At 39.9% G+C, this 144,179-nt stretch overlaps 2 gene segments (V, D, J or C); both read left to right on the top strand.

The window, feature by feature from the left end:
- The first annotated feature begins 21,389 nt into the window (after positions 1 to 21,389).
- On the top strand, positions 21,390 to 86,645 carry LOC122904685. The segment is given in 8 exon segments: positions 21,390 to 21,524; positions 21,620 to 21,921; positions 45,322 to 45,325; positions 58,149 to 58,199; positions 66,989 to 67,315; positions 76,159 to 76,284; positions 84,392 to 84,439; positions 86,200 to 86,645. Coding segments are annotated over 8 exon segments (1,059 nt in total).
- Positions 86,646 to 92,182: 5,537 nt separating this feature from the next.
- LOC122905392 lies at positions 92,183 to 107,346 on the top strand. The segment is given in 6 exon segments: positions 92,183 to 92,389; positions 97,714 to 97,831; positions 99,815 to 100,142; positions 102,155 to 102,277; positions 106,125 to 106,172; positions 107,207 to 107,346. Coding segments are annotated over 6 exon segments (964 nt in total).
- The last annotated feature ends 36,833 nt before the right edge of the window (positions 107,347 to 144,179 follow it).

Raw genomic sequence — 144,179 nt, forward strand, 5'->3', positions numbered from 1 at the left:
GCCAATTTTATTTTTAGTTTTCTTGAACAAGGGCAGATAGCAGTTGCAAATAGATTACTGTATCTGCTTCTGAGCTCTTTCTTTTTTTAATGTTTTGGCTCTTGTTCTCCCTAGTATGTTTTATCTATTGAATATAATTTCTTTTGGGTAGAAAAGGCCATTCTTTCCATCATAAGAATAAGAGATTTTTATTTTGCTATGTAGGCTTCACCTTAGTCAGAAATTGAATATACTTGTAGTCATTGGTGTTACAGAGAATTCGAAATTGGGAAATTATTAGGTACCATAATTAATTAATGATAGGTGGGAATGGCAGGTCCTAAATAATGGTTTAATATTGTCAGCAACTTCCTAAAGTTGCTCAGTGATCAACTAACTAATAAGGTACAGGAAGAACAGTAAAGGAATAGGATAGTGGAAGGGATTCATTTTCACCTGCAGAGACAACGACAGGCATCTGGGAGATCCTCCTCACTAAGTGTGGTTTGGGTCGTTGGTTGATTGTTGAGTGAATATTTGAGTCCTGCACTTAACCCCAGGGCACCAGAGTATTAGAAATGAGGTTAATAAGTTTGCTTAAAGATCTTGAAGAGACTCTATAATTATCAGAAGAGTCATTAGAGGTCTCAAATTCATCCAGCAACCCCACCCAGGATTTCTTCTATAAGAATCCTGACAAATGGCCCACTACTGTGCTTAAATACTGTGAAGATTTTTTTTAAGATTTTATTTTTAAGTAATCTCTACACACAGCATGGGGCTTAGACTTGAAACCCTAAGATCACAAGTCACATGGTCCTCTGACTGAGCCAGCCAGGCGTCCCTTAACATTGTGATGATTAAGGGCACGTTAATTCTTTTCAGGTCCATTCTGGTCCATTCTGTTGTTAGACAGCTCTCATTGTGGACTTGTAGCAAAAACTCATCTGTGCTTTGCAGATTCTCCCTTATACAAACAAGCCAGATATCCTCATGAATGGAGGGAGGTCATGCAGGACAACAGACCTCCAAAATTTAGAAGCCTGTGTTAGAGGCTGTCATTCATAGACTTACTTCATCCCATTATGAAAGGACCAGATGCTCAGAATTCTCAGCATTTTCGATGTTCTCCTTAGATTTTTCATAGTACATTTTTGATGGGGACTTCTTTTAGATTCTCCCATTGATTATTCTAGGGGAAATAGAGGGGAGGTGAATGTGAGGGGTGGGAAGATAGTATTCATGCTGTGCAAAAACAGTTCTGGGCTTTCACTTCCTCAGAAACTCAGCGTGAGCCCACACTGCTGCAGACCTCCAAAAGCCGACTTAATAGAGGGATCACATCCTGGTTATGGTGAGTGGTCACCCCAACATGGTCATTGCTAGACCACATCAATTTTGGTTGTCTCATTTAGTGAAAAAGGTCTCTAGAGAAGGGCCGTCCAAAAGGGAAGGCTCGGGAGATCTTGAATGAGGAAGAGTATATGGTCATAATGCTTAGCTTGGTGAAGAGAACAGAGCTCCACATAGGAGGAGGCCTGTCAAGGAAGAGGGAATCGATTTGTTTGGTATGGTTTTGGTGGATAAAGATAGGGTCAGAATGGAGATTATGATGGCCCAGGTTTGCCTTAGACAGAATCTCCTTGTATCTTCATCTGTGTCTCCCTCTTTTTCCCTTCCTTTCTTCCTACCTTCCTTTCTTTATCTCTCTCTTTCTTTCTTTTTCTCTCTCTCTTTTTTTTCCCTTGCCTTTTATTGTGATTGAAAAAAAGTTACAGTCTGGATATTAATAATGAAATTTCCCCAACAGGAACATTAAATCATTTCTTTCTTTCTTTTTCCTATCTTTTTTAGATCATAATCTGAACATCAAGTTTAGGAAGAGAAACTTTTAAAAAATTGTTAAATTTTTTTGTTCTTTTTTTTTTTTTTAAGTGTAAAAAGGATGCTGTTAGTCTAGGCTTAATTTGTTTACAGAAGAGACAGATTCTTCCATTTAATTAAGAAAATTTTTTTTTCAGCAAACATTTTCTAAGAGGCTATTCCCTGGCCAATACTGTGTTGGGAACTCTGCTTAAAGATGAGCATACCAAGGTCTCTTTGGGGGTTACTGGTGGCCCCACACTGCTCACAGGGCTACAGTGGAGGTGAATGGGAAGGGCTGTAGCACAGGTGAGGGTAGTCTCTAGAAGATGGCCAAACTTAAGGGTGACCTTTGAACAGTGTCTAGAAGGAAGAGGGAAGTCTAAAGGTGAAGGGCAGACATTGCTGCACCAGTGGCTGCATGGGAAGAGCAGGTTTCATTTGGCTTCCAGGGACTAGTGCCATGTGGGATTGGGGGAACGTGGGAGAGGGGAGTGGAGAAGGGGAGCCAATAAGCCTCGTATAGTAGGTTGGTTTTTCTTCTCTTTAGTTACACTGGAGGGTGGGGGTGGGATTGCTATCCGGGCAATCCCAGGCTGTCCTTTGGCTGGGGATAATCCTAGACTGTTCTCTCCCCAAGCATTTTTCTTTGTCTTTGCTTCTGAATCAAAGGGAAAATTGTGATAAACTGGAAATTGGCCTCTGAAAGTTGGAAATTAGCCATAGCTCAGCAAACCTTTATATGATTTAAATTTTAAAAATTCTGCTCAGAACTACCTATCCTGCTATGTGCCTGTGGTTGTGAAAATGCAACACAGATATACACAGGTTTAAAAAGCATTGCCATAAAAGTACTGAAAAACAACTTATTTGAGTCATATTTGTGTATCTGTGTTTATCTGTGTATCTTTTTTGTGCTTCCTCCATGTCCTTTTTCTCATGGTCTCCCCTTTTCACATCTTTGACCTTCCAAATCCTTTTCCTGTATCTGTAACCTCTTCTCTAGGCACTACTCCTCCAACTATTGTTCTTCATTAACTTGCCACATTACTCTTACTATTCTTATATTTCCCGAATATAATTTATTTTTATGTCTCTTTTATAAAGGAAAACTAAATCAAGATTTCTTCTGCTTATGTGACCTTTGATTTTACTCCCCTCTCTCTGAGTCAGTGGGAGGTAGAAGAAACTAATACAATGTCTTGCATGGAGTATGCATTTAGCAGTGACACTTGGGAAAGAAAAGGATGTGCTAACAGGTGGTTAGCATAGTAGGTAACTGGCAGATGGGTTATTTGTGGATCAGAGGGTCAACTTATACCAGGAACTAGACTCAAGTTTTCATGAATAATAAAGCAAGCCATTTGAGGGGGTTCCTGCTTTTGGGACTTTGTACCAAATGCAGAACTTTTAGAGTTTTGGAGGAATCTTAGTAAAATTGTTGGAGAAATATGGTCAAGTGTGGAAAAATCCTGTACAGAAGAAGAAGAGGTTTGACAACTCAGTTGTGAATTCATCAAAGCTAATTCATTTCCTTTGAACCTATTTATCATTAGCTGACTTGTAGCCTTTTTGTGTGTAGGTAAAAGAGAATATCTGATTAATCAACAGATCTGGCTTGATTTCACCTCTAAGTGATGAAATAATTAAGTCAAATTGAAACTCTTTCATGTCACAATGAAACTTCATAAAGACATGAACCTGCTGATTTGTTTGGGGAAATCAATGAGTTAAATGATAATGTGATAGGTACTCTAAAACAGAAAGAAAAATAATTAGTAAGTATAGGTCAACATGAACCACAGTTCTTTGTTTTGTTTTTTACTGGTAATGATTACTATTGTGAAACCTTTACTGAATTGTGGCAAATTTATATCCAAGGTTTCTAAAAAATTAAGTTTTGACCTTCAAACTTGTGAAAGTAAAAATATTTTAGCCTCAGTTTTAAAAGTATTGTAGAAAATGAAGAAGATACAGAAAAATGTGAACATAAATTATAGAAAATTTAGGAGATACAGAAAAAGCACATTTGTAATGTCCCCTTCCAGGGCTGTGGCTGTTAACACTTGGAACTATTTCCTTTCAGTCTTTCTTTGTTTACACAATTCATTAAGTTATGTGTAATTTATATCAATCTTTTTCCATTAGCCTTACAACTTAGACATTTTTACTTCTTGTCCAAATTCTTTGTACATGAAATTTTTAATGCCTCTTTATATTGAATCTATGCACTGTGATTTAAAATAGTTTATGAGTATACTTCACACACTAGGCCATGCCAGGGGGCCTGTGGCGAAAGAAGGGTGTGCCGTTATGATTGCACAGGCCTCCTTCCCTACCCTACCCAGACGCTTCCTGATCTCTCTCAGCTCTGAACCTTGAGAAAGCGTATTTGCCTCTTGAGAGAGAGAAAGTCCGCCCTGAGTTGTGGAGTAATGTCACCCAAATGTGCAGGCCTGTGCCAGCTCAGGACACCCATTTCCACTGGTCCGTAGCAAAATAAGAAAAAGAAAACACAGAGACACTGCCTCTTCAAGTTAAATGTGTCATTTGTGTTCTTTATTCTGAGATGATTCCTTTGGTGAGAGTGGGCACTAACCTTTGTTTCTTTCTTTCTTTCTTTTTTTTTTAAGATTTTTTTATTGACAGAAATAAAAAATTATTTGACAGAAAGAGTGAGAGCACAAGTAGGCAGAGAGGCAGGCAGAGAGAGGGGGTGATGCAGGACTCGATCCCAGGACCTGAGGTCATGACCTGAGCCATAGGCAGAGGCTTAACCCACTGAGCCACCCAGGTGTGCCCCATAGCCCTTGTTTCTTTTATGAAATGAAGATGGTAAGAGTAGATAGCTTTCTTTCTGGACACTTCTTTGGCATATTACTTGTTTTTATTTTTATTTTTTAACATTTTATTTGTAAAAGTGAGAGAGAGAAAGTGAGAGACAGATAGAGGCAGGTAGAGGGAGATGTAGACTCCCGAAGTGGGACTCGATCCCACGTCCCCGGGATCATGACTTAGCTGAAGACAGATGCTTAATTGACTGAATCACCCAGGCGCCCCGACTTGTCTTTAAGTCCTGCTTTATGAAATCCAAGTCTGGGAGCAACTATGGTAGGCCAGCTGTGCCAAATTGTTGGCAGCTCCTCAGCTGTGCCTGACTGTCTTTGCTCACCTCGATTGCTCTTCCTGGGGTGCTCGCCCACACTTTGGCAGGATGGAAAATCCATTAGGGTCCCGGCAAACCTCACCCTCTACAGTTTCCAGACCTGCCATTCCACCAGGTGGAGTGATTGTCTCCCCTTTGTGTAATGTTCATTCTGCTTACTCAGTTCTTCAACTGCTTTCTGGAAGAGTCTAGATGTTCCTTGAGGAAGCCGAAGACCTTTCCCGAAGGAGCCAGGGAACATTCCTTTTGGGCTCCTGGCTAGGGGAGAGAGGTGGCTTACAACCTCCAGTGCAAGGTCTCTTGAGACCACGTGGGTGTTGTGTTTGCTGTGGGGTTAATGCTGATGGTGCTGCCAGAAGGTACTTACCAGGTCAACATTCAGACTTCTCCGGTGTGGGTATTTCACTGGAGGAGGAACATGTGGGGAAGAGAGGAAAAGAAGAAAACTGACTGTGAAGAAAACAAGATGACTGTTAAGAACAAGTGAATTATCTAGTAATTATTTAGCTCATTGCCATATCGGATGCTTCAGCAAATATATTTGTTGAGACAAATCCCAGGCTTAAAGATAAATGAATTTTTTTCTTTCTCACTGATTCAAATGGAAGAAAAATGTGTCACTTGTTCAGGAATTCATTTGAACCCACAGGTTCGGGCTTTCCTGTCACTTCCTTATTTCCTCTCTTACCAACTAGATTCTTCTCCCAAATTCTCCAGTGAGGGGGCATGCCAAGGAGGGCCTGTCATAGAGCACAGAGACAAGGCCCCGTATGTCTGAGAGACTTGGGTGGGGCGGGGACCTTTGAGCCAGCCTGTTCACATTTGACCTTCAGAGAACAAAAAAATAGATGAACTATTGCCCTTTCTTTGTCCATGGACATTTTTTCTGACCCTGGTGACACACCTCTTTGGCACTGTTTCCATTCTGATGAGGCATAATTAAGGAAAAAAAAAAAGGTTTTCATATATTTGTTGATAGGGCAAGAAAGGGGGTGTGGTGGTCTCATTCAGGTGGCTAAAATACAAGAGCCTGAGCTGGGGCCTGGAGGCTGTTTGTAGGGCACACGACCCAGCTCCTGTGTGAACGCTCCCACAAGAGCGTTCTTGTGTGAACGATTCCACGAGAAGGGTCTTGATTCCTTCACCACAAATGGTGACTGATGCCAGGAAAGAAAAAGTTGTCATTTTTGCTATGCCTGACTTTGGATTAGAAGAGATTTGGCTATCCTCTTCTCATTAATATCAGCACAGTATATACATTGAAGGAAGTGTGAGGGGATGGGACAACTTTACCTGTCCTTCAGGCCCTGTACCTGGTCGCCCTCTCCGACCATGTCAGCCAAGGGAGGTTTTCCTCCCACAGACTCCATGATGCATCTAGCGTCAGTGCGGTGCAGCTTAGCAGCCAGTCTGTGACTCCTGCCTTTCCTTTGTTGCTCTCGGATTTTTTGAGTGCCTGAGTTTGCCCCCATAGCCAGCTGGTGAACTTTGGGAGGGCAGGGGCCTCGTCTGACTCTTTTTAACTTAGACTAAAAAAGCTCTCTACCATCAAGCAGGAACTTGGTAAGTGTTTTTGTTTTTTGTTTTTTCCTCATTAAACTTTTGTTTTAATGGATCTCAAAATTCTGTGACAGATTTTTGGTTGCGTTGTTTCCATTAAAAAATACTGATTTTAAAAAACAGTAACTTAAAACTGCCACACACACACACACACACACACACACACTTGGTCCACCAAACATTCCCTTTCCTTCTGGAGGTTTTACGATGCATTGTTATTAGCCAGTCTTTTACTATTAAACTTAAATGGCCAATTGACACAGGCAGTTCTTTTTATTTTATTTTATTTTTTAAGATTTATTTATTTATTTATTTGACAGAGAGAGATCACAACTAGAGAGGCAGGCAGAGAGAGAGAGAGGGAAGCAGGCTCCCTGCTGAGCAGAGAGCCCGATGCGGGACTTGATCCCAGGACCCTGAGATCATGACCTGAGCCGAAGGCAGCGGCTTAACCCACTGAGCCACCCAGGCGCCCCTTATTTTATTTTTTTTAAGATTTATTTATTTGAGAGAGAGAAAGAGAGCGAGCACGATGGGGAGGGGCAGAAAGAGGGAGAGAGAATCTACAGCAGACTCCACACTAAGCACAGAGTCCGTTTTGGGGCTTGATCTCATGACCCTGAGATAGTGACCTGAGCCAAAATCAAGAGTTGGATGCTTAACCAACTGCCCCACACACAGTCCTGAGACCGTTCTTCCACTACTAAGACCAGGGTGGCAGGAATCAGGGATAATATTCATTGCCCTGGTAAGTGTTTTTTAAAAGAATGAAGAGGTGAATGGATGAGTTAATGAGGGAAACCATTTCTTAGACTTCACTTTGATGATACAAAGGAGTTACTCTCTAGTCATATAATACTTAGGATGCTTTCTGAGAAGATGAAAAGTCACGAAGTTAGACTTTATGCTTAAAATGCACTCTGAAGTCTATCGCAGCAGCAGGGAATTGGAAATATCCTAAATGAGTAATGATGAAATGGGATTGGCATTACGGCTGGTCTGTTCACTCGCTCTACGGTGCAGCCTCCAGAAAACGGTGGTTATGTAGCAAATTAAAGAAACACATTTGATAAGATGTGGTCCTAAAAGTAGCATTCCAAATTAATTTGTATCCTCCCAAATATTTGGGGAACCCAGTTGTACAGAAAGAAAGAAAAGCAGGAAATTCACCAGAACGTGAAGACTGGTTGTTGAAATGGTAGATGATGCATGATTTCTTTTCTCTATTTTCCAAATGCTTTGGAACATAGCCAAACTGTTTTTAGAATGTAAAAAATTATATGTAATTTTTTACTAGTAGAAGAAAAATGATCTGAAAGAAAGATCATTTGTGAACAGTTTCTAAGTTGGAGAGGATTTGGATACTCATTCTCTAAACTTTACTGAGTCATGGAAAGGCTTTATGATTAATTTTTTAAGGGAAAGCGCTGGTAGGTTAACAGCAACAACATAGTAATAGTATCAAGACTGCCAGTAATATTTTCAGAAGATGAAAACTTCTTTTTTAACATGGCAGTTGTCGGGGGGGCCTGGGTGCCTCAGTCGGTTAGAGCGTCTGCCCTTGGCTCAGGTCATGATCTCAGGGTCCTGAGATTGAGCCCCACATGGGGTTCTCTGCTCTGCAGGAAAGCCTGCTTCTCCCTCTCCCACTCCTCCTGCTTGTGCTCCCTCTTGCGCTGTGTCTCTCTCTGTCAAATAAATAAATAAAATCTTATAAAGAAAAAAAAAATAAACATGGCACTTGTCTTGGGGTTTTTAGAATAGGAAGACACAAATCTGCTGAACTCGGTAAGCCCTGAGAACAACTCTGTTTAGGGCCTTGGCACGATAGTCAGACTGTTTGTAATGATGATTCTGCATCATCAAGTAAACGTTTAATTATGTTCGATAGACTCTGTTTAATAAGGCACGGAATTAGTACCTTTTTAGTACTTAATTAGTACTTAGTGCCACTTAATAAGATAAATTTCAGTTATCTGAAAATTCACTCATGCGAAACACCTGACGACCCTGAGTCATCAAGTCCATGGGGCTTGTGTGCCCCTCACAGTGCATGGCTGGCAATCTGTCGGGTATATCAGTAGAAACACTGATCAGTAGAAATACTGATCAGTCAATAAGTGGGGGAGCAGCCTTCTCTAACTTAGTGTCGGTCTAATCTTTCATACATAAGAGATTTCATCAGCATGTTGGCTTCTCCTCCTGGCTTCTTTTCCTCAGCTTATGTAGTCATTCCAACTCTTTCCTTAAATTCTTGTTGACTTGCCCAGCATGGCCCTCCCAAGTGACCGGCCAAAGCCATGTTGACATTTCTTTGGAGGACAAACTCTAGGAAAGTGTAGAAATAGCATTTGGAGTGTTAGCACAGGGCTCCTTTTAGGGCTTCTAGGAAGAATGTACAAGTGATGCAAAGGAACGGAGTACTACTCAGCAATAAAAAGGAACAAACATCTGATTCACACAGAACAAGCCTGGATCTCAACACCGTCCAGTGGAGTGGAAGAACCCAGACACAGGCTTACTGTGTGACTCTATTTCTGTGATAGTCTACAAAAGGCAAAAACTACAGGGACAGAAAACAGATCAGTGATTGTCTGCCTGGGATGGAGAAAGGGGGCTTGACTACAAAATAGACACCAGCGAATTTTTGGGGTGATGCAAATATTCTCTTTCTTTATTGTGGTGGGTTATACAACTGTATACATTTGCTCAAACTCCTCAAGCCATATACTTAAAAATGGATAGCTTTTGGGGCACCTGGGTGGCTCATTGGGTTAAGCATCAGCCTTTGGCTCAGGTCATGATCCCAGGGTCCTGGGATCGAGTTCCGCATCTGCTCTCTGCTCAGCAGGGAGCCTGCTTCTCCCTCTGCCTGCTTCTCCCTCTGCCTCCTGCTCCCTATGCTTGTGCTTTCTCTCTCTGACAAATAAATAAATAAAATCTTTTAAAAAAGGATGAATTTTATTTTGTACAAATTCCATCTTAAAGTGGTTTAAGAAAGTTAATACACAGAGAGCTTCAGATCACTGTGCTCCTTTGAAGATGAATTATTACCAAACCATTTTCAGTATTAATGTTTTCCGGTGTCTACAAGAAATTCCTATGCTGAATGTTTAAAAATGCTTCATCTGACATTACTTAGAGTTAAGTTTAAGTGGATGGTTGATGAAACTGTAGGGTCAGAGTATAATTTATTCTCTGAGCTTTGGGTTTTCCTTGTCTGCATTTCAGTATGTGCTCAGGTGTGTTTTCATATTTGCTTTCAGTATTTTGGAAGTGTGACCTCACAGTGTCAGACCTTTGGTATCTGGAGAAGCAAAGATTGTGCACTTGAGACTAGCCTCAGAGACTTCAGTGCCTTGGACATCTTAGTTACCTTTCCCTTGGTCTCTCTACTTGCTGGTAATGTGGACTAGGTTGAAGAAGATTAAGGATGGGGGCTATCTTGTTTTGTGATGCTCTTGGTTCCTTCATTCCCCGTTCATCAGTGCAGACTCACTATGGCCTTTGGCCTCATTGAAGTTTTGAGTGTATTAGTGCCTTTTAGTGGAAAATAATTTTTAAATCAGAAGAGAAGAGATTGGTCTCATTTCCCAAGCTAAATAAAAAGTAAATTGAAAAAGACCAACTGAAATTAATTTTTAGGTTTCATCAAAATTTTATATTTTACTCTCCCTTCTTGGAATTGAGTAATAATGCTGGGAAAGCAAGTATAATTTTTCAGCAAATTTAATTTTGGGGGGCCTGGGTTGATCAGTGGGTTGAGCCTCTGCCTTCGGCTCAGGTGGAGATCTCAGGATCCTGGGACTGAGCCCCACATCAGGCTGTTTGTTCGGCAGGGAGCCTGCTTCCCTCTCTCTCTGCCTGCTTGTGATCTCTCTCTGTCAAATAAATAAAATCTTTTAAAAAATTTTTTAAAAATTAATTTTGATTTTAAAAACCTGAAATAGACTGGGACTCTTTACTCACCTGTCCATTTTCCTTTATTTGGGGGGTATAATTTAGAGTCTCATTTATAGTATAAATAGCATAATCGCTGCTAGATGATTATACTGTGATTAAACTGTGATTGTGTATATTTGTTTTTTATATTATCTGTTGTTTGATTTAACTGTTTAACTCTTTTCTCCTTCCTTCCTTCCTTCCTTACTTCCTTTCTGTAGGTGTTTTATTCTCTTGCCTCTTTCCCATCCATCCCCTGTAAAGAGCTTGTGCCGGCCCTGGTGAGAATGAGTCCAAGCCATCGGGTCTGCCTGGTGACAGTGGTGTCACTGCTGATTGGCAGGCTGGGCCTGAGACTCCGGAGGGAGACTGCAGCTCCCATTGTTTCCTGCAAATGTCTGCCTCTCAGGGCTGTGGAAATTGATGACTGAATAATGCAGTGTACACACATTGAGAACTTACAATTCCAGACAGAACAGTCTGTTTTTCTTTTGATGCAGTGTGCTGAGAATATGTGCAAATCGTTCTTGGTCCCATGCCTTCCCCTGTTTTATTTCGTCTAATATTTCAACCTTTTACAGATCAGCAGTATCTATAATCTTGTTCTTATTACCAACTGGGGGCTAAGCATTGAACTTGAAGCTGATTTGCTGTGTGACCTTGGGTTTGAATTCCCTTATCTTAAACTTGGGAGGGTAGTACTGCCTACATCCAAGGGGATGTGGTTTAGAAAAGCTAATTAGTGATTAAAAAGCAATTTGTAAACATGCTTAGCAGTGCAGAATCTGTTCCAAGTTCTTTTCTTTCTCTTAGTCCTCCCACCTAGAACTTTATCTTCAGAGGTTCATTTCTTAGTTTGTTCGTTTATTTATTCATTCCTTCATTCAAAAATGTTATTTTATTTTATTTTATTTTTACCTTCTCCAGTATTTTTTTAGGTCCTGGGGTGGGGCTGGGGGGAGGGAGGGATTCAGCAGTGAATGAAGTTGACTCTGCCTTCTGGAACTTTACATTTTAGCAGGAAAAGAGAAAATAAAATAATAAATAAGACCTGGCTTATGTTTTTAGAGGACCACTCCTTTAAAAACGCTGCTTTGGCCAAAGCGCTGCTTTGGCGACGCTATACCATAGGTTCCTTTTATGGGTGGTATCATTTTCTCTTACACTTAAAGGATCTGTCTGCAGTTCTCAAGATTCAAGGCAGAGGTAATGTTTCTTCTCCTTGGTGTAGACAGATACTTTGGGAATTGCTAGAGGGTAGAAGAAAGCATTCATCCATTTATTAGTTCCTTCAGTAAATAACTGAGCATTTGATACCCCTGGTTCTGTGTGGTGAGTGGAGTACCATCACTAAAGGATGTGGGGAGACAGACAAGCTGGCCAAAATTCCCAATTCAGTAAGACACTTGCTCTAAGGAAGATGTATATGTTGAAGGTGTCCTAGGTAGGAGCTATACCTGAGGGAGTCAGGGAAGGCTTCACCAGAGAAATACGTAGACTTGAACTGGAATATGGGAGTTGACAACATCCTCAAGTGTTGGGAGCAACTTTGCAAGCAAGGAACAGCACTGCAAAAGCCCCAGGCATCCTAGAGCCTTGGTCTATGCCTGACTGTAATGAAGTCTCCAATTCTTAAGGCATGCTTTGTTGAAAAAGTCTAGTTTGATCTTGGAACTGCATAGAATGTAACAGCATAAAAGTTAAATTGAGAGTCTTTTTGGAATTAATGTGATCTTACTCTAAATACAGGCTTTTTACTTAGGAAAATGGCCTGCTTTGAGTAGTGTTGGCCTCTTACCAACACCTTACAGGAATTTTCTGGCATTCCCTCACTGTGTACCTAAAGAACATAGGGTAAGTTCTGTGACTCTACCTCCAAAGCTCAGAAAGTCAAGCCTCTAAAAAATTCTCTTCTTAAACCTTCTCTTCTGGTTGTCAGGCAGTGTAGGAGCCGCTTGTTCATTCTGTTTGTTAACTTAAACTTTCTAGAAATCAACGAGGCTCTGACTAGTGTGTCTAGATCAACTTTCTATTTAACATTTGGCTTGGGATTTCGCTGGAACAGGATACAGGCTGTGGCTGTATCTTCGGAGCCTGTGAATTTTTGTTCTACCTAAAATTAGAAGCTGGGATAACATAACCTAACTGAGAGCTTCCTAAAACTACATGCTGGGAGTGGGTTTCACGTGTGCGACCGCATAGTCACGGCTGTAAAGTTCTTACCGCGGTAGAACATTTAGTATTTCCTACAACCATTCAAAACGTTGTAACAGTTCAAATTATATTTGAACCTCACTTGTATGGGTCCCTTTGTAAACTTCTGTTTTTGTGATTTCAATGTAGTGATTTCAAAAGATTGTATTTGGAACATTTATAAACATCTATTGTTTAATATCTTCCTAGCATTTTATCATAAAAATATAATTGTAATAATGTAAAATATATAATCTTATAATAATGAAATAATTATGCTTACCATAGTCATGGAATATAAAGAAATAAAACTGATTTATTTTTTTCCCTGACCAGTTCCCACATAGGTGTTGCCCGTCACCTTCACGTTAATTGAACAGGCTGTATAAGTGTTATCATTTGTGCGTGACCCCAGAAATACTGGATGAACCAACAGAAGCTGTTGGGGGTTAGAGATTAAAATCACGTAGAACCCTTTAAGTACATGTTCACTCCCCACCTCAAATCCATTGAATCAGAGTCTCGCTGGGGTTTGGGGTGAGCGGCAGGCAGGCATAGGTTTCCCAGACTGCAGTAAAAATACTGTGATAACTATCTGTATCTCTCTTAGAGCTCCTCTGTTTTGACATCTCAGCATATTGCTGTCCGTGTGTTTTCTGGGCAAATGGGGCTTATAGTGACTTGATTCAGGCTTTATAGCAGCCCTTCCATTATTCCTGGTCTTGCCACCCACCTCCTTCCCTTTCTTGAAAGAACCATGTCCTCCAGCTCTGCCTTCGCCACTCCCTGCAACCACCAGGGACACTCTTGGGACACTTGTGTTTACCCATAGGGCCGTTGCCTCCTACTCCACACTGAGCTCCCTGAGGGCAGCTGATGTCTTCATCCTTGCGTCCAGGGCCTACTCACACAGTGGGTCCTCAGCGAATACGTTGAATGAATGAACAACAGGAGGAGAGATTACTAAGTATTCCCTGGCTCTCTGACAGGCTCTCTGACAGGTGCAGGGTCGGGGGGAGTGGGAATGAGCCCTTGCTCACAATTTCTTTGGCCTCCTCCTTAAAAGGTTTGGCCACTTCAGGGGCAGGCCGATGGCCCTTCATGTCCTCAGATAATGACAAGGACACACAAAAGCAGTGTTTTGTGGCAGAATGTGAACCAGGATGAGGTGTCCCTCTCGGTGGTGGGGAAATTTGCCTCTGATAGGGAAGCAAGAGTAGTAGGACAAGAGGTCATCAGAGCTAGGTCATGGAATAGTGACTCAGCCCTCCCACTTGAGATTTACTGGGACCTAATTAATCTGTCAGGTAACTACTGAACTAGTGAGTTAACTAGTCCACTAATTAGTTATTGATTAATCCATTCACACTTGCGTGGCTTACCGTTTGCAGACAGCCTTCATGTAGGTTATCTCCTTTGAGCCTCCTACTGACTCTGGGAGGTCTAATGCAGGTACCTCTTCTTTATGGACATGGAGACTGAGGGCAGCTTCACAGAGGCCCGAGGGAGGGAGCCGGGTTTTCGGACTGCCAGTTCAGTGCCCCTTCCCTGTTCCCGAGTCCACAGTTCCCTTGGGGCCTGGTGGTCGTGGCAGGTGTCCACTCAGCCCAGCAGTGAGACCCAGGACCCTTTAGAGAAAACCGGAGACAAATATTCTTCAGAGACCAAGTCTGGATCGGAAGCCTGGTAGGATTTACAAATCAGGTCTCCTTGTTCTCTCTGAAAAGTGTCGCTAGTCTAATCTGAAAGCTTGTCATGCCTGTCAAAAGAAGCTAGCGACAGGTGAACGGTAAAGCATTCTGAGAATGAGAATAAAGGGGTTTTTATTAGGGAGGGAAGGCATAGCAACTTAATAATTACTGTTGAAATAGTCACAGCAATGCTGAAGCTTCTCCATAATTTAATCTAACTTAATACTAACTGCCTCCTCCCTAGTGGCAATACATAAATTAATTAATAGTAGGTTGAATTTGAAGCTGTGCTTTTGTATTTAGGCCATTATTAACTTGTTCTCTCTGCCTTTCTGAGTTGGTTGGGTCTGTTCATTGAGTTGTAGAAATGAGAGTAGCTTCTGGCTCTATTTCCATTAGGATGTCTTACCAGCATCAGGATTTTGAAAACGTATGCCGTTCTATCTGTATTTTACTCTCTCCTTTTAATAAACACATAAGCCCTACAGAGAGCCTACACTGCTTGCTTTTATAACAAGAACTAGGTATGGTTCTGGAATATGGATCTCCCTCCCCTCTTTTAGTTTTTCTCCTGAGAGGTGGTCAGTAGAGGAGAGCTGTTAAGACTGTGGACTCTGACTGAGATCACCTAGAACTGAGTTTCGACTCTACCACTTACCTACTGTGTGGCCTTGGGCAAGGTGTGAAACCTGCCTGTGCCTCAGTCTACCTATCAGGAGAATGGGTAATAATTGTATCCACCCTATAGCGTTGTTGTGACAATTGATACACGTAAAGTTCTTACAAGAGTGCCAGAGTGCCTTCTGAGTACCCATAAATGTTAGCACTAGTAACAGTATCCCTGTGGGTCCTCAGCTGCTCTTCATTTCCAAGCATGGTATTCTCTTGTTTGTTACCAAGTTACTCCAAATTGCCAGATGGTCTAAAAGGATCCAGGTTGGCCATCCTGAGTTCCTGGCTCTAGTGCAGACACCGCTCATGTGATAAGTACGGAGGAACAGCACTGGTGGAGAGGGGAAGGCACCATTCGGAAAGCATAGCCATCTGCATCCTGGGGCTGCACGAAGACATCGTTATGCATCATTCGTCTGAGAGCTGACCATTCACGGGTAGAAAAGGACTTGCAAGGAAGTATTACTGATGCTCGTGATTAATGCTCTGGAGGAGCTCAGAGTATTTCTGGTTTGCTGCAGATCAGCTTCCCCAAGTACGTTCTGCCCTCTTGTACTGGAATGCGGCAGGTTTGTGGAGGGTGCCTGATCGTAAGCCAGAGGGGGTACCAGTGACATGGCGAGGTTTGGCTGCAGAGAAAATGCTGCATCTTAGTGTCGACTGGCCTCATGCCGCTAGCCCATTTCCCCCTACTTGTCTTACGGCTGGAAGAGTGGTTTTCTCTCACGTCCCTTCCCTGTGTAAACCCCTCCTGCTGTCAGGAGCCGACTGAGCCTGAGAGGCCACATAGCGCAGAGTGCGCTGCGGGCTTTGGAATGCGGTGTCCTGAGTTTCAGTCCCAGTCCCACTGCTTTGCTGAGTCGCTTAGCACCAGTCACTGGCCTCCTCTTGTGCCTTGGCTGCCTCACTGGTAGGATGGTGTCAAGACGCATCGTGGGGCGCCTGGCTGGCTCAGCTGGAAGAGTGTATGATCTCAGGGTTTGTGAGTTCGAGCCCTATGTTGGGTGTAGAGATAAAATAAAAATAAAATCTTAAAAAAAAAAAAAAAAAAGATTCCCAGCTTCTAGGGTTGTTGGGCAGTTGGATGCTTTTGCACAGGGCCTGGCGTGGTGTCCGCAGGCAATGTGAGCCGGTCTGGCTTCACCACCTCCAGACTGCTCGTGTGGCAGGCCCATCCAGCCCTCTGGCTTGCCGACTCCATTCTCTCTGCTCCTTCGTGGTCTATTTTGCGGTCGGGCGCCTCTGGGAGGCCTTCCTGGCAGTCGCCCTGTCCTCCTCACCTGGCACACCCCTGCGCCTGAACAGTCGGTACTCATTACCAGATCTGATCATGCCCTGTTTTCACTGCTCCTCCTGCTGGTCTTCCCCCTGACTAGACTGCAGGTCCATGCAGACAAGGACTCTGACCTCACAAATTCTGTGCTGGGCAGATGTGGCTGCTGTGTGGCGGGTGCCTACTAAACACTGGTGGATCTCAGCTCTGCACTCACACCACAAGTTGAGGGCCTTTTTAAGGCACCCAGCCTTCCCCACCTCCACTGAGGTGCTGTTCTGTCTCAATTCTGTCCTTGCTGGAGAACACAGGCCACATCTATATCCAGGTGATTTCTTTCTTTCTTTCTTTCTTTCTTTTTTCCTTCTCAAGGGCGGCTGACTTCCCATTTAAGAGATCACAGAGGGGCTCCTGGATGGCTCAGTCAGCTGGGTGTGCACCTTTTGTTCAAGTCGTGGTCTCATGGTCCTGGGATGGAGCCCCACAGCAGGCTCCCTGCTTGGTGGGGAGTCTACTTCTTCCTCTCCTTCTGACCTCCTCCCTACTCGTGCTCTCTCTCTCTTTCTGTCTGTCAAATAAATAAATAAAATCCTTAACCCTTAAAAAAAAAAAAAAAAACAAGACCCAGAAAAAGTGTGGCATGGCGGATAAGGGCGTGGGTTTAGTTAGGAAAACCAAGTTTGAATCCCACTTCAACCGTGTATTCTTAGCAGTGTGATTCAAATGAGTCCCTTAAACTGGCTATGCCCCAGTTCCTTCACCTGTAAAATAAGGGTATACCTCTACACGGAGTTGGAAGGCTTCCATGAGAGAGTAGATGCAGACGGCCCAGCATAGTACCTGCCCATCTTGAGCCTTCAGTAATTAGTCCTGCTACATGGTCCTCGTTGTTACGATTTTGGCATAGCAGTGTTACAGACTGGCAGTGCTACCCATACATTTTGGACAAATGAGTATTTTTCCTGAGGTGAAATGGGGAGGATGGAAAAAAGGTATTTGTACAGTTGCCAATCTCAGCAGCTTGCAGAAGCTTCATTACATGGTGTTGCTTAAAAATCTGAGAGCTGGTGTGGTAGCACGATACGGTGATGCAGGAAGAAGACTAGAGATGAAACTGTTGATAAGCTCCTTGTGCCTAGATACAGACATACAAACAGAATTTTATGTTGGTGCCACCTACTTAGCCAGAATACCGCCAACTTGTTTATAAGTGTTTTGTTCTCGGTGTTGCTGTAAATGTCACTTCACCTCAGCCTGGAAAGAGTTTTTTAAGAGGCATTTTGCAGTTCATGCTCTTCCCTCTTGATCGGACTTAAAATGTAACTGCTTCTTTTGAAGCTCTCTTTGGCCCTTCAAAACATCTTCTCGTCTTTCTCAAAACGCCATCCCCAGATGTCCGCACATGGGGGGGCATTGATCAGATAAGGTTTTGGCAGAAAGTCCTGAGTAAAGTTATTTTGCTATAAATCCAAACCAGTTCTTATTACAATAGCCAAAGAACATGGAGTTATGAGCACGTGGCAGGGTGCTGTTTGCTCTGATAAGCAATTAAGTGACATAAGAACAATTGTAAAACTCGTAACATGTAACAACCCCTCCATCTTAAAACAGTATATTTTGTACCACATGGTGAAAGCTCTGTCTCACATCTGCCTTTTAGTTCATGTTTGTAGTAGCAACACAGTTCTGTTGTTAAGTACATAGGCTGTTGAGAAGAAAGGGCTCTCTCGTTTGGGGGAACACCAACACTGGGACTAAAATTTTCCATGCTTCATTTTCACTCGAACCTGTGTCTCTGGGTGCATGCAATAATGTATCATGTACATGTGTGTATTTCAAACAGTCTGCATCTCTCTGGAGTTATTGGTGATGTTATTACATAAGGAAAATGGTCTCCCCTGCGCCCCCTCCCCTCACCGCCTTACCTAGTTATCACTTGGGAAAGTTCCTGCTTGAAGACGGGATGGCTCAGAGCTTGCTTGCTTCATTTTGAGTGATAGCAGGAGTGCCATCCATGCATTTGCTTGAGGTTTACTGAGTGCCTGTAATTTAAAAAGCACAATGCTGTGTTGAATTCTGAGTCCAGAAAGTAAGTTGCTGCTAGGTAAAGAAAAAAGGGAAAAAAGAACATTTCTGTTTTCTTTCTTGGGTCCTCCTGGCAGATTTTAAAAAGTAAACACAATTTATACATTGTCATCTTCTCTCTTTATCTGTCTCTTTTTATCTAGGCAGCATGTGTTCTTACGACTCTTTAATTTTATCTCCCCATTATGGTACCCTTTCACTGCCGTACCCCTCTAGCACTTCAGTTTCTAGACTTGATTTTACCTTTCTTCTCCTTTTAACCACTTCTCATTCAAAACTCTCATTTCTTCAAGGCAGCCAGTTTGAGCTGGTGCTGAGAAAGCAGATCTCACTCTTGGTGTGAATAACTGATACGGTCTGGTCTGCTTATAAAATCATTTGCATTTTAAGAAGTATGAAGCCAAGTGAATTTCCTATTTTAGTAAATAAATGGTACACTAAAGAGGGGTAAACCACGTGAGAGGTTTGGAGGTTGATCTTTTTTGGACAAGGAAGCCCCAGCCTTTTTTCTCGGGAGTTTGCCTGTGTGGTTAAAGCAGTGTCTGCTTTTCATGGCTTCTTCCTTCCCTCCACTCAACAGATTCTCTCGAGTTCCATGGGTATCTTAAAAGATTCTTGTGTAGCATCTGTGGGGAGGTCCATATCTGGGTATAGTGTGAAGGAGCAGAGGCATGTTGGGGTTGAGGGTGGGAGAGAGTGACTCTCTGGATTTATTAATTGCTGGTAAATTAAATACAAATTGAGAGCTAACTGTATTCAGGTATTTTATTTGGAAATTTTCACCTGCAGTTGGAGGATTAAAGAAATTGATCATGGTTGACCTTTCTTCCACATCTATGTTTCATTTCCCTGCTATGTTAATGCATGTGGAGGCAGGGCAATTCTGAATAATGGTAATGATGAAGGGCCATCATTACACAGAAGATCATTCTGTGTTCCTAATTAAAATTATGGCTGGAAATTGCTTCCTTATGTGTAGCTCAAATTGCATTTGCAATAATTTCACGTTATAACTTCGAGTTAATCCTCTCCTTACCACCCATAAGAATCTTTCCACGTCCTTGAAGTTGACTCCTTTGAAAGCTTTAGGGGCAGTCTTGGTTTTCCCTAAGCAACGAGTATCCTCATCTTTGTTCCCACAAGTCTTCCAGCTTGTAAGCAAAATAGACTTTGCTCTCTTCTCTCCCATTGCACTGTTAATGAGTTCTAGTTCTGGAATACAACTTGATTTCATGTTGCGGTCAATAGTATAAATTAGCTGAGCCTTGCTGAACTCTTTCTCCCAAATGAATTCATTGCTGATGATCTTTCAGGCCAAGACTGCCACATATTGTTTACCCTAATTAGTATTCTCTAATGGTAATCAAGTGACCAATAACTAACATGTTTTCAAAATGAACACTTAGTACATTCCATTCTATCATTTTTATTGGTGAAAATCTAGAAAAGAGAGAAAGCAGGAAGAGAAGAATCCACTGGCTTTCTCACCCCCCACACTGCTCATCTTCCATATGCAAACTCTTTCCACCTGTTGTTCTGCTGTGCAGATGTCAATCCCCATTATCACCACCATTCTCACTGTCTTCCCTACTTAACATTTAGGAGAGCTGCCCTAGACACCTGCTGAGTGTCTGAATGATGGGCCTGGATTATTCTTTTAGCAGAATATTCTAGTCAACACCTCACCAGCTCAGCACAACCTCAGAGCCTGCATTTTGGGACATGTGAGCCTTGAATCTTGGTTAGAGCTCAGCATGTGTGCCTCTCAGTGTTTACCAAGAGGAGGAGCTCAGAAGCTGGGTCTAGTAGTGGGTGTGAAGGACCCACACCTCCTTGCCCCAGCCAAGTCCCCTTCCTGCCTTCACCTTCCAGGCCAACAGACTCTCATTAGCATAGCTAATTACCATAACTGGACCCAGGAGGTCCTCCTCTACTTTAGATAACTGGCAAGGAAAACTGTACTTACTTTACTACCTTTACCTCTGGAAACTTCGTTTCAGATGCCTTTCTCAGCTGACCCTCCTAGGCCCTGCTTTTACCATTTCTAAGGATCTCACACTGGATCTGACCTGTCCTGACCCCTGGTCTCCTTTGCCCCCTGGCTAAATGCAGGTTTCTTCCTATGACCACACACACACACACACACACCCTGGATTGATAGGACTATTTCCTGAAATTCTACACTATGAGGACCCCAGAAATCATCTACTGCAACCAATCCAGTTTTAAGATGAAACACCAATCCCCAACATTTCTTGAGCTTTTTCTATGCATCTGGGACAGGCCACATGCTTTGCTCACATTCTCTGCTCACTCTGCATGCAACCTAATAAGGTCCTTTTGACAAATGAGGAAAAGGAGAAGACTAGCTAGCTGAACACTGCAGAGCTGTCATGTCACGTTAGGGCATTTCCATCTTCTGAGGAGGCCTCTGGGAGCAATGGTCCAGGGCTAGCTCAGGGGACCTATTGCTTTTTCAGCAGGGATCTCTAACCTGCTCATATCCCTGCCTCCGAAGCAGCCTGCACACCCATTGTTCTGTCAGTACTGAGTGGCCATTGAAGGCTTGAGATGTGTCTCCAGCCAGACCTGGCTCACATCCCCACCGAATTCCCTGTAGGCATGAAGCCTCGGAAGAGTTACTTAAAATGCGACGCAGGATTTCCCATTTCTAAATTGAGGGTAGTAGCATTCATCTCAAGGGTGACTTTCAATATTTGGTCAAACAATGAGCAGAAACCAGTTAGTGTGTGGTGCTCAGGTCTGGTAAAGGATTGCTGTTATATCACTGGTGCCCTCCTTGCACCAACAGTCCTCAGTGATTCTCAGCAGCTTAACCCTTGATGTTCCATCCTGCCTCGTGGTCAGACCTGCCCCAGCCCTCTGGCCCCTCCCTCTCTCCTCCCAGTCTCTTTCTTATTAGTAACTGCAGGTGCCTCTGGGAAACAGAGGCTCAGGTCTTCACCTGCCTTCTGCAACACACCCAGCAGTCTCTTCCGAGAAGGTACAGCCAGGAGGTCACCCAGGGTTTCTTTCCACCAGATGGGAGACAGAACCATGCTGGGTCCCCTTGCCATCCTGTGTGCTCTCCTATTTCCTGGTAAGTCCTGACTTGTTCCCCGGTACAGAGGACAGGGGATATCCTGAGGTTCCTGTCCATCACTATCTCACAGCTGTTTCCCTCTCTCCTGGCAGGCGGTGGAGCAGGGCTCAAGCTGAGTCAGACTGATTTATTGGTGGCACGCATGGGCAGTTCACATCCTCTGGATTGCCAGGTGGACAGTTGGGTCAACAACATCCACTGGTACCGCCACCAGGAGGGTACGGCACCGAAGAGGCTCCTCTACCTAGACATGTCCACATTCCGTGTGCAACAGGATTATGTCCTGAAAGCTGACAAAGTCAATGCTAAGAAGGGCAAGAATAGAAACAGCTGCACTCTATGGGTGATGAAACTGGAGAAAAGTGACGAGGGCGTGTACTACTGTGCTGCCTGGGCATACCACAGCCCGGTGCTCTGACCAGGTCCCTGAGCAAAAAGGTCTCTGTCTCTCAGGGCACTGAAGACTGGCACATTCCAATGACTCTGGGTCTCTGGGGTTGTTCTAGAGTCAGCTCTCAGCATCCTGACCCTCACTAATGACCCTTCCCCTCTCCATTGGTCCACTGCACAGAACCCTGGAACCTAAGAAGCCCCTGGCATGCAGGTAGGCACAAACCCAGGGAGCTGTCCAGTCTGGAGGGTCTGCTCTGAAGGTAGTCTGGCACAGCGTTTTGAAGCATTTTGAGCAGAATCTGCGCTGCTCAATGCAGTGACCACTAGCCACTAGCCACATGTGGCTCCTGAGCACATGAAACATAGCTGGTTCGACATGAGATGGGCTGCTTGTGTAACATACAAGCCATGTTCTGGAGACTATTAAAAAAAAAAGATGAAATACCTTCTTAATAATTTCTATATTAATTACATTTTGAAGTAATGAAGTTGCCCTTGAGATGAATGCTACTACCCTCAATTTAGAAATGGGGAAATCCTGGTTTGGATATCTCACAGTAAATAAAATAATCCTAGAATTTTATTTGTTTCCTTAACTTTTTTAAATGCGACATTAGAAAATGAGTCTCATATTGTGACTTATCTTTATTTCTACTGAACAGAGTTGTGACAGGCTAGCGATTGAAGATACTGGTCATCTCCAAAGAAGAATGTGGGAATAAAATATTGTGCAAATCATTTCAGAGAGTGATTTACCATAAAATAATTGAAAACTGAAATAGGAAGTGGACTCTTGACTCCAGTTTTCAAACTGCTGTCCTGACCACTGCCTATTACTTTGCAGTAGAGACTTCGTGAGCAAATCACAGCAAACAGTTGGTAGGACTAACGTCTCAGGACCCTCATGCACTGGCATACCTGGTGCTCAACTGATGTGGGGGGACATGATCCTCAGGCAGGTTAATGCAACAGCTCTGGATGAGACCTGGGGCCCTCACTTCCAATTCTCCTTGAATGTTACTGCATATGGGATTTGGGGGCCATATTCTTTGGACTTCTGTTTTTTCATCTGTACAGGGAGGAAGTTTAACTACCACAGTAATGGGGTCGATCCTCTGTAATAAAGCAAAATTATATCAATAAGATATCACTATGTTTACTAAATTCATATAAAATTTGTCAACTTCTCAAGGGGAAAAAAGGAAAAGAAAAACTATATTACTGATCCTCTAGTCCCAAACAGGAAAACACCTACTGTCATATGTGGGGGAAAAGAAAAAGCTCTCTGAGGAAGTCTAAGCTGAATTAAATGCCTTTTCAATTGAAGATTCAAATTTTATGTACAACTTAGTAGCACTGGTAAACATGATTGCTGAAAGGAAAGCCCAAAACATTTGTAGATAATTAGTCCCTCAGATTCATTAACTCCTTATCTGTCTCCCTGAGGTTTTGCACTAGGGGATTTATATTTGACATGATCCTGATTGTGAAAAAGGCCGATGCCCCTTTCTTCTAATGAAGCCTGGGTCAAGATGAAGACCTCCACCATGTGCAGGAGGTGGTGGAGGGGGAGAGACAGAAACTTACTTTTGCTCTGTTTGGGGGATATTCCTTCATTTGTCTTCCCCATATCCTAATCCCCCTGAACCCTTTCCTCTCAGTGCCTGATTCCATAGGGGAGTGACCCTGAGACTTGAGTATTAGAGTTTTGTTAGAAAGAAATTAGCTACATTTGAAGACACTGTCAGAGAAGTCATCCCAGGTCAATGTAAATCTCAGTTTTCACCATGGGTCCATAGTGTCTTTGAGTTACAACCTAAAAAGAGAGTGGCCCTGTGTGTGGAGCAAACCACCCCATGTGGAGGGAAAAACCAGTCATATTTGGAGTCATTTCCTCTAGCTGCCCTTCTCCTTGTGGATCAGTTAAGCTTCACCATGACACTTAGGCCACACACAGTAAAGCCAAACCATCCAGAGACCAGCAAAACCTCCTATCCTAAGTAAATGGTTGCTAATTAAATGGTTGTTTAAATGGCTGATTCTAACAACACTGAAAGCATCTTATTAGAATGTACAGGACCAAGTACGGTGTTGACTCCATTGATGTCTGCTGAACTGAGACTGACATTTTGACTATTAGAGAGGGTCTCACATTACCTCATGGGTGGGGATTTTGCATAGATGGATGCTTGAAATATTCTGATGATTTAGGATCAACTCATTTATTTCACTTTTGAGGTGGGTGAGACACAATAATTTTGACTAATAGAAGCAGCTTTATATTATGAAATTAATGCTGAATAATGTCTTAGAACATCTCATAAAATCATAGTTTCTTTTCTTTCTTTCTTTTTTTTTTGTTTGGATTATTTATTTATTTATTTATTTGAAACAGATCACAAGGAGGCAGAGAAGCAGGCATAGAGGGAGGAAAGCAGGCTCTCTGCTGAGCAGAGAGCCCGATGCAGGGCCTGATCCCAGGACCCTGGGACCATGACCTGAGCTGAAGGCAAATGCTTTAACCCACTGAGCCACCCAGGTGCCCCATAAAACTGTAGTTTTCATAGTTCTATTATCCATTACCAACTGATCACACACATTAGTACTGTGGAAAAATTAATGTCTATTACATCAGAGTCATTTTCTAAGAATCACAGTTCTGAAAATTTCTGGGCACACGTGGAGATCTATTTTGACTGTTTTGTGTTGGATGCTCTTTATGTTCCACTCCCCAGAATGGGTTCAGGAACATAGTTTTGGGTAGAGGAAAGGGCACACCTTGGAGATGTCACTTCTAAACATTGGGAATAGAGAATTTTTACCATGTCACTCATACCCTTATTGATTCATAGAAAAACCTGTATGGCTTTTGATTTTTATTTTAAAATTTACTGTTAAATAGAATTCACATGTTACTTAATATTAAAATTCTTGCATGTTATTGAGCACTTAGGCATACCATGTGACATCTGATGGTTAGAAATATGTGGAATAGCCTTTGTCTTAACCACTCTTTTTCTGCTCTTCTCCATAAAACTTTGCTTCATTTACAAAACAAAATCTTTTTCTCTGCTGATTCCTACTGACTCCATGTGCTAAGTTAGAGACAAGGTTCATGCTGGTGGATCTCAGTGTACCTTCATGGTGTGTATATATATGTATATATATATATATATATATATATATATATATAAAGTATGTATGGAAGAAATAAAATATCTTATTAAAGATTGTATGTTCTAGACATAGATCCTCTGGTACAGATTATTGCTCTGCCACTTACTCATGTCAGACCTTTGATAAAATAACTGGTGTGTCCAAAGCCTCCATTTTCTCATATAAAATATAGAACCAATAATAAAATCACCCACTTAGTAGGCTTTGTGAAGATTAAATGAGATAATGGAGCAATGTGCTCACCTACCATGTAGAAAATGTCTTCAATATTGAAAGCTATTAAAGTTATGAAAAGTAAAAAAAAATAAAATTTCTATTTTTTGAAAATGTTTAAAATAATAAATAAAAGATAAATTCTGCCTTTGTTTACTTCCATGTTTGAAATAATTCAAGACGAGAAAACATATTTTTCTATGAATGTGTCTGAAATGACCATTTATCTCCCTTCTAGGCTCCTAGCATCTGAAACCCTCGTCTATGTTCAGGAAATACCACACCTTATGAATCTGAGTGAAAGAATCCATTTGTTTCTACACTAGGAAGGAAAAATGTCAGATACTCTTTCTTAGCTTTCCTTAACATACAGTCAGGTAGAAGGTGTGGGCTCCCCCAATTAGCCATATTCACACAACTGCTATCTCTTAATACAACACATACACAGAGACACACATATGCACAAACACACCGGACAGAAAGCGATGCAAATGCATTTGCACACTCATGCATGCACACACACAGACCGATACACACAGGCATAAACACAAACACAGACACAGAGACTGTAAGGAAATGCCTAGCAGCCATGGTGGACCAGGGGACCTCTCTCCAGAGTGACCATTGGTGTCTTCTTTCTGTCTACTAGTCCTTTTCATTCCCAAGATGAATCTTCCTGCTTAGCAAGAGTCAGTCCTCTTAGTTGTAGGCCATTGGCTTTCTGGTCTACTGTCCTCCACCTCCACAACATTCAAACTACAGTATGGATCAATTCAGAAATGGTATTTATTGGAAAAGAGGGAAAACAGAGCAGCTGCCTCAGGAGGAAAACTCAGTCATCCTGGCTTCTTCTTCTCTTTTCTCCTCAGGCAGGGCTCAAACCAGAGTTCACATCAACTCCACATGGTATGTGACAGAGGCACACACAAGTTTTAGGCAGAACTGTTTCAAGTTTTTTTTTTTTTAAGATATTATCTATTTATTTATAGACAGAGATCGCAAGTAGGCAGGGAGGCAGGCAGAGAGAGAGAGAGAGAGGGAAGCAGGCTCCCCGCTGAGCAGAGAGCCCGATATGGGGCTCGATACCAGGACCCTGGGATCATGACAGGAGCCAAAGGCAGAGGCTTTAACCCACAGAGCCACCCAGGTGCCCCAGAACTGTTTCAAGTTTTAAGTCATGCATACATTTAGAGAAAACAATATGGCAATCATAAAAGTCCAGCTAAAAAGCTTTGCTGAAGAAAAGATGGAGGAAAAGAGGAATATGGAAAAATAAATGCATAAAAATAATATAGTAATAATATGTGACTGATTTTCAAAGTTAGTACTTCAAAAGGGTCACTGAAGCTTTTTCACATGAAAATTTGGTGTAAATAATAATGGTTGACAATATGAGGATATTGAATTTGTGAAATGATAGTAGTAGAAAACATGTAATTATTATCAAAAGCTTACTGTATTTCAGAACCTGGACTAGCAGTTATTAGACTGAAAGGCTCTCAGTTATTTAATGTACACTAAGTTCTGTGATAGGATTGCTATCACATCTATTTTCAGATGAGGATTTTTGAGGCAGAAAGCGACTAATAAATCTGCACAGATTCAGGCAGCTCCTAAGTGGCATGAAAAAATGCTTTAGTGACATGGTGAGTTGCTCAGAATATAACATGAACTGAAAGAAGAAGAATGCAAAACCCCGTGTGTATTGTACCTGTGACTCATCAAGGAATTTGCAGCCCACAAAACAATATTTATGTCCATGTATCTTCAAAGAAGAAATCGAGAAGTCCAGAGACCATAATGGAGAGAGTTTCCGCTCCTGATGAGATGTTCAAGGGAATTTTTATCATCATCTTTGTCTTTTTCTCTGTTTCTTCAAGGATAATATTTAACCACATGTCCTACTTAACGGCTTTGTGAATTTCCTTGATTCAGTTGTCACTCCTCTGACCCTCGCTGCCCTGTTCTATGGAATGAAAACTTCAAGCATCCATATCATGTAATTGCTATGAGGACTGAAAAGGTGAAGGACATCTAGCATTAAACTTCAAGAATAAAAAATACTTGCTAAGTATTAGCTCGTTTTTTAGAGGGGTGGGGAGAGGCAGAGGGGGAGAGAATCTTCAGCATGCTCCTCACTCAGCACAAGCCCAATAGGTGGCTCAATCTTAAGACTGAGATCTGAGTCAAAATCAAGAGTCAGACACGTTCCAACTCAGCCAGCCAGGTGCCCTAAATATTTCCTCTTCTGAAAGTTAGTATTTATTAAACATGCAATATTTTAAAATATTATATTGAGAAAGTATGTTCATAGAATAGCTCCTGGCAAGTAGAAACAATTTTCATTTCCACAGAAATCAAGATTCTTTCATAGTCCCTTCACATGTATGCCAGCAGCCCTCCAGATACCACCAGTCTTATTTTGAGATGGGCACAGCAGCAAGAAGCCTACAAAACACAGTGCACTCATTCCCTCCAAGTCTGCAGCCAGTACTAAAGGACCAGCAATCGACTTCATCAACCACTTTTTTCATCATCCCCATTTCAAGCCATGCCCTCCTGCCACTAAGGCAGGAGGCATCCAGCCACCAGGTCCCCACTATCCTGCCTGCTTCTATAGGACACAGCCTGGCAGATGGGGTGTCATGGCTCTAAGCATACACTTTCTTCTTCTTCTGAGCTCTTGAGTCACACTCCTGGACCATTTCAATCTAGATGAGAGGGCAAAGACATTCTGTATTGTTTCTTATAATTATTAGAAGTTTGGAGAGCCTGGGTGGCTTAGATGGTTAAGTGTCATCCTTTGTCTCAGATCATGATCCCAGGGTCCTAGGATTGAGCCCTGTGTTGGGTTCCCTACTCAGCAGGGAATATGCTTCTCCCTTTCGCCCCTTTTCGTACTCTCTTTCTGTCTGTGTCTCTCTCTCAAATAAAAAAATAAAATCTTTTCAAAGGAAGTTCATTGGAAATGCTCTTCTTTTATTTAGAGTTCCATCAAGGATGGAACATTTCCACATATCCATTCCACAAAAGTAAAGAAAAAAAAATTTTTAAGTAAAGAATATATTGACATATATTGCAAGAAATCCAGAACAATTATTAAAAAGGTAGTCATTCACTGGTAGGGGCAAAAACACAATCAGGCTTTGGAGCATCAGATTTTTGAAAGGTCAATAAAAATCCCAGCTCAAAGTCATGTATGTGGGAAGAGCAAAGTTGAAGCAAAAGATTTCTCAAATTTTTACTTCAATCCCTGCCATAAATTTCATAGAAAAAGAGGATGTTGTCATTTACTACTGTGCCAATGTTACCCACCACTCTAGAACTGTGAAGACAATCAACAGAAGATCTTCCTGGGTCTGTACCCATTCACATCCTTCCCTACAGTGGCCACCACAACCTGCCCCCCGCTAGGGTCCCAGCCTCGGTCTCCTCTGGTCTGAAACACTCCTGGAGCTTTCCAGGAAGCCATCTTGGATTATACTTGCACATATTTCCAGCTGACCTCAGGAGCTTTGCTTTCAAAGTGTTCTTGGAGTGAAAGTCTTTTGTGGGGGCTGACAGCACACAGGCTGTACTATTGTCCAACATCTCAGCATCCAGAGACTCAGTACGTGGGTCAAGTTCACGCTGAGCAGGGTATCACTGTGTGCCATTATTAGTGCATGTAAAAAAAAAATTCTTCTGTAATTTAATTAATATCGGTCCATTTTAAATCTAAAAAAATTAGAGCTTAATGAACTGAGGCTTAATGTTGAGCCAAAGGTATTAAGTTCATGACTTTTGAACAGGAATTCACTAAAAGGTTTAAGGACTGCAATTCCTTAGATGAACACTAGAGGTCCAATAAATTAGAATTGAAACAAGTTCCTTTTGCTGGGAGGTGTGGGGAGATTGGTACCAGCATGATGTCATCACAACAGAGCTCAGAATTCATTGAGGCTGTTAGAGGGACCACCATATTGGGACACTGTTAATTCTCCCTGAGAAAGATGAGGGGGAACCTGCCAAGAGAGAAAAGTCCACCTGCATGTGTGTGGAGGGAGGGTGTGTCGGGGAGGTGGATATGGGTGATTGTGTCCGAGTTCTCTCTCCGTGTTCTCTCTCCGTGTTCTCACTTTTCAGCACATGTTAGCCTGTAAGCCAGATCACCTAAATGTTCTCTTGCAGTATTAGCAAGCACGTCTGACTCCTGAGGTAACTGAAGTACTAAGGTGTCAGTGACTCGTGCAGGTCACACAGCTGGTACAGGGTGAGGTGGCAGAGAAAGGGAGTAACCCAGATCAATTGGCGTCTCTTGATTATTGAACTAAACCACTTCTTCACTGCAGGACAATACAAGGAACACTACATTGTCCCCGACACCAGGGGCATATTAATATAGAACATTGAGTGACACAAATCATTCCAATGTGTTACAACACAAATGCAGAGATTAGCTGTCTTCAGAGAATAAGTAAAATGCCAATAAACCATCAATTGACTTTTCTGTATAAAATGCCTGTCCTCATGCTTCTGAGCAAGGTTCTGCAGTATGAGATTGCAGGGGAATGGTTGAGTGGGTTTGAGAATAATCCTGCCACACCCCAAAAAATCCATTTACCAGGAATTACTTTCTGGATTGGGAGCACACTTACATGGGGCACAGAAAGCCCCAGACCTGCTCACATCTGGGACAGATCAAGAACAACTCACAGAAATATATAAGCCACCACTTCTACTGGGAAACTTGAAGCAGCCCCACCATTCAGCCCCTGACCTGAGGAGTTCTGTAACAGGAACCTTACTTCTTAACTTGTCACAGGAAAGCCAGCCCAGCCAAGGAGACACCACACCTGAAAGCATTCATTTTCTCGTCTCCCAGGCCTATGACTTGTCCCCCAGGAACTTCAGTTTACAGAAGAAACTCAAAAAATTATTTATGTTGTTTTTTTTTTTCCATGTAATTTTTTCATGGGAATTTCTCTTCTTTGCTTGCAGTTGGCTTTGGTCAGGCAAAGTTGGAGCAACCCACAATATCAATCTCCAGAGCAAGAGATGAGTGTGCCCGTATGTCTTGCAAGTTTACCACTGAGGACATTAACAAAGAAGTCATGTATTAGTATGACTGAAGCAAGATCAGGGATAGAATATCTCACATTTGTCTCAACGCATCTTACCTAGGGTCACTTAAGTGGGAAGAACAATAAACTTTCACTTCCACCTTGAAAATAAATTTCCTAAGGAAACAAGATGGGGCCATGTACTTCTGTGGCAGCTGGATTAGGACCCACAGCATCAGAGTTGCCAAGAGAAGCTGCACAAGAACCAACTTTTGGTCTGACCCACCCACATTCTTCTCAATATGGGCAACCACAGAGGCTGCACAGCTGGGGGCCCAGCCCAAGTCTCTCTGTTGTATTTCCTGAGGTTGGCAGGAAAACATCTTAGATTCTGCTCACACAGTGAGCCCATATGAGGTTGACAATTATGGTACAAATTAAAGCAGTTTGAACTGATATTCCACTAAATTAGGCTGTCAGGGAACTCAGAATATACCTAGTGAATGGTACAAAGGAAAACCCATTTATCTGTTAATGCACAGTAGAGGGAGATTTCTAGTCCCTAAATGGTTTTCAGTGAAGACAGTAAAGGCATATAAAGACTACATAAGTATTTCTTATTATTACTTTCCAATTTTACCCATGGGCATTACAGTATTTTTGAGTTACAATGATCTGTGAAACATAAAAATTCCATGCTTTTATTACCATCCTATGGCCATATTGAGGAATTCACTGATTGTTATATCTCTAAGTAAATGGCAGGTATAGAAGACACTTGGTGTTATAGAAGACACCAAGGTATAAATCCCGTACCATAGAGGTAGAAGTAACACCTCACTCCACATTCAGGGTCAATACTAGGACAAAAGGAGCACTACTCCATTGGAACATGGCCTGAGTACATCAGGCACCTCCAACATGGTGGAAACACCTGTAAGAACATTTTCTCAAGGATTCTGCAAGGAAAATAAAAATCCTGAATACAGATCAGATGATTAAAAAGGATAACACATACTCCTTTTATCTGTAAAGAAAAGATGGTGAAGGTCTTTCACAAATTACTAAGATTAAAAATCATGGTTAAGAATAAAATTCTGTAGTTAGTAGCTGGATGGTCTCCATCAATATAGTGATACACACAAGCAATGTGTGAAATTACAAAGCCTCCTCCCCCATCTCCTTAGAGTCCACTTTCCAATGCAGAGAAAAGTTCTTTACGTCAGAAAAACTTGATACTTTTGGTAATTGGATACCTGATCATATAGTCACCATGCACACAGTTTACCTCTGGTTCCCTGAGATCATGACAACAGCTTCATTCTCTGTTTCTCCTTCTAAGAATGAGGTGGTACTATCAAGGGCAGAGATGTTATGGATGCAAAATGAATTCCTGACCCAGAAATGTCAGAACTTTCTCAAAGGCAAACAGAATCTTCGTGCTCCATACCCTGCCTACCATGGTTCTTGACTGGGGTGGGTTCCAGGAGAACGAATCTGAGGGCCTAGGTCTCAACAAGGCCTCTCCTGTCTCCTAACACATCTACAGAAGAAAGTTATGAAGACCCCCTGAATGAAATATGGAGTCAGAGAACAATGAACTCTTTCAAGAAAGAAGTGAATAATAAGAGGGATTAAGCTTCTCAGAGTATTTGTTTTGAATATTTTAAACAGATTATTTTATTTAATCCTCAGATGAGCAATACATGAATGTACTGAATTGCCCACATGAAGAGATGGAGCCACTGTGACTTTTCAACATAGGACAACCATGAAACGCTACAATGATAAATAGGAGTGAAAGGGCAGCTTTATTTATGTGGCTCTGAAGTGACAAGATACTATGTAGCCATTGAAAACCTGTTTTTAGAAGAATTATCAATGAAATTTAAAAATTAAGTGAGGGCCAGAGCAAATTTCCTCAGATTTCGGCATTTCTAAGATGGTGAATGTTAAGTTCCAAGAGGCCCAGAACATGTCGCCCCAGGAAATGACTTGATCAAGATGGAGGGCAAAGGTAGAGTCAGTATTTTCAGCACTAATGCTGTCAATATTTTTGTTTATTTGTGAATTTAATAAAGACATTATTTATATGAAAATGTAAAACATATTTGTATATATAACACTTAAAATGGTTATTTTTTTAGCTTTTTTTTGTTATAATTTAAACAATTTTTTTTTATAAACATATAATGTATTTTTAGCCCCAGGGTTTCAGGTCTGTGAATCGCCAGGTTTACACACTTCACAGCACTCACCATAGCACATACCCTCCCCAATATCCATAACCTCACCACCCTCTCCCACCCCCTACCTCCAGCAACCCTCAGTTTGTTTTGAGAGTCAGAGTCACTCATGGTTTGTCTCCCTTCTGATCCTATCTTGTTTCACTTATTTTCTTCCAACGGCTGAAGCCCTCCATGTTGCAACTCGACTTCCTCATATCAGGGAGATCATATGATAATTGTCTTTCTCTGATTGACTTATTTCGCTAAGCATAATACTCTCTAGTTCCATCCACATCGTTGTAAGTGGCATGATTTCATTTCTTTTGATGACTGCATAGTATTCCATTATATATATATATATATATATATATATATATATATATATATATATATAACATCTTCGTTATCCATTCATCTGTTGATGGACCTCTAGGTTCTTTCCTTAGTTTGGCTTTTGTAGACATTGCTGCTATAAACATTCAGATGTGCGTGCTCCTTCGGATCACTACATTTGTATCTTTAGGGTAAATACCCAGTAGTGCAATTGCTGAGTCATAGAGTAGCTCTATTTTCAACTTTTTGAGGAACCTCCATGCTGTTTTCCAGAGGGGTTGCACCAGCTTGCATTCTCACCAACAGTGTAGGAGGGATCCCCTTTCTCCACATCCTCACCAACATCTGTCATTTCCTGACTTGTTAATTTTAACCATTCTGACTGATGTGAGGTAGTATCTCATTGTGGTTTTGATTTGTATTTCCCGGATGCCAAGGGATGTGGAGCATTTTTTCATATGTCTGTTGGCCATCTGGATGTCTTCTTTGCAGAAATGTCTGTTCACGTCCTCTGCCCATTTCTTGATTGGATTATTTATTCTTTGGGTGTTGAGTTTGCTAAGTTCTTTATAGATTTTGGACACTAGCCCTTTATCTGATATGTCGCTTGCAAATATCTTCTCCCATTCTGTCAGTTGTCTTTTGGTTTTGTTAACTGTTTCCTTTGCTGTGCAAAAGATTTTGATCTTGATGAAATCCCAGTAGTTCATTTTTGCCCTTGCTTCCCTTGCCTTTGGCGATGTTCCTAGGAAGACGTTGCTGCAGTTGAGGTCAAAGAGGTTGCTGCCTGTGTTCTCCTCAAGGATTTTGATGGATTCCTTTCTCACGTTTAGGTCCTTCATCCATTTTGAGTCTTATTTTTATGTGTGATGTAAGGAAATGGTCTAATTTCATTTTTCTGCATGTGGCTGTCCCATTTTCCCAACACCATTTATTGAAGAGGCTGTCTTTTTTCCATTGGACATTCCTTCCTGCTTTGTCGAAGATTAGTTGACCATAGAGTTGAGGGTCTATTTCTGGGCTCTCTATTCTGTTCCATTGATTTATGTGTCTGTTTTTGTGCCAGTACCATACTGTCTTGATGATGACAGTTTTGTAATAGAGCTTGAAGTCTGGGATTGTGATGCCACCAACTTTGGCTTTCTTTTTCAATATCCCTTTGCTATTCGAGATCTTTTCTGGTTCCATATAAATTTTAGGATTACTTGTTCAATTTCTTTGAAAAAAATGGATGGGATTTTGATAGAGATTGCATTAAATGTGTAGATTGCTTTAGGTAGCATAGACATTTTCACAATATTTATTCTTCCAATACAGGAGCATGCAACATTTTTCCATTTCTTTGTGTCTTCCTCAATTTTTTTTTTAAATATCTAAAAAAGGAGTTGAAAAAGTAAGGTGGTTTCTGTGTTTTTTGTGTTTGTCCTGATAGCATATAAATTTTACACTTGTGGTTCTTTTTGACGAGGTTCTTTCTTTATTTGCATATATATATATATATATTTTTCTCTTGCCATATACTTGTATCAGTCTTTTTATCTCTTTTTGTTTGTCTACTTCATAAATCTTACTTTGGGCCCCATCTGGGCTGAACCTTCTTTTTCATCTTCCCTTCCTTTCCTGTATCTCTCTCTCTCTTTTTTTTCCTTTTATTTCTTTTTCTTTTTCTCCTTCTACTTTCCTTTTTTTTTCTTTTTCTTTTTCATTTCTTTTGCCTCTCGTTTGGGTGGGGAATCCTGATTGCTCAGAAACGTTCCAGGGTGCACCTTGACTGCACCAGAGTTCATACATCTGGCTACATCTGTTCAATCATCTCCCACCAAAATGACTAGGAGGAGGAATGCCCAACAGAAGAAAAATACAGAGGATGGACCTTCTGCAACAGAGCTAATGGCTATCAACATAGACAATATGTCGGAAAGAGAATTCAGGCTAACAATTATCCAGGCAATAGCTAGGTTGGAAAAAGCCATGGATGACCAAACAGAACTGATTAGGGCCGAACTGAAAGCAACCAGACAGGATGTTCACAATGTTAGGGCAGAGCTTAAAGCTACCAGGGAGGAGGTCCACAATGCTCTCAATGAGTTCCAATCTAATCTAAACTCTCTCAAAGCTAGGGTAACTGAGACAGAAGAAAGAATTAGTGATCTGTAAGACAAACAGATAGAGAGAAAGGATCAGGAGGAAGCCTGGAACAAACAGCTTAGAAACCATGAAAACAGAATCAGGGAAATAAATGATGCCATGAAACGTTCCAACGTCAGAATTATTGGAATCCCTGAAGGGGAGGAGAAAGAAAGAAGTCTAGAAGATATCGTGGAACAAGTCCTTCATGAAAATTTCCGAATCTCGCGAATGAAACCAGCGTTCATGTACTAGAGCCTGAACGGTCTCCACCCAAGATTATACATTCCAAAAAAAAAAATCACGACACCTGATAGTCAAATTGAGGAATTATAATTGTAGGTATAATCTCTTGAAAGCCGCCAGGGCAAAGAGGCTCCTTACTTACAGAAGGAAGCCCATCAGAATAACTTCAGACCTGTCCACAGAGACCTGGCAAGCCAGAAGAGGCTGGCAAGATATATTCAGGGCACTAAATGAGAAGAACATGCAGCCAAGAATACTTTGTCCAGCAAGACTGACATTCAAAATGGATGGAGAGATAAAGAGTTTCCAAGACCGGCAAGGCTTAAAAGACTATGCAACCACCAAGCCGACACTGCAGGAAATATTAAGGGGGGGTTCTATAAAAGAGGAAAAATCCCAAGAATAGCATTGAACAGAAATATAGAGACAGTCTATAGAAAGGAAGACTTCAAAGGTAACTCGATGTCAATAAAAACGTATCTCTCAATAATCACTCTCAATGTGAATGGCCTAAATGCACCCATAAAATGGCACAGGGTTGCAGATTGGATAAAACTACAGGACCCATCCATATGTTGTCTACAAGAGACCCATTTTGAACCTAAAGATACACGCAGACTGAAAGTGAAGGGATGGAGAAGCATCTTTCATGCCAATGAGGCTCAAAAGAAGGCTGGGGTAGTGAATTATATCAGATATATTAGATATATTATATATATATTATATATAATTATATCAGATATATTAGACTTCAAGCTAAAGACTGTAGTCAGAGATACAGAAGGACATTACATAATCCTTAAAGGGACTATCCACCAAGATGACCTAACAATTGTAAATATCTATGCTTCCAATACGGGAGCAGCCAGTTACTTAAGAAAACTGTTAATCAAGATAAAGAATGATATTGATATGAATACACTAATTTAAGGAGATCTTAACACGCCTCTTTCAGAATTAGATAGATCATCGAAGCAGAAAATCAATAAAGAAACAAGAGCACTGAATGACACATTGGACCAGATGGACCTCATAGATATATACAGAACATTCCACCCTAAAACAACAGAATACTCATTCTTCTCAGGTGCACACTGAACCTTCTCCAGAATAGACCACATACTGGGTCACAAATCAGGACTCAACTGATACCAAAAGACTAAGATTATTCCCTGCATATTCTCAGATCACAATGCTTTGAAACTGGAGCTCAGTCACAAGGAAAAGTTCCGAAGGAGCTCAAACACCTGGAAGCTAAAGACCACCTTGCTTAAGAATGCTTGGATCAACCAGGAGATCGAAGAAGAACTGAAACAATTCATGGAAACCAATGAGAATGAAGACACTTCAGTCCAAAACCTATGGGATACAGCAAAGGCGGTCCTAAGGGGAAAATACATAGCCATCCAAGCCTCCCTCAAAAAAATTGAAAAATATAGAACACAACAGCTGTCTCTACACCTTAAAGAACTGGAGAATCAACAAAAAACCAAACCAAACCAACCAACTCCACAGATAAGAAGGGAAATCTACAAGATTAGAGCTGAGATCAATGAGGTAGAAACTAGAGCTACAGTAGACCGTATCAATGAAACTAGAAGCTGGTTTTTTGAAAGAATCAATAAGATCGATAAACCATTGGCCACACGAATCAAAAGAAAAGAGAGAAAGCCCAAATTCATAAAATTATGAATGAAAAGGGAGAGATCACAAATAACACCAAGGAAGTGGAAACAATCATCAGAAGTTATTATCAACAGTTATATGCCAGTAAGCTTAGCAACCTAGATGAAATGGATGCATTCCTGGAAAAATATAAACTACCAAAATTGAACCAGGAAGAAATCGACAACCTGAATAGACCGATATCTAATAACGAGATTGAAGCAGTGATCAAAAACCTCCCAAAAAACAAGAGCCCAGGACCTGACGGATTTCCTGGGGAAATCTACCAAACCTTCAAAGAAGAAATAGCACCTATTCTCCTGAAGCTGTTTCAAAAAATTGAAGCAGAAGGAAAACTTCCAGACTCTTTCTATGAAGCCAGCATTACCCTGATCCCCAAACCAGGCAAGGACCATACCAAAAAGGAGAATTTTAGACCAATATCACTGATGAATATGGATGCTAAGATTCTCAACAAGATCCTAGCCAACAGGATCCAACAGCACATTAAAAAGATTATCCACCATGATCAGGAGGGATTCATCCCTGGGCTACAAGGATGGTTCAACATTCGCAAATCAATCAATGTGATACAACAAATTAATATGAGAAGAGAGAAGAACCACATGGTCCTCTCAATTGATGCAGAAAAAGCATTTGACAAAATCCAGCATCCGTTCCTGATTAAAACGCTTCAAAGTATAGGGATAGAGGGAACATTCCTGAACCTCATCAAATCTATCTATGAAAGACTCACAGCAAATATCATCCTCAATGGGAAAAAGCTTGCAGAGAGAAATAAAAGGTATCCAAATTGGTAATGAAGAAGTCAAACTCTCTCTCTTTGCAGATGACATGATTCTTTATATGGAAAACCCAAAAGACTCCACCCCCAAACTACTAGAACTCATACAGCAATTCAGCAGCGTGGCAGGATACAAAGTCAATGTGCAGAAATCAGTGGCTTTCTTATACACTAACAGTGAAAATACAGAAAGGGAAATTAGAGAATCGATCCCATTTACTATAGCACCAAGAACCATAAGATACCTTGGAATAAACATAACCAAAGAGGTAAAGGATCTGTACTTGAGGAATTACAGAACACTCATGAAAGAAATTGAAGAAGACACAAATAGATGGAAGACCATTCCATGCTCTTGGATCGGAAGAATAAACGTTGTTAAAATATCTATACTGCCTAGAGCAATCTATACTTTTAATGCCATCCCGATCATAATTCTACCGGCATTCTTCAAAGAGCTGGAGCAAATAATCCTAAAATTTGTATGGAATCAGAAGAGACCCCGAATCGCTAAGGATATGTTGAAAAACAAAAATAAAGCTGGTGGCATCACGTTACCTGATTTCAAGCTTTATTACAAAGCTATGATCACCAAGACAGCATGGTACTGGCATAAAAACAGACACATAGACCAGTGGGACAGAGTAGAGAGCCCAGATATGGACCCTCAACTCTATGGTCAATTAATCTTTGACAAAACAGGAAAAAATATACAGTGGAAAAAAGACAGTCTCTTCAATAAATGGTGCTGGGAAAACTGGACAGCTATATGTAGAAGAATGAAACTCGACCATTCTCTTACAGCGTACACAAAGATCAACTCAAAATGGATAAAAGACCTCAACGTGAGACAGGAATCCATCAGAATCCTAGAGGAGAACATAGGCAGTAATCTCTTTGATATCAGCCACAGCAACTTCTTTCAAGATACGTCTCCAAAGGCAAAGGAAACAAAAGCGAAAATAAACTTCTGTGACTTCATCAAAATCAAAAGGCTTCTGCACAGCAAAGGAAACAGTCAAAAAAACAAAGAGGCAACCCACGGAATGGGAGAAGATATTTGCAAATGACAGTAGAGACAAAAGGTTGATATCCAGGATCTATAATGAACTCCTCAAACTCAACCCACACGAAACAGGCAAACACATCAAAAAATGGGCAGAAGATATGAACAGACACTTCTCCAATCAAGACATACAAATGGCTATCAGACACATGAAAAAATGCTCATCATCTTTCGCTTCCAGGTGTTTGAGTTCCTTCGGAACTTTTCCTTGTGACTGAGCTCCAGTTTCAAAGCATTGTGATCTGAGAATATGCAGGGAATAATCTCAGTCTTTTGGTATTGGTTGAGTCCTGATTTGTGACCTGGTATGTGGTCTATTCTGGAGAAGGTTCCGTGTGCACTTGAGAAGAATGAGTATTCTGTTGTTTTAGGGTGGAATGTTCTGTATATATCTATGAGATCCATCTGGTCCAATGTTCGTTCAATGCTCTTGTTTCTTTATTGATTTTCTGCTTCGATGATCTGTCTAATTCTGAAAGAGGCGTGTTAAGATCTCCTACGATTACTGTATTCATATCAATATGACTCTTTATCTTGATTAACAGTTTTCTTAAGTAATTGGCTGCTCCCATATTGGGAGCATAGATATTTACAATTGTTAGATCATCTTGGTGGATAGTCCCTTTAAGGATTATGTAGTGTCCTTCTGTATCTCTGACTACAGTCTTTAGTTTGAAGTCTAATTTATCTGATATGAGAATCGCTACCCCAGCCTTCTTTTGAGGCCCATTGGCATGAAAGATGCTTCTCCACCCCTTCACTTTCAGTCTGCGTGTATCTTTAGGTTCAAAATGGGTCTCTTGTAGACAGCATATGGATAGGTCCTGTCGTTTTATCCAATCTACAATTCCTCAAGAAATTAAAAATAGAGCTTCCCTACGACCCTGCAATTGCACTCCTGGGTATTTACCCCAAAGATACAGATGTCGTGAAAAGAAGGGCCATCTGTACGCCAATGTTTATAGCAGCAATGGGCACAGTCGCCAAACTATGGAAAGAAACAAGATGCCCTTCAACGGATGAATGGATAAGGAAGATGTGGTCCATATACACTATGGAGTATTATGCCTCCATCAGAAAGGATGAATACCCAACTTTTGTAGCAACATGGACGGGACTGGAAGAGATTATGCTGAGTGAAATAAGTCAAGCAGAGAGAGTCAATTATCATATGGTTTCACTTATTTGTGGAGCATAACAAATAGCATGGAGGACAAGGGGCGTTAGAGAGTAGTAGGGAATTTGGGTAAATTGGAAGGGGAGGTGAACCATGAGAGACTACGGACTCTGAAAAACAGTCTGAGGGGTTTGAAGTGGCGGGTGGGTGGGAGGTTGGGGTACCAGGTGGTGGGTACTATAGAGGGCACGACTTGCATGGAGCACTGGGTGTGGTGAAAAAAATAATGAATACTGTTTTTCTGAAAATAAATAAATTGGAAAAAAAATGCTTATCATCATTAGCCCTCAGGGAGATTCAAATTAAAACCACATTGAGATATCACCTTGTACCAGTTAGAATGGCCAAAATTATCAAAACATTAAACAACATGTGTTGGAGGGGATGTGGAGAAAGGGGAACCCTCTTACACTGTTGGTGGGAATGCAAGTTGGTGCAGCCTCTTTGGAGAACAGTGTGGAGATTCCTCAAGAAATTAAAAATAGAACTTCCCTATGACCCTGCAATTGCACTTCTGGGTATTTACCCCAAAGATACAGATGTCGTGAAAAGAAGGGCCATCTGTACGCCAATGTTTATAGCAGCAATGGGCACAGTCGCCAAACTATGGAAAGAAACAAGATGCCCTTCAACGGAAGAATGGATAAGGAAGATGTGGTCCATGTACACTATGGAGTATTATGCCTCCATCAGAAAGGACGAATACCCAACTTTTGTAGCAACATGGACGGGACTGGAAGAAATTATGCTGAGTGAAATAAGTCAAGCAGAGAGAGTCAATTATCATATGGTTTCACTTATTTGTGGAGCATAACAAATAGCATGGAGGACAAGGGACGTTAGAGAGGAGTAGGGAATTTGGGTAAATTGGAAGGGGAGGTGAACCATGAGAGACTATGGACTCTGAAAAACAATCTGAGGGGTTTGAAGTGGCGGGGGGTGGGAGGTTGGGGTACCAGGTCGTGGGTATTATAGAGGGCACGGCTTGCATGGAGCACTGGGTGTGGTGGAAAAATAATGAATAATGTTTTTCTGAAAATAAATAAATTGAAAATAAATAAATAAATAAATGATAAATAAATAAATAAATTTAAAAAATATATAAAAGAGGGGTGCCTGGGTGGTTCAGTGGGTTATGCTGTTGCTTTCTGCTCATGTCATGATCTCAGGGTCCTGGGATAGAGCCCCACATTGGGTTCTCTGCTCAGCAGGGAGCCTGCTCCTGTCTCTCTCTCTCTTTCTCTCTGCCTGTCTCTCCACCTACTTGTGATCTCTCTCTGTCAAATAAATAAATAAACATCTTTTAAAAAAGAAAAAAAAAGAAAGATTTAAGGAATGGGAGTATATTTTGTTGAGGGTAAGAGAAGGTAATTTTGTCCTAAATGAAATGGTTGTTTGGAAAGAAATGGCTTATGACAAAACCTGAATGCAAAAGCAAGTTTAGAAGGTTCATGAGAGGAAATCTTCAAAAAAGGAATTTTAAGCATGATCAGGACAGACTAAGATTAACGGTATACACAAAAAAGAGGGCCTAAAAGAATGAGTAGTTTTGTCTTAAAGTGAAAATGTCTGGTTACACCAGAACATGAAAGGAGATAAACCTGAGGGTATATAGTAAGTCATAGAAGGCTTGACTTTTATTTGCCTTGGTTTATAGCTTTAAAAGGAAACACTGAAATATGTTTAAAAATTTAACCATAATAGATCAGTTTTGGTGGATTTATTCACAAGAGGAGAAAAAAGACTAATGAATCTTTTCCTTAAAATGTTTCTGTTCAAATGAGGCATAATACTTAAGAAAGAAAGACTAAAGCCCTGTGTCATGGCGAATCTATATTGATGATCCACACAAGTACAAAGTTTTCCTGGATTAATTAATCTGCTATTAAAAAGAAAATGTAAATGGTTTTCTCTCTGTTTAAAAGGGCAAAGTTTTCTTAGGTTAGTTGATCTATCAATGGTTTTCTCTTTGCCTGCCCAGAGAAAACCCAGTTTTTATGTTTTGTTTTATTCTTGTATAAAACAAGTTCTGTCTTAAAGGAGATTCATATAAAAACTTTCAGTACAAATACAGGTCTTTGATATGTTAAAATCCTGGGAACTAAAATGGGTAAAAATTTCCAGAAGTAAAAGCTGCATCTGGAGTAAACCAGAATTAGTAACATGAGACTAGATGAACTGAAGGAAGTTGTAATGTTGTGTCTCTTAATGTTTTGTCTTATTTTAAACATTGCTGGTTCTCAAATGTTTGCTCTTCCAGACTGGGGATATTTTTTTCTTAAGATATCTGTGACTTACAAAAATGTAAAAATACTTATTTGCAAACAGATTAGAACATTCAATGGACATCCCCTATAATTCACAAGGACTAGCCATTGTCAAAAGAGCTAATGGTACTCTTAAATAATATCTCAAAAATTAAAAGAGGGGGAGATACTATAGGAAACAGTGATATACTCTCCCCATATGCATTTAATTTTAACTCTTTATATTTTAAAATTTTTTGAATGTCAACGATATAGGTCGCACAGCAGCTGAACGCTTTTGGCATTCTGATTTTTTCCACTTCCATATGCCCGGTGAAAAGATCCTTTGACCGGAGTATGGAAGGGTCCTGATCCTGTCCTCTGCAGAGGTTGTGGGGTTTTGTTTGTGTTTTTCCGCAGGATGAGGACACCTCACGCTGGATGCCAGAAAGGTGGTGCCGAATCCTCGGGTCTCCAACAGAGGATGGCTTCGCCTCACATTGAACAGCCAGAACAGACGGAGAAGAAGACATCTCCCCCACTTACAGTCAGAGGGATGTTTCATGCAGAACTCTGAAAACGGGTTGCTGCCCTGGGACCAATTGGAGTGCAAATAGCCAGGAGTGGTTATACTGCCACAAAAAGACTGTAATCTAATTTTGCAGGCCTGTGTTCCTAGACCTTTTTTACTGATAGTGGGCTCGGGATCAATAGTTCTCACCTCTTTCCAACGGGGACATCTATTGTATAATAACCTTTGTGACCATTGTGTGTTAACAAATTGTCTACCTGTGTCCCTGCCTTCGTCAGGCACAGGTCCCATGATAGTATTTGTAACTATGCAACCTCCATATGTGTTCCTCCCGGAGGAAGTGGAGGATCCCTGGTATGCCAATTATGGGTATCAGTTAGCATTAGAATTACAGGCACAGGTGAAAAGAGTTAAGCTCTTTATACGGTTACTTATTTTTGGGATAACTGTATTAATTTCTCTAATTACTATGGCTACTGTTTCTACTATAGCTCTTTTGCAATCTGTACAAACTGCCACACATGTAAATTCTTTAGCCCAAAATATATCTAATGCCTTGGCTACTCAGGAGCATATAGACCAAAAAATTTTAAGCTGGTTGGAAGGATTGGAAGAAGCAGTAGAATTTGCGGGGGGGGGGGGCAATTATCGGTGCTAAGAACTCAGATGTCTTTAGTATGTCATGGAGGATTTCAACATATCTGCATCACTCCTTTGAAAGCCTTGAATTATTCTTGAGATGTTGTTAAACATCATTTGCAAAGAATATGGCTTCATAGTAATGTAAGTCTAGATCTTGCAGAGTTGCAAAAGGAAATTGCTAATATAAGACATTCACAACTAGATGTACAAAATCCTGCTGCTATAGTATCTCAGATTTTGGATAGGTTGCACGGGTTTAATCCTGGAAATATAATGAAATATTCCTTTTGGATTTTTATCATTATATTCATTGCCTTGGCTATATTGCTCATGGGATGGAGAGTTTCCTTGTTTTGTACAGGACAACAACGACTGCAGGCTCAGGCACAAATTCATATGCTTGCTTTATTTAAAAAAGAAGGGGGAGGTGTTGGAGGCTACGGCATGGTTGGAGTCGTGGATCAAACCAGGCCCTGACTTGTGTCTCCTTTAAAGTTCGGACACCTTGACAAGGGGTTAAGGACGGGAAAGTTGAGTAACACTGAGAAAGGGTCTGTGCTATGTGTCATGCGCTCGCCTATGTGACTTCCCACACGCTCTCCCTACAGAAGGGAACAATGTCGTCAGGGTCATGAATTCTAAGTTGGTCCTTGTTCCTGTACCTCCCATAACCCACTCCCTGGTGGACTGTCCTGCTAATGGCTTTAGCTGAGACTACCTGGCATCACAATGTTTGCTTGTAGTTAATGTAAACTTGTTATAGAAACTTGCGGTCATCTGACTAGGTACTGATGTATTATTCCTCCTATTGTGTTCTGCCTTATAAATGATTATAAGATGTGGAATAAAATTGGCACTGTTGGACATCCTCCTCAGTGTCCCTCCTGCCCCCATCTCTTTGTCTCTTAATTTCTTTTCACCATCCTCTTACCCTCACGTTTTCTTGGTCGATTTGTCACACTGGCCACAACAAATACTTATTACATGACGCTGCAGAGAACATTTGACAACGCTTTCTGTGCAAGAAAGAGTGACGAAATGAGTTTGTGACTATAACTAAAATTCAAGATGAAATAAGAGAAAATATTGACAAAGTTTACTCCATGAAAATGAAAACAAAGTTTTCATGGCAAAAAGCACCATAAGTTAAAGGACAAATGACAAACCATGAGGAAATTAATACAATTAAATTTATACAAAGTTAATAAAAGAATAAAAGTTTATAATTTTTCTGTTGACAAAGCTGTGAAAGAAAGCAGGCAATCATACATTTCTGGTAAGATGTAAAATACAACCATTTCATTGGGGAATTTGGAAATATTGAACAAAAGTTCATAGGCATTTGTCTTTCAACCTAGCAAAAATACTTTCAGAAATTTACTTTAAAGGTACAGTCTCAACACTTTGAAAAAATTATGCCAAAGTTATTCATTGGGTAACTGCAAAATGTGAAATTACATAAATATCCAGACATAGTAGACTGCTTAAGTAAATGATGACACATGCTCACAATGGAGGACTATACACTGTAAAATAGATGTGAGAGGCAAAATCAATTGTGTTTATATACTAGCAATTCACAATTGGAAACTGAAATATTAAAAAAAGTATCATTTATTATAGCCATAACTACCATATAAAAAAAAAAACCCTTTAGGATACATAGTGAACATTTTTCTAAAAATATGAAGGATTTGTATGCTGAAAAAAATAAAACTTTAATGAGAGAGTTGAAGAAGAACTAAATACATGGGGAGGTATACCATGTGCATAGATTAGAAGACTTAATATATATAAGATGTCAAAAGATCTCCAAAGGCTAAGTAGATTCAGTGTAATCCCAATGAAAATCCAGGAGGACTTTTCATAGAAATCGATAAACTGGTTACAAAATTCATATAGGAAGGTAAAGGGCATACCATTGCCAGACCAGTTTGGAAAAGAGTTTTAACACTACTATGAAACTTCAATGACAAGACAGCAGAGTATTAGTGAATTCATAGATACATAGCTAAGAGGAAAATAATTCAGAGCTAATGTGACACATAAGTGCTTAACTAATTTCTTTTTTTTTCCAATTTATTTATTTTCAGAAAAACAGTATTCATTATTTTTTCACCACACCCGGTGCTCCATGCAAGCCGTGCCCTCTATAATACCCACCACCTGGTACCCCAACCTCCCACCCCCTCGCCACTTCAAACCCCTCAGATTGTTTTTCAGAGTCCATAGTCTCTCATGGTTCACCTCCCCTTCCAATTTACCCAAAAGCACATACCCTCCCCAATGTCCATAGCCCTACCCCCCTTCTCCCAACCCCCCCCCCCCCCCAGCAACCCACAGTTTGTTTCATGAGATTAAGAGTCACTTATGGTTTGTCTCCCTCCCTATCCCATCTTGTTTCATGGATTCTTCTCCTACCCACTTAAGCCCCTATGTTGCATCACCACTTCCTCATATCAGGGAGATCATATGACAGTTGTCTTTCTCCACTTGACTTATTTCGCTAAGTGCTTAACTAATTTCTAACATGTTACCAAAGTAATCCAATAAACAGAAAATAGATTTTTCAACAAATGATATGTTGTACATCTATGTGAAGAAAACAACAACAACAAATAAAAAAGTAAAAATCAATACTAACCACCATATATACAAACTAATTAAAAATGTCTTATAGGTCATAAATGTATAACTTAAAAAATGAAAGTTCTGGATGAAAATACAGAAGAAATTTTTTGTGACCTTGGGTTTGGCAAAAATTGCTCAACTAGGACACAAAAAACAAGTTCATAAAAGAAAGGTTTGAGAAACTGCACTTCCTCAAATTTGACATTTCTTATCTTGCAAGACTTAAAAAAAAAAAAAAGAAAATAGGAAATGTCAAGAAAATGGAAGGAAAAGCCATGTACTAGAAGAAAATACTTTCAAAAGACAAATCAGGGATAAGACTAGTGTTCAGAGTACTAAGAGAAATGTCACAAGTCAGTAAGGAAATAAACCCAATTTAACAATGGAAAAGACAAATAGTAGAATTTAGGCTAAAATCACCTGAAAGTTACTTCTCTGAATTTTATTTTAATTTATTATTTATTATTTCTCTTTAAGAAAAATTTTTTGAGGAAAAACATTATACAAAATGATAGGTCAATGTTCTTCAAGAAAAATAATCAATGCCATTAACAAAACAAGCAAAATGCAAGGAGAATAAAAAGGAGAGAGAGAGGCAGAGGCAGAGGCAGAGGAGGGCAATGCTGGACTTAACCCCAGGACCCTGGGTCATGTCCTGAGCTGAAGGCTTAACTGACTGAAACACCCAGGTGCCCAGGCGTTTTAGACTTTTAATGGAAGGAAAATAGAAAAACAACAACAAACCAAAATACATGGCAGAGGAGCAGCCTGAGTTCAGAGATGTAGAGAGATGAAAATGGCACTGCTACAATTTTACAATAATATTCAAAAAAGTAGGAATGAAACTTAATAATTTGTTTGAGTAGTTCAGGGAATTGAGGTTGCAGGGTATATGGATTTTAGAAAAACTGGAGACAGACAGGCACTTGCAGGGAGAAACAGGAGGTGAGCTTTGCTCACCTTGGACAGATGTTGTCAAACACATTCACCTGATCAGATGATTCAAGTAGAACTTGTTAATGCAATAATAAAAGCTCCATAGGCTGGAGGAAGAGTGTGAACCTTAGGAATATATAAGGGGTATTTTTGTGTCTTCTCCAGAACCCCACAAAATTCTTACATGGAAGATCAGGGACAATCTAGAGAAAGCTGCCCTTGGTTCTGCAGGAGGGGAACAAGAGCTATGATCCATCCAGACCTAATCTACCCATCATAGAAAAAAGTGACTTCATTGCAGAGGAAGGCCCTGGTGGAATCCCATGGCAGTTGAAGGAAGGCAAAGGAGACAATCACTGAAACTTTGCCCAGAAGATCTCCCCTCTGTCCAAAAGTAACACGCTTTCATCTGCTCAAGGATGGGCATCCAACCCTCAGCTTGAAGTTGGTGGGAACCTCCTGCAGATGGGGGAGGGAGACAGGATTGAAAATGTTCCACCTCTGGAAAAGAGGCAGGAATACTTGGAAGGCCATGTCTTTAAGACCCAGTTTCACTGTATCTGCTTAAAATTGGGACTTAGTAAAAATACCAGAGAATATCTGCTTCCCTGACCTTTTACCACCACATTAGCAAACCTTGGGCAAAAGGCACAGTGGGACAGAGCTCAGAGAGCTTCGAGAAACAGACTCTTTCTGGGGAGCAGAACAAGGAGAGGACTCAAAGACAGGTGAAGAGACAAAGACAAAATACACTAGAGAACTTTTAGGTGTCTGGACTCTGATAAGAACAAATTCAAACCCTCATAACATAACAACAACAAACTTCAAATCTAGCCTACTCCTGACTATTTAAACCTAAGTGACCCAAAGTCACTTTATCTTTATCTTACCTCTGTGGGGACTAGGTTGGCTATTGGACAAGTGAATTTTTTGTGTTTCTCCATCTATAAGAAGTTTTCTGGGAAGGAAGCCATCCCAATGTGTACAATATTATACAGTGAATGAATGAATGAATGAATGATGGAAATTACAAAGCCTTTAGAGTGATAGAGAAATTGTTTGAATTCTTGCTCAGCCACTTAACTGCCACAATCCAAGGAAGTTACTCAGTCTTTCTCACAGGGTTGTCAGGGACTGAAGAACGTTACATACAGGACGAGTCTAGCACAGGGTCAATACATCACAGGGTCCTTTCCCCTTACAAAGGAACTTCTTCACTGACCCAGCTCAGCCACCACAGGAACTCAGGGACTCTTTAAATGTCACAACTTACATTGTCCTCCAAACAACAGTAAAGTTTGCTTTCTTTTGAAAAACTAAGAATTGTGAATAGGAAGAGAGTACAGGATAGGAAAACAAAGGATTTTTTTTTCCTCCAATTTTTTTCTTACTCACAGCAGAGTGTTATAACATCATAACACATAAAGTAATAACTACAGTAATTGTTCAAATTCTACCAAACTTATGGATTTTCTTCAGACTACTGATCTATAAAAAAAGTATAAAGTTGTGTATAAAGTTCATTTTATAAAGTATATAAAATGCATAAAGTTCTGCATAAAGTTGTGGGATTATTATCTCATTGTTATTTTATACAGTAATAAGTTGTTTCTTCCAGTTTTCCTGATAGCCTTATACTTCCCCCACATTCTTACCAAATATAGTGAGAATTTGTTTGAATTCTTGCTCAGCCACTTAATTGCCACAATCCAGGATGTTATTCAGTCTTTCTCATGGGGTTGTCGGGGACTGAAGAACATTACATACAGGACGGGTCTAGCACAGGGTCAACACATCACAGAGTCCTTTCCCATTACAACTGAACTGCTTCACTGACCCAGCTCAGCTAACACAGGAACTCAGGGACTCTTCAAATGTCACAACTTACATTGTCCTCCAAACAACAGTAATGTTTGCTTTCTTCTGAAAAACTAAGAATTGTGAATAGGAAGAGAGTCCAAGGTAGTAAAACAAAGGATTTGTTTCCTCCACCATTTTTCTTACCCACAACAGAGTGTTGTCACATCATAACACCTAAAGTAATAACTATAGTAATTGTTCAAATTCTTCCAAATTTGTGAATTTTCTTCAGACTACTGATCTATAAAATGTATAATGTTGTGTATAAAGTTCATTTTATAAAGTATATAAAATGCATAAAGTCCTGCATAAAGTTGTGGGATTATTATGTCATCATTATTATATACAGTAATACATCTTTTCTTCCGTTTTTCTGATAGCTTTATACTCTCCATACTGTTACCAAATATGGTGAGAAAGCCATTAACTCAGAGAGAAAGAGATTTCAAGGATAGGTGGGCTTGAAGTAAAACCTAAAGGAAAAAAGTGAAAGTGTTGTCCCCAAAAGGAAGATAACGTTGAGTTATTGTAACAGGGGTGTTTTGGGATCTGAGAGTTTTCTATGCCAGGAACATAGTAAAATGCCACTGAAACATATCTTACTGTGAAAGTCTTTCATTGGTTTTAAAACAAAACTTCCTCCCCAGTCCTGCCTCTGAAGAACAAGTTTGCTACCACCTCCCCAGTCCTGATGTATGCCCATTTTGGAGAAAATTCTGACTACTCCAGGGCAACGCCAATCCCATGAATGGACATGTGTCTCCAGCTTGATTTGTAGGTTGACTAAACTCCTGTCTCTTTGGTTCACTGTTTTCATGTCCACTGTCAATTTATGCAATTGCCTCTGACTTCTCTCCTTTGCTTTTCAAATGAAGATAGAATTTCTCAGGATCGAGTCTCTTTTGCCAGGACAGCAGACAGAAGCATGCACATATGATGCAGGCTCTCTAGGGTCCTTGGAGAGTCGATTCGACAGTGCTACCAACAAAAAGGAGAACAGCTGGAACAAATCCTGGATAGCTCATCCAGGATTATGAACGACACAAACCCAGTTCCTGCTTGGGTTCAGATAAGAAAGACAACAGAGTCTTTTCCTTGATAACCCTTAATGTCATGAAGTCTCAGGAAACCCTGCTATTGTGCATGCTGGGATCTTGCAATGTCATTGTGCATGCTGGGATCTTGCAATGTCACAAAGTCAGAAGGGATCTGTAAGCAAACCTTCTCCATTACTAACCCTCAACTCCTTTCTCACTTGAGCAGCCACAGCAGACCCTTTCCAGCTCTTAATCACAGCTTCATAAGCTGTTGGAACAGGAAGGGCCTTTTGCACATACTAGCTTAATGCTCACACAGCAGATGGGATGTGGGAAACCAGGAAGGGCAAATGCTTTTTCAAAGCTAGTTATCCACAGAGGCAAGGCCACAGTATATTTCCAAAGATCACAGAATAGCTTCCAACAGGCTTCTTCTTTCAGCAAAGCAGAGGGTTTGTTTAAACCAATTTGAGTTTTGGAGGAGTCAAGATGGCGGAGAAGTAGCAGGCTGAGACTACCTCAGCTAGCAGGAGATCAGCTAGAGAGCTTATCTAAAGATTGCAAACACCTGCAAATCCATCGGCAGATCGAAGAGTAGAAGAACAGCAATTCTAGAAACAGAAAAACAAACACTTTCTGAAAGGTAGGACTGGCGGAGAAGTGAATCCAAAGCGACGGGAAGATAGAACCCGGGGAGAGGGGCCGGCTCCCTGCAAGCGGCGGAGCAAAGGAGCACAAAATCAGGACTTTTAAAAGTCTGTTCCACTGAGGGACATCACTCTCGAGGCTAAACGGGGGCAAAGCCCACGCGGGGTCGGCGTGACCTCAGGTCCCGCGGGGTCACAGAAGGATCGGGGGTGTCTGAGTGTCGCAGAGCTTGCGGATATTGGAACGGGAAAGCCGGCTGCAGAGACAGAGCCAACAGTAAGCTCGCAGCTCGGAGTTGCCTTGAACGGGTTGCAAGCTCGGTGAGCTCGGAGCGCGGCTGGAGGTTAGGCAGACGTGAGTTACTAGGAGCTGTTCGCTGAGAGCGCACTGGGGAGCGGGGCCCCGGGCTCTCGGCTCCTCCGGGCCGGAGACCAGGAGGCCGCCATTTGTATTCCCGTCCTCCGGAACTCTACGGAAAGCGCTCAGGGAACAAAAGCTCCTGAAAGCAAAGCTGAGCAGAACACTCAGCCCGGCCCCTGGTAAGGGCGGTGTAATTCCGCCTGGGGCAAAGACACTTGAGAATCACTACACCAGGCCCCTCCCCCAGAAGATCAACAAGAAATCCAGGCAAGACCAAGTTCACCTACCAAGGAGTGCAGTTTCAATACCAAGGAGAGAGCAGCAGAATTCCAGAGGAGGAGAAAACAAACCACGGAACTCGTGGCTTTCTGCCTGTGATTTTTTAGTCTTGCAGTTAATTTAATTTTTTTCTTTTTCATTTTTTTTTCTCTTCTTCTGCTAAAATTTTTTATAACTTTTACCCTCTTCTTTTTTAACGTTTTTTAACTAGATTATCTAATATATATATATTTTTCTTTTATGCTTTTCTTTATTCATTTTCTTCTTTTTATTCTTTTTTTTCTTTCTTTATTTTTGAACCTCTTTTTATCCCCAAATCAGAAGAGATCCTAATCTCTTCAATCTTTTCTTTTCTTTTTTAGATTTTATTTATTTATTTGAGAGAGAGAGACAGTGAGAGAGAGCACGAGCGAGGAGAAGGTCAGAGAGCGAAGCAGACTCCCCATGGAGCTGGGAGCCTGATGCGGGACTCGATCCCGGGACTCCAGGATCACGCCCTGAGCCGAAGGCAGTCGTCCAACCAACTGAGCCACCCAGGCGTCCCAATCTTTTTTTTTCTTAATTCTTTTTTAAATTCTTGATTGAATTTTTAATTCAATCTCTTTTTTTAATTCTTTTTTTCTTTATTTTCTTTCTTTCTTTTTGAACCTCTTTTTATCCCCAAATCAGAAGAGATCCCAATCAGAAGAGATTGGGAGATCCCAAACAAAGGAGATCCCAATCAGAGGAGATTTCTCCCCCCTCACGATTTGGGATCTCTTCTGATTTGGTTAAAGCATATTTTCCTGGGATTGTTGCCACCCTTTTAGTATTTTACTTGCTCCTTCATATACTCTTAGCTGGACAAAATGACAAGGCGGAAAAATTCACAACAAAAAAAAGAACAAGAGGCAGTACCGAAGGCTAGGGACCTAATCAATACAAACATTGGTAATATGTCAGAACTAGAGTTCAAAATGACAATTCTCAAGGTTCTAGCCGGGCTTGAAAAAGGCATGGAAGATATTAGAGAAACCCTCTCCAGAGATATAAAAGCCCTTTCTGGAGAAATAAAAGAACTAAAATCTAACCAAGTTGAAATCAAAAAAGCTATTAATGAAGTTCAATCAAAAATGGAGGCTCTCACTGCTAGGATAAATGAGGCAGAAGAAAGAATTAGCGATATAGAAGACCAAATGACAGAGAATAAAGAAGCTGAGCAAAAGAGGGACAAACAGCTACTGGACCATGAGGGGAGAATTCGAGAGATAAGTGACACCATAAGACGAAACAACATTAGAATAATTGGGATTCCAGAAGAAGAAGAAAGAGAGAGGGGAGCAGAAGGTATACTGGAGAGAATTATTGGGGAGAATTTCCCCAATATGGCAAAGGGAATGAGCATCAAAATTCAGGAGGTTCAGAGTACGCCCCTCAAAATCAATAAGAATAGGCCCACACCCCGTCACCTAATAGTAAAATTTACAAGCCTTAGTGACAAAGAGAAAATCCTGAAAGCAGCCCGGGAAAAGAAGTCTGTAACATACAATCGTAAAAGTATTAGATTGGCAGCTGACTTATCCACAGAGACCTGGCAGGCCAGAAAGAGCTGGCATGATATTTTCAGAGCACTAAACGAGAAAAACATGCAGCCAAGAATACTATATCCAGCTAGGCTATCATTGAAAATAGAAGGAGAGATTAAAAGCTTCCAGGACAAACAAAAACTGAAAGAATTTGCAAACACCAAACCAGCTCTACAGGAAATACTGAAAGGGGTCCTCTAAGCAAAGAGAGAGCCTACAAGTGGTAGATCAGAAAGGAACAGAGACAATATACAGTAACAGTCACCTTACAGGCAATACAATGGCACTAAAATCATATCTCTCAATAGTTACCCTGAATGTTAATGGGCTAAATGCCCCAATCAAAAGAAACAGGGTATCAGAATGGATAAAAAAACAAAACCCATCTATATGTTGCCTCCAAGAAACTCATTTTAAACCCGAAGACACATCCAGACTTAAAGTGAGGGGGTGGAAAAGAATTTACCATGCTAATGGACATCAGAAAAAAACAGGAGTGGCAATCCTTATATCAGATCAATTAGATTTTAAGCCAAAGAATATAATAAGAGATGAGGAAGGACACTATATCATACTCAAAGGGTCTGTCCAACAAGAAGATCTAACAATTTTAAATATCTATGCCCCCAACGTGGGCACAGCAAACTATATAAACCAATTAATTACAAAATCAAAGAAACACATCAACAATAATACAATAATAGTAGGGGACTTTAACACTCCCCTCACTGAAATGGACAGATCATCCAAGCAAAAGATCAACAGGGAAATAAAGGCCTTAAGTGATACACTGGATGAGATGGACATCACAGATATATTCAGAACATTTCATCCCAAAGCAACAGAATACACATTCTTCTCTAGTGCACATGGAACATTCTCCAGAATAGATCACATCCTAGGTCCTAAATCAGGACTCAACCAGTATCAAAAGATTGGGATCATTCCCTGCATATTTTCAGACCACAATGCTCTGAAGCTAGAACTCAACCACAAGAGGAAGTTTGGAAAGAACACAAATACATGGAGACTAAACAGCATCCTTCTAAAGAATGAATGGGTCAACCGGGAAATTAAAGAAGAATTGAAAAAAAATCATGGAAACAAATGATAATGAAAATACAACGGTTCAAAATCTGTGGGACACAACAAAGGCAGTCTTGAGAGGAAAATATATAGCGGTACAAGCTTTTCTCAAGAAACAAGAAAGGTCTCAGGTACACAACCTAACCCTACACCTAAAGGAGCTGGAGAAAGAACAAGAAAGAAACCCTAAGCCCAGCAGGAGAAGAGAAATCATAAAGATCAGAGCAGAAATCAATGAAATAGAAACCAAAAAAACAATAGAACAAATCAACCAAACTAGGAGCTGGTTCTTTGAAAGAATTAATAAAATTGATAAACCCTTGGCCAGACTTATCAAAAAGAAAAGAGAAAGGACCCAAATAAATAAAATCATGAATGAAAGAGGAGAGATCACAACTAACACCAAAGAAATAAAAACTATTATAAGAACATACTATGATCAACTCAACGCCAACAAATTTGACAATCTGGAAGAAATGGATGCATTCCTAGAAACATATAAACTACCAAAATTGAACCAGGAAGAAATAGAAAGCCTGAACAGACCCATAACCAGTAAGGAGATTGAAAGAGTCATTAAAAATCTCCAAACAAACAAAAGCCCAGGGCCAGATGGCTTCCCGGGGGAATTCTACCAAACATTTAAAGAAGAACTAATTCCTATTCTCCTGAAACTGTTCCAAAAAATAGAAATGGAAGGAAAACTCCCAAACTCATTTTATGAGGCCAGCATCACCTTGATCCCAAAACCAGACAAGGATCCCATCAAAAAAGAGAGCTATAGACCAATATCCTTGATGAACACAGATGCAAAAATTCTCACCAAAATACTAGCCAATAGGATTCAACAGTACATTAAAAGGATTATTCACCACGACCAAGTGGGATTTATTCCAGGGCTGCAAGGTTGGTTCAACATCCGCAAATCAGTCAATGTGATACAACACATCAATAAAAGAAAGAACAAGAACCATATGATACTCTCAATAGATGCTGAAAAAGCATTTGACAAAGTACAGCATCCCTTCCTGATCAAACCTCTTCAAAGTGTAGGGATAGAGGGCACATACCTCAATATCATCAAAGCCATCTATGAGAAACCCACTACAAATATCATTCTCAATGGAGAAAAACTGAAAGCTTTTCCACTAAGGTCAGGAACACGGCAGGGATGTCCATTATCACCACTGCTATTCAACATAGTACTAGAAGTCCTAGCCTCAGCAATCAGACAACAAAAGGAAATTAAAGGCATCCAAATCGGCAAAGAAGAAGTCAAATTATCACCCTTCGCAGATGATATGATACTCTATGTGGAAAACCCAAAAGACTCCACTCCAAAACTGCTAGAACTTATACAGGAATTCAGTAAAGTGTCAGGATATAAGATCAATGCACAGAAATCAGTTGCATTTCTCTACACCAACAACAAGACAGAAGAAAGAGAAATTAAGGAGTCAATCCCATTTACAATTGCACCCCAAACCATAAGATACCTAGGAATAAACCTAACCAAAGAGGCACAGAATCTATACTCAGAAAACTATAAAGTACTGATGAAAGAAATTGAGGAAGACACAAAGAAATGGAAAAATGTTCCATGCTCCTGGATTGGAAGAATAAATATTGTGAAAATGTCTATGCTACCTAAAGCAATCTACACATTTAATGAAATTCCTATCAAAGTACCATCCATCTTTTTCAAAGAAATGGAACAAATAATTTTAAAATTTATATGGAACCAGAAAAGAACTCGAATAGCCAAAGGGATATTGAAAAAGAAAGCCAAAGTTGGTGGCATCACAATTCCGGACTTCAAGATTTATTACAAAGCTGTCATCATCAAGACAGCATGGTACTGGCACAAAAACAGACACATATTCCAATGGAACAGAATAGAGAGCCCAGAAATAGACCCTCAACTCTATGGTCAACTAATCTTCAACAAAGCAGGAAAGAATGTCCAATGGAAAAAAGACAGCCTCTTCAATAAATGGTATTGGGAAAATTGGACAGCCGCGTGTAGACAAATGAAATTGGACCATTTCCTTACACCACACAGAAAAATAGATTCAAAATGGATTAAGGACCTCAATGTGAGAGAGGAATCCATCAAAATCCTTGAGGAGAACACAGGCAGCAACCTCTTCAACCTCAGCCGCAGCAACATCTTCCTAGGAACATCGCCAAAGGCAAGGGAAGCAAGGGCAAAAATGAACTTTTGGGATTTCATCAAAATCAAAAGCTTTTGCACAGCAAAGGAAACAGTTAACAAAACCAAAAGACAACTGACGGAATGGGAGAAGATATTTGCAAACAACATATCAGATAAAGGACTAGTGTCCAAAATCTATAAAGAACTTAACAAACTCAACACCCAAAGAACAAATAATCCAATCAAGAAATGAGCAGAGGACATGAACAGACGTTTCTGCAAAGAAGACATCCAGATGGCCAACAGACACATGAAAAAGTGCTCCATATCACTCGACATCAGGGAAATACAAATCAAAACCACAATGAGATATCACCTCACACCAGTCAGAATGGCTAAAATCAACAAGTCAGGAAATGCAGATGCTGGCGAGGATACAGATAAAGGGGAACCCTCCTACACTGTTGGTGGGAATGCAAGCTGGTGCAACCACTCTGGAAAACAGCATGGAGGTTCCTCAAAATGTTGAAAATAGAACTTCCCTATGACCCAGCAATTGCACTACTGGGAATTTACCCTAAAGATACAAACGTAGTGATTCAAAGGGGCACGTGCACCCGAATGTTTATAGCAGCAATGTCCACAATAGCCAAACTATGGAAAGAACCTAGATGTCCATCAACAGATGAATGGATCAAGAAGATGTGGTATATATACACAATGGAATACTATGCAGCCATCAAAAGAAACGAAATCTTGCCATTTGCGACAACATGGATGGAACTAGAGCGTATCATGCCTAGCGAAATAAGTCAAGCGGAGAAAGACAACTATCATATGATCTCCCTGATATGAGGAAGTGGTGATGCAACATGGGGGCTTAAGTGGGTAGGAGAAGAATCCATGAAACAAGATGGGATAGGGAGGGAGACAAACCATAAGTGACTCTTAATCTCACGAAACAAACTGTGGGTTTCTGGGGGGAGGGGGGTTGGGAGAAGGGAGGTAGGGTTATGGACATTGGGGAGGGTATGTGCTTTTGGGTAAATTGGAAGGGGAGATGAACCATGAGAGACTATGGACTCTGAAAAATAATCTGAGATGTTTGCAGTGGCGGGGGTGTGGGAGGTTGGGGTACCAGGTGGTGGGTATTATAGAGGGCACAGCTTGCATGGAGCACTGGGTGTGGTGATAAAATAATGAATACTGTTTTTCTGAAAATAAATAAATTGGGAAAAAAAAAAACAATTTGAGTTTTAATAAGGAATCTATTTTTCTGTGGGAGATAGAATTCTACAAATTTTTTCCTTTTATTCCAGGAAAATACTATCATCCTAGAAAGTGTTTTCTCATTTTGCTTTCCCTGGTGAGGATTTGTGTTGCTGAATGGTAAAAGTGGCTTACTAGAAAATGGAGCCCATCATCCACATTTCTCAAGTATATTTCTGTTGACATGTTAGCTTTTTCAGTTAGTGAAGCCTGTCCCCTTCAGTGATATAATCCTGAACTGCTGACACAATAGGCTGGTGTTTGTGAGAACAGAAGAGGTTTCCTTTGATGCATCTCTGAGCAGTTTCACACACTAGAACACCTGGAAATCAAAACCTCTTAATTCTCTGAACATTGTTTCTGGTAGTTTAGAAAAGTCATTGGTTGACCACTTTATCCTGATCTTTTTTTCTTTCTTTCTTTTTCACTTTCTTTCTCCTTCCCTCCCTCCCTCCCATTCCTTCCTTCTCTCCCTCTCTCTCTTCCTTTCTTCCTTCCATTGTTCGTTCTTTCTTTCTTTCTTTCTTTCTTTCTTTTTCTTTTTCTTTTTTCTTTCTCTGTCTCTCTCTCTTCCTTCTTCCCTCCCTCCTTCCTCCTTTCCTTTCTTCCTTCTCCTTCCATCCCTCCCTCCCATTCTCTTTCTTTTTATTTGCTTTCTTCATCTCTATTTTCTATCAGCACTTTCCATGATTGCTCTCTCCAACAAAGCAGATATTTAAATCTACTGATCTGAGGAAATTTATAAAATATTAGATGCCATGAAGCCTATATTCAAGAACTTTTAATGACCTCAAAAGACCACACTGCCAGTACAAGGTTTCTACCTGCTGGCCCTGACATGAACCTCAGGGGAAGGCTTACATTTCTGTAGAAGCTCTAACCAGTGTGATAACCTTTAACCAGGCTGGATCAAGATATCTGTGGAAGGAACTAAGCTTATAATAACTTCTCCTGGTAAGTAACTTTGTTATTTTTAGGTACTATGAATGAAAAACTGATAGATGCTTTTTAGAAAAAAACATGTAGAATCAACTTAGCATTAAGGTAGGAATTTTGCAGCTAAAAAATGTTTCCATATATAGCGACAAAACTTGTCACTGTATATGGAAATAAAACTACTTTGTGAATGGTTTATTTACTTCCTTGCTTGAAACCATATTGAAATTCTACTTGTAGAAAATATACACACAAAACTATTGATGCAGGCTTGAAATTAAAATATTTCTGAGATCATGGCTGTGACATATTTGTTATTTGTTCAAGATGTTTTTCATGTAGGTGGCCTTTTAAGTGAGACACTCTTTGATGAAGTACCTATAGTCTTAATAGTGCTCCTACTTAATGAATAGCATTCCTTTCTCTAATAATCTGCAAAGCCTAGATGATTGGTTTTTATCTCATCTTTAAGAGCAGTGCAAAAATTTAACTCTTTCAGTGGACAATCATAGAACATCAATAAATCAACATAATGTTATTACTCTAGTTTCTTAGTGAGTAGACTGAGCTTAGTCAAAATCTGTGCTCTGGTGGCTTTTGTAATATTGCCTAGAGATGGTCCAGTTTAATGGAATTTGTGAGCTCAGAAAACCATTTCATCTCCAGAGTCCATGAAAAGAAGCTGTCAGCATGGTTTTACATCCTTGGTTGTTCATTTATTGAAGACAGTTTCTATGCTCGACACTAGAGGTAAAAGGATGCACAAGACACAGTGACAACATTCAAAAAGCTTGTAGCCTAGTGGATAAGTGTTATAGATTGCAACTTGATTGAGCCCCATGTATTTTGGCCTGTGATAGCCAGACACATAAAACGTCAGATTCAAGAACTCCTTTGCTTTCTTAATTTATGTAATAGATACTCATTGCTTATAAAATCTACATTTTTTAGTGGAAAATTTGATTAAGGCACCCAAACCATTCTATTAAAGATAATAATACTACTAACTAATATTTAGTGAGAGTCAGACACCATACTGCCTTGTTTCTGTGCCTTGTCTCAATCCTTAACAGCATTATACATGAGATCTTCTCATTCCAATTTCACTGATGGGAAACTGAGGCTTAGAGAGTTCAGTTATTTGCCTACATTCACATGATTCGTTACTATGGCAAAGTTTGGAACACAATAGATACTTGTTTGTTCCTTACTGCGTGGTCTAACCATTATATGCTATGAGAAACATTAAGCCATCAATGTATTCTGAATATATAGTCTTTTGTAGTCTGACCTTTTAAATAGACTATGCAGTTGAATGTGTAATAGTGATAGCTCAAAATTTTATGACTCTTCATGCAGAAAACAATGCTTCTGTTTCTAATCATGGCATTAAATTTGCTTCTCTTCCTCCCAAGACATCAAGTAGGTCATGTTGAATACGCATTTATTAAATTCTCACAATGTGATGCTTAGGGTATTTTTATAAAGGAACAAGTCCTTTTGACACCATTCCTTTCAATCTTTCTGTATTGGCATCAAATCTGTTGGGATTATAGAAGCTGGCAGAAGAACAGGAGCAGTTGTACTATATGTAGGACTCAGCTGCAGAACGCAGAGCTGCCTTTGCACTCCTGCTGGGACAGAGACAAAAAGACCAAACCAAATTAAGATCTTCTGATGAGCAGCTCAGGGTTTTAAATCAATATCCTGGAACTTGTCAGGGTAATTTGAAGTTCAAAGAACAGTTTTTCAGCAATAAATGAGTTAATATTTCTCACTCCTTAATAACTCATCTGTTTTTGTATCAGTGAAGGCTGAATTCTGGAAAGAATTTAATTTATAATCAAGCCAGATAATCACTCCTCAGTGTGTAGAGATAAAAAGTATATATATACCTATAAAATACTGAACATTCATATATTAATTTTTTCAATATTAACTTAAAATTAATTTTTAAATATTTATTTTTAAAATATTATTTATATCTTTATTCTTGTTAAAATCACAGAAATAGTAACTATAAATTACACTCTAGGAAAAAACCTGATATGATACATGAAAACCTTTTAAGAAAAAAGATTTAGAAGTCCATGAACATGGTGACTAAAGGTAAAATCAGATTCTCCAATGTGTGTAATTGAGGTGGGAAAGGCAGACCCAAGCTGTCCAGGCAGAGAGGGGTCAGGTCATCCATTCTTGACTATGTACATATCTAATGTGATTTTGCTTGAGATTCATCTTTGTTTAATGTTAGCAGTGTCTATTCATATATATTTACATAAATATTGAAAGAATATGGGCACATTTTAAAGGAGTCACACAGGAAGTTTTCTGTAAAAGCTTTTCAGACAGTGTATCTGGGGTAGCTGGTCGGCCAAAAAAGTGTTTGGTCCTGGCACATTGCTCAGGGTTACAGGTAAGATATTTTAAAATTCTTCCCTATAAAGTGGGGAGAGGAGGTAGGTGATGTGGGTCGGGGGTGGGAGGCAGGGTAGGTGCTCTTGCTGGCTCAGAATTCTAAGTTTGGTCTGAGTTTGGTCATAAATAGCAGTGGGTTACTAAGAGAGGTTGTTGACTCTGTCCCAGTCCTGGGGGTAGTTGCTTCCTGATCTAGCTTGGAGGACATTAACAAGGAGCTATCTAGCTAGAGCATCTGGAGTTCCTAAGGGGTAGAACCATTAATCCCTTAAGGATTTCTGTGTTGAGAGATTTGTAAATAAATTTGTGTATCTTATTTATCAGATTCTAAAAATAACCAAAGGAAAGGAATGAACAAAAAATTGATAAACTTGCATTTTTGTCTGAAGGCAATTCATATCAGGTATTGACATATCTAACTGCACAAACATATCCAAGAATGTCATAAGCTAGGTTTGGTTTTTCCAAATTCGGCCTAGTAAATTTTTTCATTCTTCATTAGACTTAGAGATAAAATTTTGGATGAGGGAGAACATCTCACACAAATGTTTCTACCCTACAGAATCTAGTTGAATAAATGTTTTCAAAGAATTTTCATAAGGCTGGTGAAACTTTGGAAAAATGAAGGGAATAATATATTTTGGTGTTTTTCTTGTCATCATAGGCAAACATGAATTCATAAATTGAAAAGCAACTTTTTTTTAAAAGATTTTATTTACTTATTTGACAGACAAATCACAAATAGGCAGAGAGAGAGAGAGAGAGAGAGGTGGAAGCAGGCTCCCTGCTGAGCAGAGAGCCCGATGTGGGGCTTGATCCCAGAATCCTGAGATCATGACCTGAGCGGAAGGCAGAGTCTTAACTCTCTGAGCCACCCAGGTGCCCGAAAAGAAACTTTGTAGGACTGTTTATTTCCCAATTGACTGCAATGTAATTAGCAATCTAATTAAATAATGGTGACACAGAGGTAATTCAGAAGGTCCTAAAAACTTTTTTTGGGAGAGATTGTGGTGTAGAGAAAAATGTGGACTATGAGTCAGGATCTATCACTTCCTATATAATCATTCTTCAGCAAATAAATTTAGCTTCATTATCACTTTCTTAAAATTATAAAAATAATATATGGCCATTAGGGAAAATTGGAAAAGAGAAAAAATAAAGTATCAAAGATGTATAATGACACGTATTCTGTTAACATGTGCTATATTTCCATCCATTCAGTCTGTCAATGTAGCCACCATCTCAAGTAGATGTTGCAGAACTAAATGAAATTAAATATGAAAATATCTATTGCATAAGTTGAGACATGATCCATCATTAAAAAAGTTAGTTCTGCAAATTCCAATTATCATCCAGTGGAGTTCTTCTCAAATCAGGAGTATAGAAAAATGTGTTAATTTTGATCTAGCCTGCAGATCACTTTAGAACAGTTGGTCAGTATTTGCAGAGTACTTCCAATTTCTAAGACTCATTGTTACATGTTTCTAAAAACAAGCAGAATTTAGTAAGCAATACCTCATATATTGTTAGCCTCAACCTAAGCTGATCTCTCCGTTTCCAGTGGAAACGTCTAGATGTAAACAAGGGAGAGGTTTTATAATTGAATATATAAAATTACACGAATGTACATAAAAGTCAAATATTCACCTTTTAAATAAAGTGAATAAAATGTTTTATTTTTTATTTATTTGAGAGACAGAGCATGCACACATGAGAGAGAGACAGAGAGCGAGAGCACACAGGAGCTAGGGGGAGAGCAGACAGAGAAAGAGAAGCAGACTCCTAATGATCAGGGATCCCAAGCAAGGTTCTCTATCCCAGGACTCTGGGATCATGATCTGGTCAAAGGCAGACACTTAATGGAAGGAGCCACCCAGGCATCCCTCAAATATTCACTTTTAATAGTTTATACCTTCTTTGGATTATGCCTATAAATTAAAATTGTATTATTACAAATATCACCTGAGAAATACTGCTTTTTTCTGCCTCAAATTTCTGTAAAACTTGTGTTCAGATTCTTTACATGCATCTAAAATGTATTCATTAAGACAAATTTCTAGGTCATCTTAGGGTAGGAATGTAAGTTTGGGGGTGCCTTTATGATGAGAACATTGGATATTTAATTGGAAGAGACCTTAATCCACTAAGAAAATAAAAGCATTTTTTCATTTATTCTGTCATTATGTATATGTACAATGTAAACTTTGTATTGTATAGTGACTTTAGTCCCAGGTAATGTTTACCAAATCCATATGAAAGTTCTTAATTTTTTTTTTTTACTGGTACTACCTCTAAATTAGTTTTAATTGAGTTTATTTCCAGTTGATATCTTGTCCAAGTGCATTGTTTAATCAAAGTAGAGTATTACAAGACCATTTTTTAAAATGAGAAGTTGCCCAAACTTAACATAAGGCAACCTCTGTTTTATGAGGCATAATTTGGGGGATGAAAGCTTCCTCTTATGCTCTGGCATTTCAGTGTGTTTGAATACGGAATGTTTTGTATTTATATCACAGAGTAGGATTTGCAAACATCTCCCATTTTTCTTTTTTATTATTATTATGTTAGTTACCATACAGTACATGATTAGTTTTTGATTAGTGTCTCCCATTTTTCATGTCAACTTCAAGGTAGACCTCACTAAATTATCAAGCTTCGGGCAGAAACAGAAACAAGCTCTAATATACAAACTATTTCTAATTTATTTATACTGCCTACTTATAAAATCTGTTTGAGAAGGCCTAAAATAAAATACACAAGTACAGTTAGGCAATGAAATAAAAATAGAAGATCAAAAGCATTTAGGGAAGTAGAAGAAAAAAAGTACAAAGCATAGGGTACAATTTTATGTTCAAAGGTAGGAGAAATATGAATTAGAGTATATACTTTTTATTAACTGAAAAAAAATGAAACACACCCAATTTTCACACATGTTGCTTTCCCCACCACAAAAGGAGAAAAAAAAAAAAAGATTCAATGCATGAGTCCTTTAGGAGAAATGCAAAGTGAAAGACTGGGCATTTCCTTCCACATACATTTTACAAAATGGAAGAAATGATCTTTAACAAATGCATTTCATGCTCCCACTGCATCTTTACTGTGGGCATCATGAAATTTAGTGTCATTCACAGATGGTGACCTTCAGCAGACCTGATCAGGCAGGTGACAGTCTAGCAATCTAACATGACATAGGTCCAATTGTTATCCCCAAATACTGCATTCCCATTAGTAAGGGAAAGTTTGGTCCCATGAGAATAAAATGTCATATTGGAGTAACAATAATCACAAACAAATTGCTAATAATTATGGTAATGTTAATTATAATTATAGTGTCTCATTTTCGTAGCATGTTTAGATGTGGAAAACTTAGGAGAGATTTTTATACCAATCCTTCTGGTAAAGGTTGGCATAGACTACATTGTGCAAACACTGTTAAAGCATCCGACCTTGTGTCCAAGTGGACTTGCATGAAGTGGTCATGCAGAACATGCGTAATTGTCTTGAAAGAATTTGACTCAAGAACAAAGTTGATCAGATAATAACTTGTGTGAGTTGACACATTGTCTCTTCTGATGGTGAAAGGGTATTGTCAGAGTTTGTACTTTGGACTCAGACTGACCTGTGCTCCAGCTCCACAACTTGTTGCTTTTGTGAACTTGGGTGATTATTTTCTGGTCTCAGCTTCCTAATCCAAAAGATGGGATAACAGGGGGCATATGAAAATTAAATGAGAGACTTTAAATAAGATACTTGGCACATAACACTTAACAGGTGTTGCATACATGTTGCCTCATTTCAAATCTAGAGGGAGAATTGCATCCAGTATGGAGAGTGACTTTTAACCAATCATACTGACAAAGCAGAAATTCTCCAGAGGATTTGGCTTTACTTCTAACCACTCTACTGGAAAATTACCTTACTGTCCACTGATATACAAAAAACCTGAAGTTTTTTTTTAGAGGAGTTTGCTTAATGGACTTTTCCCTCACTTGGCATAAAAATGAAATTCAAATTTGTTTTTTTTTATTTTTAAGTTGTAGCTACATAAATTTTAATCCTTTATCTTATGATATCATGTCAAACACAAACATGGGCTTCATATTGTATTTAGCAGAAAAACAACTAAAATTTTAAATTTTATTTAGAAAATACTTAGGAATATATTTAGAAATACAGTTACTACTTTGTTTTACTATGTTTAAATATACTTAGAAATGTCATCAATTTGAAAGTCATATTTACATAAGAAATAGCTTTAAGTATTTTTTAATAAAATGAGAAGAATAAAATAGAGGAATTTTGAATTAGTATTAATATGCAGATTCAAAGTACCATACTTAATTGAAAATGTCATTGCATTTGGTTAATTTATATATGATTCATACAGCTTTATATTCATCAAATATATAAACTCAGGCAATTTACCTGAAAATTTTTCTGATTATGAATAATATAAATGTATTAGAAAAAATATTTATTTTGTAAATCGGTTTCTGTTTTGTAAATCAATGAAATGATTGTGGCCATAAAAAACACTCTCAATAAGTTTAATAAAGAATAGTGAGGGGCACCTAGGTGGCTCTTCTATAAAACAACTGATCATGATCTCATGGTAGTTGAACTGAGCCCTGAGCTCTGTGTTGGACAGGTTGAGTGTGGAGGCTGCTCAGGATTCCCACTCTCTCCCCCACCACTCTCTCTCTCTAAAATAAATAAAATCCTAAAATGAGGAATGTTGGAAAAAATACGTAATAGAAATTCCATAAAACATAGGCAGAATCGATAAAAAAAATGAAGAATATTACTTAATGCTCAGTTCTCTATCACATTGAAAAAGTTATGGAAGTTCAAGATACCTTTTTTCCTGAAAAGAATGAATCCCCAGGACTCTAGATAAAGAAAAGTGACAGGATATAGGCAGAATGACTTACCATCCAGATTTTCCCAAGCCCATGACTGGATTATCAAGTTCTTTACTATGATGAATCAGAAGTATTACTAACAGAAACCAAACTTTGTAAGATAAAAATTAGATTCTTTAATGTATTGAGTAAGGGCAAAAATTATGGGAATGCCATGTCTTTGAAAATAAATCTTGCTTTATATAACGTGCTTTTTAAATTAAAAACCAAAATATATGGTTGAGGAAAAAGACATTGTCTTTCTATTATAATCAGTAAAATATTATTTGTACTATCAGGAAGATGTACAAAATTAAAACAAGTGCATTATGATCTAATACCTATTTACAGAATGAATTAAAAAACTCATCGTTTACTCATTTAGTATAAAAATCGGGAGCTCTGGTGCACAGGCAAAAATTCTGAGGATTTTTTTTTCCTTTCTTCTCGAAAGAGAAATCCTAGTCATTTCTTAGGAAATGGCCATGAAATTATTATTCTAACTCCAAACGACTGGAAAGAAAAAATTAATAAAGCATTTGTGTTTCAGTTTGAACTCAAATTGGAAAGAGTATTACTATTTGTAATTTGAATCATTAATTAATAATAAATGTATAACCAAACAATTTCCCAGTGTTCAAGTGATATGCCTTTGAGAACCATGATGTTTCACTATATAATTTGACATTATATTTACAAGAAACTCTGACCAGAGCTGTTAACATTATATCATTATATGTGACTTTATTCAGCAGGAGAAATGAAAGGCAATTGAGGGGTACTACAACAAGTTCAGGAGGATTAGAGGGCAGATTCAGATTTAAAGGGAATTGCGAAGAGTCAAAATGTGGTGTCTTCTCAGTAATGCTTCAACTTCAAATGAAATTCCAATATAAAATTAGCTTTTAGTGAACATTTCCTGAAGTAAAGATTAGGTTACTCTAAGAACATTTCTGAAAATAATCAATAATTTTTTAAAAAAATAGAAGTTTGGGATATATGGCCATTTGGTCTCTAAATTTCAGGCACTGTAAATTATTTGGAGTTGCAGCATTCAACATTGTCCTACTCAAAATCCTGCAGTGGTTCAGATATGAGAACAAGATCTTCTATAAAATCAGAAATCAAGGAGAAGAATCCTAGTATTCAGAAATGGGCTTGGGACCCATATTTGTAACTAAAAGGATAACTTGATAGATTTCCATTCAAACAAGTGATTGTGTATTATTTAAAAATATCCCGTGTTCTGATCTAGGCTCTTTCACTTAAATGTCTGGGACTTTGTCATGTTTATAACCTCTAGAACCTCTTTTCCCATGGAAACTAAGAAAATAAGCACCTCATAACCCTCAGTGAATGAAAAGCTACAAAAAGCATTAATTCTATAGCAACTTTCCTCCCCTTTACTATGTGCTGGTTGTTTCCAAACCACACAATGTTTGTGTTTCTCTAGTTATGTTCTAATTGTTTTTGCATTTTCTTCAACAGATAAAAGTCCTGATGAAGATATTTCTCCCAAGCCCACAGTTTTTCTTCCTTCAGTTGCTGAAGTAGAAGTCCATAAGGCTGGGACATATCTTTGTCTTCTTGAGGATTTTTTCCCTGATGTTATCAAGGTAGATTGGCAAGAAAAGGATGACAAAACAATTCTGAAATCCCAGCAGGGAGACACCATGAAGACTAAGGACACATACATGAAATTTAGCTGGCTGACTGTGACTGGAGCATCAATGGATAAAGAACACAAATGTATCGTCAACCACGAAAGTGGAAAAAAAGTTGTTCAAGAGATACTTTTTCCTTCAGTAAACAAAGGTATGTGCACATAAAAATGAATATAACCACACAGAACACTTTGTTTCAAAGGGAAAACCCTACCTTTTCTGTCAAGTATTTTTTTAAAAGATTTTATTTATTAATTTGACAGACGGAGATAACAAGTAAGCAGAGAGGCAGGCAGAGAGAGAGGAAGGGAAACAGGCTCCCTGCTTAGCAGAGAGCCTGATGTGGGGCTCAATCCCAGGACCCTGGGATCATGACCTGAGCGTAAGGCAGAGGCTTTAACCCACAGAGCCATCTAGGTGCCCCTTTTCTGTCAAGTATTAATGAAAACAAATATATATAATATTTTCTGTAATGTTGTTTTCTTTAATGATGGCATAAATGTCCCGCTATTTCCCAATAGAATTCAAATAGTATGGGCTTTGAAGGCACCCGGATACCTTAGCTGGTCGAGCATCTGACTCCTCATTTATTCAGCTTAGGTTATGATCTCATGCTCTTGAGATCAAGACCGCTGTCAGGCTCCATGCTCAGCCCAGAGTCTGCTTGAGATTCTTTCTGTCTGCCTCTTCTCCCCGTGTTCTGTCTTTCTCAAAATAAATAATGAATCTTTAAAAACAAATAATATGGCCTATGGAAGAGAAAAAAAAAAAAGAAAGAGAAAAAAAAGAAAGACAAACTCACTTAGCCTTTTTCACATCAGTTTCATCATCCGAAATATTATTGTCACCGTGATATAGTTTCTACTTATTGTGTGGATTAAATGAAACAATACATGTGAAGGCACTTAGCAACCTTGAACATAAGAAATGTTCAGAGAGGGGCGCCTGGGTGACTCTGTTGGTTAAACAACTGCCTTTGGCTCTGGTAATGATCCTGAAGTCCCAGGATCAAGTCCTACATGAGGGTCCCTACTCAGCAGGGAGTCAGCTTCTCCCTCTGACCCTACCCCCTTTCATGTTTTCTCTCACTCTCTCTCTCTCTCTTAAATATGTTTTTTTTTTAAAAAACGTTAACCTCACTTTATTTTTTAATATAATTTTATTTTATTTTTTAAGTGTTCCAAGATTCATTATTTATGCACCACACTCACTGCTCCATGCAATACGTGCCCTCCTTAATACCCATTTAATATCCTTAATATTCCGGCTGACCCATCACCCACTCCCCTCCAAAACCCTCAGTTTCTTTCTAAGAGTCCACAGTCTCTCATGATTCATCTCCCCCTCCAATTTACCCCAATTCACATTTCCTTTCCTTCTATGAATATTCTCCCTGTTATTCCTTATTCTCCACAATTAAGTGCAACCATATAATAATTGACTTTCTCTGCTTGGTTTATTTCACTCAGCATAATCTGCTCAAGTCCAGTCCATGTTGATAAAAAAGTTGGGTGTTCATCCTTTTGATGACTGGGTAATATTACAGTTCAGTATATGGACCATATCTTATTTATCCATTCATCTGTTAAGGGCCTATTGGCTCTTTCCACAGTTTGGTGATAGTGGCCATTGCTGCTATGAATATCAGGCTACATATGACCCTTCTTTTTGTTACATCTTTATTTTCAGGGTAAATACCCAGTAGTGTAATTGCAGAGTGATATGGTAGCTCTATTTTTAATTTCTTGAGGAATCTCCACACTGTTTTCCAAAGTGGTTGCACTAACTTGAATTCCCAGCAACACTGTTTGAGTGTTCCCCTTTCTCTACATCCTCTCCAACACTTGTTGTTTCCTGTCCTGATAATTTTGACCATTCTAACTGGCATAATGCAGTATCTCAATGTGGTTTTGATTTGAGTTTTCCTGATGGCTAATAATGATGAGCATTTTTCCATGTGTCTGTTAGCCATCTGTATTTCCTCTTTGGAGAACTGTCTGTTCATGGCTTCTGGACATTTTTTGACCTGATTATGTGTTTTTTGGGTGCTGAGTTTGAGGAGTTCTTTATAGATTTTGGATATCAGCCCTTTGTCTACAGTGTCATTTGCAATATCTTCTCCCATTCCTGGGGTTTCCCCATAGTTTTGTTGACTGTTTCCATTGCTGTGCAGTAGATTTTTACCATGATGTAGTTCAAAAGTTCATTTTTGCTTTTGTTTCCTTTGCCTTTGGAGACATGTCTTGAAAGAAGTTGCTGTGGTGGATGTTGAAGAGGTTACTGCCTATGTTCTCCAGGATTTTGAGGTATTCCTGCCACACATTGAGGTCTTTCATCCTTTTTGTGTTTATCTTTTTGCATGGTATAAAAGAATGGTCGAGTTTCATTCTTCTATATGCAGCTGTCCTATTTCCTCACCACCATTTATTGAAGAGACGGTCTTTTTTGCCCTGAATATTTTTTTTTCCTGCTTTATCGAAGATTAGTTGACCATGAGTTGAGGATCCATATCAGCGCCCTCTATTCTGTTCCATTGATCTATGTTTCTGTTTTTGTGGCAGTATCATGCTGTCTTAGTGATCACCACTTTGTAATAAAGCTTGAAATCAGGCAACATGATGCCCCGAGCTTGGTTTTTCCTTTTCAACATTTCCTTGGCAATACAGGGTCTTTTCTCATTCCAAACAAATTTTAAAACTGTTTGTCCCAGCACTTTGAAAAATGCCTGTAGAATTTTGATCGGGATGGCATTGAAAGTACAGATTTCTCTGGGCAGTAAAGACATTTTAACAATGTTTATTCTTCCAATAAATGAGCATGGAAGGTTTTCCCATATTTTTGTGTCTTCTTCAATTTCTTTCATGAGTATTCTCTAGTCCTTCTAGTACAGATCCTTCATCTCTTTGGTTAAGTTTGTTCCCAGGTATCTTGTGGTTCTTGGTGCTCTAGCATATGGAATCGATTCCCTAATTTCCCTTTCTATATTTTCATTGTTCACGTATAAGAAAGCAACTGATTTCTGTTCCTTGATATTGTATCCTGCCACATTACTTAATTGCTGTATGAGTTCTAGTATTTTGGGTGTGGAGTCTTTTGGGTTTCCCATATAAAGTATCATGTCATCTGCAAAGAAAGAGAGTTTGACTTCTTTGCCCTTGGAATACATTTGATTTCTTTTTGTCATCTGATTGCTGTTGCTAGGATTTCTACTATGATGTTGAACAACAGTGGCAAGAGTGGGCATCCTTGTCATCTTTCTGATCTCAGTGAAAAGGCTGTCAGGTTTTGCATAGGAGAATGGTATTCACTGTGGGTTTTTCATAGACAGATTTTATGAAGTTGAGGAATGTTCCCTCTATTCCTATACTCTGAAGAGTTTTAATCACAGAAGGATGCTGTAATTTGTCAAATGCTTTTTTTTGCATCAATTGAGAGGACCATGTGTTTCTTCTCTCTTCTCTTATTGATTTGTCCTGTCACATTGATTGATTTGCAAATGTTGAACCAACCTTGCATCCCAGGGGTAAATCCCACCTGGGCATGATGGATAATCTCTTTAATGTACAAGATATCATTGTTCAAGATATTGAACAATGTTCAATATAACATTGTTCAAGATAATGTTCAAGATATCATTGAGAATCTTGGCGTCCATTTGTCAGGGATATTGGTCTAAAATTCTCCTTTTTGATGCGAGCTTTACCTGGTTTGGGGATTAGGGTAATGCTGTCTTCATAGAAAGAGTCTGAAAGTTTTCCTTCTGTTCCTATTTCTTGAAAGAATGTAGGAGAATAGGTTTTATTTCCTCCTTGAATGTTTAATAGAAGTCTCCAGGGAATCTGTCAGTTCTGGACTCTTTTTTGGGAGGTTCTTGATCACTGCTTCAATCTTGTTACTAGATATTGACAATTTCTTCCTGTTTCAGTCTTGGAATTTATAGTTCTCCAGGAATACATGCATTTCTATGTTGCTTAAATTATTGGCATACAGTTGTTGATAACAATTTCTGATGATTATTTCTATTTCCTTGGTATTAGTCATGATCTCTCCCATTTCAGTTATAACTTTGTTCATTTGAGTCCTCTCTCTTTTCTTTTGGACTAGTCTGGCCAGTGGTTTATTGACCTTATTAATTGTTTCAAAGAACCAGCTTCTATTTTGTTGATGTGTTCTACTGTATCTCTAGATTCTAACACATTGATCTCTACTCTAATCTTAATTATTTTCCTTCTTGTGTGTGGGATTGGCTTAGTTGGTTTTTGAGTCCCCATTCTTTAAGGTGTAAGGAGTGTTTGTGTAACTGGGAATTTTTAATTTTTTTTGACTGAGGCTTGGATGAATATATATTTTCCCCTTAGGACCGCCTTTGCCATATCCTGTAGGTTTTAGATTGATGAGTCTTCATTCTCATTGGTTTACTTGAATTGTTTAAGTTCTTTTTTGATTTCCTTGTTGATCCAAACATTTTTGAGCAGGATGGTCTTCAGCTTCCAAGTGTTTGAATTGCTTCCAAACTTTTTCTTGTGGTTGAGCTCCAATGTCAAAGCATTGTGGTCTAAGAATAATCTTAGTCTTTTGGTATTGGTTCAGCACTGATTTGCCACCCAGTATGTGGTCTAAACTGGAGAAAGTACCATATGTGCACAAGAAGAATAAGTATTCTATTGTTTTAGGGTGGAATGTTTTGTATATATCTATAAGGTCCATCTGATCCAATATGTCATTCAAAGATCTTGTTTCTTTGTTGTTTTTCTGCTTAGATGATCTCTCTGTTGCTGCTGGTGATGTGTTAAGATCCCCTACAATTAATGTATTCCTATCAATATGACTATTTTGATTAACCGCTGGCTTATGTAGTTGACTGCTCCAATGCTAGGGGCATAAACACTTGACAATTGTTAGATCTTTATGATGGACAGACCCTTTAAGAATAATGTAGTGTCCTTTTGTATCTCTGAATATAGTCTTTACCTTAAAATCTAATTTATTTTATATAAGAAGCACTACCCCAGCTTTCTTTTGAGGCCTGTCACTTTCAGTCTGGGTTTATTTTTAGGTTCCAAATAAGTCTCTTATAGATAGCATATGGGTGGGTCCTGTCGTTTTATCCAGTCTGCAACCCTGCACCATTTTATGGGTACATTTAGGCCATTCACATTGAAAGCGATCATTGAAAGATAAATCTTTATTGTCATGATGTTGCCTGTGAAGTCCTTGTTTCTATAGATTGTCTCTGTAAATTTCTGTTCTATGTTACTCTTGGGTTCTAGCCCTTTCTGGCTTGCCAGGTTTCTGTGGACTAGGTCTGACATTATTCTGATGGTCCTTCCTCTGTAAATAAGGAATCTCTCTAACACATCCTCTGATTTTATGACCCGTGATTTTCACAATTAGTTGGCCAGAGATCACTCTAGATGCATTAATTTTGCGGGGGTGTCCTCTCTGCCTCTAGAAAATGAACACTTGTTCTATCTCCCAGATTAGGAAAATTTTCATCCAGGGTTTTTTCAACTATATCTTCTAATCCTCTCTCTCTCTCCACCCCCTCAGGAATCCCAGTAATGCTGACATTGAAATGTTTTATGGCATCATTTATTTCTCTAATTCTGTTTTCATGACTTTTAATCTGTTTGTTCTAGTTCTCCTCCTGATACTCCTTTTCTATCAGCTTGTCTTCCAGATCATTAATTCGATCTTCTATGTAATTTACCCTAGCTGTTAGAGTATTGAGATTAGATTGAATCTCATTGATAGCATTTTTAAGTTCTGCTGGATCTCTTACTTCTGTCCTACCGATTCTGTTTTGCCACTAATGGTGTTCTCCAACCTAGCCATTGTCTGGATAATTGTTATCCTGTGTTCTATTTCCAACATATTGTTTATGTCCATATCCAATAGTTTTGTGGCAGAGGTCACAGTCTGTGAATTTCTCCTCTCTTTGCTGTTCCTCCTCCTAGTCATTTTGGTAAGAGATGGTTGAGGGGATACATACTGGATACATCAAACAAAATCCAGCCAAGATGCACTTTACCAAGTTTTGTAGCAATCAGAAATGCTCACCAAAAAGAAAGAAGAAAGAAAAAAAGAGAGAGAAAAGGAAAAAAAAAGGGGAAAAAACAGCAAAAATGAGCCCCAAATGTAAGATTTATAAGGTACATAAACAAAAAAACCAACAAGAAAACCAAGAAAAGAAAAAAACAAAACAAAACAAAACAAAACAGCCAAAATGAGCTCCAAGAATAAGATTTATATAGTACATAAACAGAAACAAATACACATAAACACTGACAGAATAAGATGGGAATGTGTTTATAAACCCTTGATATGGGCGAGGAAGGTTATTTCAGTTCATCCTGAGTGTATCTTGTTATGTTTGTTAAAGGACTCAACTTTCCAGAGATACAGTTAAATTAAAACTATTTTATATATAGGGGTAGTATTGAATAGGGAAAAAAAAGACTACCTTGAAGCTTATATCTATCTATATCTATATCTATATCTATCTATATTTATATATTAAAAAAAAGAAACAGGTATATGTATGAAAAAAGTTCAAGTTAAAAAAGTTATTATGTAATGTGTTGTAATAAACATCTAGTTGTAGTGCTAAGTAAGTTAAAAAAATAGCAGAATAAGAATGAGAACAAATTAGTTTAAAAGTTGTGTTTATGAAATATACACTTTTGGAGGCAATAATGGGGGCTTAAAATATCGTTTTCCCCCTCTTGTTAGGGTTTTCCAGTTTTATGGAGATCCCGTGGTTATTGTCCTCTTGTTCTTTTCAGTTTGTCTTCTGGGGGCAGGGCCTGTGTATTGTTCTTCAGTCAGTCTTGTGTGGGCAGAGTTGCCCTGCCACCTATCAAGGGGCTGGGCTCCGTGGAAACCTGCTATTCAGGCTTTGGTTCTCTGGAGGCTTTTGTTCTTTCATGGCTTTTGGTGGCTTTTTGGAGAGTTAGTGCAAAGTAAACTGTCCATACCCAGACCTCCACCTCAGAGAGAAGCCTCTGTCTACTCCCCTCTAGATTGTTCAGAGTACACAGACTTCCCCTCTGCAAACTCCATTGAACACTGCAAACTGCCACAGCATTGCCTGTTCCCACCCACCACCTCAGTGGTCGTCCTGAGGACCACACTTGTCTCTGCACCGCCATGCCTTAAAACTGTGAGCAACATTGGTCCAGGCCAGCCTGATTCTGGTGACTGTTGTTGCTGACTGTCTGGAGTCCACGCCCATCCTGAGTGCACTCAAACCCAGTGGCAGTGCAGTTCATGGAAGGCTGTCAGCCCAGGGACCTCAGGCAAGAGCTTGTACCAGTCTCTCTCAGTTTGGGCTCGGGTGTACCCAACCCCAGTGGTGGTGCAAGCATTGGGAAGCTGCAGGATCAGGGACCACTGGCAGGAGCCCCTGTCGGGCTCTCTCAGGCTTGGGTGGGCACAAGCTGTGACCATCCTTGAACCATGGGCTTAGGTCCAAGCCTGTGGCCGAGCAATTCTATCAATTGTTCCTCAAGACCTTTTGTTCTTTTTGTGTACTTTTTACCAGACTCCAAGTTAATGCTGGTCTGTGAGCACAGGACACTTTCATATTGTTGTATTACTTCCCAATGTCTCCCTTCTGATGGCTTCCTCTCCTTCTGTTTATCCTCTGATATCAATCCAAACACTCCCACTCTGCTTTACCCCTCCACTGATGATCTTCTGCCCCCACAGAAATCCAGAAGTGTATAATCTTTCATTTCAGGCCGATTTCATGGTGTTCAGAGTGTTCTAGTAGATATTTTTTAAATGTAATGTTCAGAGGGTCCACTTTTCATGATTTTACTTGATCAGGAAAGAAGAACAATTATATATCTTTCAAGAATATTCTTGGCATTACAGTCCTTCTCACTTTAACCTTGCTCTACTCAAAGTATGACTCATTAACAATGAGTTACAGGGCACAAAATGGTGTTTATTTGATGGAGCCGAATCACAACTCAACTTAAAATAGTAATTTGGCTACTGAAAGTAGTATGATCTTGAGGTTTTCAGATTTGAATTTTATATACCAGAAGAAGGTGAAGTGCCATTAGTAAAGATTGGGTGAGGCTCACATGTATAAAGTTTCTTTCATTCTACAAAATGAATACATTTCTTTCCATTAGTAATGCTGTTCAGCAAACATTATGGCCATCCTAGTGAATGCCAGGTTGGAAGGGATGCAAGATGAACTACTATCCCAATGAGGATCATTACCGTAATGCATATAGACTTTTCCTAATCACTCAGGGTCCCTCATGATTCAGGTATTATTCAGGCATGATGTCCCAATGTTGACCCATTGTTGTAGACACCAGTTTAGACATTGTGGGCAGCCAACTGAAAGTGCCCTAGCCCATGGTGATCCAGTAACTCAGTAGATTCAGTAAGGTCCTGGAATAAACATTACAGACCAAGGCTACAGAAGGCTCCTAAGAAGTAGCCAGTTTATACTTTTCTCTTTGATTCACAAGCAATTTTTAAGCAGTGGGAAGCAAACACGTAAGAAGAACTGTGAAGAGCTTTCTATATACAAGTTTAAATTTCTGAAGTAAATCTTTGTCTTCTTGGAACGTTGGGGGAAAAAAAACCCCACATGCCTAAAATGGTAACACTCAGTTTAAGGCTCCAAGTCACTAAACCAAGACTTAATACCTAACCCAAGTACAATTTCAACCCTCCAGAAGAGTAACAATTACCCAGTCAACACGGACATTTCCTGATCAGCCCCAGAAAGATTCTTGATGGATCCCCTCTTTCCCTTTGGGAAGGTGACCTTGCCTAAAACAATGGATTCTTTGCTAAGAATTTTCTTTTTCTTCTCCTTCGCTATTGTTAAAAAGGTTTCCTTTCCTCTAATCCTTTTGAGTTCCCTTCTACTCCTAGATGGGATGCTGAGTGATTCATTAATACATTGATTAATAATGCTATTAGATTTTTAACATTTACTTGTTTCCAATTTTTGTTCTTTAACAGGTTTGATGGCTGTGACAGAATCTGAAATGGACTCCCAGGGACATTCAGTAACAAAGCGAAACATAGAGCTGGTAACCGTGAGTCCTTTGAATTCAGGATATTTCTCACCTGATCCAATGGCTGTGGGTGAGTTCTTGGTTCTATGCTCCACTCTCTTTTTGTTTAAACTCCTACTGTAATTGATTTTGCTTTACAGGGCAGGCCAGCTTGGGCTGGCAGAGTGTTATGCTAGTGTTAAGTCGAGGTAGCATGTTGTTTTTTTTTTTTTTTTTTTTTTTTTTCAGCTCTGTTGAGCTAGTATATTTACCCAGAAGCCAACTGACCTGGCACACAACCAAGCCCCTAAACTTTCAGACTGAGTTCCCCAGGTGGAACCTTCAGGAAGTGCCTAGGAGAATTGGTGTTGCACAAGAGTATTCTTTGGCCAGAGCTCAGTAACATCTCTTACTGGCCATACACTAATGTGTGCATAATTTTTAGTCTTTTTTGTAGACCATGAGTTGTGGGGCAGAAGGAGAGGGAAAAGCAGACTTCCCACTAAACAGGGAGCCTCAAATTGGGCTTGATCCCAGTACCCCAGGATCAGGACATGAGCTGAATGCAGATGCTTAACAGACTCAGCCACCCAGGTGAGCCCAAATTGCAAATCTAAAAGTCCTTTTGTGTTTTAAGGAATTGGCTTGGTAACCACCAGGTTGGAGACCTCAAAAGTATAAAACACTTACCATTGTCTGACCTGTCAGGTCCATAATTCTGGAAAAATTGTTTGCTTTCTGGAGGCTTCATGCCTCCTCCCTCTGGGTTCTTTGAACACCTGCAGCTGGACTTCATTCCACTGCCAGTTGGTACATGTTGTCAATATGCCCTTGTCATTGTTTGTATATTTTCTGGGTGAGGTAAAGCCTTTCCCTGTCAAGAAGCTGATGTCCTTATTGTTGCAAAGACATTGTTAAAAATGGGTTTCCCCTTTGGGGGACACCTTCTGTGATCTCCAGTGACTAGGGCACATAATTCACAGGGAAAATCACAGAAGCCTTTAGGAAAACCTTGCAAACTTCCTGGAATTCTCTCAGTGTAGAAACTTCTGCTGATCCTTTGGATGTGAGTCCTCATTGTCTGATGCTCAAGCCTGTAATCATCAGGTTACAGAAACCTTCTCAAAGCACAATTAAAGGGTCCTCTCAGTCACAGGGTGCAGCCTGGTGATTAGGTATTTAAGACATAATATCAGAGGAAGATAGCCCTGGACATTTCCAATAGAAGAGGGAAATTACTAAGTGTTCCTGCTATAAAACTAATAGTTGAACTGTGTACACATTCCACAGCTACAGAAGTCTCCACCTGACTCCTAGTCCTGCCCAGACACTGGAGTTTCTTAATCAAATTGAGGGACAGAGAAGTAGCTGACATCCAAATAGACTGCTTTCATCTGGACAGGGGTTCCAAGCTTCATACTTTAGATATGACATCCTTTCTCCCTCTTTTCTTTTCCTTTACTCTGCCAATGGCCTGTATCTCCCAGGTCAATGGCAAGAGGCCTAACCTCTAGAATCAGAGCTACCTAGTGAAAATATAACCCTAAAAAATCCTAATTTTTCTCAAGGTCATAAGACATCTCATTGGTTGATTACCATAAAGTTCTATTGGAAGTTAGTTTGGAATTACCAAGAAACCACCGGGATTCACTCCTTTGGCTGGTCCTACTTCCTTAGTGAGGGATAATTATAAAGAAGTACAATCAAAATCTTTCCCTTCATTCTTGAAGTTGTTGCAGATGCCCTCCTAAAGCAAAGAGTAGCCTCCCCCAAAAAACAAAAAACAAACAAACAAAAAAGTAAAACTCTTTGACTCTGACCAAAGCAGTTCTTGAAAGTAAAATAGCCCTTGATTATGACTTGGCTGAACAATCTGGATCTTTGCTATAGGCAACACCATGTTCTATACCAAGTTGAACACTATTAGGAAAATTCAAACCCAATAACATCAGATCATTGTGCAAGCCATGTGGCTTAAATTTACTCTTTAATGGTGTCTTTCTTACTTATTTGATTTTAATTGCTTCAAGTCTTGGGGACTATGACAAACATGAGGAATTATCCTGTTTAGAGGCATCATAATAATCTGCCTGGTGTGCTATGTCCTCTCAAAAGCTTTACATGCAAATACAAAGACAGTAATCTCCAAGCAAATGATCTAAGCCTGGAACATTACAATGAATGAAGAGAATGGCCAACTCAAAAATTGTAAAGCTGAAGTTGAAACCTGTGACTATCACAAGGGTTAAGAAAAAGGTTATCACCCAGAGGAACAACAATTACTGTGAGAATGTCAGAGCAGTTGCTGAGAGTGGTGTTAATGCCTTCAATTTAGAACCCATCTCTCCGTTCCGCTGAGAGTCTGATCAAAAGGCAGAGTTGTTATAAAGGAAAACCACAGGTTCAAAATATACTGTTAGCTTAAGGCCACAAGTCATTATAGTCTTCATACCTACCCAACTGCAGAGTCAACATCCAGAAATGTAATCTTTAATGAGTGGACATGGGAACTTCCTGGTCAGCACTAGAAAGTTTACTGATGGTCTCCCTCCATTCCCCATAGGAGGATGACCTTGCCTCAGCCAATGGTTTCCTTGCTGATAATTTATTTTTCACTCCCTATCTTGAAAAACCTCTTTCCTATGGCCTTTGAAGCTCCACTCTACTTCCTAGATAGGATAATACCTGACTCATGAATAAGCTTATAAATACAGCCAATTAAATCTTTAAAATTACCCAGTTTTGAATTTTTGGTATTTCCCAGATTCCTGGTTGGTCCAATGACAATATTCACATTAAACATTTACTTTTACCTGACCTATGATAAAGATCAAATGAAATTATGCCAGTGAAAATGCTTGTTGAAAACACGTGGGAGAATTTATTACTATATTCATTGTATTTATTTATATATTTTCCTGAAATTTACTTAAATAAGATTATAATTCAGCCCTAATGTTTTAATTTCTATAGCTGACATAAAGGAAGCAAATGAGCAAGTCATAAATTTAATGTAACCCCTTGGCTGAAGTATCCTGTTAGGTTTTGATTTCTCTAGTGTGCAGAGAAAAGTAAAAAAGTATAGTAAGTTTCATGGTGAGAATTATGGTAAGGGAGAAGTTCCTGAGTATATGATGTGTTTTACTTAGCATTTCTGAAAGGAATGTCTCCAAGTTCTCATAGCAACAAAGCTAAAAAAGGCATTTCTGTTAATGCAATTCTATAGCAGATTTCTAATTTTGGTTCACAGAATTTTCTTTTTTTTTTTTCCAGGATTTTATTTATTTATTTGAGAGAGAGAGAAAGAGAGAGAGGAGCAGATTCCCTGCTGAGCAGGGATCCTGATGTGGTGCTAGATTCCGGGACCCAGATATCATGACCTGAGGCAATGGCAGATGCCCAACTGACTGAGCCACCCAGGCATCCCTGTTTTTTTTTTTGATAAAAACTTATGTATATATGTATATAGATACATGAAAGCACAGAATGATGAAGTGAATCTCAAGAGATAAAACTCATCTTGTTCTCATTTTTGACAAGTCTTGAGAAAGAACACCTAGATCCCACATACAGGTTTTATATGAAACTTGTTACTGTACTGTCTTTATGCCAAACAATATATGATAATAAGAGATTTTCATTTATCTTTTCTAAAGTTTTATTTTACTCTCAGTTAGTAAACATACAGTGTTATATTAATTTCAGATATAAATATGATCAATAAAGTCACTGTATAAAAAAAAGGAGATCTTTAAGGCACTGTAAAGTAAGTTCTTGAGGATATTTGAACATCTAACAATTCTAGTAATTATTTATAGTTGCATATAGTATTTTATATACTGTATATTATATATAGTAATTATCTATAATATAATCATCTAACAATTATAATAATTATAATTATAATTAACATAATTATAGTAACATTTTCCTTCCTGGGATTTATTTAAATGTTATATCTCAAACCTATTTCTTCAAAAGCCCACCAAAATAAGATTGTGTGGAATACATAAAATTGCACACCATGGGACGCCTGGGTGGCTCAGTTGGTTAGACGACTGCCTTCGGCTCAGGGCGTGATCCTGGAGTCCCAGGATCGAGTCCCGCATCGGGCTCCCAGCTCCATGGGGAGTCTGCTTCACTCTCTGACCTTCTCCTCGCTCGTGCTCTCTCTCACTGTCTCTCTCTCTCTCAAATAAATAAATAAAATCTTAAAAAAAAAATTGCACACCATAACCATGTCTCTGTGGACAAAGTTAAATACATCAGAAAAAGGATAAACAAAAGAGCGTTGCAACTCTCTCTTCCTGTATCCTGTGGTCAATGATCATTTTACTGATTTTTGTCTTAGTATGTATGTTGGGTGCTTTTGTGTTTTGTTTTGTCTTTGTTTTGTATTTACACTATAGGTAAATGCAACTCCTTTTTTGTGTGTGTTCAGATGGCTCTAAATGTCACACGGTCTTCATTCTATCCCTACAAACAAGTTCACATTCAGGGGTGAATGGGTGGCTCAGTTGGTTAAGCACCTGCCCTTGGCTCAGGTCTTGATCCCAGGGTCATGGGATTGAGATCTGGTTTGGGCCCCCTGTTTATTTTTTTATATTTTTAGTAATTTATGTATTTATTTGACACAGAGAGAGAGAATAAGGAAGGAGGGGCATAAGTAGGGGGAGCTACAGGCATGGAGAGGGAGAGGGAGAAGCAGGATCCCCACTGAGCAAGGAACCTGAAGGGTGGCTGGATTCCAGGACCCAGGATCATGATCTGAACCAAAGAAAGCCACTTAACTGACTAAGCCACCTGGGTGCCCCTAGGCTCTCTGTTTAGTGGGGAATCTCCTTCTCCCTCTACCTTTGTCTCTTTTCCCAGTTCATGCTCTCTCCCTCTCAAATAAATAAATAAAATATTTTTTAAAATGAGTATCTGTAATGAAAAGGTCATTGGCTAAGATGAAAGACTAAGATATCTGGAATAGATGGTGTTTGAGAGTGTACAATGGGGAATTATGGTTCCATTTCTATGGGGTGTTTTACAAGGTGCTTTTCACATGCTCTCACTCATGTAAATGCCCACCATCATCCTTTGAGGGCTGGCTTTAACAATCACTGGCATGATTTTGCAAGGTACATAGACTCTTTAAATCTTATTTCCTTCTGGGTAAGACGGAGTCTTGCAAATTCAGCTTATATGAGTGTAACTGGGGAATCAGATGACGTAATACATGTGAACCTTTAACACAGTGTCTGGCAGAGTAGTAATCATTTAATAGGTATTAACTTTCATTCATACTGTTGTCATGTCTGCAAACACTACCACTCCACAAAATCATGTGTGGTATGTGAGGATATTGAAGTTTGTGTGATTTGAAAGATAGGACTGCTTTCTTTTGCTTAGATGGGAAAGTGACCTAAACCAGACTCCTTCCAACATGTAAGGTTCTGCTGTGATTCTAGGGTTGGATGGATTCATCTTGGTAACAGTACTTCAAGTCAGCAGTGGGTGCTGAGGACTGTACAGCAGCCATTTTCTGGTTATTTTTCTATTCAACAAGTTTTTATACAACACCTATTTTGCAGTAGGCACTGTGCTAGGAGCTATGAGCAGAGAAGGAAAACAAAATAGTCTTCGGCAATGTGAGACATGAATCCATCAGAATCCTAGAGGAGAACATAGGCAGTAACCTCTTCGATATCAGCCACAGCAACTTCTTTCAAGACATGTCTCTCAGAAAACAAAAGTGAAAATGAACTTTTGGGACTTCATCAAAATCAAAAGCTTATGCACAGCAAAGGAAATAGTCAACAAAACAAAGAGGCAACCCACGGAATGGGAGAAGATATTTGCAAATGACAGTACAGACAAAAGGTTGATATCCAGGATCTATAAAGAACTTCTCAAACTCAACACGCACAAAACAGACAATCATATCAAAAAATGGACAGAAGACATGAACAGACACTTCTCCAATGAAGGCACACAAATGGTTATCAGACACATGAAAACATGTTCATCATCACTAGCCAGTAGGAAGATTCAAATTAAAAGTACATTGACATTCATCTGTTGATGGACATCTAGGTTCTTTCCATAGTTTGGCTATTGTGGACATTGCTGCTATAAACATTCGGGTGCACGTGCCCACGTTTGTATCTTTAGGGTAAATTCCCAGTAGTGCAATTGCTGGGTCATAGGGCAGTTCTATTTTCAACATTTTGAGGAACCTCCATGCTGTTTTCCAGAGCGGAAAATAATACTTGCACCAGCTTGCATTCCCACCAACAGTGTAGGAGGGTTCCCCTTTCTCCGCATCCTCGCCAGCATCTGTCATTTCCTGACTTGTTGATTTTAGCCATTCTGACTGGTGTGAGGTGATATCTCATTGTGGTTTTGATTTGTATTTCCCTGATGCCGAGTGATATGGAGCACTTTTTCATGTGTCTGTTGGCCATCTGGATGTCTTCTTGGCAGAAACGTCTGTTCATGTCCTCTGCCCATTTCTTGATTGGATTATTTGTTCTTTGGGTGTTGAGTTTGTTAAGTTCTTTATAGATTTTGGACATGTGGTATATATACACAACGGAATACTATGCAGCCATCAAAAGAAACGAAATCTTGCCATTTGCGACAACATGGATGGAACTAGAGCGTATCATGCTTAGCGAAATAAGTCAAGCAGAGAAAGACAACTATCATATGATCTCCCTGATATGAGGAAGTGGTGATGCAACATGGGGGCTTAAGTGGGTAGGAGAAGAATCCATGAAACAAGATGGGATAGGGAGGGAGACAAACCATAAGTGACTCTTAATCTCACGAAACAAACTGTGGGTTGCTGGGGGGAGGGGGGTTGGGAGAAGGGGGGAAGGTTGTGGACATTGGGGAGGTTATGTGCTTTTGGGTAAATTGGAAGGGGAGATGAACCATGAGAGACTATGGACTCTGAAAAACAGTCTGAGGGGTTTGAAGTGGCGGGGGGTGGGAGGTTGGGGTACCAGGTGGTGGGTATTATAGAGGGCACAGCTTGCATGGAGCACTGGGTGTGGTGAAAAAATAATGAATACTGTTTTTCTGAAAATAAATAAATTGGAAAAATAAAATAAAATAAAATAAAAGTACATTGACATACCACCTTATACCAGTTAGAATGGCCAAAATTAGCAAGACAGGAAACAACATATGTTGGAAGGGTGTGGAGAAAGGGGAACCCTCTTACACTGTTGGTGGGAATGCAAGTTGTACAGCCACTTTGGAGAACAGTGTGGAGATTCCTCAAGAAATTAAAAATAGAGCTTCCCTATGACCCTGCAATTGCACTCCTGGGTATTTACCCCAAAGATGCAGATGCAATGAAAAGAAGGGCCATCTGTACCCCAATGTTTATAGCAGCAATGGCCATGGTTGCCAAACAGTGGATAGAACCAAGAAGTTCTTCAACAGACGAATGGATAAGGAAGACATGACCCATATACACTATGGAGTATTATGCCTCCATCAAAAAGGATAAATACCCAATTTTTGTATCAACATGGATGGGACTGGAAGATTATGCTGAGTGAAATAAGTCAAGCAGAGAGAGTCAATTATCATATAGTCTCACTTATTTGTGGAGCATAACAAATAGCATGGAGGACATAGGGAGATGGAGAGAAGGGACTGGAGGGAAATTGGAAGGGGAGGTGAACCATGAGAGACTATGGATTCTGAAAAAGAATCCGAGGCTTTTGGATTGGGAGGTTGGGGCAGCCAGGTGGTAGGTATTAAGGAGGGCACATATTGCATGGAGCACTGGGTGTGGTGAAAAAACAATGAAATCTGTTTTGCTGAAAAGAAATTATATATATACATATGTGTGTGTGTGTGTGTGTGTGTGTGTGTGTGTGTGTGTGTAGTCTTAGGCATTTACCCTCCAGCTATGGGGGAAAAAAAGGAAAGAAATGCATAATTCATGAAGTTCAACATCTTCATGTACAAAAATACAATTGTGAATTGATTTACTGAATTACACAGACTCAGAACAATCAATTCTGGAATTCCAGGGGTCATATTAGTAAAGACTCTCCTCTCTGCTTACTAATTGTTATCTATCATCTATCTATCTATCATCTAAATATCTATCATCTATCTATCCACAACACAGACACACATCAAATAATGGATTTGAACAATTGAATAATACTTGCACTCATTTCTTTCAGAGTTTGCTGCTATTAACTCCACAAAATCTTCTGTGAATGATGAAAATGGTAAGATTTTTTCTATGTTTGCCTTTATGTTCTGCTGTAGCATTTTTTCCTCCTCGTCAACATCACCATTGAACTGCCCTGGCTTCAGGGAAAAACCTCAGAATGCTGGATCTTGAACAATAGACTGAGTGATATTAAGACAATCCATCATCTCTCAGGAATCATCATCACACAGTAAATGCTGCTTTCGGTGTGAGAGGACTATAAGTTAGGGGTGCAGTGATGTGCTCTGAATTCTTTTAACAATGGAATTTATTCACTTCTGTGACCTTTGTTACTACTGACTAAGGAAAACAGGATATCAATTGCTTCTAGATTTTTTTTTTCAGATTGCTTCTAGATTAAAAAAAAATGTTCTTGCTGGTGGTTAATAACGTGAACTGACACTGAGAGCTTCTCATACAGAAGGTGTGCTGCATTGTGAGTGCATTTTGTTTAAATCTCCTAATGCTCACTGTGAAGGATTTTATTCCCATTTTACACAGGAGGACAATGAGCTAAATTTATTTGTCTCCATACCACACAGCAAGATCTAGAGCTTCATACCAGACCATCTGAATCAAGAGTTCATATACTCTTTTAGTTTTTATTCTTGCTCAAATCCCCAAAGCCGAGCCCCTGAGACAGGTGTACACATGGGGAGGGGGTTTGAGTGCAGGGCTTCTGATGCCACAGACTGGACTTAAACTCCACTCTTTTAATTAGAAGTTGCATGACTATGGCTAAACTATTTACATTTTCTGAACACACCAAAATGACACAAATAACACCTAACTCATTCATAGAAGATATAACGTGACATATGTGAAATGTCTAGCATAGGTATCTCACTTAGCTGCTACATCGTAAGTACTAGCTCCTGGTGTTTTCTCCCAACATATGAACAGAGGTAATGATGAAGAACATTGGTTCTAGCACTGCTGATCCACCCTCCATGTCCAGTATCAAGAGACTTGTGGGCTGTAACCATCATCATCACCTTCTTCATTATCATCATCCTAGCTTATAGTTTTGCTTAAACATTTTGATATCTTTGTTATTTTTTGAACATGAATATGCAGAATTATAGAGAGCTGAGAAAGTGTTCTTAAATAATGTATTGCTGGATTTGAAATCTAGCTTCTGGTACTTACTAGTTGCATGAAATCAGCCCTTCTCTCTCTGTCTTCAGATTATTTGTAAAAATGGGAGTGAAAATAATAATAATCTCCTAGGTTATTGAAAAATTAAATAAGGTTAAGCTTTGCATACAAAGTTGCCAAAATAAGTAACAGCTAGTTTGTACTTAGTGGATATTGCCTCTTACTCTTTCTTTTTTCATGAGTCAGATTTATAAGATCCAACACAATTCTGAAGTGTTACAAAGTCCAACAAAGTTGAATTTGTTTTAAGCTAATTGCTATCCATGAAATTTCTACAGAACTTATATTGCCTCTTATTCTCACTTCAAAACATGGTAGGGAAGAAAGAATGTTAAAAGCTATTTATCACCAATGCCTTTTTCCCATTGGATTCATTCATTAAAACACAACCTTACTTTTTACTACTTTGGAAAGTTCTAGGTGATTCAAACTGTGTTCTGAGTTGTCTTGGGGACGGTGGGGTGGAGATGGTGATGTAGGTGTTTATTCTCCAGTTGGGCTGGTGTGAGTGTGTCACTTTAACCTAAGTAATCAGAAGTGTATACAGTCACCCTTCGCCCATTAATAAGTCCTAGCCTTTCAAAACAACACGTGAAATTAATGAAATGCTTCTTTTAGACACCCTGCAGCTGCAACTTGGGAACACATCTGCCTACTATACCTACCTCCTCCTCCTCCTGAAGAGCCTGATCTACTCCGTCATCATCGTCATCTGTCTGCTTGGGAGACCAGCACTCAGTGGCATTGGGAAGAGTTCCTAACACATGGTGGCACAAGGTTCACTTCTTGCCATTGGTTAGTGTCCCTAAAAGTATCTGCTGAGGATCTAGTGAGCCTTCTTTCTGATATTGGGTTATTTCAGTTCACATGTGTCTTTTCTTGTGTCATTATCTGAGAACAGGCTTACAAACCCCCTGACAAACAGAAGCTTTCACTCTGCAGCTAGAACAGATTCTGCCATGACTCAGGGGCCGGGCCAGGGGGCATCCACAGAGTCTTCTGCACCACCCCCTCATTGTTGTCCACCAGCTCCCAGCCACCCAGTCCCCATGCCTCTGGGTACAGACACCATACACCTTACAACTGCATTCCTTGAACTCTTTAACCAGATAACTGTCTTGAAGTCTTTATTTTATATACCTGCAAGCCAACATGCTTGTTACCTGACATTTGTGTGTTTTTCATAATAGGCACAATAAAAGCAATCAAAAGCCTTCTCTGGCTTCTGTGTAATTTATTTAGTGCTAATTGAGAGTCCAAAGTAAAGGACAGCATGACAACTAAGTCTTCCAATTCAGCATCACTTGTAATAATGGTCAATTCCACATTTCTAATTCTTTCTCTGAGATAGTCCTTATGAAGCTTTCTTTGGGGTACTGATCCTACGTGAGCCACAGACAATGAAAGTTTCCAGGTTGTTTATCATTCAAAATTTAGCAGATTCAGACTCATTTTGTTGAATACACTCTGGTGGTGACACTATAACATGTCACATGACTGGTGGCTGTGCTCAGACCTGGTCCAGTGTGTCACAGGCACCAAACTTCCTGATGTCACAAGAACCGCAAGAGAGCTACACTAACACTGAAAAGGTAAAATGGCGAAGGGGTTAAGTACTTGACTTCTGAACTCCATATGCTTGAGCTTAAATCTTGGTTCTATAGCTATTTGAACCCTCTGACATAATTTTTTCATTTGTGAAATGGAGTTGAAGTGACCCATCTCTTGGAGTTGTGTGGATAAAATGAGTTAACTTTCCTGGGTACCCATGAGTGCTCAACAACATTAGCCTCTACTGTTGGCAGCTCTATGTTAGAAATAAGAGAAACACACACATACACATGCAAACACACTAACAATTAGGGCACTCATTAATATGTATGTGTATATTTCTACACACATGGATGTAAATCAAAATATTCAGTGTGTTAAGTGGTGAAAAAGGTAGTGATTGTTTATTTTTTCTATTTTTGTTAACAAATCCATTTAATGTAGTAGCTTCAATATATTAGAATTTAAACAATATGTCACTTAAAATTGGGAAGGATTTTTTCTTAATTTACAATCAGATTCAGTTCTTGTGAAACAGGTGCTTTTGGAAACCAACTAGAGGTCCCCATGTGGAAACAGCATAAATCCCACAAGATACAAAAAGAGGAAATTTAATTTTGATTTACTCCTTGTCAAAAATTTCTTCAGACCTCTTTGGACAAATGTCTGGGCCCTTACAGAGACATGTAGAACTATTTCTGCATGTGGAAAGCATGGCAGCACAGAGAGTAAAATAGCCAATTACTTAAGCTGTGTGAGCTAATATCACTGCTGGGGGACCTAGGCACTGTGTCCTGTGGCTCAACTCTCTAGCACTTTCCTTCCCCAACTGGACCTGGGCTGCCCTGGACTGGGAGGTGCAAAAAGGGGGAGGGTGGTGGTCCTGGAAGCAGTGTGGGTGGAAGGAGGGTGCTATGTACTCCTTCAAATGTGGTTGATTCCTGGAAGTGCTTGAAGTTAAACTGGCCCTTGCTGGTTGGGGCTCTGCAACCACTGCTCTGGTGTTGAAAGATGAAATAAGAACAGTTAAACCACAGCCAACTTTGCTCCTTTCCAAAAGGCCACAACTAATGTAAAGAACATATCCATCTGCACACATGCTCTCAAATATACTCTTTGGCTGTGGCTGAGGGTCCCTCTTTTTATACCAAGTTGATTCTTGTAGCTGCTATGTGAGTTAGGATTGTAAGCCCAGGGCTGTTGAGTTGCTGCACACTCAGTCCACTCCGATGACACTGTTCTGAAGGAAACAGCAGAGATTTCTTGTAGCACTAGGTGATCCCCAACATTCCACCGGGATCTGTGCTTTTCCATGGCAGGTGATTTACTGAGGCTCAGACTTTGGTCTCATTTTGTCCGTGTAGGCAGGGTGACATGAGACCCATGCCCACGAGGTTACTAGCACAGGGTGACCGTAGACGACACAACAGCAGGTGCTTCTTTCCTCACAAGAACACATGGACATATGGAGGCTCTGAGTTCAACTGTGTCACTGAATTTCACAGACTGAGTCATGCCAGTCCCTACAGGGACAAGTGACTATAGAGCCACGCCGAACAATGCTCAGTAGAAGACTTGCACAACAGATAAGTGTGTTTGAGGGGGGGGGTGTGGAGCAGAGGAGGGATGTTCAGTGATGTGAGCATAAAAAGTAAGTGTCCACACCCACACCCCACCCAAACATGGAACAGAGATTGTGCCCAATCCCGAGATCTAATCTGTTCAGGCCTTGGGGAAACAAAACTCTACTGCAGACATCACTGCTTTGGCTTTTACAGTCTGACTTCACAAAGCATATTCTCACCCTTGACTTCACTCCTCTTATTCTATACAGAGAACCAACATGTGTGTGAACTTTGGCTTCTGTGAGCATGGGACCATGTTACTCCTTCAGCCCAGCATGTGTGGGAGGGTACATTGTAATCTCAGGGTACACTGTACATTCACCTCTTGCTTAGACAACATCAGTGGACCTGGTGTATATGTGGCTCTCCACCTGACACAGGATATTATGTGACCACACCACCAAATTCTGGAGATTTGGGTCCCAACACCAGAATGTACATACCCTCCTAGCCCCTTTCTCCACCTTACAAAACTCTTTCTGATTAATCCTCAGACTCCCACACACCTCCTGGTGGCACTTCTGTCATTTGGCCTATTCTTGGAACAGCACAGAAGGAGCTTACCTGACCTGCACAAATGCACACATTTGTGTCATTACATCTAGCAATTTTTTATTCATGACATAGCTCTGACAGAATAATACTTGTTTTCCTTCATGCTCGTTTTTCTCTAAAACCAGAAAAAGTCTAAATGTCTAAGAATAGAAAAAAGTCAAATAATTATTATATTTCCATGAAATATTTTGCACTAAAATTTATATTTATGTATTAGGGAACAATTCGGTAAATACTCATGCTATCAAGCAAAAGCAAATAGGTAATGAAAAACCTGTATATCCCATAAGACCATATTTATAAAAATAAAAACATATATATATGTATATATATATATATCTGTGTGTGTGTGTGTGTTTACAAATCAGAAAGAGAAGGAAATACCCAGGTGATTTCAATCATTCCTGGATCTTCCAAAATCTCTACAGCAAAATGACTTTATTACTTTTACATTAGAATTTAAAACAAGATATGAATAATATTGGTGATATGACAACAATTATGTGAACATATAAACACAAAATAAGAGACAAACTGTCCACAGTGATGAGTCACAGAGTTCACAGGTCCTATGATCTTGTTCTATGCACATTTTTTTTAAAAAAAGCCTGTACTGGGGTGCCTGGGTGGCTCAGTGGGTTAAGCCACTGCCTTCGGCTCAGGTCATGATCTCAGGGTCCTGGGATGGAGTCCCGCATCGGGCTCTCTGCTCAGCGGGGAGCCTGCTTCCTTCTCTCTCTCTCTCTCTCTCTCTCTCTATCTGTCTGCCTCTCTGTCTACTTGTGATCTCTCTCTGTCAAATAAATAAATAAAATATTTTAAAAAATAAAAAAATAAAAAAGCCTGTATTACTCTCACAATCAGGGAAGGAAGCCTGCCGCACAGTTGCTTTAATCCTTTCAGATAATATACCTCAAGTAAGATATTTTCTTTTCCTGAGAATGTCTGCTGCATTATAGCCAAGAACCTATATGGTACAGGCAAATAAATACCAGAGAACCTTAAGAAAAGATGTGTTCCACATCTTAACCTCATAAATGTCCCATAGTTCAGGAGAAGTTTGTGGTAAAATACACAGACAGGGCATTGCTGTTGGGAGGCTTCATTTTCCAGCCTATTAAACTGCTGTAGAGACGCTGGGGCAGATTACATGCCTTCTCACCCGGAAACGAGTCGAGGAGATGGTCACACCACGTCTTCCTGTTTCTAGGCTCACTGCCCACCTGTCAAGATAATGGCGTTTGAGCCTCATGGGGCTGACATGTCTTGGGATTATTTGGGAGTTCTAAATAAAGCCAGAGATAGGATTAAAACATAGTAATACGTATAGTTTATATAATTTAAAAGTGAATGTTACCAAGGTCCTCTTTATGGTCAACAATACTTCCCATGAATGCTAAAAGTAAAACTAGACTAGAGCAACAAAAGTGACTATTTCGGTGGTTGGGAAATGTCCAATTTGCACAATAGCCTGAGAATGGTTTATATCTGAAAACCTACAGAATTCAGGAACGACAGCAATGCACTCCCGTTCTTTCCCCATCTCCCACAGCAAGCATAGTGAGCTGGAAGTTTCCTCCCGATTAGGAGAGGCCTTGTGAATGGGATCCAAAGTCACACAGTGTAAGGAGCTGGGTTAATGTGGGATGGCAGCAATGTGAAGGTGAGCTGACAAGCTGTGTGGTGTGCAAGCAGGAAGGCCAGGGGCTCTGCTGGTCTGCGGTTGGAGTCATGACTGCAGCAAGCATGTGCTTGGCTGAAGCTGTGTGCGTGCTTAGCAGGGGCTCAAAAAAGCTCAACCCAGGGGTGCCTGGGTGGCTCAGTGGGTTAAGCCGCTGCCTTTGGCTCAGGTCATGATCTCAGGGTCCTGGGATCGAGTCCCGTATCGGGCTCTCTGCTCGGCAGGGAGCCTGCTTCCTCCTCTCTCTCTCTGCCTGCCTCTCTGCCTACTTGTGATCTCTCTCTGTCAAATAAATAAATAAAATCTTTAAAAAAAAAAAAAAAAAAAAAAAAACTCAACCCAGCCACACACAGCTAGTTGACAGTGAGGTGACCGTTTTATGCAGAGGAGCCATGAAAAGACTCAGAAAAAGTATAGCTGAGAAGAAGTACACGTTAGCACGTACAATCTATGTGCTAATTGCATAAAATAGAAATATGCTACCCAAGACCTACAACAAAACCATTTGGCAGAAGCGAAGTCTTAATCACGTTGCTGGGACACATCCCTAAGTAGTCTTGGCAACCATGAAGCTGTGTAGACCCAGGGTGATTCCCAGGAAGCTAGGCTGAAAACTAAAATAACTAGGAAAGAAAACAGGAGAGGCATGAGCAGTCACTTACCACAGGAGATAGACTATCACAGATGAAGTCCAAGCAGCTTTCTCAGCGTGCAAACAGCAATGAAAGCAACCTTCTGGAGGAAAGTCACAATCTCAAGTTGCCACAATATATTTTCAACAAAATATTTTTCAATAAAAAATAATAAGACCGTCAAAGAATCACAAAAGTGTGATTATTGTTAGGGGGTGATAACCCCTGCCACTCAATACAAACTCTTTGAGGTGTCGGTTACTTCAAAGTAGCTATAACAAGTCCATGTTCAAAAACACGTTTAAAATACTCAGGAGGATCACAGCTTTGTTCTTGGTGGCTGCTAAGGCATCCCTCCAGCATCCTTCCTTGGAGCCCGCAGCAAGGGAGGGTCGCCTTTGCCACCGCTACCTCAGTCCTGGGTAGCCTGTACTTGGGCCTCTGTGCCTTGCCCTGCAGCCAGGCCCATGGTACTGTGAGCTGGCGAGGGAGCCCTGCTACGCGCGGTGGACGCGCGGGTGACGCCCGGCCCCTGCCCGCCCCCTGCCCCCTTGGCTATGAAGCTTGAGCAGCATCTGGGCGCGGAGCCTGTGGTGGCCTTCATTGCTGCCATCACCGCCATTGCTGCTGCGGGTGTTGGCGTTGGAGGCAGGCGCTGGCGGCCTGCAGTTGGGCGGCGGCCCTGGGCCCTGGGCTCCCTATGCGCACTGGTCAAACAGGGCAAGCAGCGGAGAGCTCAGCTTCAGCCTGTGCACCAGTCCCAGGTGCGTGCTGCTGCTCTACCTGGACCCTGGTGACTGCGACTTCCTGGACCTGCTGGTGGTGGATGGGAGCCAAAAATAAACAAATAAATGAAATAAATACAAAAAGCCAAAAATGCATATTGTTACAAGTATACCAAAGTTACAACACAAACATGTATTTTGAAGAAATAAAATCTAGAATAGAAAAGTTGTAACCTGAAATGAAATACTCACTAGAGTGCTTTAAGAGAATAGTTCCATTGGCAGAAGAAACAATCTCAACACAGAGGAACACCTTCAACCTGATAAAGGACATCTATGAAAACCCACAGCTGACATCATACTCAATGCTGAAGGACTGAATGCTTTTCCCCAAAGAACAGGAACCAGACTGGGATGTTTGCTCTTGACACTTCTGTTCAACATGGTAATACAGATTCTAGAGAGTGCAACTAGAAAAAATACGAAGATCTCTAGCAGATTGAAAAGGAAATGCCAAAATGTCTTCAACCACAGATGACACGGTCTTGTTTGTAGGTAATTCCATAGAATCTACACGCACACAAAACCAAAAGTAGAACTCATGAACAAGGTCAGCATCGTCACAAGGTACACATTCAACGTACAAATATCAGTTGGATTACTATGTACTGGCTTGACCACTTGAAAATGAAATATAAGAAACAATTCCATTTACAATAGAACCAAAAGAAATAAAACATTTAGGAATTAATTTAAGAAAAGAAGAGCAAATCTTGTATGTGGAAAATTACAAAATATTGCAAAAAAATTAATAAAATTTAAGAATAAGAATATTAAGAAATATAAGAAAATTTAAGAGTCTAAGAAAAATTAAGAATAAAATGAATTAATAAAATTAAGAAAAATTAAAGAATATCTAAATAAATCCAGAAGGATCCATGTTATAGGTTAGAAGACTCAATATTGCCATGATGGTAGTTCTTAGCAAATTCATTAAAGATTCAGTGGAGTAGGCATTTGGGGCGCAAGTTATCAAGTGTAAACTAAAATTAACATGAACACCCAAAACACCTTGAAGGAGAAGAAAGTTAGAGGAATTATAATGTCCACCATGTAGAAGCAGTGGGGGGAAGGGGCTCACCCAATATTAGGTTTGGAAGATGAGACTGATGATGCTGCACACACAGAGGGTGTGGAAAGCTTTGTCCCTGGCACAAGTCTGAAGGGGCTGCAGGTGGGCCTTTCAAGCACAGGCTTACAGCACCTATGAAGCCACAGGTGACTTGAGGGTCGCTGACTTTTAGAGCTGCTGTCTCAGCTCAGCCTGACTGCTTTCCTGTCCTCCACCTGCTCTGATTTTCTTCTGGGGCTCACTGAAGAATGGAGACCCGAGACCCACCTCACATACATCCCTACACCCCTGAATGCAACTCCCTTCAAATCAGCCCTTCCAGGGTCTTCCTTCTAGCTCAGTCCCAGCTGTCTCAGGAGCCTAACCTGGGGAGACTCTAACTGGTTCTTCTTCTGCCTGTTGAGGTGACATTTGGAAATCAAGTAACCACAAGAGCATTCAGGCAAGAAGGCGATGGGATGATGGGGAACTTCCAGCCGAAAGCCCCTGAGGAAAAATTTGGAAGGACAGTTGTGACCAGGAGAGAGAATTGCAATCTCCAGGAGCTCACACTGGAAAACAAGGCTTCACCATTATAGACGGTGATGGTACAGAACATGTGGGAGGCTGTACCTGTGACATGGTCACTTTGGGAGTAAAGGTACTGGTCACTGCTGTCATCAGCTGACAGACACATAATCCAGCACCCGTTGAACTAGACATTTGACATTGGGAAGGCACCTGTTCCCAAAAGACACCTGTCTGAGCCAGAAGCTCCTAATGCCTGGAAAAGCTCTGCCAGGCTGGGCTTCTGCCCACATCACTCTGTCTCCAGCCCTTGAATACGCACCAGGCCAATGTGGGCTTCTCTGTGGTGCCCCATCCTTCCCTGGCTTCTGGTGGTCTCCCTCCTCCCAGAGTCTAGCAGGTTGGTGTGTTGGCAAACTAAGATTTTTCCCCCACAACGTCCACCATGCAAAAGAATTCTCCCCACAGAAGTGAACACTGAAAGGCAGAGGCGGGACACGCCCAGTGGTTGGGGAGCCCAACGATCATCCTACATGACCTCGTCCCTCCATCCCCCAACTAGGATTCCTAGTAACATGACAGCTGCTCAGAGTGATGCCAACAGTAGCCTGACTGACAGAATGGGAGTCAGGGGACATTGCGCGTGCAGCTCTGTAAGTATTAAAACAGCGGGAGAGTCAGTATTTGTTATTAAATCACCACACATGTGCACACAGACACACACACACATACACAGTCTCTCTGCAAACAGTGAGGTTCCTGGAAAAGGAGGCGTTTTACATTCTGATACTCATTAGGTTTACAGCCTGACACTAAGTGCAATATACTACTAACATCCATGTATCACTAAAATTCTGACAACTTTAATAACCAGGAGTTTCTTTCCATAGCAGCCACATTTTTGGCCATTATTTTTCTGATATTTTATATTTACAGACATATAACATTATTAGATCATATGGAATAGAAAAGACCAATCACAGGCCCAAAATCTATGCAAGAATATTCTTTTTTATAATTTATTTATTTTCAGCATAACAATATTTATTATTTTTGCACCACACCCAGTGCTCCATGCAATCCGTGCCCTCTATAATACCCACCACCTGGTACCCCAACCTCCCACCCCCCACCACTTCAAACCCCTCAGATTGTTTTTCAGAGTCCATAGTCTATCATGATTCATCTCCCCTTCCAATTTCCCCAACTCCCTTCTCCTCTCTAACTCCCATGACCTCTATGCTATTTGTTATGCTCCACAAATAAGTGAAACCATATGATAATTGACTCTCTCTGCTTGACTTATTTCACTCAGCATAATCTCTTCCAGTCCCGTCCATGTTGATACAAAAGTTGGGTATTCATCCTTTCTGATGGAGGCATAATACTCCATAGTGTATATGGACCACATTTTCCTTATCCATTCGTCCGTTGAAGGGCATCTTGGTTCTTTCCATAGTTTGGCGACTGTGGCCATTGCTGCTATAAACATTGGGGTACAGATGGCCTTTCTTTTCACTACATCTGATATCTTTGGGGTAAATACCCAGTAATGCAATTGCAGGGTCATAGGGAAGTTCTATTTTTAATTTCTTGAGGAATCCCCACACTGTTCTCCAAAGAGGCTGCACCAACCTGCATTCCCACCAACAGTGTAAGAGGGTTCCCCTTTCTCCACATCCCCTCCAACACATGTTGTTTCCTGTCTTGTTAATTTTGGCCATTCTAACAGGGGTAAGGTGATATCTCAATGTGGTTTTAATTTGAATCTCCCTGATGGCTAGTGATGATGCACATTTTTTCATGTGTCTGATAGCCATTTGCAGGTCTTGATTGGAGAAGTCTCTGTTCATATCTTCTGCCCATTTTTTTATATGATTGCCTGTTTTGTGTGTGTTGAGTTTAAGGAGTTCATTATAGATCCTGGATATCAACTTTTTGTCTGTACTGTCATTTGCAAATATCTTCTCCCATTCCGTGGGTTGCCTCTTTGTTTTTTTGACTGTTTCCTTTGCTGTGCAGAAGCTTTTGATTTTGATGAAGTCCCAAAAGTTTATTTTTGCTTTTGTTTCCTTTGCCTTTGGAGACATATCTTGAAAGACGTTGCTGTGGCTGATATCGAAGAGATTACTGCCTATGTTTTCCTCTAGGATTCTGATGGATTCCTGTCTCACGTTGAGGTCTTTTATCCATTTTGAGTTTATCTTTGTGTATGGTGTAAGAGAATGGTCGAGTTTCATTCTTCTACATATAGCTGTCCAGTTTTCCCAGCACCATTTATTGAAGAGACTGTCTTTTTTCCACTGTATATTTTTTCCTGTTTTGTCGAAGATTAACTGACCATAGAGTTGAGGGTCCATATCTGGGCTCTCTACTCTGTTCCACTGGTCTATGTGTCTGTTTTTATGCCAGTACCATGCTGTCTTGGTGATCACAGCTTTGTAATAAAGCTTGAAATCAGGTAACATGATGCTCCCTTTTTCCCTCTATAACTCTGTACTCAATATAAGCTCCTCAGGAATGAATATCATCAGAGTTCTTCACCAGTTCAATTCTCTGCCAGTGCCCACTCAGTTTCTTACTGAATTCTACATGAAATCAATACAACTCACTTCTTCATTTACCCAGTAACTTATAAAGTCTCTACCGACCTGTTCTTTGTTCTGAATCTGCTGCAGGGATCCTATGTACAAGTTCAAGGAGCAAATAAATGAGAGACTGAGTGATGATGAGTTCACAGGAGTCCAGACACGCTAATGCCAGGATCAACATGGACTAAAATCTGAATATGAATATGACAAGAAATGATAGAATGCTTTCATGGTGCTGGAGAGGGACACATTTTCTTAAACAGGACTCCATAGTATGCAAAGTATGTTGTCCATAAGACTTTGTGACGATAATAGTTAGATCTCTATTTAATGAAAGTGCTTTAGACAAAGTTTGGATAATAGGCTGAGGATAGTTGTAACAACTAAAACTCAGAAAAGATATCTAAGAAACTAAACTCTTTCAAGTCACAGCTAATTAAAAATGATTTAGTATAATCTTAATTTTAATAATTAAATGTTAATGTCATTATTTCTTTATTTTTATTCATATACAATATTAATCAATTACTGTTAATAGTAAATGTAATAACTAATGATCTTCATTGGTCCAACACACTCCTAAGCATTCTGCATGTATTACATTATTTAATCTTTGTGAAACTATGAGGTAGCTACTGATCTTCCTTTCTGCAGATGAGGAGTTGAGAAACAGCAGCAGGAGCACTGATTCCAGGGCTCACAGGCAGGATACAGGGGGCCCGGCCATAGTGTAGGTAGCATGGCTCTGCTGTGCACTGTAGCCTCTGCGAGCTAGCCTTTACTTTGCTGCATCTGAAGCACATGGAGAAGCTCGTCTCAGAGGGAGACACTTCATGGACACCAGGTACAAACAGAGACCCTCAGCTTCCTCATCTCAGACAGGAACCCATTACCTCCTCAAACAATGGGATGCTCCGTGGGAGCCATCAGATCTGTAAAAACTTCACTGTCATATTAAGAGCATGGGCAATGTTTATGGAGAACGTGTCTGTGTATTTACTGGGACCAGCCATCCTGGGATCAGATTCCTGGGGAAATGCTTATTCCCAGGATGCAGAGTCCCTGAGCTATCAGGGACAGCCTTGCTGGTGACAGCCAGTTTGGGCAGCAACATGAGTGTCTGTCCCTGTCAGTGGATGAATCCAGTGGTGCAGCCAGTGGTACCAGGAGCAGCACTGAGGACCAGTGAACTGGGGGACAGACAGATGGACAGATATGGATTGATAGGAATGCTGTGCCATTTATATAAACGTAAATATGCACATTCACAAGCAAATCCCTATAGTTTTCACAGGTACATATGACACCAAGCATATCTGTCAATCCTCTCATTTGAGGCTGGGGAAATTGGATCCCTGCAAGGATGAGCCACTGACCTAAAACTAACAAGCACACTGAGTATACAACCGGAAAAACTGGTTTCCTGTCTAGCATTTCTGGGCTTCTCCACTCACTAAGCTGATCCTTGCTGTTACAAACTTTGTTTACCTGGGCTCCCATACAGAGAGATACAACTGTAAAATATATGTCATACCTGCAATGACCAGCAGGGGAAGGAAGAAGTCAGTGTAAGGAATAAGCAAGATACAGATTTTAAGCAGGAAGCTCATTATTGAAACCAAGATTACAATTTTTATTCAAACCAACAGCTCAATGAGGACAAAATTAATTCCTGAATCACAGTGTAGGTTACGTAGGCCCAGTCTTCGAAAACCTGGCGGACTTAATGCTTTTGGTGTGCTCTTAGCTGGACAATCTCAAGTAAGTTACTCAACATCCCTAGCCTCTGTCTCATCTGCAGAATGGGATGAATAACCCGTGCTTTATGCTTGCAGGGAAGGAATCAATACGCACAATGCTTGACACTCAATTAAGTTATTACTTAATAATAACCTGTCATATATATATATGTTGTTATAACCTTAAAAAAAAAGTTTGTTATAACTTTTTTATAACCTTTAAAAAAATACTCTCTCATGAAAGACAAGCAACTATTTACCAGTTTGAGAAGAATTTTTACTAAGTTCTGAGGTCCAGCACTGTTATCTGAACGACTGTTCTTCAAGAACAACTTATACTCCTTGCTTCCTAGCCAATGTGAGAGATATTCTTGAGTTCTGCAACCTTGCTGAAAGTTTCCTCATGGCCCCTTACTCTTTAGAGCTTAAAAGATGCTTTCTCTCTCTCTGTCTATACCCTCCCCCCGATTTTCCATGGCTGTAATATTCCCTATAACTATAATCCCTATAAGAGGACCCCAGAAATCATCTACTGCAACCAGTCCAGTTTTAAGATGAAACACCAATCCCCAACATTTCTTGAGCTTTTTCTATGCATCTGGGACAGGCAACAAGCTTTGCTTACATTCCCTGTTCACTCTGCATGCAACCTAATGAGGTCACTCTGACATATGAGGAAAGGAGAACTAGCTTGTTAAAGACTACCCACTTAGGGGCACCTGGGTGGCTCAGTGGGTTAAGCCGCTGCCTTCGGCTCGGGTCATGATCTCAGGGTCCTGGGATCGAGTCCCGCATCGGGCTCTCTGCTCAGCGGGGAGCCTGCTTCCCCCTCTCTCTCTGCCTGCCTCTCTGCCTGCTTGTGGTCTGTCTCTGTCAAGTAAATAAATAAAATCTTTAAAAAAAAAAAAAAAAGACTACCCACTTATCATGTCACCTTAGGGCATTTCCATTATCTGATGAGACCTGTGAGAGAAATGCTCCAGTGCTAGCTCAGGATCTAGCCGGCATCAGGGTCTCTGCTCAACAGGGAGCCTGCTTTCCCCTCTGTCTCTGCTTGCCTCTCTGCCTACTTGTGGTCTCTCTCTCTCTGTCAAATAAATAAATAAAAATATTTTTAAAAAATCAGAAATCAAGGAGAATAGAATTCCAGTACTCAGAGGTGGTCATGGGATCCATATTTGTAACTAAAAGGTTAACTTGATAGATTCCCATTCAAACAAGTGACTGTATTGTGTAAAAATATGCCATGTTTTTTGATCCAGGACTTTTCACTTAAGAGCTGTGACTTTGGGCAAGTTACATAACCTCTATAACCTCTTTTCACATGGAAATTAAGAAGATAAGCACCTCATAATCCACTGTGAATGAAAGACCATAGTAGACAATAATTCTATGGAAATATTTCCTTCTGTTTACTCTATGCTGGGTGGTCTCAAACCACACAATATATTTGTGTTTCTCTAATAATGTTTTGTTATTCTATTTTCTCTTACAGATAAAAGTCCTGATGAAGACATTTCCCCCAAACCTACAATTTTCTTTCCTTCAATTGCTGAAATAAAACTCTGTAAGGCTGAAACATATCTTTGTCTTCTTGAGGATTTTTTCCCTGATGTTTTCAAGATAGATTGGAAAGAAGAGGATGACAAAACAATTCTAAAATCACAGCAGGGAGACACCATGAAGACTAATGACACATACATGAAATTCAGCTGGCTGACCGTGACTAGAGCATAATGGATCAAGACACAAATGTATCATCAACCCCGAGCAGGATAAGGGAAATGTTGATCAAGAGATACTTTTTCCTTCAATAAACAAAGGTATGTACATGTAAACATGAATACAACCTCCCAGAACCCTTTGTTTCAAAGGGAAAACTCAACCTTTTCTGTCAAGTATTAATGAAAACAAGCAATTAGAATTTTTTTTTCTTTAATGCTGTTGCCTTTAATGGTAGCATAAATACGTTGCTTTTTACTCATTGAAGTCAAATGGTATAGGCTGTGTGGGTGCCTGGGTTGGTCAATTGGTTGAGTATCTGATTCTTCATTCAGCTCAGGTCATCTCAGGGTTGTGAAATGGAACCCAGTTTGGGGCTCCATTCTCAGCACTTAGTCTGCTTGAGTTTCTGTCCCTCTGCCCTGTCTTACAAGTGCGAGCTCTCTCTCTCTCTCTCAAAATAAATAAATAATCTTTTTTTTTTTTTTAATAATCTTTTTTTTTTTTTTTAAATTTAATGGGCTTTTGGACACCTGGGTGGGTCAGTTGGTTAAACATCTGCCTTCAGTTCAGGTCATGAGCCCAGGGTTCTGGGATTGAGTCCAGCACCAGACTTCTTGCTTAACAGGGAACCTGTTTCTCCTTCTGCCTGCCGCCCCCCTGCTTGTGCTCCCTCTCTCTCTCTGACAAATAAATAAATAAAATCCTAAAAAGTAATAAAAATAAAAAACAGTATGGGCTTTGGAACATACAGAGAAGAACAGAAAGAATAATTCATTTAACCTTTCTCACCTCAGGTTTATCATCTAAAATATTAACGTCACAGTGATATTCTTTATAGTCATTTCATGGATTAAATGAAATAATACACACCTAGCAACCTTACACAAAAGAAATGTTCAGGGAGTTCGCTTTTGATGACTTTACTTGATCAGGAAATAAGAACAATTATACAGCTTTCAAGAATGTTCTACTCAGCAAAGTCCTTCTCACTTCATTCTTTCTCTACTCAAAGTATAACCCATAAACAAGAGTTATAGGGGTCAAAATGCTGTCCACTTAAAGGAAACAGATTGTGGCTCAACAACAACAAAAAAATAGTAATTTGGCTGCTAAGGTAGATAATAGAATGATATTAGGTTTTTCAGAATTGTATTTTATATACCACCATAAAGTAAAATTTGGTAAGTAGAGATGGATGAGGTTAATGTGTACATTCTTCCATTCTACACAATGAATGTATTTCTTACCATGAGTTAAAGTGACTCAGCAAACATCTATTGCAGTCCTAGTGTGTGCCAGGCCTGAAAGAGATGCAGGATGAGCTACTGTCCCAAGGAGGATGGCTACAATAGATAGTACAATAGATACTTCTACAATAGATACTTCTTTTCCTAATCACTCAGGGTCACTTATGATTCAGGAACAGTATCCCAAAAGAGCCCCATTGGTGCAGACACTGGTCATACTTAGACAGTATGGGCAAAGAGCAGAATGCACCCAGATCCCACTGTGATTCAGTAACTCACTAGACTCAGAAGTCAAGTCAAGTCCTGACATTAACATCACAGACCAAGGCTACAGAGAGCCCATAAGAAAGAATCAGTTTGTACTTTTCACTGTGGTTCATAGGCTACTTTTTAAGCAATGGGGAAAGAGTACATAACAAGAGCTGTGAAGAGCTTTGCTATATACAAGCTTGAATTTCTGAAGTAAGACTTTGTCTTCTTGGAGTGTTGAAAGACCCAAAATAGCAACACTTAGTTTATGGCTTCAAGTTAGTAAAGCAAGACTTAATACTTAATTCAAGTGCAATCTCAACCCTCCAAAAGAGTAACCTTCAACCAGTCAATATGGAAATTTCCTGTTCAGCCCCAGAAAGTTTCCTGATTGACCCACTCTTTCCCCCTGGGAGGGTGACTGCCTAAAACAATGGATTTTTTAATAAGAATTTCCTTTTTTCCACTCCTTATTGTTAAAACCTTTTCCTTTCCTGTAGTCTTTTGGAGCTCCCCTCTATTTGATAATGGGTTGCTGTGTGATTCCTTAATTGATTAATAGCACCATTAGAGATCTTTAACATTTACTTGGCTGAATTTCTATTCTTTAACAGATTTGCTGCCAGCACTGGAATACAAAGTAGACTCCCAGGGACATTCAAGGACAAAGCAAAACAAAGAGGTGTTAACTGTGAGCCCTTTGAGTTCAGCATTCTCACTTATTCCAAGGGCTGTGAGTGAGTTCTTTGGTTCTAAGCTCCACTCTCTTTGTGTTTGAACTCCTAATCTAATTGGCTTTGCTTTACAGGGCAGGTCAGCCTGGACTGGCAGAGTGGCATGCTACTGTTAAGTTGAGCTAGAAGATTTGGAGCCCCATTGATCTGGCATTATTCGCACAGAGACAACTGAAGGGACAAGAGGGCCTGCCAGAAGTCAAGCCTCTAACGATCTAGATCAAATTCCCCAGATGGAAACTTAATCAAGTTCCTTGGAGACTTGTTGGTGATGCATAGAGTCTTCTTGTGGCCAAAACACAGTAACATCTTTTACCTCCCATACATTATGTGCACATAATTGACTGTCTTCATTTGTGTAGACAAAGCTACTGGTAACAGGGAAAGGTGGAAAAAGCCACAAAAAATGGCAGGCAGGAATCAAGCATTTAGAGGCTGTGAGAGCATTTGCTACCTCAAGAACACTTCCTTGACAGTGAGTTAGTCACAAAATAGGTTGGATCAGCACCAGGTCACCCATCAACCTCAAGAAAACTTCTGTGCAAGGAGCTACCATGTAAAACACACACAATCCCCAATTCCAGGACACATCCCTTTTAGGTGTTTGGTTCTGAGAAGCCCATGTCTTAGCTAATGGGACCCTTACATTCTAAACAGTCAAGCACACAATTTTCTGACATACATGTTTATTTTTTACCTAAGACCTATATTCCCAGATTACATATACCTTGTAAAATTACAAAATCAAGTCTGTTGTGTATCCTTGGGAACTGGCTTGGTAACTATCAGGTTGAAGGCCTCAAAATAATGCCAGAGAGAAATGTGGGGTCTAACTCACTTGTGGCCAGATATGGGTGTACTGGGGTATGGGTTAACTCCATTTGAGGCTAATGTTCTACAAAATTACTGCCAGGCCTCAGGGCAATGACCACCGAAAAATACAATGGCCATATGGGGGAACTCTCCTACTTGATAAGATCATTAAGAAGTGCCCTTAAAAGAAAGGGTTCCTCAATTAAACAGAAGCCTTTATGGTTAAACATTCCAAGGTCCTTTCATTTAAAGACTCATTGCAAAAGACTAATAAAAAATTAATAATGGAAGGGGTTCCTAAAACCAAAGACTATAAGACCGTTCCACTCTTTGCTCCTTTGAGCACTCGTTGTAGCCTGAATTGATTTTCCACTCTGAAAAGATGACAGCCATAAACAGAAGACTACCAAATTCAAGGCATTACAGACACCCCCATATCTACCTTCGGAAGATGGTACCCAAATGACCCCAGGATCCTCTCAGTCACAAATATTTAGATATTTTAGACACAACATTAAAAGAAGATAGCCCCCAAACCTCAGTAGAAGAGGGAACTTACCTAGTGCTCCTGCTGTAAAACTGAAAGGTATTGAACCTCAGTTGCACATCACACAGCTACGGAAATCTCCACCTGACACCTGGTCCTGCCCAGACCCTGGAGTTTCTCAATCAAATTGAGGGAAAGAGAAGTAACTGAAATTGAAATAGACTGCTTTCACCAAAACAAGGATTTAAGACTCCATATTGAACTAAATACGAAATCATTTCTCCCTCTTTTCTTTTCCTTTACTCTGGTAATGGCCTGTCTCTCCCACATCATTGCCAAGGGGTTAACCTCTGGAATTAAGAACAATATTTTATTTCAGTCTAGCAGATAATCTAACCTTGGTCCTAAATTTTCTCAGGGTAAATAAGACATCTCATTGTCTGACTCCCCTAAAGTTATATCCAGATTTAGTAGGGACTACCAAGAAACCTCCAGTATTTACTTTTGTGACTGGCCCTAATTCTCTGGTGAGAGATAACTGTAAATGTGGTATGATCAAGATTTTTCCCTGCATTCTTGAAATTGTTTTGGAATCCCTTGCTAAAGTAATGGCTACCCAACAAAAGTCCTTAGACTCTGGCCAAAACAGCTTTTCAAAGTGAGATAGCCCTTTTTTATGGCTGAGCAAGGCTGGATCTGTGCTGTAGGCAATACCAGGTGCTATAACCAGATGAACAGATGAACACTATTGGGGACATTAATACCAAACAACAGATTATTGTGCAAACCATGTGGCTTAACAGAGTGACTCCTTCAGTGTCTTTCTTACTTTCTTGATTTTAATTGCTTTGAGTCTTGGGCACCATGGCATCAAATAGCTCTTCAAACATGGGGAGTTATCCTGTTTATAGGCATCATTAACAATCTGCCTGGTGTGTTACATTGTCTCAAAACCTTGACATGCAAATTCAAAGCCAGTAATCTCCAAGCAAATTATTTTTCTAAGACTGGAACATCACAAAAGAATGAAGAGAATGACCAACTCAAAAATTGTAAACCTGAAGTGGTAACCTGTGAATACCACAAGGGTTAAGTGAAAAGGTCAAGACCTGTTAATATCACCCAGAAGAACAACAAATACTGAGAACTTCAGAGCAGTTGTTGAGCGTGGTGTTAATGCTTTCAATCTAGAACCCATCTCTCAGTTAAACTGAGAGTCTGATCAAAAGGATCTGCTAAAAAGACTGTTAAAAAGAACAACCACAGGCTCAAAATGCACTCCTTTAGCTGACGGCCACAGATCAGTACACCAAGTCTTCATACCTACCCAGTTTTAACACCTAGATGTGTAACCTGTAACCAGTAGACTTGGGAATTTCCTGACCAGCACTAGGAATTTTGCTGACAAAATGGAGGGCCATTACCTTAGGAACATGACCTTGCCGGAAAGTATGGACTCTTGCTAATAATTTCTTTTCCACTCCCTGTCTATCTTGAAAAACTTCTTTCCTCTACCCTTTGGGGTTCTCCTCTATTTGATAGATAGAATGTTGCCCAATTCATGAACAGGCTGATAAATACAGACAATTAGATTTTTTAAATTTCCTGGGTTGCATTTTTCTTATTTCGCAAATTCTTAGTTTGTCCAATGATCAAATTTGGGTTAAACATTTACCTTTGCTTCCACCTGAATTGTGAGGAAGAGCAAATGAGATTAGGTCAGAAAATGCTTGCTGTTGAAAACACAACATGGATGAATTTATTTGTATATTTATTATATTTACTTGTATCCTTTCCTAAAATTAACTAAAATAAGATTATACAGACAGCCCTAATTTTTAACTTCTGCAACTAACAGAGAGGAAGCAAGTGAACAATGCATAAATTTAATTCAACAATGGGCTGAACTATCTTGTTAGGTTATGGTTTTTCTAGTGATCAAAGAAAAGTAAAAAATAGAGTAAGTTCCATGGTGATTATTATGGTAAGGGAAAAGTTCTTGTTTATGATGTGTTTTACGTGGCACCTATCTCTTAAAGGAATATCTCCCAAGGTCTTCTCATAGCAACAAAACTAATGAAGACATTTCTGTTAATGCAATTCTACAGCAGATTTCTAGTGCTGGTTCTTAGAAGCTTGTGCTTTCTCTCTGACAAATAAATAAAATCTTTAAAAATAAATAAATAAAATCTTTAAAAATAAATAAATAAAAAGAACATCTACTTTGCAACAGAAACTGTGCTAGGAGCTATAAGCACAGAAGGAAACATGATAGTCTTAAACATTACCTTCCAGTTGTAAGAAAAAAAAAGAAAAAATGCATCATTCATGATTTGCAACATCTTTAGGTGCAGAAATACAGTATATTAATTGATCTACTGATTTACGTAAAATCAGACCAACTGTTTCTGGAATTGTGGGGCTCATATTTGTAATGTCTCTCTTCTCTTTGTTGATCAGTTCTATCATCTATCTATCCTCTATCCACAATAGAGAAACATCAAAAAAGGGATGTGAAAAAATAAATAACACTTGCTCTCATTTCTTTAGAGCTTACTGCTATTCACTCCACAAAAGCTTCTCTGAATGATGAAATTGGTAAGTTTTGCTCTATGTTTGCCTTTATTTTATGCTGTAGTATTTTTTTTCTCCTGATCAATGTAACTGTTGAATTTCCCTAACTTCAGGGAGAAGCCTCAGAATGGCTGGATCTTGCAATAAAGCTGAGTGATATTTTAAGTCAGTTCATCATTTCTCAGGAGTGTTCTTCACACAGTAAATGGTGTTTTGGGTGTGAAAAGACTATAAATTAGGGATGCAGTGATGTGCTCTGAATTCCTTCAACAACAGACTTCACTTACTTCTGTGGCCTTTGTTTCTACTGACTAAGGACATGCTATCTTTTTGCTTTTATATTTTTAAGCCTCTGTTCTTGCTGGTGGTTAATAACATGAACTGACACTGAGAGCTTCTCAAACAGAGGTGTTGTGTTGGACTATGAATATATCTTGTTTAGTTCTTTTAATACTCACTGTGAAAGATTTTATTCCCACTTTTTACATGAGCAGCCTAGAAAGTGTTCTTAAATGCCATGTTGCTGGAATTGAAATCTGGATTCTCGTACTTACTACTTGGATGAAATTAGACAAATAGATTCTCTCTGTGTTCTTTATTTGTAAAATGAGAATGAAGATAATGATCTCATAGGTTAAAAAATTAAATAAGATTCAGGCTTTGCATGCAAAGTTCTCAAAATAAGGGACATTTAGTTTGTACTTAATGGATATTGCCTCTTATTTTACATAAAGACATGGTGGGGAGGAAGAAATGCTAAAATATATTTCTCTTCAATGCCTTTTTCCCATTGGATTCATTCTTTATAAACACAACCTTACTTTTTAATACTTTGGAAAATTCTAGGTGAATTTCACAGATGTGTGACTGACATGACCTACAAACTAGGTTCTGAGTTGTTTTCGTGGTGGTGGTGGTGGCAATGTGGATGTTTACTATCTGTTTGTGCTGGTGTGAGTGAACCTAAGTCTGCAGAAATGTATACCATCACCCCTCACCCATTAATAAATCCTAGCCTTTCAAAACAACACGTGAAATTAATAAAATGCTTCTTTTAGACACCCTGCAGGTGCAGCTCATGAACACATCTGCCTACTACACCTACCTCCTCCTCTTCCTAAAGAGCCTGGTCTACTCCATCATTATCGTCTCTCTGCTTGGGAGACCATCACTCTATAGCAATGGGAAGAGTTCCTAACACATGGTGGCACAAGGTTCCACTTTTTCCCATTGGTTATTGTCCCTAAAAGTCTCTGCTGAGGATCAAGTGGGGTTTTCTTTCTGAGATTGGGTTATTTCCATTCTCATGTGTCTTTTTCTACTGCATCATTATTGCAGAACTGATTTACGCACCACTGGGCAAACAGAAGCTTTCACTTTGCAGCTAGAACAAATTCTGCCATGACTCAGGGGCGGGGCCATGGGGTTTCAGCACTGCTGCCTCCTTAATGTCCACCAGCTCCTCACCCAGTCCACATGCATCTGAGTACAGCCAGCATGCAGTCTCTTGGACTTTTTAACAAGATGATTACCTGGAAGCTTTTTATTTTACATACCTTGAAACCACCATCCTCGCTACCTGGAACTTGTACTGCTTTTCATAATGGGCACAATAAAAGCAATTAAAAAAATCTGCTTTGCTTCTGTGTTCTTTCATTTGGCACAATTTAACTCAGAGTCTAAGGTAAGGAACAGTATGACAACTGAGCCATCCAGTTCAACATTGGTTGTAATAATGGTCAATTCCACATTTCTAATTCTTGCCCTGAGATAGTCCTTATGATGCCATCTTTGGGCACTGGCCCCAGGGAAAACCACAGCCAGTGAAGGTGCCCAGCTTATTCCTCCTTCAAAGGTCAGTAGATTCAGATCATTTGGTTGAAGACACTCTGTTGGCAACAGTATAACCTGTCGCATGACTGGCGGGTGTGCTTAGACCTGTCCCAAGGATAAGTGCTTGACTCTGCACCCCAAGTGCTTGGATTTGAATCTTGGTGCTATTGTTCTCATTTGTCAAATGGAGTTAGAGTCATTAGTCTTCTGTCGTTGTGTAGTTGAGATGAGACAATTTTGTTGGATACATGCAGGTCCTCAACAGCATTTGCATCTACTGTTGGCAACTCTAAGTTGGAAATAATAGAAACGCACAGGTACACATACACATACTACAAGTTGGACACTCATTTACATGTATGTGTATATTTCTACAAACATTCCTTCCCCAGCAGGACCTGGGCTGCCCTGGACTGGGAGATGCAGAGAGGGAAGGGTGGTGGTTCAGGAAACAGTGTGGGTGGAAGGAGGGCACTGGTGTGGTGATGGCGTTTTCTTTTCCCAGGGTTTGGTTTGGTTTGGTTTGGTTTGGTTTGGTTTTTGTCTATGCGCTCTGTCAAATGTGGTTGATTTGTGGTATATACTTGAAGTCAAACCGGCCCCTACTGGATGGGCCTCTGTAAGCATTGACTCGGGTGTTGTAAGATGAAATAAGGACAGTTAAACCACAGCCAACTAGCTTTTTATTCTACACATCCAGAAGCTGCAATCTTTGATACCTGAATTTTGTACTGTTTTTCATAATAGGCGTAATAAAAAACAATCAAAAGTCTATTTTTGCCTACATGTTCTTTCATTTGGTGCAATCTAACTGAGAGTCCAAGGTGAGGGACAGCACAACTGAGCCTTCAAAGTCAGCACTGGTTGTAATGTTGGTCAATTCTACATTTCTTTTTTTTTTTTCCCAATTTATTTATTTTCAGAAAAACAGTATTCATTATTTTTTCACCACACCCAGTGCTCCATGCAAGCTGTGCCCTCTATAATACCCACCACCTGGTACCCCAACCTCCCACCCCCCCCGCCACTTCAAACCCCTCAGATTGTTTTTCAGAGTCCATAGTCTCTCATGGTTCATCTCAATTCTACATTTCTAATTCTTTCCCTGAGATAGTCCTTATGATGTCTTCTTTGGGGCGCTGGCTCCAAGGGAGCCGCAGCCAGTGAAGGTGCCCAGGTGTTTCTCCTTCAAATATAAGCAGATTCATTTGTTTGGTTGAAGATGATCCGGTGGTGACAGTGTAACTTGTTACATGACTGGTGGGTGTGCTCAGATCTGTCACAGTGTGTCACAGGCACCATGTTCCTTATCTCACAAGAACCCAATGAGAGCGGCACTAACACTGGAAAGGTAGGGTTGGGGAGGGGTTAAGTGCTTGGACTCTGAACTCCACATGCCTGGGTTTAAATCTTGGGTCTACAGTTATTTGAACTCTCTGTGCCATTACTTTCTCATTCATAAAATGAAAATAGGGTGTGCCCTGTTTCCTAGAGTTGTATGAATGAGGTGAGTTAATCATACTGGATACATGCAAGTCCTCAACAGTATTAGCATCTACTGTTGGCAGATCTACTTTAGAAATAATAGATAATACACCCACATATGCACACACACTAAGTAGGACACAATTTGTATGTACGTGTATATTTCTACAAACATGGATGTAAAGCAAATGCTCAGTATGTAGAGGAGGTGAAAATATAAGTGACTGTATTCTTCTATATTCACTAATGAATATAATGTAAAAACTTTAATATATTAGAATTAAAACAATATCTCATTTAAAACTGGGAAGTTTTTTTGTTGTTGTTTATTTACAATCAGTTTTATTTCTGTGAAACACGTGCCTTTGGACATCAAGTAGAAGAAACAACCTAAAACCCACCACATACAAAGAAGAGGAAACTTAATTTTGATCTCCTTCTTGATTCTCAAGAATGTGATCAGACTTCTTTAGGACAAATGCCTGGCGTCTACTTAGAGATCGGAACCTGCTTCCACACGTGGAAAGCAGAGAGACACAGAGGGAAAACTAACAAATGACCTACAACTCTGTGGGCTGATGTCACTGCTGGGGCTCCTAGGCAGTGTCTCCTGTGGCTTCCAACACTTTAGCACCTTCCTTCCCCAACTGGACCTGGGCTGCCCTGGACTGGAAGGTGCAGACAGGGGGAGGGCTGTGGTGCAGGAGACAGTGTGGGTGACAGGAGGGCCCTGGTGCAGTGATGGTGTTCTATTTCCTCAGGGTATTTTTGTCTACAAGCTCTTTCAACTCTGTTGATTTGTGGAAAATGCTTGAAGTCAAACTGGCCCCTGCTGTTAGGGGCTCTGCAAGCACTGGCTCAGGTGTTGTAAGATAAAATAAGTACAGTTAAACCACAGTCAACTAGCTCACTTCCTAAAGGCCACAGCTAATGGAAAGAACATATCCATCGCACACACATGCTCCTGCTGTCAAACATACTCTCAGGCTGTGGGTGAGGGTCCCTCCATTTTACACCAAGTTCATTCCATTAGCTGCTACATGAATTGGGATCGTATGACCAGGACAGTTGAGATGCTGTTCCCTCAGTCCACTCCGATGACACTGTTCTGAAGGAAACAGCAGAGATTTCTTGTAGCACTAGGTGATACCTGATATTCCACCAGGATCTGTGCCTTTCCGTGGCAGTTGATTTACTAAGGCTCAGACTTTTGGTCTCATTTTGTCCGTGTAGGCAGGGTGACATGAGACGTTACAACAGCACGTGCCTCTTTCCTCACAAGAACACAGAAATATGGAGGCCCTGAATTCACCTGTGTCATTGAATGTCATAGACTGAGTCATCTCAGTCCCTCTACATGGAGAAGTGTCAGAAGGGTCAGACTGAGCAAGGCTCCATAGAAGTCATGCATATTAGAGAAGTGGGCTGAGTGTGGAGCACAGGAGGGTTGCTCAGCAACGTGAGCACAAAGAGCAAGTGTCCTCACCCTCACCCCACCCAAACATGGAACAGAGAGGTTGCCCAGTCCAAGGTCCCAATCTGCAGAGTCCTTGGGGGAAACAAAACTGTTTCTGAGATCACAACCCTGGCTTTCACCGTCTGATTTCACAGCACATTCTCACCACAGATTTCACTCTGCTTGATCTGCACTTGACAGTCAGCTTTTGGGTGAGCCTTGGCTTCCATGAGTATGGGCCCAGGCTAGGGCTTCAGCCTAGCATGCATGTGAGAGAGCTCTCTCTTAGGGTAATTTATAAGCTCACCTCTTGCCTAGACACCATCAGTGGGCCTGGTCTATATGTGACTCTCCTCCTGACACCAGATATTCTAACTGTGGCCACACCTCTGAGTTCTTGAGATTTGGGTTCAAAAGTCCAGAATCTGCAGCCTCTCCTCGCCCCATTCTCTACCTTGGGGAGGGCACGGCCTGCATGGAGCACTGGGTGTGGTACAAAAACAATGAATACTGTTATGCTGAAAAGAAATTAAAAAAAAAAAAAAAAGAAAAGAAAGAAAGAAACTCTTCCTGCTTAAGCCTCAGCCTCCCACACCCCTCCTGGTGGCAATTCTGTCATTTGGTCCATCTAATGTGTAGAAATGAACATTTGATCCTGTCATTAAATTCTGTAATTATTTTTTAGGAAATATCTCTGACAAAATAATACTTGTTTTCCATTTTTTTTCTAAAATCAGAAAAAAATCTAAATGTTTGAGATTGGAAGAAAAGTTAAACAATCATTATATTTCCATGAAATATTTTGGATCCACTTAAAATTATATTTATGTAGTGTACAACAACTCAGTAAATACTTATGCTATCAAGCAAAAGCAAATATGTAATAAAAAACTGTATAACTCATAGGACCATATTTATAAAAATAAAAATCTAAATACATATGTGCAAATCAGAGAGACAAAAAGAAAATAGCCAGGTTAACTTCAATCATTTCTGAATCTTCCAAAATGTCTATAACAAAATGACTTTATTATTTTTGCATTATAATTTTTAAAACAGTGTATAAATAATATCGGCCATAAGGCCACAATTATGTGAACATACAAATACAAAATGAGAAAGAAACAAATTAAACTGTCAAGGTAATGTGGTCACAGAGTTTGAAGGACAGGTTCTCTGATTGTTCTATGCACATTTTTACAAAAGCATGTATTACCATCACAATCAGGGAAGGAACATTAAAAAAAGAGTAGCCATAGGAAGACCAGGTAGCAAGTGAGGGATAGAGCCTACTCACACACAAAGGAAGCAGCCTGCCTCACAGTTGCTTTACTCTGGAGAGATAACACATCTCAAATAGGACATTTTGTGCTTCTGAGAATGTCTGCTGGCATTATAGTCAAGAACCTTATCTGGTACAGAGGAATGAATAAAAGAATCTTTTTTTTTTTTTTTTAGATTTTTGTTTATTCATTTGACAGATCACAAATAGGCAGAGAGGCAGGCAGAGATGGCTGTTGGAAGGCTTCACCCTTTAGCCTATTAAACTGTTCTAGAAATACTGGGGCAGATTAAATGCCTTCTCACTTGGAAACGAGTCTGAGGAAGATGATCATAAAACATCTTCCTGTTTCGGGGCTTATTTTGGGATTAGGGAGTCCTAAATAAAGCCAAACATTTAATTAAAACATAATGATATGTATGCTTTGCACATTTAAAAGCGAAAATTAACAAGGCCCTGTCACTATGGTCAACAAGTCTTCTCATGGATGCCAACTACAATCCTGGATTAGATCAACAAAATTAACCATTTCAGTGATTGGGAAATGCCCAAATGCTTGTAACAGTCTGAGAATTATGTATGCTTGAAAAGCTGCAAAATTGAGGGAAGAACAGCAGTGCACTTGCCTACAGCAGCCCCTGTCCTTCCTCCAGCTCCCAACACTCAGCTCCATGGGCATGAAGTTTCTTCCAAGATGGGACAGGCCATGAGGACTAGCAGCAGAGTTACACACTGTAAGGAGCTGGGTTAATGTGGGATGGCAGCAATGCGAAGGGGAGCTGACAAGCTGTGTGGTGTGCAAGCAGGAAGGCCAGGGCCTCTGCTGGTCTGCGGTTGGGGTCATTCCTGCAGCAAGCATGTGCTCTGCTGAAGCTATGTGCATGCTTAGAGAGATTCAGAGAGCCCAACCCACACGCCTGGTCGAACTTGAGGTGATCGCCATATGCAGAGGAGACATGAAAGACTCAATTTAGAAAGAAAACAGGAGAGTCAAAGGTGGACACGTACTGCAGGGGATGTAATATCACAGATGAAGTCCAAGCAACTTTCTCAGCATGCGAGCAGCAATGAAAGCAGCCTTTTGGGGAAAAGTTGAAACAATCTAGAGTAGTTTTAATATGTTTTCAACAAAATATTTTTCAACAAACAAAATAACAAAACAGGCAAAGAACAGGAAAATACCAATATTATTAGGGGAAAACCCCCCACAACTCAGTACAAACTGTCTTGAGTGTGTCCAGATACTGTCTTTAACAAAGACCTCAATGCAACTATTACAAATGGGTTAAAAAAAATTAGAAAACCATAAATGTATAAAGAATGTATTAAGAATTCTTACAACTGAATAATAAGGAAAAGAACATAAATTTAAATAAATATTAGAAGGCTTAAAATATATATTTCTCCAAAGGAGATCGATGAAAAACTTAAAACACCTGAAAATATTTTCAGTATTCAGTCCATAGTGACAAATGAAGCTGACAAGGAGATACCACTTCACACCTGCTACAATGTCTATCATCAATAGACAACCTCTAACATGTGTCAGTGAGAACAGGGAGAAGCAAGCTCTTTTTTTTTTTTTAAGATTTTATTTATTTATTTGACAGAGATCACAAGTAGGCAGAGAGGCAGGCAGAGAGAGATGGGGAAGCAGGCTCCCCGCTGAGCAGAGAGCCCGATGCGGGACTCGATCCTAGGACCCTGGGATCATGACCTGAGCTGAAGGCAGAGGCTTTAAGCCACTGAGCACCCAGGCACCCCAAAGCAAGCTCTTTCTTGAAAAATTAAAGTATAATTAAATATAGTGTTATATTAGTTTCAGGTGTACAACATAGTAATTCAGCAATTCTATTCTTCCGTGACTCTTTGACTCCGTATTTATGGCATCTTTCCCTGGGGAATACCTTCCTCCATGCACAAATCAACATCATCATCAAAACCAAAGCACACAAACCATAAGTGACTCTTAATCTCACGAAACAAACTGTGGGTTGCTGGGGGGAGGGTGGTTGGGAGAAGGGGGTTAGGGTTATGGACATTAGGGAGGGTATGTGCTTTTGGGTAAATTGGAAGGGGAGGTGAACCATGAGAGACTATGGACTCTGAAAAACAATCTGAGGGGTTTGAAGTGGTAGGGGGGTGGGAGGTTGGGGTACCAGGTAGTGGGTATTATAGAGGGCACGGCTTGCATGGAGCACTGGGTGTGGTGAAAAAATAATGAATACTGTTTTTCTGAAAATAAATAAATTAGAAAAAAAAAATCAAAGCACAAAGCAAATCAAAATACCTGGTTAGGTAAGACAGATGGCTTAAAGTACACATTTTGTTAGAGACCTATCAATTGTAAAGCATAATAAATGGAAAAACTTTTATAAATGTATAAATTGTTATTATGATGGTGAAGAAATATTTATTCAATAAATGGTCCCCACAAAAAAGAAGGTAATTACAAGAGGGCAGAAAAGAGGAGGAAGCCAGTGTGGGAGCTCAGCACATGATGAGAGGGACCATTATGGCACCAGGGGAGATAACACTGAGAGAAGCTGGAGGAAGCACCAGCCTCATCCCAGAAGCCGGTGTGCATCCCACCTCTACTGAGCCTGAGAACACAGGCGCTCTCGGTGTTTCCTTCATCCTGAGTTCTGCTGTATTAGTGCCTTTGAATTTGACTGAATCACATCAGCATTCAAGCCTTAGCCACATTAATAGTTAATATGCCTTCAACCAAACTCAATTTGGTATTTGTACACAATTACAGAAACAACTCCCATTAGCTCCCTCTGCTGCAGCTCCAGAATAAGTTTCTCATAAAAGAACAGAGGGCATAGGATAAGAGGCTTATCTTGATCTGATTCACGTGATTTAAAATTACTCTTGAAAAATAATTCTGTCCTTATAGACTTCTGCTCTATAAATGTGATTGTCAAAATAAAATTATTTACAAGGTTATCTTTCTCCCACTTCTCCTGAAGTTATAACCATGCTTTACTTTCTCTAGGACATGAGACCTTCTTTTCCTATTAGGCAAGGCAAACGAGACTGATCCTAACAGAGCATAATCACAGCATGTGTGGAAACGACCTGGGTCTCTGCATTGAGTCTTGATCACGTCACCAACAAGAGGGTGGGGGTGGTTCCTGGGCTTCTACTCAGGCCATCATGCAGAGAATTTCATGAACCATGAAGTTCAGTCCATCATGGGGCTTCCTAGTCAATGTCCAGAGGTTTCAAAGCCCACAGGTAATAATAACCCTGTGACAGAACTCAGGATCCCATGGCGCTAGGAATGCCTCTTTTCCTCACAAGAGGATAGGGGAAGCCTGAGGTGACAGCATTTGTCTGGCGGGCTCTCTCCCTCCTTCCCCTCTCCAGCTCTTCTCTCACCCACCACTCATCCCCTCCAGGGATCACCTGTGTTGATCTTGGCCCCACAAGGCCACCACCTGCTCTATGGAAGCCACGGGAGACTCTGGAGGGTCACTGACTCTTAGAGTTGCTGTCTCAGCTCAGCCTGCCTGGTTTCCATCTCTCTGTCCCTGAGAACCAGGGTTGTTCAGATGCACACAGTGCTTAGTGTCCTAAGACTGGGATCACAGGGACAGAGAGGTACTGGCTGTTTCTGGTGTTGGGATGTCTTTTTCCCCAGGGCTCACACTATCTTCTAGGGAAGCCTGGCCTGACAGGTTGAGAGAGGATCCACATTCTCTTTATCCTGTCCTCCACCTTTTCTGGATTTCTGCTGGGTCCCTGAAGGATGGAGACCCGAGATCCACCTTACCCCTACCTGAGTGCAGCTCTGTTCCAATCAGGACTTCCAGGGTCTTCTTCCTAGCTCGGTCCCTAAGGTCTCAGAAGCCTTATCTGGGAAGACACTTACTGGTTCCTCTTCTGCCTCTTGAGGTGACACTTTAAGATCTAGAAACCACATCTCAGTCCAGGTGAGGAGGAACAGAATAATGGGGAGCATGCAGCCAAAAGCCCCTTGAGAGAACAGCTGTAAGGGCAGGCATGACCAGGAAAGGGAAATGCAGTTTCCAGGAGCTCACACTGGAAAACGAGGCTTCACCATTATAGACAGTGATGGTACAGAACACGTGGGAAGCTGGACCTGTGACAGGATCACTTGGGGAGTAAAAGGCACTGGTCACTGCTGTCATCAGCTGACAGACACATAATCCAGCATCATTCGAATTATACATTTGACTTTGAAAAGGCAGCTGCTCCCAAAAGACACCTGTCTGAGCCAGCAGCTCCGAATCCCTGGAAAAGCCCTTCCAGGCTCGCCTCCTGCCCACATCACTCTGTCTCCAGCCCCTGATTGTGCACTGGGCTGTCAGCTTCTACGTGGCATCCCATTCCTCCCTGGCTGTTGGTGCTGTCCATTTTCCCAGGGTCCAGCAGTCTAGTGTGTTGGCAAACTTAAGTTTTGTCCCCCACAAGGTGTATCAGGCAAAGGCAGTCTCCCCACAGAAGGAACCCCTGAAGTGTAGAGGTAGGGCTCCCCCTAGTGGTTGGGGGCCCGGAGATCATCCCACAGGGCCTGGGCCTTGTCACTCATCTCCCAACTAGGTTTCCAGCAATATGACACCTGCCCAGAGTGATGCCAACAATAACCTGACTGACAGCATGGAATCAGGGGACATAAGTTGTCAGGTTGTGTAAGTATTAACTGAGCTGCAGAGTCAATATTTCTTAGCAAATCCTAGGGCATGCGTCCCTCCACACATACACATACACACACACATAGTCCGCAACCAGAGTGAACTTCAAGGAAGAGGAGGCATTTTACATTCTGATACTCATTAAGTTTACGAGTGAAGCTAAGTGCAATGTAGTACTGGCCTCCCTTTTGTTGATTTTCCTCTGTGCAGATGAGGAGCTGAGAAACCACGGGAGGAGCACTGACTCCAGGGCTCACAGGCAGGGCATGGGGGGTCCGGCCGCAGTGCAGGCAGCCTGGCTCTGCTGAATGTTGTAGCCTCTGCAAGCCAGCCTCCCCTTTGCTGCATGTAAAGCACACAGAGAACCTTGACTCTGAGGGTGACACTTCATGGACACCAGGTATAAACAGAGACCCTCAGCTTCCTCATGATCAGACAGGAACCCATAACCTCGTCAAACGATGGGATGCTCTGGGGGAGCCATCAGGTCGGTAAAAACTTTGCTATCAGATAACACAGCATGGGCTGCGTTCACGGAGAACGTGTTTGTGTATTTCCCGGGACCAGCCACCCTGGGGTCAGATTCCTGGGGAAGTGCTTACTCCCAGTGTGCAGAGCCCCTGAGCTGTCAGAGAGAGCTTTTCTGATGACAGGCAGTCTGGGCAGCAACACGAGTGTCTGTCCCTGTCAGTGGATGAATGACTGCAGCAAGTGCAGCCAGTGGCACCAAGAGCAGCACCGAGGACCAGTGAATTGGGAGACAGACAGATGGACAGACATGGATTGACAGGAATGCTGTGCCATTTATATAAACGTAAATATGCACACTCACAAGCAAATCCCTATAGTTTTCACAGGTACATACGACACCAAGCATATCAGTCAATCCTCTCATTTGAGGCTGGGGAAATTGGATCCTTGCAAGGATGAGCCACTGACCTAAAACTAACAAGCACACTGAGTATACAACCAGAAAAACTGGTTTCCTGTCTAGTATTTCTGGACTTCTCCACTCACAAAGCTGATCCTTGCTCTAATAGACTTTGCTGGTCTGGGCTCCAATACAGAGAACTGTAAGGTATATGTCATACTTTCAATAGCCAGCAGGGGGAGGGAGAAGTCAGTGTAAAAATCAAAATAACCAAAGTTTTTATGCAGGAAGCTTATTATTGAAAAGAAGTGGAAAGTGGAACAAGATCATAACGTGTATTCAAAGCAACAGCTCAGTGAGGACAGAAATTAATGCCTGAATCAGAAACATCTCCACAGGTTATATAGGCCACAGCCTGCTAGATAGAGTCTGGCCGACCTGAAGTTCTTTGTGTGATTTGTCTTCCTGGGCAATCTCAAGTAAGTTACTCAACTTCCCTAAGCCTCGGTCTCATCTGCAGAATGGGATGAATAACACCTGCTTTATGCTTTCAGGGAAGGAATCAATACATATGTTTGACATTCGATAAAGTGTATTTGTGATTATTTAATGGATAATTTCTGTTATAACCTATACAAATTTAGTCTGTCACAAAAGGCAAGCAACTATAAATTCACTGGTGCTAGAAGAATCGCTACTACGTTCTGAGGTCCAGCACTGTTCCCTAAATGACTGCTCTTCAAGAACAGCTTAACTCCTTGCTCCTTGGCATGTGAGAGAGATTCTTGAGTTCTGCAACCTTGCTGAAATTTTCCTTATGACCCCTTACTCTTAAAGTTTGAAAGAAATTCTTCCCTGCTCCTGTTTCTACACACACACACTCGCATTGAATTCTATATATATGGAATGGATGATGTCGCAGGTTTTGGACTTTGTTAGACTTGGGTTTGAACCCAGTCTCCATTACTTACCTGAATCTGAGCAGGTGAAACATTTTAAGATTCCAATTAGTTGATCTGTGAAATGTGGTTGTTATATAACTACCTTGGTATATTATTATAAGGAAAAAATTGTTATAAGAATCACATTGTACTTCACACTGACCTATGGTATTTATTTACAAAGCAACCAGCTTGGCCCAATCACAGGCCCATGTTGGATGGTGTCTGCAGAGTGAGTATTATTATTCCCATTTACAGGGACTTTCCCAAGGACATACATCCTCCAAGTGACAGGGTTTGGACTGGAGTTGCCATTATGTCCTTCTCAGTGCAGTAAATTCTCCCAGAGTTAGGAGGTATCATTCAGACTCTCCCAAGAGTCCCATTTCACAGCTCCAAACTGGGAAGGACGTCCTCACTCAGTGCACCATTGATCAGATGACATTGTTGACTGTGGAGAGAGCTTGACTCCCAGGCGGGGTCCCATGACTGGACCATTCCCAAGGCCATCAGGTCTGAAAGGCTGGCAGGTACATGGAGTCAGCCTGAACCCAGTGTTCCTTGCAGACCGTGAGCACATGGAAGCCTCAGAGCCTGTGGGAAAAGCAAGCGTTTGGGAAGCCAAATGGGCTCCCCTGGATTCCTCTGGAAATTGTGCTGGCACAGCCCTGCCATAGCACTAGCAGGAGATAGGGCTGCTTTCTGGGAAGCTGGGGGTGGCACCGAGGAACACAGGGCCCGGGAGCAGGAACTGGGCCCTGGTCTGACTTCCTCTCTACTCCACTGTCAACCCCTATTTCAGTCCAGTGTGTTGAGTCATGATTTGCATAAAGTCACGTTTCCATCTCAGCCTAGACTGACTGCATGAAAATTCTGTTCAGACATTTCCTCATCTTCTATGCAAGAAACACACACTATTATTCAGTTTTATTGACATCCTTTAAAGAAGCTTCTAAAACATACACATGATGTAATATCTTGTGAATATATATTAAACATCTAGCATCTTCCAGGCTGTTCTTCTAGTGCTCACCATACAGAGGTATGTGCCCTCACAAAGGTCATTTAGGATATTATGGACCTGTCTCACAGTGTTCAGGAAATAAAACACAAAAAGAGACTCATTTAGAGGTCATGAAATCATAGGACATTCTATTAACTTATGATAAATAGACTGTTTCTCATTCCATTGCTTAGTAGCACCTCATGGCCAGCTGAAATAAAAATATAAGGACTAGTGTGAATATGATGACCTTGTCCCCTAGGGCAGCAATGCTGGTGACAATTCTTCTATCACTGCCATCGTCATTCTGATGTCTTGGTGTGGCAGTTGCGATTGTCAGGAGAAGGTGAGGAAGGAATGTATATTTGTAGGCTTAGACCCATCCTGCCACCATAATGAGCACATACCCATAGGCTTAGTCCCACAGGCCACAGGAGACCCCACAAGAGGACCAGAGAGAAGAAAAGGACTATGGATGGTAAAAGCTGATACGAAGAGAGCACTGAGAGCAGTAGTGGTCATCAGAAGACAGAGAAATGACACAGATGGAATGACATAGAATTTAAAGTAGCTACTGTGACCACAGACAGAGAGGTAGAGAGATAGAGACAGCCAATAGATGAAGGAACTAGGGAGTAGAGATGGCAGACAGATGCTGGGAGACATATAGAGAGGCACAGAGAGAGAAAGAGAGAGATCAGGAGGGGACAGAGGAGAGAGAAAGAGAAAGAAAGCAGGAGAAGGAGACCCAGCTAGAATGGCAGACGGAGAGAGAATGGCACAGATGCACAGACAGCAAGAGGACAGGAGACAAAGAAAGAGCATGGACAACAGCCATGGGGACAGAGGGAGGTGAGAAGGGAGGTGGCATTGGGGGGAGAGACACAGAAAGGCAGTGGGAACAGCACCAGTGCCAGTGAGGGAGCTGCGGACCCCTGGGACACATGTCTGAATCCAGTGTCTCATTAGGGGGTGCATGGGGGCGATTTCCTAATTCTAAATTCTCTCTGATTCCTCCTGCACTTCGCGGTGGTAATAATTCCATAGAGAAGAGCTGTCATGCATAAGCTCTGCGCAGCCTGAAACCTAGTCTGGATGGAAACAGGCAGATAAGTGATTGATTCTTTGACTACTGTTTTATTTTCGTTTTCAGTCGTTTCTTAACTGGGCCCTGGTACTTGGAGTAAGAAATGGTATTTGATGCCACAACATAGACACTAGGAGTGCTCACTTCTGGATTGTTATTGCTTTCTCTTTTTTTCAGTAGATACCTGATAAAAGAGTAATTTCTAGAGAAAATGGATTCAAGTTCTAGATTACTGTATTTTACTAAACCTTAAAATTTGTATATTTGCATTCTGCCTTGCCCTGAAATCTCGGTGCCTGACACTATCAACATAAATTTATAAAAATACAAATATATACAACATTAAAGTCATCACAAACAACACTAGGCCCAGAGGAAATTTAAGATTTTTTCATTTTTTCTCTCTCTCTCCCCACATGGTCTCTCGGGTCCCCTGTGCTGCATGAATAATATCTGGTGCCAACAGTTGTCCTCCTTTCCATGCTGGAGCTTTATGGTTTCTCTACCATTTTGGTGGAGATTTCTTTTGTTATTTGTTTGTTTTAAGAATTATCCTTCTGATCTAGTTTGATGACAGTTTCATACTTTTTAAACTTTGAAACCATGAGTCTTCTGTCCCAACAAGGATTTCCAGGACTGAGGGACATTGAGCTTGCCTGGGAGAGTCTGCTCTCAGAGCTTGTTCCTGGGGCAGCTTCCCGTCCCCAGCGCATGGGGTCCCTGAGCAAAGGACTATCACCCTGAATTCCTGCCCTTCCTCAGCTCCCAGCTTCTGTGATGACACTTGTTATTTGTACTTTTCCTACAGTCTTTCTAAAGGTCTGATATGATTTCTCATCATGAATCTGATTTATATTTTCTCTGTATTTCAGATAAATAAGAAATAATTTCATAGTTTATGTCCAAATATTGCATTGTACTTTGCACTTTCTTTTTCCCATTAAATCTGTCAATGCTGTGTGAGGCTGACTTTTTCCTTGAAGAGGAACAAGCTGCCAAACTAATTTGCTATACTAATTTAAGAACTAGTGTTACCTCTCTCGAACTGATTTGCTATATGTGTATGCCCACACACACACAATCATGCATCCATTTACTTTAGAGGAGAAATGCAGACCAACATAAGTAGTCCTAATTTCTTCTAATAAAGCCCATTCAATCATTAACAGATTGCTGAGCTATTTGAAGGAGTCCATTGTGAGGAATGTCCAATGAGCCTGTCATCATCTGTTGATTGAGAGTACTAATGTGCCTCACAGAATTGCATTATTTTCAGGGGTTAAATAAATAAGGTTAGGTGGTGGGTGTTCTGCACATAGTGACTGAGTTTCAAAGGCAGGCCCACTCAAGGAGAGGTGCACACAGCAAAGAGGAGGGGGTAGGAGTTCTAATCCCTCTTCAGCTGCTCACTGTCCTGTCGTATTGAATGAGTCACCTGCAGTTGGGAGGATTAATGAGGCTTCTGGAATGGGGACTTTCCTTTTCCTCTTAAGTGCCTAAGCTTCTTTGATACAGTGAAGTGTGAAAGTGCAGGATACTACTTATGACTTAGTTTTATTTTTTATTTGTTTATTTGTTTATTTCTTCCTAGTATGTACATCTATTAGTTTTTGCACTAACTTGGACTTCTGTCCAATATATATAGAATATATATAGAAATAAGATAGCACTATGTTCACTGCTTTCTTATAAAGCTAGTCAACTTCTTGAAAAGAAATAAAAAAAGAAAAGAAAATCTGTGCTACTGATTCTCTAGGCCCAGACAGAAAAACCCCTGCTGCTGTATGTAGGGAAGAAGAAAAAGCTCTCTGAGGAGGTCTAAGCTGAATTAAACCCATTCTCATTGAAATTTCAAGTTCTATATACAGCTTAGTCACATTAGTAAACATGATTAATGAAAGGTAAGTCTAAATGATCTGAAGGGAATTGGTCCCTCAGGCTCTCTACCTCCTCCTCTATCTCCTTGAGTTTCTGTTTTTGCAGTGAGAGATTTATAATTTAGACATGCCTTCTTTTGACAGAATTCAACTAACACTTCCAACCTCTGTTGAATGCTGGGTCAAGGCTAAGACCTCCAGCGTGTGCAGGAAGGGGTGGGGGATGAGGGGCAGAAACTTATCTTCCCTGTTTGGGAGATATTTCTTCATTTGTTTCCCCCACTGTCCTGATATGACTGAACACTCTTGTTGCACCCTCTCAGTCCCTGACCCCACAGAGGAGTGACCCTGAAGCCTGACTATTACAGTTTGGTTAGAGAGAAGTTAGCTAATATGAAGAAATTAGCTAGTATGAAGACACTGTAACGAGAAGTCAGCTCAAGTCAATGCAAATCTCTGTTTTCAACATGGTTATATTGTGCCTTGTGTTACAGACTGAGAGGACAATGGCCTTGTGCATAGAGTAAACAACCCCTGTGTGGAGGGAACAACGAGTCCATATTTGGAGTCCCTTCCTCTACCTGCCCTTCTCCTTGTGGATTAGGTGAGCTTCACCAAGACACTTGGCCAAACAAACCAAATGAAAACCACCCAGAGGCCAGCCAGCAATCCTGTCCTAAGTAAATGTTTGCTAATTAAAAGGTTGTTTAAATGGCTAATTCATAGAAAAACTGAAAGCTTCTTATTCGAATACAGTGATGACTCCATTAATGTCTGTTGATGTGAGACTGACATTTTGACTATCAGAGAGGGGCTCATATTACCTCATGGGTGGGAGATTTTGCATAGATGGATGCTTGAAATATCCTGATGATTTGGGGTCAACTCATTTATTTCATTCCTAAGGTGGGTAAAACAAAATGACCTTGAATGATATAATCAATATTATATTATCAAATTAAGGCTGATTAAGTCTAAGAACTTCTTAAATATCACAACTTTCATAGATGTATTATCCATTACCAACTGCCCACACATACTAGTTAGTGTTTTGGAAAAATTGATGCCTGTTACCTCAGATTCCCCTTATAAAAATCACAGTTCTAAAAATGTGGGAAAATAGCACTATACCAGTTACAAATTTCCAAGGCATCATCCTTATTGCGTATTTTGATCTTTTAGTTAAGTCCAGCTAAGGGGTCTTTATGTTGATCTATTATACTTCCTGCTAAAGCAAGATCACAAAACAGAGAAGATATTTGATTTCTTTTGTAGCCTTTTTCACTCCACTAGCAGGAAGGGTCCTGGGGTAGACTTTACAGAAAGGGAACTCTTCCAGGTGTGTGTGCACTGTGATCATTTATCTATGGCTTCTTGAGTGACCAATCATTCTGTCCTGACCAGGCTCTCCTGGGCTAGGTGGCAGGTCTGGGACAACCCATATTTGCCCACAGATACCAGACTTGTAAAGTTATTTAAAGTGTAAATAATGTAAAGTTATTTAAATATCTATTTCCTTCTGTGACAGGAACAGTCAAACACACCTAACACTGATCTGATCTGTTGCCATCAAAGTTCGCAGGTCTCCACTTTGACCTTGGAGGCATATCCTGGAGAGACAAAGTGACCAGTTACAAGCAACCATCTGTCATTTTCTCTAGGCTAATAAGTTCATTCTCCCTCTGTTTATATTATGTGAGAACATTAAGAAATTATTTAATGGTTTCTCTGATATTTCTGAGAAAAGCTCTGTTTCGTTCTCTCTCTCTCCCTTTCTCTCTCTCCATCTCTGTCTGTCTCTGTTTCTCTTTCTGGCTAGTAGCCAAAATGAAACAACCAGAATTATCTACACCATAGTAGGAGAAAAGGATAAATTAACTTATGTACAGTACTCAACATTCCATCTGCTAACTTAGCCATATATCAGTACCAACAACAATGAAACAGGCTCTGGAGCATCTAGTAAATTCTTGGTCTCTTATAAAATCTGCTCAGCGATAGTTAAAGGAAACCAATTAGTTGGCAGCACTGAGAGGTCTTGTATCCTCCGCTATGATTCTTTTCATTAAGTCCATAGAAGATAATAGTTGAAACCACATACAAATGCGTATTAGAGGAACCAGACAGTCAGCCTCAAGAACCTCTCTTCAGTCCTGGACTCTCACCCTTTCCACAGGACAGCCTCAGCCCCAGTCCCAGTCTCAACCTCAGCCCCCACCCTGTGCTCCCAGACAGGTATCTCAGTCCTAGAATCAAGGGGAAAAGAAGAAGAGAGTCACCAGCTGTGCCTTCAGGATGCCAGGCTTCCTGCTGCAACTTCCCATTGACCTGATTGCCTCCTGTGGAGAGCTTCTGTCTGGGGTTGTTGAGAACAGCCTACTTGAGTCAGGTCCTTTATCCTGAGATTTCTGGGGAATATTTATGGTTCCAGCTGCATAACAAGGGGCTAGAGATAATGGAGGGAGGGGATGTGATTACACATAAATGTGACTCCAGGTCCAGGTGCCATGTCAAATAAGGAAGATGAATGCTAGTGCCACTGGAATAAAAGTGCCCCAAACTAGGTGTCTCTGGTGTCTGTGACCTTGCCAGGGTCTGCACCCACCTTGTCTCTAGGGCAACCTCCATACATGTTTGCTGAAGTGATGGGTGAATCAATGAATCTGAGGAAGCATTATTGAGGAAACAAATTTAGAGTATTCCCTTAATGAATCCTAAAACATGCATGCTAGAGCCTTGGGAGAAATATACACAGAGACATATATGTATATACATACATACATACATACATACATATGTATATATACATATTATTACTATTATTATAATAGTAGTATATTACATATACTACTATAATAGTAGTATAATAGTAGTATATTATATATTATGTTATAATAAGTACATATGTAAGAAATGAAGTGTCTGGTTTAAGAATATGGGATCCAGAACTGGTATAAATTACTGTTCTGCCACTTACTCACCTCAGACCTTTGATATAATGCTTAGGATGTCAAAGCCTCCATTTTCTCATCAGAAGGATTGGGACAATAATAAAAGCACCCACTTAGTAGGCTTTGTGAAGACTAAATGAGATAATGGAACCAAAGTGTTTATAGCACAGTGCCTGACCCATAAGAATGCCTTCAGTAGGGCACCTGGGTAGCTCAGTCAGCTGAGCATCTGCCTTTGGCTCAGGTAATGATCCCAGGATCCTAGAATCGAGCCCTATATCAGGCTCCCTGTTCAGTGAGGAATCTGCTTCTCCATCTGCGACTCACCCTTCTGGTGCACCCTCTCTCTCTTTCTCTGAAGGAATAAACAAAATTACAAAAAAGAAAAAAAGAATTTTAAAACTTACTATTAAGAGTCAATGATCAAGACATTTGAGTACTCGTGAATACATAATGCATAGATAAAAGGAGCAGAATCCAGAAACAGGACAACACATAAGTGGTTAACTAAATTCTAGCCTGATGACAAGGAAATCCAATGAACAAAGAATAAATAATTCAACAAATAATATTGGAACAATTGTTCATCTATGTGAAAAAAAATCTCAATCAATGCCAAACACTGTGTATACAAACTAAATAAAAATGGATTCTAGTTGTAAAAGTATAACCTAAAAATGAAAACAAAACAAAACGCTTCTGGATGAAATATAAAATATAAAACTTCTAGATGAAATATAAGAAAAATCTTTGTAATTTTGAGTAGGGCAAAGATTGCTCATATATGACACCAAAAGCAAGGTCATAGAAGAAATATTCAATAAACCAAACTTCCTCAAAATTAGCATTTCTGCTCTTTGCAAAACTAAAAAAAAGAAGGAAAATGGGAAATTTCAGGACAATAGAAGGAAAAGCCTAGATTAGGAGGAAATATTTTCAAGATATATATCAAAGAGGAGATTGGTATCCATAACACAGAAATATTATAACACAATAATAGTATTTTAAAAATCCTATTAAAAATGAGAAAGAGAAATAGTAGAATTTGGGTAGAAGTCACCTAAAATTTATTTCTCTTCTGTTTTTGATAAAATTTTAATGTAAAGAAATTTTTAAAATTTTTTTTAAAATGGGAAAGAGGGCCTACGTGTTCTCAAACATATAGATAACAGAAAATAGTAGTGCTACTATCTTATAATAATATCCAAAAATGCAAGACAAATTGAAATTTAATGACGGAACTCATTAGAGAGCTGAGGTTACAGGGTACTTGACTTAATCAAACACTGAATACAGAGAAGCATTTGCAGGGAGAAATAGAATGTGAGCATTTGTTCACATTGGACAAATGTTGTCAAATACATTCAGCTGGTCACGAGATTAAAGTTGATTCTATTAATTAAATAATAAATACTGAGTATAGGAGCATAAATAGAATATTTGCCAGCACCTTTCAAGCTTTTTCTCTAAGAACTCCTCAAAATTATCTCAGAGAAGATTAAGGACAATCCAGAGAAAGCTTCCCTTGGTGCTGCAGGAGGGGAACAACAGCTACTACTAAAGCCACCCAGACCTAATCTACCCCCATCACCACTGTAGGAAACAAGTGACTTCATCTGCAGGGGAAGGCACTGGTGGAATCCCCTACAGTTAAGGAAAGGCAAAGGAGAGGACCACAAAAATATTCCCTAGAAACATCTTCTCTATGTCCAAAAGTAACATTTTAAAAAAGATTTTATTTGTTTATTTGAAAGACAGAGAGATCACAAGTAGGCAGAAAGGCATGCAGAGAGAGAGGGGAAAGCAGCTCCATCCCAGTACCCTTGAGACCATGACCTCAGCTGAAGGCAGAGGCTTAACCCACTGAGCCACACAGGTGCCCCAGTAACAAGTTTTCATCTGCAGAAGGATGGGTATCAAATCACAACCTGAAGTAGGTGGGTAACTCTTGCTGCTTGGGGAGGGAGACAAGGATTTAAAATGTTCTACCTCTGGAAAAGAGGCAGAAAGACTTGTGAAGTCCATGTCCTTAACACCCCCTTTCACTGCATCTTCTTAAAATTGAGACTTAATAAAAATATCAGAGAATGTCTCCATTGCTGACCTTTCACCCCCATGCTAGCAAACCTTGAGTAAAAGAGTGGAATAGAGCTCAGAGAGCTGCAAGAGACAGGCTCTCTCTGGGGAGCAGAACAAGGAGAGAACTCAAAGACAAGTGAAGAGAAAAGACAAAGTAGAACCAGAGGATTTTTAAGTGTGTAAACTTTGACAATATTTCAACCCTGTTAGCTTAGCAACAACAAACTTCAAATCCAGTCTAACTCCTAAATAGTTAACCCAAAACTCTACACTAAAGTTCTACCAGGAAAGATGTGCTCATTTTCAAACACAAAATATATTTACATTGTATCTACTACATCATAAACATGTCCAGCTTCTAGCCCAAAATTTAGATGCATGCAATAGGTCAACAAGGAACACAGTCTGAGGACACAAAACAATCCCCAGAACCAGACAAAGACATAACACAGGTACTGGAAATATCAGGAATTTAAAATAAATATGATTAATATGTTAAAGGCTCTAGTCTGTAGAAAAGATGGACAACATGCAAGATCGGACAGGAGAATTCAGCAAAAATTATAGAAAGTCCCAAATGATAATTATGGGAGAGAACCAAAGAAAATTCAAGAATATTAAAAAAAAAAAAAAAAAACACAGTAACAGAACAGAGAACGCTGAAAAGCTCACCAGTGGATTTAAGAGATATAAGGAAAGAATTACTTAACATAAAGATAAGTCACTAGAAGTTACCTAAACTACAGTGGAAGGACATGAGAAAGAGAGAGAGAGAGAGTCAGAGAGAGGATGATACAGAGAGGAAACAGATAATCTTAACTCATTAAACAGATTATCTTAACAGATAATCTTAACTGTAAAATTCCTCCCCCATCTCTCACCCTCTCCTACTCTTTGATTTGAACCAGTGACTGAGATTAGTCCTTTAAGAAGAAAATAGTTTCTTTACTTTGTTATCATTGGATGGTAACAATCACAGAGTAATGAGAGGAATCTGCTGATCCAGTTTGCAGCCCTATTTTGCAGGATGTTGTGGTATAAATACTGTGGCTCCCTTTCTCCACAGTCTATGTGTCTTAGCTATGTGTTCAGAGCACCACTTCCTCTTAGTAAATCAACCCTCAGATTTGCTCTGTGATCAGCCCAGTATTCAAAAACCTCTCCTGACAAGAGTTGGCAGGATGCTGCTCCAGCCACAGGTCATCCTTGTGGCCTCTCTGTGGAGCTGTAAGTGGCTCTACCCATGGGGAGTTTTACTCAGTGAAGAAAGGTGATAGATTGCACAGAAAATCAAGTCAATCTGGGTGGGAGATCATGACATGGTCAATCAAATAAGGCTGATAAATTCTACCATGACCTTTCTACCTTCCACAGGGACCTGGCTACTGTCTCATAGGAATTTTCTCTGGCGTATGTGTCCTCAGCAAGGTCTGAGCTAGGAACCCAAGGACAAAATCTGTGATGTTTCTTTATTAGGTCACTTATCATCTATACTTGCCTCTTTGAGGCCTAAGCTGGCTTTCGGAAGTATAAATCTTTTCTGCTTCTCCATCAAAGAGAAGCTTTCTGGGAAGGAAATTATAACTAGTGTGTATAATGGTGAGCTGACTTTCAATGAATGAATGAATGAATGATGGAAACTACAATGCCTTTGGAGTGCTGTAAACCTAGTTTTGGATTCAAGTTCAGCCACTTAACAGGATGATCCAGGAAAGTTAACACATCTTTCTCCTAGGGTTGCTGGGGACTGAAGAAGGTTGCAATACAGGACAGGTCTCACACATCTCAGCACATCACAGTGTCCTTTCCCATTATAACTGAACTACTTCACTGAGCCATCTCAGCTAACACAGGAATTCAGGGACTCTTTAAAAGTCACATTCCTTACTTGTCCTCCAAACAATAGTAAAATGTTGTTTTAATTCTGAAAAACTAAGAATTCTGAATATGAAAAGAGTTGAGGGTAATAAACCAAAATATCTATTTCTTCCAAGATTTTTCTTCATCCATAGCAGAGTATAGTAATGTCATAGCATGTAAAGAAATAACTATAGTCATTGTTCATATTTCCCAAGCTTTGTCAACTTTCTACAAATTACTTCAGTATAAAGTTGTGGGATTACTGTCTCATTTTATTATACAGAATATTACTATTCTTTCTATTCTCATGATAACAATATACCTTCCCACATTCTTGCAAAATATGTTGAAAAATCTATAGCTTAGAGTGAAAAAGAGCTCAAGGACAGATGTTACTAAAGGAAAACCTAAAGCAAAACTGTGAAGGTGTTGCCCTTAAAAGGAAGATAATAATGAATTATAATAACATGGGTGTTTTGATGTGGTCTTTGAAACATAATAACATAATGAGGCAGATCTTACTGAGAAGATCTTTCCTTGGTTCTAAAGCAAGCCTTCCTCCTCCATCCTTTCCTCTGAGGAAAAAAAGGCTACCACTGCCTTCCCAATCCAGATTCATGCACCTTCCTGGAGAGGAATAGTCACTGGCAATGCCAATCCCATGGATTTATATGTGTTTTGGCTTGGGTTTGTAGGTCCACTCGACTTGTTCAAGTACCTCTGATTTCTCTCCTTTTCTCTTCAAGTGAAGATAACAATATGAGAATCTCTCAGGATCAAGTTTCCTTTACCTGAAGACCGGGGAGAATAATCCACATATATTGCAAACAGACTTAAATTTCCCTCAAGAAGACCATTCTTCACTGGTACCAGCAAAAAGAATCCTGATTGGCTCAACCAATATTACCTGTGAGACTAGCCCAATTCCAGCTTGGACACAGATAAGAAAGACAATGGAACCTCACCTGATAATCAGTAATGTCATCAAGTCTACTTGAAACCATCTACTATTGTGCCTGCTAGGATCTCACAATGTCACAAAATCAAAAAACAAACAAATAAAAACCCTGTAAGGAAACCTTCTCCATTACTAACCTACAACTCTTCTCTCAAGTGAGAAAAGAGAGCCTCTTTTCAGCAGACCCTTTCCTGCTCTTCAACACAAGTTCATAAGCTGTTGGTACAGGAAGGACTCTTTGGACACACATAGCCCAAGACCCACACCTCAAATGGGATGTGGGAAGCAGGGATGGCAAAATCTGTGTCCAAAACTAGTTATCCACAGAGGTAGGGCTATATTTGTATTTCCAAAGATCACAGAATAGCTTCTTTTTTTTTTAAGATTTTATTTATTTATTTGACAGAGAGAGATCACAAGTTGGCAGAGAGGCAGGCAGAGAGAGGAAGGGAAGCAGGCTTCCTGCTTAGCAGAGAGCCCAATGCGGGACTCGATTCCAGGACCCTGAGATCATGACCTAAGCCGAAGGCAGCGGCTTAACCCACTGAGCCACCCAGACACCCCACAGAATAGCTTCTTAGAGACTTCTTTTTTCAACATATCAGATAACTGGTTTTGTTTTCAAATTTTCATTTTAATAAGAAATCTATTTTGGGGGGAGGAGTCAAGATGGCGGGGAAATAGCAGGCTGAGACAATATCAGGTAGCAGGAGGTCAGCTAGATAGCTTATCAAACCATTGCAAACACCTACAAATCCAACAGGAGATCAAAGAGAAGAAGAGCAACAATTCTAGAAACAGAAAATCGACCACTTTGAAAGGGAGGACTGGCTTAGAAGTGAATCCAAAGCAATGGGAAGATAGACCGTGGGGGGAGGGGCTGGCTCCCGGCAAGCAGCAGAACAACAGAGCACAAAATCAGGAAATCAGGACTTTTAAAGTCTGCTCCACTGAGGGACATCGCTCCAGAGGCTAAACTGGAGTGAAGCCCACGCGGGGACAATGTGGTCTCAGGTCCCATGGGATCACAGAAGGATCAGGGGTGTCTGAGTGTTGCAGAGCTCACAGGTATAACAGCAGGGAAGCCGGCTACAGAGACCGAGCTGAGAAGTGAGCTCTCAACTTGGGGTTACCTTAAATTGTGGTCCACGGCAAAGGCCACTGCTCTGTGAGCAGGGACCCTACAAGATCCAGGAAGACTCCACTGAAAGAGCTCAGGGATCTGCAGGGTTTGGAGGCTCCAGGCAGGCCTTTGTGCTAGAGACAGAGATGCCTGATCACAGGCTGGGTGAACCAGCCGGAGGCCAGGGAGACAGGAGTGATTGAGCACTTTTCTCTGAGGGCACTGAGGAGCAGGGCCCAGAGCTCTCGGCTCCTTTGGGCCGGAGATTGGGAGGCCACCATTTTTATTCCCATCCTCTGGAACTCTATGGAAAGCGTTCAGGGAACAAAAGCTCCCGAAAGCGAACCTGGTTGGATTACTTAGCCTGGCCCCTGGTAAGGGTGATACATTTCTGCCTTGGGCAAAGACACTTGAGAATCACTACAACAGGCCCCTCCCCAAGAAGATCAGCAAGAAATCCAGCCATGGCCAAGGTCACTTATCAAGGAGAACAGCAGAATTCCAGAGGAGAAGAATGTAAAGCATGAAATTCATGGCTTTCTCCCCACGATTCTTTAGTCTTGCTAAGTTAATTAATTTTTTTAAATTTTATTTTTCTCTACTGCTGAATTTTTTTAACTTTTACCCTTTCCTTTCAACATTTTTTAAAGTTGTTTTTTTTTTTTTTTCCTTTTAGATAGAGAGAGATCTCAAGTAGGCAGAGAGGCAGGGGGAGGCAGGCTCCTTGCCGAGCAGAGAGCCCAATGTGGGGCTTGATCCCAGGACCCTGAGATTATGACCTGAGCTGAAGGCAGAGGCTTAACCCACTGAGCCACCCAGGTGCCCCTCAACATTTTTTAACAATACCTTTCAAAAAAAAAAAAAATCTTTCTTGAACCTTCATTATTGTAGTCATATTTTATCCTTCATTGTATCTAACTTTATTTTTTGTATACACATAGGATTTTTTCTTCAAAAAAATTTGGGATACAACTTCTTCTAATAGATCAAAATATACCCTAACTCTAGCACAGGGCTTTGTTCTAGTCTCCAGCCCAAGCAAATTCTCTTTCTTTTTTTTAGTCTCCCAACCAACTTATTTTATCAACTCCTTTTTAGAAATTTAAATTTTTTTCATCTTTATAGTCATATTTCAACCCTTCATCTTGTTTACTCTTATATATGTTTTTCATTCTTTAAAATTTTGGGAGGTAGTTTTAATGAGGGAGCAGGTGGCTGGCTGAAGACAAAGCAAAAGCTGGCACCTTGCAACCCCTCCCCATCTGCTCCCCTCCCCTTGGTAATGTGTGTGACATTCCTCAGGCACCCCTGACTGCCATAAATGATAAACAAATAGTTAACTTGCAGAGACCACAATCCTGCAAGTTAGGAGTCTCCCTTGGTTTACAAATCAATAGCCAGAGGCAAATAACTCAGTTCCTCAAGCCCTAATTGTCTCCCTCTCCACCTTAAACAAAACTGAAGGAGGCTGAGGTAGAAGGGAATATAGTAAATATAGTTAAACCTCTTCTAAACCTGAATCTCACTAACAAAGATGCTTGATAGCAGAAATGTGAATGGCTTACCAAAAGACAACATTGATCAAGCCTCAAGGCCTCCATATCCTGGCACCTTGTAAGCCCTCTTTAACATATGAAAACTCCTTTGGAACCTCCCTTCCCCTCACCTTCCCCAACCAAGGGTACATAACCTGCCATCTCTCACAACCCGGGGCAGCAGCTCTTTCTGCCCACGGGTCCTGTCTCCGTGCTTTAATAAACCACCATTTTGCACCAAAGATGTCTCAAGAATTCTTTCTTGGTCATTGGCTCCGGACCTCAGCCCACCAAACATCACCTAGGTTCTAGAACTTCATCAGTTTCTTCTAAGAGACCAAAATACTCCCAAAATTAAGTGGGTGGCCCTGTTTCTTTTTCTTTTTTTTTTTCTATATTTAAAAAATTTTTTTTTCTTTTGAAGTTCGTTTTATCCTCTCCCCCTCCCACGATTGGGGGTCTCTTCTGATTTGGTTAAAGCACATGTTGCTGGAATCTTTGCCACCCTCTTAGTATTTTATTTGGTCCTTCATATATTCTTATCTGGATAAAATGACAAGGCAAAAAAACTCACCACAAAAAAAAAAAGAACAAGAGGCAGTACCAAAGGTCAGGGACCTAATCATTATGGACGTTAGTAATATGTCAGATCTAGAGTTCAGAATGATGACTCTCAAGGTGCTAGCCAGGCTCAAAAAAGGCATGGAAGATATTAGAGAAACCCTCTCCAGAGAGATAAAAGCCCTTTCTGGAGAAATAAGAAAATTAAATCTAACCATCTTGAAATCAAAAAAGCTATTAATGAGGTGCAGTCAAAAATGGAGGCTCTTACTGCTAGGATAAATGAGGCAGAAGAGAGAATTAGTGATATAGAAGACAAAGTGACAGAGAATAAAGAAGCTGAGCAAAAGAGACAAACAACTACTGGACCACGAGGGGAGAATTTGAAAGATAAGTGATACCATAAGATGAAACAACATGAGAATAATTGGGATTCCAGAAGAAGAAAAAGAGAGAGAGGGGAGCAGAAGGTATATTGGAGAGAATTATTGTAGAGAATTTCCCTAATATGGCAAAGCATCAAAATCCAGGAGGCACAGAGAACCTCCTCAAAAATCAATAAGAATAAGTTCATGACACATCATCTAATAGTAAAATTGCAAGTCTTAGCAACAAAGAGAAAATCCTGAAAGCAGCCTAAGACAAGAAGTCTGTAACATACAAAGGTAAAAATATTAGATTGGCAGTGGACTTATCCATAGAGACCTGACAGTACAGAAAGAACTGGCATGATATATTCAGAGAACTAAAGGAGAAAAACATGCAGCCAAGAATACTATATCCAGTTAGCTATCATTGAAAATAGAAGGAAAGATAAAAAGCTTTCAGGAAAAACAAAAACAAAGAATTTACAAACACCAAACCAGCTCTACCAGAAATGTCGAAAGTCGTTCTCTAAGCAAAGATAGAGCCTAAAAGTAGTAGATCAGACAGGAATAGAGACAATATACAATAACAGTCACCTTACAGGCAATAAAATGGCACTAAATTCATATCTCTCAATAGTTCCCTGAATGTAAATGGGCTAAACGCCTCAATCAAAAGACACAGGACATCAGAATGGATTAAAAAACAACAACAACAACAAAATCCGTCAATGTGCTGTCTACAAGAATCTCATTTTAGACACAAAGACATCTCCAGATTTAAAGTGAGGGGGTTGAAAACAATTCACCATGCTAATGGACATGAAAAGAAAACTGGGGTGGCAATTCTTTTATCAGATCAATTACATTTTAAGCCAAAGACTATAATAAGAGATGAGGAAGGACACTATATCATACTCAAAGGGTCTGTCCAACAAGACCTAGCAATTTTGAATATTTATGCCCCTAACATGGGAGCAGCCAATTATACAAACCAATTAGTAACAGAATCAAAGAAACACATCGACAATAATACAATAATAGCAGGGGACTTTAACACTCCCCTCACTGAAATGGACAGATCATCCAAGCAAAAGATCAACAAGGAAATAAAGGCCTTAAATGACACACTGGACCAGATGGACTTCACAGATATATTCAGAACATTTCATCCCAAAATAACAAAATACACATTCTTCTCTAGTGCCCATGGAACATTCTCCAGAATAGATCACTTCCTTGGTCATAAATCAGGTCTCAAACAGTATCAAAAGATTGGGATCATTCCCTGCATATTTTCAGACCACAATGCTCTGAAGCTAGAACTCAATCACAAGAGGAAATTTGGAAAGAATCCAAGTACATGGAGACTAAAGAGCTTCCTTCTAAAGAATGAATGGGTCAACCAGGAAATCAAAAGAATTGAAAAAAATCATGGAAACAAATGATAATGAAAACACATGGTTCAAAATCTGTGGGACACAGCAAAGGCAGTCCTAAGAGGAAAATATATAGCAGTACAAGCCTTTCTCAAGAAACAAGAAAGGTCTCAAATATACAACCTAACCCTACACTTAAAGGAGCTGGAGAATAAACAACACAGAAAGCCTAAATGCAGCAGGAGAAGAGAAATAATAAAGATCAGAGCAGAAGTCAATGAAATAGAAACAAACAAACAAACAAAAAACCACAATAGAACAAATCTGCGAAAGTAGGAGTGGTTCTTTGAAAGAATTAATAAATTGATAAACCCCTGGCCAGACTTATAAAAAGAAAAGAGAAAGGACCCAAATTAATAAAATCATGAGTGCAAGAGGAGAGATCACAACCAACACCAAAGAAATACAAAAAATTATAAAAATATACTGTGAACAACTATACATCAGCAAATTTGACAATCTGGAAGAAATGGATGCATTTCTAAAGACATATAAACTACCACAATTGAACCAGAAAGAAATATAAAGACCCATAACCAGTAAGGAGATTGAAACAGTAATCAAAAAATCTCACAGCAAACAAGAGCATGGGGCCAGACAGCTTCCCAGGGGAATTTTACCAAACATTTAAAGAATAATTAATTCCTATTCTCCCGAAACTGTTCCAAAAAATAGAAATGGAAGGAAAACTTCCAAACTCATTTTATGAGGCCAGCATCACCTTGATCCCCAAACCAGACAAGGATCCCATCAAAAAAGAATTACAGACCAATATTCTCGATGAACACAGATGCAAAAATTCTCACCAAAACGCTAGCCAATAGGATCCAACAGTACATTAAAAGGATTATTCACCACGACCAAGTGGGATTTATTCCAGGGCTGCAACATTGGTTCAACATCTGCAAATCAATCAATGTGATACAATACATTAACAAAAGAAAGAATAAGAACCATATGATACTCTCAATAGATGCTGAAAAAGCATTTGACAAAGTACCACATCTTTTCCTGATCAAAACTCTGCGGACTGTAGGGATAGAGGGTACCTACCTCAATATCATCAAAGCCATCTCTGTAAAACCCACCGCAAATATCATTCTCAATGGAGAAAAACTGAAAGCTTTTCCACTAAGGTCAGGAACATGGCAGGGATGTCCATTATCACCACTGCTATTCAACATAGTACTAGAAGTCCTAGCCTCAGCAATCAGACAACAAAAAGAAATTAAAGGCATCCAAATAGGCAAAGAAGTCAAACTATCACTCTTTACAGATGATATGATACTCTATGTGGAAAACCCAAAAGACTCCACTCCAAAACTGCTAGATCTTGTACAGGAATTCAGTAAAATGTCAGGATATAAACTCAATGCAGAGAAATCAGTTGCATTTCTTTACACCAACAACAAGACCGAAGAAAGAGAAATTAAGGAGTCAATCCCATTTACAATTGCACCTAAAACCATAAGATACCTAGGAATAAACCTAACCAAGAGGCAAAGAATCTAGACTCAGAAAACTATAAAGCACTCATGAAAGAAATTGAGGAAGACACAAAGAAATGGAAAAATGTTCCATGCTCCTGGATTGGAAGAATAAATATTGTGAAAATGTCTATGCTACCTAAAGCAATCTACCCATTTAATGCAATCCCTATCAAAATCCCGCTCATTTTTTTAAAAGAAATGGAACAAATAATCCTAAAATTTGTATGGAACCAGAAAAGACCTCGAATAGCCAAAGGAATATTGAAAAAGCAAGCCAAAGTTGGTGGCATCACAATCCCAGACTTCAAGCTTTATTACAAAGCTGTCATCATCAAGACAGCATGGCACTGGCACAAACACAGACATATAGATCAATGGAACACAATAGAGAGCCCAGAAATAGACCCTCAACTCTATGATCACCTAATCTTCGACAAAGCAGGAAAGAATGTCCAATGGAAAAAAGACAGCCTCTTCAATAAATGGTGTTGGGAAAATTGGACAACCACATGGAGAAAAAGGAAACTGTACCATTTCCTTACACCACACATGAAAATAGACTCAAAATGCATGAAGGACCTCAATGTGAGAAAGGAATCTATCAAAATTCTTGAGGAGAACACAGGCAACAACCTCTTCGACCTCAGCCACAGCAACTTCCTAGGAACATCGCCAAAGGCAAGGGAAGCAAGGGCAAAAATGAACTGTCAGAATTTCATCAAGATCAAAAGCTTTTGCACAGCAAAGGAAACAGTTAACAAAACCAAAAGACAACCAACAGAATGGGAGAAGATATTTGCAAACATCATATCAGATAAAGGGCTAGAATCCAACATCTATAAAGAGCTTAGCAAACTCAACACCCAAAGAACAAATAATCCAATCAAGAAATGGGCAGAGGACAGAAACAGACATTTCTGTAAAGAAGACATCCAAATGGCCAACAGACACATGAAAAAGTACTCCACATAACTCGGCATCTGGGAAATACAACTCAAAACTTACAATGAGATACCACCTCACACCAGTCAGAATGGCTAAAATTAACAAGTCAGGAAATGACAGATGCTGGCAGGATGTGGAGAAAGGGGAACCCTCCTACACTGTTGGTGGGAATGCAAGCTGGTGCAACCACTCTGGAAAGAGCACGGAGGTTCCTCAAAAAGTTGAAAGGAGAGCTACCCTATAACCCAGCAACTGCACTACTGGCTATTTACCCTAAAGATACAAATGTAGTGATCCAAAGGGGCATGTGCCCCTGAATGTTTATAGCAGCAATGTCCACAATAGCCAAACTATGGAAAGAACCTAGATGTCCATCAACAGATGAATGGATAAAGAAGAGGTGGTATATATATACAATAGAATACTATGCAGCCATCAAAAAAATGAAATCTTGTCATTTGCAAAAACCGGTTTGGAATTAGAGGGTATTATGCTTAGCAAAATAATTCAATCAGAGAGAGACAACTGTTATATGATCTCCCTGATATGAGGAAGTGGAGATCCAATGTGGGGAGTTTGGGGGGTAGGAAAAGAATAAGTGAAATAAGATGGGATGGGGAGGGAGACAAACCATAAGAGACTCTTAATCTCACAAAACAAACTGAGGATTGCCGTGGGGAGGAGGGAGGGAGAAAGTTGAGGGGTTATGGACATTGGGGAGGGTATGTGCTATGGTGAGTGCTGTGATGTGTGTAAACCTGGTGATTCACAGACCTGTACCCCTGGGGCTAATAATACATTATATGTTAATTTAAAAAAAAAGAAATCTATTTTTTAATGGGAGATAGAATTCTACAAATTTCTCCTTTTATTCCAGGAAAATATTGTCATCATGGAAATTATTTTCTCATTTTGCATTGCCTGGTATAGTTTTCGTGTTGCAAAATGGTAAAAGTGGCTTACTAAAAAATAGAGAATATTCTTTGCATTTCTCAAGTATAATCTGTTGACATGTTTATGTTTTAAGTTACTGAAGAATATCCTTTTTCTGAAATACAATCCCAAATTGCTAATGGACTAGGCCTGATGTTTGTGAGAACAGAAGGGCTTTTCCTTTGATGCATCTGTGAGCAGTTTGACACACTTGAACACCTGGAAATCAAAACCTCTGAATTCTCTGAACACTGTTCCTTTTATTTCTTTTCTTTTTTTCCCTTTCTTCATTCCTTTTTTCCTTCCTTCCTTCTTTTTCTTCCTTCTTTCCATATATTGTTTCTATCATCCCTTTTTCATGATTACTGTCTTCATGGAAAACAGACATTTGAGTCAATTAACAGAGAATTGTATAAAATATCTGATACTGTGAAGCCTATTTTCAAGGATTTCCAAGGGAACACAGAGGATCAAATTGCTCGTACAAAGTTTCTACCTGCTGGTCATCCATGAAGCTCAGGAGAAGGCTGACATTTTTGTGGAAATTCTCACCAGTGTGAAAACTCAGGCTAGACAGGTTATTTACAGGAGAAATAAGTCTTATAGTAACTCCCCCTAGTAAGTAACTTTGTTCTTTTGATCTTGTGAATGAAAAATTGATAGATGCTTTTTAGAAAAAAAAAATGTAGGATAATCTCAGCATATAGGCAGCAATTTCACAGCTATTGTTCACTATATATAGAAACAAAACTACTTTGTAAATGGTTTATTTACTTCCTTTCTTACAAGCAGATTGAAAATCTCCTTTTAGAGAAAACTTACACACACACACAGATAGATTCAGGCTTCATATTAAAATACTTGTGAACCATGTCCGTAAACCATAGGTGTAAATTATTGGCTTGTGATTTATTTCTTATTGGTGGCCTTTTAAGTGTTAAACACTTCAAATACCTATAGTATTAATAGTGATATTTTCTTAATGGATAGTATTTCTTCCTCTAACAACCTACAAAACTTATATGATTGCTTTTGATCTCATCTTTTTTTTTCTTTGCCTTTGATCTCATCTTTAACAGCAGTGCAAAAAAATGTATCTCTTATAGTAAATGACTATAGAACATCAATAAATCCCACTCTTTTTTTTTTTAGTTTCTTAAAGGGTAGGCTGAACTAGTCAAAATTTGTGCTATTCGGAGTCTTGTGATATCACATAGAGGTGGTCCAGTTTAATGGAATTTGTAAGCTCAGCAAAGCTTCAGCTCCAGAGTCCACAAAAGGAGTCTGCATGTCTCAGAAAATAGCTACTGAAGTCAATTTCTATGCTGGACATTAGAGGTAAAAGGATGCACAAGACACAGTCTCAACACTCAAAGCTTGTAGTCTAGTGGATAAGTATTCTGGTTTATGGCTTGACTGGGCCCCAAGTGTTTTGGTCTATGGCTGCCAGAGACAGAATGTCTTGGGTTTGTGAGCTCCTTCCCTTTCTTATTCTATATAATGTTTATTGCTTATAAAATTCATATATTTTGTTTAGTGGACTATTTGATAAAAGGGCCCAAACCCATCCCAAAGGATAATAATAATAACTAATTATAATAAATAATATTAACTAATAATTATTGAGGGCCAGGAAACATCTTGAATAGTTTCAATGCCTTATCTCAATCTTCAACAACCCTAGACAGGAGATCTTATTCTGGTTTCACAGGTCAAGAACCTGAGGCTTAGAGAAGTTCAGTTATTTGCCTAAAATCACATGGATAGTTACTATGGCAAAGTTTGGACCCAGTAGATATTTGTCCATTCCAAAGGGCGGTAGCTTAAACAATTTGCCCTATTAGAAACATTAAGCTTTTTTTTTTTTTTTAAAGTTCTGAATGCTTATTCTTCTGTAGCCTGATCGTTCAGATTTGAACGGCTAAACTGGTAAGAATTTATAATGTATTACATACAATTCATGCTAAAAACAATGCTTCTGCTTCTAATCATGCATTGAAATTGTCTCTCTTTCCCACACAAGTTCAAGTAAGTCATGTTGAATATGAATTTATTAAATTCTCACTATGTGATTCTTAGGGTATTTCTGTAAAATGACAAGTCTTTCTGACACCATTCCATTCGATTTTCCTGTATTGGCATCAAATTTCCTGGGAATGTGGAAGCAGGCAGAACAGGAACAGTTGTCCTACATGCAGGACTCAGCAGCGGAACACAGAGCTACCTCTGCACTCATGCTAGGACAGCTGAGAGAGACCAGGATCCTTTGATGAGAAACTCAGAATTATTTACAAATTGATACCCTAGAAAATATTAGGTATTTTCAAGTCCAAAGGATCCATCTTAATATGTTAAGAGATCATCATCAAAGGTTTAGAGTCTGTAGCAACTCTTTTGGTATGTTATCAGTGGAAATTTGATTCTGGAAAGATTCTAATCAAACCAGATATTTACCCCTCAATACATAGAAGAATAATACCTGTAAACATATTGAACATTCATGTATTAAATAAATACTCAAATTTATTATTTATATTTTCCTCTTTGAAAATTATTGAAATAGTAATTCTAAATTACACTCTAGAAAAATAACTGTTATGATACATGAAAATCTTTTTTAAGAAAAGAGAATTAGAAGGTTCAAGAATATGCTGAGAAAAGGTATACTCTCCAACCTTGTGAGTGAGCTGGGAAACACAGAACCAAGCAGCCCGGGCAAAGAGGGGTCAAGTCATCAATACCTGACTAAAATCATAGCTAATGAGATTTTGCTGAAGCTTCATCTTTGTTTAATGTTAGCAGAGTCCATTTTTACATGCTTATATAAATATTGAAAAAATATGGGCACAATTTTAAAAGAGGCACAAAGGAGATTTTTATAGAAGCTTTTCAGACAATTGACATGATACAGTCAGGGAGGCTAGACATACATCAAAGTATTTGGTCCTGGCACACAGCTCAGGGTTATAGGTAAATATATATATATTTTTAATTCTCCTATATTAGATAGGGAGGGGAGGCAGGTAATGCAGAGGCTGCAGCCTAGGTGCTGGTGCTGGCTCAGAATTCTAGGATATTTCCCAATTTTGTCACAAGTAGCAACGGGATGCTTAGACCGGCAGTTGACTCTGTCCCAGTTCTTGGGGGTAGCTGTTCCCTGATCCGGCATGGAGGAGATCAACCAGGAGCTAACTAGCTGGAGCAAATGGGGGCCCCTAAGGGGTGGAGATGTTAGGTCCACTTGGGATTTTTGTGTGGAAATGTTCATAAAGAAATTTGTGTATTTTATTTATTTGAATCCATATATAACCAATGGGAAAAAAATGTACCAAAAATAGATAAAATTGTGTTTTTTCAGAAGATAATTCATATCATGTGTGGACATATTTAACTTTGCAAACACATCCAAGAATATCATAAGTTGACTTTGTTTTTTCTAAATTAAGTCTAGTGAATGTATTCATTTTTTCCCTAGCCTTAGAGATGAAATTTTTCCTGGATGAGTGAGAACATCTCATAGGGATGTTTCTAGCATTACAGGATCTAGTAAAATAAATGTTTTCAGAGAAATTTTACAATGCTGATGAAACACTGGAAAAGTGAAAGAAATATATTTTGGTTTCCTTAGAGGTTGTGATCATCGACACAAATGAATTCATAATTTGAAAACTAACTTTCTGGTCCTCTTTTTCCAACTGACTACATACTCAATGCAAATTCCATCCAATTAAATAATGGTGACAGAGATATAATTCATGAGGTCCTGAAAAATGCTCTTTAGGAGAGTGTAGTACAGAGAAAGATGTGACTTTGAATCTGAATCTATCACTTTCTATATAATCATCCTTTAGCAAATAAATTTTGATTCACTAGTTTTTGCTTTCCTGAAATTGTAAAAATAATACATGCCCATTATAGAAAAATTTGGAAAAGAGAGTAAATTAAGAAAAAATTAAAATTTTATAGTGACACTTACTACTGTTAACATTTGATATATTTCTGTCAATGTAACAACAACCTCAGGTGGATATTTTGAGGACCAAATGAAATTAAATGTGGAAATACTTACCATATAGTTTGGGATATGGTCAATGATAAAAAAAAAAAAAAATCAATTGCCTAGAATTCAAGTTACTATCTCCTGGAGTTTATGAATCAGGAATACAGAAAAATGTATTAATTATGATCTTATCTAAGGTACCTTTAGAACAATTGACAAGATTTGCAAAGTAGTTTGAATTTCTAAGACTTATTGTTACATGTTTCTAAAAATTATTTAAATGTAATAAGTATTTTCTCAAATATTGTTAGCCTGAATAAAGGTGATCTCTCATTTTTCAATAGAAGTATCTGGATATTTTAAAAAGGAGGTTTTGCAACTTGAATAGGTAAACATATAGATATAAAGTGAAATATTCATTTATAATTCTTGTATATTTATTGGATTATACCTATAAATTAAAAGTTATTTCTTTAGAAATATCAGTTGAGAAATACTGCTTTTTGCTGTTAGATTTCATTAAAAATTTTGTTCAGACTCTTCACATGCATCTAAAACATCTACTTTAAGAGCAAATTTCTAAGTCATATCAGGCTCTGAGTGTCTGTTTTGGGATCCTTTTATAATGATGTCACTGTATATTTTATTGGAAAAGACAATTATGCATTTACAAAGTAAAAGAAAACCTTTATTTTGTGTATTCTATCACTCTATATTTGTGCAATATAAGCATAAAGTATAGAGACTTTAATCCCAAGTAATATTTACCAAATCCATATTAAACATTTTTATTAGTTCTTACCATTATGACCTCTAAACTGGCATTAACTGAGTTTATTTTAGGTTGATATTTTGTCCAAGTAGTATTGTTTGATCAAATTAGAGCATTAAAAGAGCATTTTAAACAATGAGAGTTTGCCAAAGGACTGAACATAAGGCAACCCATGTTTCATGAGAGATACTGTTGAGAACAAAAGCTTCACCTTAATTGTCTGGCATTTCATTGTGTTTGAATTCTACATATTTTGCATCTAAGTCACAAATCAGGATTTGGAAGCATTCTCCCATTTTTCATGTCATATTCGAGGTAGATCTTACTAAACTCTCAAGTTCTGGTTCAGAAAAAGAAACAAGCCCTACTGCATAAGCTATTTCTCATCTATTTATGCTGCCTATTTCCAAAATCTATTTGAGAACCCCTAAAATAAAATATGCAAGTACAATTAGGCCATGAACTAAAAATAGAAGATCAAAAGCACTAAGGAAAACAGAAGAACAATGGCCTGTGATTAT

Source organism: Neovison vison, chromosome 4, assembly GCF_020171115.1.
Source record: "Neovison vison isolate M4711 chromosome 4, ASM_NN_V1, whole genome shotgun sequence".
NCBI lineage: Eukaryota > Metazoa > Chordata > Mammalia > Carnivora > Mustelidae > Neogale > Neogale vison.